The sequence below is a fragment of the Propithecus coquereli genome, unplaced genomic scaffold (genome assembly GCF_000956105.1).
Source record: "Propithecus coquereli isolate 6110/MARCELLA unplaced genomic scaffold, Pcoq_1.0 Scaffold780, whole genome shotgun sequence".
NCBI lineage: Eukaryota > Metazoa > Chordata > Mammalia > Primates > Indriidae > Propithecus > Propithecus coquereli.
The window spans coordinates 469,976-604,053 of record NW_012153952.1 but is presented as its reverse complement, the minus strand read 5'-3'; the positions used below and the strand labels follow the sequence as shown (position 1 = coordinate 604,053).

Below are 134,078 nucleotides of genomic sequence, written 5' to 3'. Positions count from 1 at the left end.
AAAAAAAAAAAAAAAAAAACTTACACATTTATGATGATATCTTTCTGTTGTCTCAACAATCCCCTCATTTTAAGGCTTCTCTTGTGTGCTTCTCTAAAGAGTATTTAAAAAATAAGATGAATTTTTGTATGAATAGAAGGATGCATTTATGCATAGATATGTGATAGATTTACAAATTGATATAGATATTATGTGTGAAATGTAGAAAAATGTTAATTATAGAATAAAGGTGGTAGGTATATGCGTGTTCCTCATACAATTATTTTAACTTTTATGTATGTTTAACATTTTTTATAAGGTGATGAGGGAGGACGGAGCATTTAGAAATTTTCTTTCTATAGACCTTGCATATTTTTGTTGAAGCAATTCCTAAACACTTTTTGTTGTTGTTACTATTGTAATGAACACTTATCTTCTGTTATGTTTTCTAACTAGTTGCTGTTTGTATAAATGTGAAGGCTACTGGTTTCTGTATTTTAACTTTTGTATACACCTGCTTTATTGAATTTTTATTGCTTGTAATATTTTTTCGCTTGAGTCCATCCTCCCCCACCAGGTCAATGATACTGCAAACAAGGTTGTCTTCTTCATTTCTTTCCAATGTATATACTTCTTACTTATTTCTTTCTTTTGTGCAATTGCATTGGCCAGTATTTCCAAGACAATGTTAAACAATAGACTTGCTAGCAGCAGTCTCCAACCTTTCTGGTACTGGGAACAGGTTTCATGAAAGACAATTTTTCTGCAGATGGGGTGGGGATGAGGGCAGGGGGTGGGTGGAGCTCAGGCGATGATTCCAGTGATGGGGAGGGCAGCGGTTGTAAATACAGATGAAGCTTTGCTGGCAGGCTGCTTACCTCCTGCTGTGCTGTCCTAATTATTATAGTTTTCTGAGGCATCTGCATTACTAAGTTTCACGAAAGACAATTTTTCACAGATTGCGGGGATGGGAGTGGCGGGGGGGCGGTGGCAGGGAGTGGTGGAGCTTTCCGGTACTGGTCCGCGGCCCAAGGATTGGGGACCGCAATGCTAGAGAACACCTTTGTCTTGCTTTTAATTTTAATGTGAGTGCTTCCTTTGTTTCCAATGCTGGCTTTGAATATATTATACTTCTGGAGTCTCCTGAGAATGTTCTAGAAGACTCAAAGCTTATTGATGAGGCATCCAAACACCTCAATGTGAATGCTCATTCCAAGTTGGCACCATCCAAGCCAGGTTCCAGGGATAAGCCGCCACCACCTCCCCACCAAAAGAAAAAAGGTCTGGAGTGATGCTAAGTGCCTTGCTTTAGTCACCTTCAGGCACAGCTCCAGAAGCCAATAGGTATAACATTTAAAGCACAGGTTTGGGGGGCTTATAGACATGGGTTCAAATCCCAGCTCTGCTACCTCTGAGGCATATGACATTAGATCTACCTCCTCTCCCTGAACCTCAAAGTTTCCTTGGAGAATTGAAGGGCATAATATGAGCTCAGCACCTGGCGCAGTGATGCTTTTCTCATTTACTAGCATGGGGAGGGGGACGGGGCAGGGTCTGAGGCATCTGCATTACTAACAAGTTTCCTGCACGCAAGAGTTTGTCAGTTTTCGGAATATCATTTTTGCATAACAAGTTGTCTGAAAAGATAGACACCAAGCTGAGAGCTGTGATCATTTCTGAGAAGTGGGATAGAAGAGATACATCCTAGTGGGCTATTTGTAAAGGGCAAAGATTACATCTGTAACTTGAAACATATATGAATATTTAAAGAGAACCAATTAGGAAACGAAAGTAAATAAAATGGGGGAAATGAAAGAACGCCAAGGCTGGCAGGAATTCTATCTAGTATGTGCACCATCTGGTGTCTGAGTCCCCCTGACAATGTCTCATCCTCCAGTGACGAGAAGCGTTCTCTGTCTGAAGGAAGCCCTGTTGACCCTACACTGAGCAGACCCTGGAGCTATGTCCACTCACTCTGCCTCTGGCCTCTCCCACCCTCTTCCCAATCCTATTTCTTCTTCTTTATTTTTGCTTCTTAGTTCTGATTTAGTTTAAGTTTCCACATTCAGATCACTTGTCTCAGAAATGACCTCAGTGTGTGAATCTTGATTAGTCTAAGCCGGGGCCTCTGAACATGAAATCCACAGATCACCCCAACCAAGGGTCCGTGGACGGAATGCATAGGATTTGCAAACTTGGATGGAGTGGGGGAAAACCCTACATCTTCATCTTCACTAAGTTTCAGTAAGAGATTTATTGATTGATAACTGAAACTTAGCATTTCCTTCTATTATGAATGTAAGGAACAAATCACAGTAGCATTAGCAGTACTTGTGACTTTGTCACCAATAGAAATAAAATCACAAATACTTTTTCCTAGCACAAAACAATTGTTGCATGGATCTGAGAACATTGTTTATACTCATTGCTGCTTTGAAATTATGGTTGTTATTAGACCAGCTGCTAGATTTTATTTAATGTGTTAATAAAGAAGCACATTTATTCCTATATCATACTTTAAAAAATATATTTTGAAAACTGCATTTCAGTATAACTGGTTTCCTTTGTAAGCCTATCGTTTTATTTTATGTAGTTAAAAACAGTATGCTGAGACGGCGACCACAGGCTTCACCAGATTGCCAAAGGGGAACACGGAACAGAAGATGTCGATGAGCCTCGAACTAAGTCAATCCTGACAATTCCATTGTCCTTGCCAGCGACTGGCTTAGGAAATGTTGTGACCTGGTGATGGCCAATGAGATTGAGGGGACATCTGTTGGAGGGAAAGGGGAGTCCCTCCTGGGAAAGGTTTCCTGACTCTTAAAAGGAGACACAAGGAAGACATATTTTCTTCCTCTCCTTCTTGGTGTCTGAGCCTGTGAGGCTGGGAATTTCTTCCACCACTGGGCATCCATGAGGACAGCTGCTGACCCACTTGAGATGGCAGAGATGATAGAAGGGAAAAGTCTGGGTCTTTGGGGATGCAGTTGAACTGGTGGCTTAGCCAAACGTGAAACCACCCTACCTCTGGACTCCTGTTGTCAATCGCTAAATCTCTAACGATTGAGGCCATTGGGTTAGCTGTCTGTTACTTGCAGCCTAGAGCACCTTCTCTAATCCACCATGCTATTTTAGCTCCCTCATGTTTTCCACACTTGGTCCTAGCTATCACTGGGGTGACAGAGAGAAACAAGCTGGCTCCTTCTTCCACCTGACTCTAATTTAGATTTGTTCAACATCTTCAGGTCCTTCAACTTGACTCAAGAGGCATGGTCTTGAGAACCTTATCCATTCCTAACATGTCTGTTTATCTAGGTCAGTGGTTTTTAAACTTTAGCATGCATCAAAATCATTCTAATGTTTGTTAACATTAGCTTGTTCAAATGCAAACTTCTGGTTTGAAGCCCAGAGTTTTCTGATTTAGCAGAACTGGAGTAGTGCTCAATAATTTGCGTTTCTAACAAATTTGCACATAGTGTTGATGCTGCTGGTCTCGGGGGCCACAGTTTGAGAACCATTGGTCTAGGTCCCTATGAAAATGTAGTTCTTGCAAATGAAACCACTACTCAAGGTAAACAGAGTGGAACTATCACCTTCCTCAATATGGACAACATGCTCCTATTATTGCAGCCCAAAGTACAAACTGCTTTCTCATACTGTTGAAGTCTATGTCATCCAAAACTCTGAAACCTATTTCACACATGTGGCTTGTAAACCCTCTCCCTAGTCTATAAATGGGATGTATCACTTGTTGAGTGCTCACTGTGTGCTGAGTGCTTTAATGAGTTACATCATTTAATCCTCACAGTAACCTTTGAAATAGGCAATGGTCTCTTTCTGGAGAGACTGATGACTATAAAAATAATACAAAAATAATTTACCAAGATCATCCAGCTGGTAAATAAATGAGGGAGCCCCAGTTGGAGTCTGGGTTATAGAACTCTGCAATTGAGAACACTCCTGCTTAACAGCATCTACTAATCAGCTGCCTTTTGGGGCTCAAGATGAACTTACCTAATTGTGCCTCATCCAGCTCCTGTCTCTTTCTTGTCTACAAGGTCATCATCACATGTGTTTTCTGTCAAATACCCCAGGTTTCTTGAACCTTCAATATCTGCTTCATCTGCAATTCAGCCTTTTCACTGCCCCACCCCTACCCCCAAACAGAAGGCCAGGCATGCTGAATTGCCTTTGGACCCAAATGAATTTGGTATCTGAAAGTGTTAACTGTGGGCACATTTTAATAAAGGCCATTTTCTAGGCTATATCTACATAAATGTTCCAATTTAATATGCAAATGTACCACAAGTGATTTAGGATGTGCTGGGCCTTTATTGTTCTAGTCGCAGTTATGTTGATTTAGCCCATAGCTTTATGGTTAATAATTTACTAAGCAACCTTATTTTTTAATCTCCCTTTGTCCTCATGCCTCATCCTTTTCCACATTAAGGGACTTAGGCCTGCATGAAGACTCAGTTTAATGAACAATCAATCCTTGAGTAAGTGTAGCTGCAAAAAGATTCCACCCAAATGCTAGGGAATGCTGTAAGTTCATGATTTTTTGTGTTCTTTGTGGGATTCTTATTTTATCATAAACATAATGACCTACTTTATCCCTAGCAGTGCTTTTTGCATTATATTCTATTTTGCCAGATATTAACATCGTTAGACTAGTTTTCTTTGGCTAGTATTTTCCTGGGTTATCTTTTTCTATTTTCAACATTTCTGTGTCATTATCTTAGGTATATCTTTTATACACAGCTTATAGCTGGATTTTTATTTCTTTTAAAAAATCTTATCTGAAGTCTCTGACTTTAATAGATAAGTTTAATCCATTTACATTTATTGTGATTACTGATATGTTTGTACTTATTTTCTACCATCTTATTATGTGTGTGTGTGTGTGTGTGTGTGTACATGGGTGTGTTTCCTATTACTGTGAGATTTTTGGTAGGGGGTAGGAAGCACGTGTGGTTACTTTAATTTTTTTCTTCTTTCTTGACTTTTGATGGATAGAGTTCTTTATCACCCCACCCTTTTTCCTCTCCACTGATTTGAAGACTATAAAACACATTTCTTTTTGTGGTTTCATTTGAATTTTTAACACAGTTACTTAATTATATGTTTTCCTAACAGTGTAAAGTTATTCAGTATCTCTATTTTCCTCGTGACAAGACAATCCCTTGAACGTAATATAACTACCAATTGAACTGCGCCCACCCAATGTTCCTGGTTATTGTCTAGAGTTTTAGTTCCACTACTTATCACAAAATTGAATCTTTATGATCAGAAATTAGATTCACCAATATATTTGACCACTTTCTGTACTTAATGTTTTCCCCCTTTCACTCTCCCTTCTGCTGAAGTACATGCTTTAGTGATCCTTTCATAAAGCTATAGGTAACTCTCTTTAACCTATGAAAGTCTGAAAATGTCTTTAACTTGCTCTTTGCTCTCCCTATTCAATGTTCAGTTAGCTGAACATCGAGGTAGGTTGATGATATTTTTTCCTTTGCATGTTCAGGATATTACTTCTCTGTGTGTGTGTCATCCATTGTTGCTAGTGAAAATCTGCTGTCAGTTCAAGTGGCATTCCTTTGTAGGCAATTTGTCTTAATTCTTTTATCACTCTTGAGGTTTATCTCTGACATTCTGCCGTATCATTACAATATTCTGGTCGAGATTTATTTTTAATTATCCCCTTCAGTACATGGTGTGTGTTTTCCTTCTGAGGACTTTCTTTTTGATTTTGAAATATTCTCAGCCCTCATCTCTTAAATATTACTTCTCCATTTTATCCTTTATTCAATCCTTCTGGAATTTCTATTATATATATGGTAAAATCTTTCAATCTGCTCACCATGTCTTAACTGCTCTTTCATATTTTCCATTTCTTCATCTCTCTGTGCTGATTTCTGGGTGACTTACTCAGAAATATCTTTCAATTCACTGATTGTCTCTTCAACTGTGTCTTATCCCATTTGAATTCACTTCGATCATGATATTTTTTCATTTTAAGGATTTCTGTTTCTTTTTCACATCAATAGTTAATTCTGTCTGTTCTTGTTTCATAATTTTTCCTGTCTTACAAGTCATTTTTTCTTTTGCCTCTGTTAGGATTCTAAACACATTTTCAGATTGCTCAATTATTTGCACTTATCCCTAGCGAATTCATCTGTTAAGAGTTGAGTTTGTTGGCTTTCTTAGTGTCAGTTTTCTTCACCTGCTTTAGAATTTGTGAGCTTTTTTTGAAGAGGAATATTTCCGTCCTTTTTCTTCTGCTGCTCTTGTCTAAACCCAAACCCTGGGGACCCCAGACCCAAAAGGCAGCTCAGGATTCCCAGACTTTGATGATATCAGAGATGTCACAGATACAGTCAATGAGTCAGGGTGGCTTGGCTCTGGTCCCGGTTGCCAGACCTGTCTTCTCCCTCCTATTACCTAAGATATGGTTTCAAGCTGTGAGTCTGATGCTAGACTTCCAGCTCTAAAGTAACCCTTTGCTCCCCATTTACTGTGTAAGTGAATTACTGGTCACTTCTATCTTGTGTCTAGATCCACGGCCTTGGATCTAGTAAGCCTTGAAGTTTCAACTTCCATTTATCTGTGTGTTTCTGTTCCTTTTCTGTTCCAAAGAGAAGTTTATCTTGTTTATGAATGTGGGTTTCACTTATTTAAAAAATAAAAATTATCTGTTATTACAGTGTATTAACAGAGGTTATTTTTCCCCATTAATTCATGGACGTTGCTGTTTTGGTAAATATATGCAGTCATATAACCACCATTACAATCAGCAAAAGAATATTTTCGTCACCCCAAAAACTTCTCTTGTGCCCTTTGCGGCTAATCCCCTTCTCCAACCCCAGCCCCAGGTAACCACTGATCTGCTTTCTACAGATTAGTTTGCCTTTCCTAGAATGTCGCATAAATGGTATCATACACTAAGTACTCTTTTGTGTTTGGCTTATTTCACTAAGTGTAGTGATTTTGAAATTCATGTTGCTGTGTATATCCATAGTTCGTTCCTTTTTGAATAGTGTTCTGTTGCATGGATATGACATAATTTGCTTAGCCATTCTACTGATGGACATTTGAATTGTTTCCAGTTTGGGGCTGCTGTATATAAATCTGCTATGAGCATTCACATACCAGTCTTTTTGTGCACATGTTCTCATTTCTCCTGGGTAAATACCCGAGAGTGGGACTGCTGGCTGGTACGGTAAGTGTATGTTTAACTTTGTAAGAAACTTCCAAACAGTTTTTCAAAGCCGCCGTACCATTTTGCATTCCCATCTGCAATGTATGAGAGTTCCAGTTGAGGAGCAGAGGTTATTTTTAAAGCATGAACTCAATGCCATCTCGACTGCAGGTGACTGCAGCAACACTTTAGAATAAATTGCCAGGAATGGTAATGAAGGTTCCGTGAGGGCACAGACTGCAAGTGCCCTGTTTCCTGCTGCATCCCCAAAGCCTAGCACAGGCCTTGGCTCCTGGCAACCACTCAATAAACGAATCAATGAATAAAAGATTTGTCTCTGCCAGACATTAACGGCTTATAAGGGTTGGGTCAAAGTTTGGATCTACTGCATTCTATTTAATCAATGGAAGTTTTGGAGGCCCTTTTCCCTCCTTCCCCAAATTTCACTTGCTTAGCACACCCGACATGGCTGTGCTAAACAGACCCCAGCTGGGCCACCGTGGTTCACAAACCCCACACTCTGTGAGGGAAGCAAATGAGAGAGAGGAAGGCATCCAGGAAGGATGTGTAGGGGGCTTGAAAATCCATGTCTGGTTCCCAGGATGTCTCGGTATGGCTTCCTCCAGAAGCAGATGCTGGGACAAAGATTTGAGGGCAAGTAGTTTATCTGGGAGGTGAGCCCAGGAAGTAGGAAGAGTGGGAAGTGAGACAGGGAGAGTGTGTGGTCAGGGAAGTTACGCCACTGTGCACAAGTGGGGCTCAACCCTCTTGGGGAGCTCTGGGAGGCAGCCTAGAACATGCACCTCAAAGTTTCCCTGCCCAAGCAGTTGGACAGTTGGGGTTTTTATACATGAGCTTCCTTAGCCATTGGCTGAGGGCTGCTCCCAGGTGCTGCAGAGTTTGTCAGGACTTCCAGCCTGCCAGGTGTGGAGACAGAAGGCCTTCCTTACCTTCTGGCAAAGAAAGCAAACAGAGGGAAGCTGGAAGTTGGCTGGAGCATACCAAAGAGGGACGTGGGCTGGGCACTTGGCATTGCCTACTACAAAGGAGGAAGACCAACAACCTTGACCCCCAGCCTCATCACACACACTCATGTGCACACACTCACACTAGTCTCTTCCTTTTTTCTTAGACCCATCTTGCTCCCTCTCACCACAGGACCTTTGCATATACTATTCTGGATATCTCACCCACTCTTCTACTCTTTCTATTCCCCCTTCATCTAGTTAAGCTTTACTTATTCTTCAGATCTTGGCTCAAATGTACCTTCCTCTAGGTAGCCTTCTATGAGGGACACCACACTTCCACCCTAGAACAAGGTAAGTCCTCCTGTTGAACACTCAGCTCCCTGTCCTATATGTGTGTCAATATGTGCTTGTACAGGTACTTGATTAATGCTGTCTCCTCCGTCAGACTGTGAGGAAGGGATCTTGCTTGTCTTGTACACAGGGACACATAGTAGGAACTGAAGAAATATATGTTGAGGCCAGGCGCAGTGGCTCACGCCTGTAATCCTAGCTCTCTGGGAGGCCGAGGCGGGTGGATTGTTTGAGCTCAGGAGTTCGAAACCAGCCTGAGCAAGAGCGAGACCCCGTCTCTACTAAAATTAGAAAGAAATTAATTGGACAACTAAAAATATATAGAAAAAATTAGCCGGGCATGGTGGCGCATGCCTGTAGTCCCAGCTACTCGGGAGGCTGAGGCAGGAGGATCGCTTGAGCCCAGGAGTTTGAGGTTGCTGTGAGCTAGGCTGATGCCACGGCACTCTAGCCCGGGCAACACAGTGAGACTCTGTCTCAAAAAAAAAAAAAAAAAAAAGAAATGTATGTTGAGTGAATGAATGAATGAATCATGAATGAATTCCAGCCAGATTGACTAAGGGCCCCAGTAGCCAGAGAGGGAATTTCCCAGGAAAAGATCCCAAGAAGAGGAAGAGGCTAATTAGCAATTCATTAGGATCCATTTTCACGTCTATAGTCAATGCTAATCACTTGTTTGTTTAAAACAGGAAGTTCTGCACTCATTAAATCCATTAGTAAATGAAAACGTTTCTCAGGGAAGTCTGGCCTCCCACACTGGAGTGTACACTAAAGGACTGCACCCCCTCTTTTGTGTAGACTTCGGCAAAGAGGTGCTCACAAGCTGGGAACACCCTGGGTGAGGACCCCAGTCCTCCCTCCCAGTGGGACCTCGGGAACCCGCCCGTCAGCTGTGGCTGAGAGTGGCCTGACAAGGGTGGGCTCTGCCCTTAGCCCTCATCCGCCCCATTGCGCCCTGCAGAGAAGCCCCAGAGAACAACTTCTTTATGGCAATGCCGCCCGCCCATTCCTTAGGCAGCTTTGGGGTGCCAAGCAGATACAGAGCCCAGGCCCGCCTTCGGGGGGACTCAACAGACCAGCCTCCCTTCCGAAGCCTCGCCCGTTTCTTCGTCTTCACTGCCCACTGCTCCACCTCACACCAACCCCAGCCACTCGCCGAACGTGCTGTGTGAGCCTCTGTCCCTGCTGTCTCCTTTGCCCACAGCGGCACTGCCCTTTGTGTGCTTGATGGGCAGATGCTGCAATGGCCACCTGATGGCCTCTCCTCCACGAAGCTCCCTGTGTCCCTTCAGTTCAACCTCTGTGCTGCCGTTGGTACCTCTGACTCTCATCATCCTCGCCGGGGTGGCCAACTCCTACAGAGTACTTCTCGGGGCCAGCCGGCCTGCGTCAGCCACTCTGTCAGTCTGGTTCCTACCACGCTCTTGGGGAGGTGCTGTTTTTATTCCCAGTTCATCAAGGCTCAGAGTGATGAAGAGACTTGCCCAAGGCCGCACAGCAGTCAGGATTCAAACCCAGGTCGTCCGTCTGTCTCCAGCCTACGAGCTTCACCCCTGCTCCCCACCTCCTCCCAGTGCAGACTTGTATTGCTGTCTTCTCACGCTAACTTGTCTTGTTTAGCTCTCCTCTGGCCTAGCTCCGAGGAGGCAGTATATATACATATACATGTCTTTTTGTTTCTGGGGCTGGCACATAGGAAGGCTCAAAAAACGCTTCTTGAATTCAGTTTCCAACAGCAGATTTCAGATCCTGTTCCATAAACCCTGTTGTAACTGATCATGTAACCAAGCAGGTGATATTAAAGACCTCAGGGTTGAATCCTGTCCTTGCTCTTAATGCCTTTGGGCCAGACACTTGTTATCTCAGTCATGGTCAAAGCAGCAGTCCATGGCGCTGTCCAGGCTGCTGAAGACACAGACAGGAACACGATCCCTCCGTGAGGAAAAGGCTGCCAAGCCCCAGGCAGAGCTGTGGAGGGGGCTGGGGCAGAGGGTGACACTTCAGTGTCCTGAGAGCACTGAGCGAGAGCCCTGAATTCAGCGCGGGAGTCAGGAAAACCTCTGAGGCTCGACCTGCCTCTCCTGGGGTTCTGAGGGGGCTCAGGTGAGCGAGGGCATGGGCGAGAGATCATCTTCCTGCATGCCCGCAGGGGCCATGGCGGGCTACCTGTGTGGGGCACAGCCCGTCCTCCGAGGGGCACCCTCTCCAAAACCCCCTTGCTTATCTGCATGAAGCGTTGCCTCCCCTTCCCCTGGCCCTGGTTCCCCTTGAGAAATGCAAACCCCAAGTGAGGGGTCCCAGACGATGTTAGGTCCCTAACGCCCAATGTGAGTTTACCATAGAATTATAGACTCACAGCTGTCTTTTTTTTTTTTTTTTTTTTGAGACAGAGTCTCACTTTGTTGCCCGGGCTGGAGTGCCGTGGCGTCAGCCTAGCTCACAGCAACCTCAAACTCCTGGGCTCCAGTGATCCTCCTGCCTCAGCCTCCCGAGTAGCTGGGACTACAGGCATGCGCCACCATGCCCGGCTAATTTTTTCTATATATTTTTAGTTGTCCAATTAATTTCTTTCTAATTTTAGTAGAGACGGGGTCTCGCTCTTGCTCAGGCTGGTTTCGAACTCCTGAGCTCAAACAATCCGCCCTCCTCGGCCTTCCAGAGAGGTAGGATTACAGGCGTGAGCCACCGCGCCCGGCCCACGGCTGTCTTTTAATACACTTTTTTGTGAGTAAATAGGGTAAACAAAAGTCAAGAGTATAAAGAGTACTTTGTGAAAAGGACTTTTCATCGTGGATCCTGTTACCCTTCCTGGAGGCTGCCACTTGGGTGTCCTTTAAGAGCAATTCCACACAAAGTATCTCCATCCCCCGTAAGTAGTAGCTTTGTCCTGCTTGTCTTTTTCTTTAATCAAACATCTTGGAGCTATACACAGAGAACCACCTCATTCTTTTGAGAGGCCACATGGTACACTACACATGTTTGTGGGGGACTTATTCCCCCAGTTCTCTCCGGATGGACTTGTAGGCTGTTTCCAATCTTTTACTGACGCAAACAATGCTTCCATGAACACTTCACTCTTCATTTTTGCACACGGGCAAGTAAATTACTAAAAGCAGGAATGCTGAGTCAAATTCTATGTGCACTTAAAACTCTGATAGCTATTGCTGTTTATTCTTTTAAAATGCTGCACAGCATTTTGCTATCTGGATGTACCACAGTTCATTTAATGAGTCCATTTTACCATCCCTCCCCAGATCCCTTCTTTCATTTTCTTTTTAATTTTATGTTTACTTTAGGAAATAGTAACATTTCATGACTTTCGATGCACCACTCTCCAGTGTAGTTCAGTAGAGTTTCTGTTGCAAGGGAGAGGTGGGGGTGTTTCAGTCTCTTCCGGGGGAACGGTTAAGTGCCATGATTAGGTTATTTCCTATCTTTTGCCTCCAGTCTTTGAGAGATTAATGTAAAGCATAAGCATAATACCTAGCACAAACTGGGCATTCGGTGTTGGTGGTTTTTATAAATTCGGGCCAACGCTGCAGTGAATTGCCTATGCATGTTCATCTTTGTGCACATGTGTGAGTATTAAACACTTAAGAGGCAGCATCGCTGGTCAAAAGCTGTGCACATTCAAATTTGGTAGATACTGCCCAAGTGACCTCCAGAGACCTTGTACCAACGTATGCACCGTCTCTCCACATACTTGTCATCGCTGTGTTATCAAATCACAGATGTTCGAGAAGATGGATGATGCTTGGGGACTGAACGGTTCAAACCCTTCACCTAGCAGATGGGGAAACTGAGGCCCAGGGAGGGGAAGGGAGTGCCCAAGGTCACCTGTGAGCTGTGACACAGTTCGATTCCCATTCCTGGCCTCTCTGGCCTGCTCCAGGGAACTGGGGCAGGGCCGTCAGGGCGGAAGGCATGAGGGCACCAGGTGGGGTCCTCGAGGTGAGACAGGATGTGAGGATGGGCCAAGGGAAGGTGGGCTGCACCAAGGTCTTCTCCGCCCCACACCTGCGCCGGGGGATACAACATGTTTTATTTCATGAGGAAACTTCTGACTCTTCTCCACTACTTCTTCTGCCCGCCTCCACCCCGCCCATCTTTTCCCTTGGAAACGGCCTCGAGGTTCTGAAAGCTGCTTTCCTTACTTCTGAGCCCGCCTGTGTGGGAGGAAGCTGAGGACGTGAGGGTACTGATTGAGAGAGCAGGTTGAGACCCAGGAGCTGTTGTGCAAAATGAATGGCAAATTACGTAAGGAGGGAAAACGGAAGGGGGTGGTGGAGACAGCCATTCACCAGCGCTTTTTAACCCCTTCCTGCTGCAAAAGCAGGCGGCTGCAGTGAGAGAGGTTTTCATAAACGGTGGTGCCAAAAGCTTTGAAGTGAGGAGGGCACCGCTCCCTCCTTGTCCTTTGCAGACAGGCTTTGTACTCCGGGTAAAACTGTCAGAAAAGGTAGAACAGCTCCTAATCGAGGAGATGATTCCTGTGGGAAATCAGGCTGCTTTTCAAGCGTAATTTGAAAAGCCGCTGCCTCCAAACTTCAGTGGCGAAGGGTGGGGCTGGGGTGCAGAGGGAAGAAGGCCATTTATAAAGCAATCAACGCTTCCGCAGAGTCCACCATCACTCAGAATTATTTTCTGAAACTTGGCCTCTATTCCTTGCTCTGGAGGAAAGGCAACACGGGCACTTGGCTCCCAATCAAGGCAGACGCAGAGAACTGGGGTAAGCCACACGAAGGGAGAGGGACCGGGGCTGCGGAAAATCATTGCGCGGGCTCCTCAACGCTCTGGAACGAGCCGGAGGAAGCCTCATCAGAGGTCCCATTCATCTCACTTTTTACTTTTAAACTTTAAAGCACATATTTATGTGCCTCAAGGTGCCCATGAACCACGGCACGTCAAACAGTTTGGGGTTGATGGAAGAGGTACATTTTCTCGTCCTGGGACTTTCAGAAACACAATTTCACTGCCAGTCTCTCTCGCTTCCAATTTCTCCTGCCCGCCGCCACGAGATGAATATTCCTGAAATGCTGCTTTCAATACATTACTCACCTGCTCCAGAACCTCCCCGGGCCACTTCTTGATCCCTTAAGGCTGGGATGCTCAGATTGACATTCAAGACCCTCCATAAATGTGGCCTCAGCTCCCCCAGCCTCCTAACGTGCACCCGCCCAGACTGCCAGGCCACACCTGTCACAGGCCACAAATATGGGGGTGAATGCCTGTCATTTTTGCCCCTTCCCAATCTGGCATCTCTTTTCCTGGTAACCAAGTACACCTTCCTTTTAGGGGAAACCCTTCCACCCCAACTCTTTCTCCATATGGTTTGGGGGAGCTGACCTGACCCCTATTTCCAGGCCTGCCCATGAGAATGCTGTAGATCAAGAGCTGGCAAACAAAAGATCAAAGGCAAAAAAAAAACAACAAAAAAACGGCCCCTGGCCAGCATCGGTTATAGATGGACAATGCTTGGTTTGGGGCTGGGCGAAGGAGCGGCTGAGCAAAGAGCAAATCTTACTTCAGCTGGAGCTGTCAGGAGGCACACAGTGGCCTAGGTGTGCTACACTGGAAGGACAGAATCGCGGAACCACCAGTGGCCATCTCTGACACTTTATAGCGAGAGGCTGCTGGAGAACGAAGCTACCACTAGGGAAAGCAGAAACAAAAGACACACACGCTGGGGGATCTGGAGCCAGCTGGGTCTTTCGGTTCTGTATGCCAAGACATTTCTTTGTTTTCTTTCCTTCCTTCTTTCTCTCTCTTTTTTGGAATCCGTGCACTTCAACCTAAGACATTTCTTTCTGCTCAAGCCAGTCTGAGTTGGGTCTCCTGTCACTTCCAACTGAAAGAGTTATGATGAGTGCAGACATGGGCAGGTATGCCTGGATGCCTCTGGGGATGTTGTTTTCCACTTGGAATGCCCTCTGTCTTCTCTGGCTGTCAAAAGTCTACTTATCCAACAGGACCTCACCTCCTCCTGGAAGCCTTCTTTGATTCTCTCTCCCTACTGTGGTCCCCTTTAGTTTCTGAGTGGTTCATGTTCAGATTTAAGCATAAATTTCCTCAGCTATAACTGAGCATGTACTGCATAACAGTATGCACTTCCTACCAAGCCACGGGTAATGGGTCGAAAGACGGGAGGGAAAGGAGTTGCTGGAGCCCCAGGCACTGTGCTAGATGCTTTAAAAAACTCTACAGCATTTATTCCTCCTGATGCAGCTGCCTGAACAGGCAGAGGCAACAGCTCCATTTCAGAGATGGGAAAATGGAGCAGAGAAGCAAAGTGACTTGTCCAAGTTCACACGCTTACTAAGAGGTAGAGTCAGAAATCAGTCCCAGCTCTGATGAACTCCAAATCATGCATGTCCTTCCCACGACATGCTGCCTCCCAGGACCACAGCCAACCCTTCTCCAGCCAACTGCACGGGATCCCCTGGATCCGGGTCTACACTTTTCTGCATCGTCCAGGAACCTTTTATTGCCTGAAGATCACAGCTCAAGTATCTCAACCTTCATTCTAGGCCTTCAGCATCTGCCTATTCATCCTTACCTACCCCTAATCCCAGACCAGACAAACCAATACTTACCTGAGGTGCCGGTGTACCCTGAATGAAAGAACGCTCATTGCACCAGCAAATTTTAAAAGACGGAAAGGATCACTTTGCAAAGCCTGCGTTAACAAGGACTAGCTTGAGTTAGCTGGACAGGTTCAAAATTAAAGTTGCTTGAATATAATAATAACTGGAGAGGCGCTCTAATTAGTTTTTTTTTTTTTTTAATCAAATGCAACAATCTGCCTGCAGGAATCTAAAAGCAACTCAGGATATCTTAACTCTTTGATGGTGGGTTTGGAACAGCATGGCAAATCCTCGCAGATCATCTCCTGGAGAGCTTTCCCAGAGCCCAAGTTTTATCAGGACGTGTGTGCATGTGCCCAGGCCAGCCGGCCTCTCAGTACCATCCAGGCCTGCCACGCCCAGATGCGCTGGGAAGGCAGGCGGCTTTAATCTCACCGGGAGCAGCTGAGTAATGCTCGACAAGTCACGCCACCTCTCCGACCTGTTTTCTCGTTTGTCAGAACCTGGAGCCTGAATTAGCCTATCACTTAGTGTCCCCAGTGGCATTAGGAACAATGCTGTGAATCCTTTTACAATCTCCTCAATTAGAGGGCATTTCCCTCCTGCTCCCAAAGGAAATCATCCCAGAATTTTAAAGCCGGAAGAGAGTTCAGTGATTATATTGCTCTTTCAGAGGTTCTTAAACTTGGGGTCCCTGCAGGGTCATAGGTGAAGCCTCTGAAATGGTACATAGAATTTTGTGAGGTCAGCTACGCAGACCCAGCGGATGAACTCCACTCAGTGCCTGGCTGCAGAGTTGGGGATGCGGCGCCCTCCTGGGGGCGACAGGGAAGGAGCAGAAGCATGTTTCTGGGGAGTGGGTCCTTAGATTTCACTAGATGTCTGAGGGGCCCAGAATCCGCCTGGCCGAATCCCTGCACTTTACAGGCTGGAGGACTGAAGCCCGAAGAGAAGAGGGGCCCTGAAGACTCGCTGGCAGAGCCAGACCTGAGCCAGGCTGCTGCCACCTAGACCCGAGCGGGACATTCCACCGCCCTGGCCGGGCACAGCTGAAAGGAAGCGAGCGGGGCCTCTGTGCAGCTGGCTGGGGCCTTTTCGCCAGTCTGCCCCCGGCCAACCGCCCTGCGGGCTTTTAGTCTGGGGAGGACCCATGTCGCTGGAAGTTACTTAGCTGGCACCCCCCATACCTCTGGTGAGGCCTTCACCATTCCTGGGATCCTTCCGCCCGTGTGTGTGTTGTGGGGGGGCACTGCATACCTAAATCTACATAATCTGTGTTTTAAATTTCTCAGCTAGAAAAGCATCAAGTATTTATCCAGCCTTGTCTATATAAATTATACCACCAGGTTACCAAACGGTTCACTAAGGGAAGGTTCTCTTTACACAAATGCGCTGGCTAAAAGCGAGCATGGTGGAATTAGAAGGGCAGGACTTTGCAACCCCTAATGAACGAGTGGCTCCAGGCAAGACCACCGTGGCTGCTACCACCACAGTAAGAGACCAGACGTTAGATGCCTCCCGATGGAAGTCAAGAATACCACCTAGGGAGGAGTACTGCTAAAAAACAAAACCAAACAAAACCAAAAAAAACCCCAAAACTCTTACTCTGCCTCCCAATTTAGAGGAAATACAGGTGAGAGAAGCCAGTGAAATGACCCCTACAGGGATGCAGTCAGTAAATTCAGACGGTGGGAAACGATGTAGGATCAATGACCTTATTTCCTCACCAAAAAGCTTATAAGGAAAACAAAAGAAAGGTTGTTGGTGGTGGGGGGAAATCTATAAATTAAGATTTATTAAGGAACATATCAATACCAGAAAAGGACATAGTTTACTTGGATCCTTACTCAAACACACCGGGGAAATTTAGACACTATTTGACAATATTAAACAATTATTGTTAAATTTTTTAGGCATGAAAATGGTATTGTGCTTATACATTAAAAAAAAGTTTTGATACAATATCCAGGGTTTGCTTTGAAATAATCCAGAAGAGGGGAGGTAGACGGGCAGGGACCTCGAGGAACAGCCTGGCCATGTGCTGCCAACCAGCGGAGCTGGGTTATGGGTACCTGGGCTTCATTATGCCACAGCAACAAGTTAAAAAAATTAATCTCCTACTTAAAAGGTATCCACAAAATTGTTATGAGTGGTTGCCTTTGGGGAGGGAAACCAGATGGCTGAGAAATGGGGAGGAGGAGATTTACTTTTTGCCGTTTCCTGTTCTGTGCTGCTTGGATTTCATACCATGGTTCTGTAGTACCCATTCATGAACATAAACTCATTAAAAAAAAATCACCCAATTTAAATAACAAACTTCAAAGTGAGCTCTTGATCATACTTTTCATCCAAGGAGTGCTTTTATTTCATTTTCTCCCAAAGAACAGGTTAGGTACAACAAATTAGTTCCATCTCATTATTGGAGGAGAGGGTGTTGTGTGCAGATGGAGGGGAACCGACGTGTGTGTGTGTGTGTGTGTGTGTGTGTGTGTGTGTGTGTGTGTGTGTGTGTGAGAGAGAGAGAGAGAGAGAGAGAGAGAGAGAGAGAGAGAGAGAGAGAGGGAGGGAGGGAGCGAGCCTGCGACGGCAGGGCTGTATCCTGAAGGTTCTTGGATGTGTGATACTTGAATGTGGCCCTCGGGGCTCAGAGGACACAGTCAGTGTGTGGTTCAGAACTCTGCCCCGTGAGTTCTTACGTGTGGAGGGGTGCGTGTGCTGGGGTGTGGGGGTGGCCTGGGAGGCAGTGAGGGACATAGAGATGGGGGGCTAAGGAGCTAAACCCTTAGAGCCGCCAAAGTCATTTGCAAACACAAGGTATGAAACATAAATAACAGTCAGCTACTCTCCTTCAATCCAATTTCTAAGCAGTTGTGTGATAGATCAATTTATAAATCGATCAGCTGTCCAATCCACCTTCTCTGCTGTTGCCACCGCCTCTGGCCCGGGTTGGGTCAGCCCAACTCCGGTGGCAGGGGACGGGCGAGGCCTCTGTAGAGGGCAGAGCGGGGTCACTGCAGCTCCCTGAGCAGCAGGAGCACGTTGGCCAAGTAGGGGTTCTGCTGCTCGGGGGCCCTGCGCAGCTGCACGGGGTGGAGGCTGGGGTGGGGAGGTGTGAAGCGCATGGGGCAGTACAGCTCGTTCAGGAGCAGCCAGGTGGAGTCCGGGTCTACCTTCATCAAGTGGAGGAAGACGCTGTGGAGAGAGGAAGGAGTGAGTGGAAGGTTCCAGGAGGGGAGAGGGGAGGAGTGTTTCAGCTCTACCCAGGAGGCTGTTTACTGGGCTGTTTGAGAGGAAACTGATAACAATATCAAATCACTTCAAATAGCAGAACAAACCCACTTTAGTTCGTAAGACAGGACCAAAGCCCAACAGATACAGAGGTAAACAGCGTATCCATTGACATAGAGAAAAACAGCAATTGGTCGGAGCAGAACAATATTGATAGCAAACAAGCTCTTGGCAAAGAAACAGGTTGCGCTCTGGGTGTAAAGCAGTTTTCAGAAAGAAGAAAAATGACAGGGCCCATCTCTCCTTACAGGCTCCCAGGCCCAGCCGGGGTTGGGGTGGAGTGGGGATGGGGGCAGCAGAGGAAAGCAGGTGGGGCTGGACCAGGACAGGGCTCCCTGCCCTGTTTGGGGACCCTGGACATGAGTCTCCAGGTCCTCATCATGGGTCCCCTGGTTCACTGAACTCAGCAGTTACACACTCTCTGGCCACCGAAAGCCATGGATTCTTGGTGGTCTGGACACATACTTGAGGCTCCCGTGAGGAGTCTGCTTACCCCCGGGCATCGGAACCGACAGGACACGCCGCCCTTACTCTGCTGGGGCAGGACCGGCTGAGCCCTGCCTGTGACCTCTGGCAGAGATATAGCACTGATGTCCTACACATGACACAGACAGGGCTCAGGGGCCCAGGCCACTGAATACCACACCCACCAAGGCTGAGGTTTTTATCTTGGTCTGAACTTTGGGGTCACAACCCTTGCCTCTGATCTGCTCAAACCCTGTTTCTGAATGATCAACCACGTGCCCGGGGCCCCTGTACTGGACAGCCCAGGCGTAAACTTCACAACCCGGCGGTGATTCGGAGTCTGGCTTCCCAACCCCAGCAGGCCGCGCCCTCCCAGTCGACCTGCCCACTCAGAGGCCTCCCCAGGCCACCTTGCCCAGGTGGGCTGCCCCTTATTTCTCTTTCAGGATACCTTTTCCAGCAGTCGCCGACTACTTGGTTATTGATCATCTCCCTTCCTCACAATATAAGCTCCCTGGGGGCGGGGACCGCACCCCTCTGTTCACTGCCATACCTGGGCCCTGGCACGGCACGTAGTGAGCATCCAGTACGTGCTCGTGGAGGGAACAGGTTCTCGTTTTAATGGGGACTGAGCAACTTACTACGTTACACACTAATGACTGAAGATGACACCCCTCTCTGGAATATTTACATTCTATGAAAGGATCTGAAGGAGAGATTAACTGCTCACCAAGGAAAGAACAAGGAATACTAACAGGATCCAAATTAACAGAGACATCACTAGCTATGTGGCTTCAGGAAATTATTCAACTTGTCCCTCTCTCAGTTTCCCCATTTCTAAAAATGGAGGCGATACTTCACTCAGAATTTTGAGGTTTTTTAATTTTTCTTTTAAGAGACAAGGTCTTGCGCTGTCACCCAGGCTGGAGTGCAGTGGCGCAACCACAGCTCACTGCACCCTCAGACTCCTGGGCTTAACTGATCCTCCTGCCTCAGCCTCCCAGGTAGCTAGGACTACAGGTGTGTGCCACTGTGCTCAGTTAATTTTATAAAGAAAAATTTGTAGAGATGGGGTCTTGCCACACTGCCCAGGGTGGTCTCAAACTCCTGGTCTCAAGCAATCCTCCTGCCTGGACCTCCCAAAGTGCTGCGATTACAAGCATGAGCCAGTGTCTGGCCCCTTGCCGAGGTTTAAAACACAAAACAAGCCCTATACAGAGTCTAGCATGTATCTGATCCCTACTTACCAACTAACAGTATACAGTATCTATTTGATGAATCACATTTTATTCGTCACTATTATTCTTAGGAGCCTCTCGTACACCGTTGCACATTAAATAGGAACTTAAATGCTTGCTAAATTGAACTCAATTTTGGTTTTTAATTTCATTCATCTGAAAAACCTATACCCTCAGGGAATTTGGGTCTAACTGGGTAAAGCCAGCATTGCTATCTTCCTTAGGTTTAACAGACGTGTGCAAAGGAGGCAAGGCAGGCAGGCTGGCGGTGGGGAGGGAAGGCAGGGGACACTTAGAAATTTTCCCTGGCCTGTTCTGTGCCTAAACAATTTAAGTTTTCTTTGCTTAGGATAATCTTGTGTTTATAACCTCCATGGTGGTTGCTGTAGAAGTGATTAGAATATTCTAATTCGTTGTTTCCACTTCACCGCAGAAAGGAGATGGGGCCTGCGTGGGAGACAATTTTTGTTTAAAAACAAAAATATCTTTGATAATTAGAGTGGCAAGGGAAATTATGAAAAAACACACCAAAAATGGGAAGCAGATTTCTATTTACACGTGACACAGTTGACAGTTTTCCCTGGTGCCAAAGACTGTTAGAATGCAAATGGTTTCATTCGATTATTTTTCTCTTTCAAGAGCTGGAACAATTTTGAGCTACAGCATGGCGGTCTCCCAGCTTCAAGGAATACTTTTATCTGGGCAACACCCAGCAAAGTGGTGCCACGGCCCAGCACAGTCAGAGCTGTGCACTGACTTACATGGCATGAAAACGCTGCAGTGTTCATTTTCTGAGCCCTTCTTAACATGCTAAATGCAGAAGTTGTATTGGTTGGCAGGAAAGGAAAAGGAAAGGAGTCACCCTCTTTGCCCTGCAAGATCTCCAAATAAAATGCTAACAGGGAAGCAAAGGAAAAACGTGTGCAAAGTTCAGCTTCTTTTATTAAGCAAGAGCCAAACTCTTGGAAGGATTGTTTTGGGTCTCATTTCTTTGCTCTTAAAGGGGCAGACGCCCCAGAATGGCAGGCAGCAATGCAAGTTTGTTCTCCCGCCTCTGTGGCTTGGATCAAATTATTTTGCCTTGTGAACCTGTTTCCGCTTTCTCCAAAGGAAGATGATCACACCCGGGCCATCCTCCTCACAGGTTTGTTCTGAGGAGATGAGGTGCAGGAAAACACTTTGAAGTGTAGAATGAAAACACGGTTCCTTCCAGAGAGAGAATGTGAGCGTGTGTGTATCTAAGGCATGATTATCACTACCGATCCTAGCAGCACCGCCATGCCATGGATAATTCTCAGACGCTCCAAAAAGGGCAAAACATTTGTCGTTCATCTCACTCACAATTTCCTCCACACTACTTGGTGGGGGTTCCAATTCTCAGCCAATGGGGTTCTAATTTCACCCATTATTTTCAGGAGGAAACGAATGCAATGTACCTTGGTCTCCGCATGCCTGAAGTGGGGACCAAATACCATGCCATGCAACCAGATGGCTGGCAGGCGGAGCTGTGCGCTTGCTCGGTGAGAGGCAAGAGGCCCACTGAACTCTAAACACTGACAAATTCTGAACCTGGCCCCTTGTTGGTTTTAAGCCCCCAGGAGCCGAGCCTGGGGCCCAGGAGGTCTGGTCTGAACGTTCAGCAACCAGGCTTTGTTCCAAACTCTGCTACTACTTTGTCCTGGGGCCAGTTCCTGCCCAGCCTGAGCGGGGAAGAGGGACCCCCAGAGAGTGAAGAGCTGGAAGCTTATTAGATCTGTTGAAAGCCTTCTTTGCATAATCCAAAGCCAGAAGACAAAGACAGGACCTCTGCTTTGAAGTAAGTGGGGTAACTGCCTTGGAAAATGTTCCCAATACATCTTGAGACACGGCAGAGATGGCTGTTGAACATGCCAAATGGCCAGTTCCATCTTTTTTCAAGCCCAAAGAGAAACACTTTAAAAAAAATATATGTACACCATTTAACTCCTGAACGAAAATTTCTTTCTCCTCCCCCCAGGCCCAAATCACTGGCTCCAGGGAGCACAGTTATCAAGAGATTATCTGGTCCCCAGAGTATCGGGAGGCACTCAGCTGTGCCTCATGCCTCCAAGTGTCCTGAGGCGAGTGATTATCTCTCAATAACCTGTAGGGCCATGTAGCTCAAATGATAACTTGACTTTAAAAAATTTAGAACTCGCTGTTAGGCAGTTTCTAAGCAACCTCTGTTTCCATGGCAAAGAAGCCTGGTGTTTATACTGATTTTTCACTTAAAATGCGGTTTTATTGAATTTCACTCCATGCAGGCAGCCATTTCCCTGCACTTCAGCCCTATCCACGACTGACGGGTATCAGTAAGTACCTAATAAACTCCAGATGCCAAACCATCAGAAGCGGTTCATTCCTTTATGATCAATATTGGGGTGCTCACAAAGGCGAGGAGGTGGGAATGGGGAAGCAGGACCCGTGCTACTGGAGTCTGGTCAGCGAGGTTTGGGTCTTATCTCTTTGTGGTTCATCAAACATTTATCAGCACCTGGTCCAGCCAGGCACTGTGTGAGCTGCGTAGGACACAAAGATGGATGGACAAAGGCTCTGGCCTCAGGGCTCCCTGTCTGGTGAGGAAGGTGGTGAGGGCCATCCTAGAAGTCACGTGCGGAGTGGCACCGGGGAAGGATTCCTGAAGAGGGGCAAGGCAGGCTGCTTCTCTGTAAAGAGCGCGGGGGATCAGATCAGTGCTAAGATTCCTTCCAGCTCCGACAGTCCAGAGCAGTTTTCAATCAAGGGCGCTGGATCATAGCCACTCCCTCAAATATGGCAAAACCAAGAAGAAACCCCTCTGCTGCTGAAGCAAACATTACAGAGTATGTCCTCACCATCTCCGTCTAGACAACATCTGCTCAAAGGGAGCTCTAGAAAACTGCCAGCCAATCAAGGCCCAGTAAAGCTAAACAAACTGTAACTGAAACGCAGGGCTTCCAGCTCTCCCGGGTGACAGGCTATTCTTTCTCTGTCAATTACTTGCTTGAGGGATCTGCTGCTCCTTGTTTCTTTCTGGATTTTTAAAATGCTCTCATGAGCTGTCCGGGTAAATGCCAGTGGTAAAGAATTTGTGGCTTTGCGATCTGTTTGTTTATTTATTTGGGGCTTCTAAAGAAGTTATTCAGGGATGTCTCTTTAGGAACACAACACAGGCTATCTCTACATATGGGCATGCAATCGGAAAATAAACTCACTTGCTGGAAAGCAGGAATATCCACAAAATTATTTTAGTTTTTCCATTGTTCCCTCTCCGGCAGAGCAGTCTCCGCACTCTTCTTTTCTCTGGTCATCTCTTCTCCCATCACTCTGTGCATGCCGATGCTGTAAATGAGGCTGTGTGTCTCCTTTTAGACAAATGGATGCTCAGAGTGTCGGCGCGCCCCAGCCAGCAAGCAGTGGGGCTGTGTTTCCATACTCGGTAATTTACTCTAATGGGTCTCGGTTCATTGGTTAACCAGTATTTCAAGCCTGTCCTTTCTTGCTATTCAATTTAGCTATCTTCCCCTGCGCGGAGGTCGTTTTTTGTTTCTAAATGTTGGAAATGGAGGATTATGACTTGAAGCAACCATTTACTCTCCAAATAAATACTACCAATTACCTTTGCAGCTAGACATATTCGTTAGACTTAACTATATTTACCTGTTCAAAACCATTCATCTATCGATCTAACCCTGACACACATACTCAACACAGAGACTCATGTGAAAAATATTTAAATGCAACAACGGCAGGATTTAAAACCATAAACACCAGTAAGAAGCATACAATGCTAATTGTGCCCTTAAAGTATCACAAGACAAAGTATCATAAATGCAGTGGAATGACTCCATTGCTTTTGCATATTTAAAAGGATATGGCACTGAGAGACCCAATCTGCTATAGACAATTCAGAAATAAGCCAGAACCTAGAAGGGTTTAAATCCCACAGGGTGGGATTTAAAAGCGGCCCCTTCCATCTGGCCAATTCTCCTGCCTCCAGGCCCTCTGCAAGCCTAGATCCCAAGACAGTGCTGCTGGGCAAAGACTTCAAAGTAGCCTTCTGTGCCGAGCACTGTAGTGGCTGACTCGGGCCTTGGCTTTGGCTCGCTGCACTCTCAGGCCACATTCCATGTCTCCTGCCCCTCCCTGGAAGGTATGTATCCTTGGAGATAAAGACATCTTTGTAGCAGCCTACCTATTTTGTACCGCCCTACCCCGAACAATTTTCCTGTAACCTGTGCTTTGGCTCTAAGCATGGATGCCTTAAGAGACAGCTCTAAGAAATGTACTTCTGTATTTACTGCAAGGATGTTGAGGATATTAGTCACAACAGTAGCCAGTATTCTAAGATGACCCACAGAAAAATTTTCTTAAGGTTCAGTAACAAGGAAAGCTATACTTCTTTCTGAAAAGCTTTCTCTCCTCTTCTTTTTAAAACTCTTATTCCAGTATTCCCTGGAAGTTGCACAAAAGATTGCATTTCCCTCTTTGCTCTGTTAGGAAGCATAGAGCCACTTTGAAGGCTCATCTCTAGCAAGGGTGCAGAGCTCTAACTGTGCATTTTATATGTAAACCTCAACTCTGGCTTTATCTTGTTTTTGCTTTTATTATTTTTCCCTTTAAAAAAAATCTCTTCACTTGCTTCCTTTTTTCCTTTTTGCATACACTTATTATAAGATGCTTCAAGTCATTTTTGGAATAAGAGAAAGTTAAAATAATGATTAACAACCACTACATATTGACTTTTTTACTCTGTGGTGGTATTTTGTGCTAAAAAAATTGACATACGTGACTTTTCTGAATGCTTATAAAAATTGTATTAGGTGGAATAATAGATGTGCTTATTTCAGTCTTATAGATGAGAAAACAGAGACTTCGAGAAGTAAATCAATCTGCCCAAGGCCAACTCTAACTTGGTATTCATCCCTGAAATCTCCAAATCCAACCATAGTAGTTGGCTCATAAGAGACCCCCCCCCCACAATCTTTTAAATAAATATACACTTACAATAAGACAATGGAGACCGTTTCCCTGGCTACTTTACTGGTACTGAGATCACATTTCCTCCAGCCTCCAAGGTGTTTAGACGGGTGCCTGCCAAGTGATGAAGTGGCTACCCGGTGGGATGCCACGGCTCCTGACAGCTGGAGCCCGCTCTGCGCAGGCAGTGCAGCCACCAGACGGCTCCGCCATCAAGCGCATCCTGCTCCCAATCCAGCACTGCACGCACCTGTGCATACACGCCCCGCGCTGGCTTTCCCTCTGGGTGGCAAAATGGCTGGCGCTGGCAGGTTATCAGTGACATGACAATGCCAAGGAAGTAGGGAAAGAATTGGCAGTGTTGGATTTAAGGAGCACAGAGGTCTCCGCCTTCCGATCTGAAACCCAGCAACCCATGCTGTTTGTAATCTGCGTGGCAGATGTCTCTTATCTTGGACAGCAAGAAATCGGGCCTATATATGCACAGTGAACAGCTTCAGATCTGAGTGTATTTTTAGAACAATGGGCCTTGAAAAGAAAAGCAGCAAGGCCTGTCGTAAGATGGATAATAGGAAAGCTAACTACTTGGGTCTGGATTTGTCAACTATTAATCAAGTGTCAAAAGGGAAAATATTAGCAGTGCTCTCATTTCCATGCCGGGTGCGATCCAAGGGGGAAACGGCTTTGCAGTCCAAGCTCAAACAAACTGCTGATACCATTTAAGGGGATGAGCTACTAATTTCAACTCAGCTGAACTAACGGACCACTTCTGATCCGTTCAAATACAATAGGCCGATGTGTGGGTAAAGAGAGGAGTTGGGGCTCTGACGGGGATGAAATGAATGAGGCTGCGCCAGTCTGCACTAGTCCAGGGTTTGAAGGCACCGCCTGGTTCTTTGATGGGCTGGGATCCTACTGCTAGAAAGAGAGCGGGGAAGTCAGTCAGTAAATGAACCTTCAAACCTGGTCCTGACTTCTCTTGCAAACGAGGGTGGGGAGAGGTGGCACAATTAACACGAAAAAGAACCTTCTGAGGTAAAAACCCCTGTTTGGATTTCAGTAAAGATGAAGCAGGCTTACAAAAGAAATACTGTGCCCAAGTGTACATAAGTGTAACGTGCACATAATACGTCATATATCTGGTAAATTTATATGCAGTGTATCCTACATAGGATACATATATGTGTACATATATAGATACACCTTCGGAACATAAGCACAGAGGCAGAGGCCGCCTGTCTTATTCTAATTTCAGTGCCTAGAACAGTGCCTGGCAAGTAGCAGCTTCTCAACCCATCTGGAGAATGAACAAACACCGAGTGGACTCCCTGAACACATTAACGCACACAAAGACCCTGTGAGAATGGGGTTATTATCACCCAGTGTATAGAGGGAGAAATGAAATGAAAGGAAACTAAGTCGTTTGCTCAAGGTCACACAGCCAGTAAGATCTGAACCTAGCTTTGTCCAACCCAAGATTGTTGCCTTGTGCGCTCATACACAACAGCTAGGCAGAGAGCTGGAAGGGCACCCCCCACCCCCAAACCCCAGTCAAGGACTACAGCAATAACAGCATCCGGTGCTTGCATGGCCAGAAGGTACACCAGCTGGTCATTACCTGCTGGCACCCTGCAGCCCTACCTGGGCTCTGGGGTTCACAGGTTGGGGAGGGATGCGGATGGAGACCAAGCAGCCTAAAAGCTTTGTTCCTTTATTATGAGACTTGTCGGGCATGGACTTCATCTTTTTAAAAACAGGTATTGCCTAGTTTTGTTTCCTTTTAGCCTAGAGCAGAAGGCTTATTAGATGATAGAAGACTTCACTGCAAAAGACAGGGAGTCTCAGAGGCTGCTAAGAGACTGGCCCAAGGAACGAGGTTTTAATGGAGTTAAACCAGGCTGAGTCCTTGTACCTACCGATTTGAAGGAAAAACAGAAATTTGGGGTGTATGCTCTCATCTCAAATTCCTTTCAAGTATGGGAAAGAAAGCTCCATGACCAGAAAGGCACAGAAGTGTGGAGGCCCACTGCATGCCGAGACATCTTGGAGGCTCAGAATCAAAATCAGTTAAGTTTGCCTCTGCAGAGACGGGGGAGTGGCTGATCTGACCTGTTATTTGTAACCTAGTGCTTACCCTCAGGGATACTACCTTATTTTAGCTCCTGGTATGCTGACCCCTCCTCCCATACCCCAAATGTGATTTATTCATTTGTTATCCATTAAAGTTATTTAACTAGATGGACTTTGGGGAGCTGGTTTTGGGGTGTGTGTGTGTGTGTGTGTGTGTGTGTGTGTGTGTTTGCATCGACAGTTAACAGTGACACCTGGTGGTAACATACAGCAAAGTGAGACCCTGCCCCCACCCCACCCCCAAGCTGCAAGATTTACGCCCCCTCCATACGAGGCACATTCGCTAGATAAAAGCATTAAACTGGAATGGCATCTCCGTTCTTAGCATTTACAACCTTGGTTATATCAACCACCCTCTGATCAATTTCCATTTCTAGAGTTTACAGCCTGGATGTAAAAGCCTGCCACAAAGGCTATATTTAATATGACAAATTAAAAAGCAAACACAGGCTTGGTCATTCTTTGGAGCCAGGAAAAGCAAACAGGAGGAAGGAAAAATCCAACCATAATGCACATAAAGAACTTTTATGGAGCCACCAAGTTTGCCTCCATCCCAACACGGTGAAGGCTGCCCCAGCAGATCCTAATCCACTGCCAGAGGAGCCCACAGACACGGCTGCTCCGTGGGCCAGGGCACATCCACTTCCTTCCAGAATGTGGGGGGCCTTGGAGCAGCCCTCTGCCCCTAAAGCTCCCTCACCAGCCCCCTGGTGGACAGAAGACCCACTTCCAAAGCAAGCTGGTCATCTGCCCAGGGTAGAAACTCACTACATCTGGTCATCTCTGGACAGCTCTTTTATTGGTTCTTCTGAATACTAAGCTGAGACTTTTTTTAAGGCCCTGGCTACAGGGCTCGCCCTTAGGCTTTTGCAAAGAACACACAGCTTTCTCTTCGTGTGTGTGTGTGTGTGTGTGTGTGTGTGTGTGTGTGTGTGTGTCTTGCTCTGACTGCTATGTGGAGAATACCTAGAGGCTGGAGGGGCAGGAGTGGAAGTGGCCTGGCCTAGACTGGTGGCTTGGAGGTGAAGAGAAGCAGACAGTTTTGAGAGTGATTTTCCGAGTGAGGCAGGCAGGCTTTACTTTTGGTAATGGATGTGGGGTGTGAAAGAGAAGAACTGAGAACAAACAACTGGATGGGCGGTGGGGCTGTCTGCTGAGACGGCGACTTTAGCCCGTTCAGGGGACCTCGGTGCTGCTGCTGAGACGGCGACTCCAGCCCGTTCAGGGGACCTCGTTGCTCAGTACCAGTAGGCATGGCTTCAATGTCAATCAGCTCAACAACCTCCCTCTCTTCCCACAGGAATGAGGCTCACAAAGAGACCAGGTTTCCTATTGTCTCAGGCTTCTTCTCCATTTAGAGAACTTATTAATTTCTGAATCAAGTTGCCAAATCAGCTCTTGATCAAGGACAACACTGATTTTTTTCCTGACTTCAAAGTAAGTCTGCAGGTGATGTGTGTATGAAGCAATCAGCCTTGCACTTCCTCCCCCTCCCAGCCAGTCAGAAGGGAGGTCATCTGACTCAACCTTGAACGGAATGTGCTAGAATGCACTGGAGCAAACAAAGGGAGCTGCAGTGAAGTGGTCTGGCTGTATTTTCCTCTTTCTGAGGCACCCTGAATACCAACTCAAGATTCAGCAAGGTCCAATCCTGGGTTTAATGGCTTTCAGCGGCAAAAAACAGAATTAGAAATGAAAAGATAATGAATTGAGAATATTAGCTTGTTTGATGGTTCTAAACTTGAAGGATGGGATGGGGTGGGTGTAGGAAAAGTGGAATGGAACAGGGAATGTGAAAATCAGCTCTCTGTAACTCTTGGTCTTAACAGGCATCTAAAAGAATTTACTGCAAGACAAATTCATTACACTCTTGAGTTGTACTTTAAATCACAGCACAATCAGCTTCAGGGGCACCGCCCAGGAAGGACTGTTTTCACCCTAAGTTGGCTCTGTAAGGAACAGGAATGACTGGAGACAAGAAGCTCGTTGGGATGCGCCCCGTGCTCAAGAAACCACGACTGATTCTGGGACTAAGAGATGTGACAGGAAAGGGACAGGAAGAAAAAGGAAACTGGGGAAATCAAGAGGAAAAAATTTCAAAGGACAATAAATCAATTCAAAAGGATATTCCCGTCACTCCCGGGGAGCGCAAGGTTTGTAAGGGAGCAAGTTGGCTCTCCTCATTCCACAGAGCAGCCTTTTAGCCCCTCGGGGAATGAGCTGACTCCTACCTCCTACCCACTAAGGATGATCAGGGACGTGTCTGCAGAAGCCTGGGAAGGAGGAGGGACTCTGCTCCGGGACACAGGGCTGGTCAGGTTGGAGGAGCTCCAGGGCCCACAGCAGCACACAGCACCAGGCCGCACGGCCCAGCTTTCGCCCCAGCAGCAGGCATCCCAAGATGGGAGTTCCAGGATGCAGGCTGCTCCCAGCTGGAAGGAAAGCTGGGGAAAGAAGGCTAAAATGCACTTTGGGTCTCAAGTCAGGGGAATGCTGCTGTGCTCAGAGTTTCAGCTCACGAGTTAAAATCCTTCAGTATTTAAGGAACCAGAAGTAGCTCCTTCTGCTAGAAGTGGTACAGCTATTCTCTAATAAGCATGGTCAAAACTCCTGGAAATTGGAATCATGTAATTTCAGAATCAGAAAAGGCCCTTTAAACCATTAATCTGGTGGTTCTTAATGTTCTTTGGATCACAGACTCCTGTTAGAAATGGATGAACGGTGTGGATTCTCTGTCTAGAAAAAGGTATGCATGCACCTGTCTGCACACACATACAATTTTGCATGCAATTTGCAAGGGTTTGTGGCACTGATGCCTATCTAATACCCTTCGTGGAGTGCAGGTATGCCAGATCAGAAACCCAGTGCTTTTGCTCTGCCGTTGAAGAAGCTGAGGTATGGAAAGGTGCTGGTACCCAGTTGGCAGGCCCAGAAGTGGATCCTCCTTGGACCAGGAGGGTGCTGTGTCCCCTCAAGCACATTGTCTTTCTGCTTTTTGACCCTCTGGAATTGTTGCTGACATTGCAGCAGAGGAAAAGGTTACTGGCAAAGAGAAATGCGTCTAGTAAAAATACCATCTCCAGAGTTGGCACAGCTAAAGAAATCATCTTAACCTGGCAAGGAGAGAGAGAAAGAGAAAAGAGAGCAGAGATGCCTCAACTCTTATCGCCATTAGCAAATCATCTGTAATTTAGAACAAACGTAAAGAGATGTGGGTGATCAAGCAGACGTACCTCCTGGCAGCCTCTTGTAATTTCACGGGCTGTTTGGCGCTGAGGTAAATCAAGCAGGCATCAGCCACTTTATTCAGGTCACCCTCACCTGCAGAGAGGAAAAACAAAACAAGCATCAGCCCTCAGACTTCATTTGGGACAAGCAGTGACCAACTGCTGTCTGGGGAAACTGGAACAGCTAGGCAAGATGCCCTGGGCTCTCTACTCCATCCCACCAAAGAGCACATCAAGATAAATGGACAGATGAGGCCCAAGGGAAACTAAAGGAGGTGCACTTGAAGGGAGAAGATGGGGCCCGACTGAACAGAGCGCAACGGCAGGCGTGAGGCAGATGCAGAGTGCATGTGTTCAGGTGGGCCCATTCGGTACTCACCTAGGTCCAGTCTCTCACAGAGGGGGCCCAGGCCCTGTAAGACAGCCAGCTGCAACTTGAAGGCCAGTGTGTGTGAGTAAACTGGTCCAGCCCTGGCGCTGATGGGAGCCTGGGTGACTAAGGAGCCAGCCAGCTTAGGCAGGACATCTTTGCAGAACCGGCTCCGTAGAAAGTCGCCACATTTGCCTCCCAGGGTACGCAAAACCTGCAAAAACATTCCCCCAGCCTGGTGAGTAAACATTGCCAAGGCAGCAGTAGAGCTAAAGAATGCTTGGTAATTGAATTTCATCTAGGTCTCTACTTGGAAAAAAAAAAAAAATAGAATTACTGCTGTTAATTCCTTGCCCATGGTTTGTGATTCTGACAGTTATGAATTTGGAGGTCTTTGCTCTCAAGGCATGGCTGCTTCTATCCATAAATACAGATTACACGGAGAATAATTCAAAGGAATCTTGGGTTGGATGAATATGATTAATACCTTGATTTTTCTCTTTTTTTTTTTGGCTTAAAAAAAAAAGAAGATCTTAAAGCAGTTCACATAGACCATCTCTTGAATCTTCCTAACATCCCTTGAGAACATACTTGTGCTTTTAACTCTAGCTGGCTGAGCAAACACAAACATTAAGGCCCAGCTGCTGCTACATACAGGCATCAGGAGGGCGGTGACCGGGCCGAGGTCCCTGGGCTGAACCAAGGCAGGAATCCTGTCACTGGAGCTGACTTGGTGTTCCTTCTGTTCAACTGCACAATCTCTAAGTACATCACCCACATTCTATCTTTCACAACAGACAGTTTCTTTGCATGTCTCATTTTAAACTTTCTCTAGCAGAACATATTGAAACGTTTTGCCCCGCTGCACAAGACTGAGTACGCAGGATAATAGGAATTTCTTTAAAAATTGGTAAGCGAGGCAAAACCAGCACACAGAGCATTTGCCAACTTTGCAGAGAACAAGGCTCTCATTCCAGGTCCCTCAGCTGGACTGCAGAGTTCTACGGACCTCAGCTGTCATCGACATGTCTGCACATGAGAAAAGCAGCCTCAGTCACGGCGCACACATCTTTGTATTTTTCATTTTTCTACACTTACTGTCATCTCAGATAATCTATTGATTTTCATAAAGAAAAGCAGCACATCTGAATAAGATTTGGCAATATCTCCCCACCTCTCCCCTAACCCCCCTCTTTTTTTTTCCCCCACACAAACACACACCATTTTGTGCATTTTGCTTTGGGAAAAAAAATTAACAATTTTATGTATTTTAATTTGGTCCAGTATATGCTGAAGGATCTTACAGAAAATCAAACTACTTTTGCCACGTACATTAGATGCATTCCCAGCTCTGTTTTATGTCCTTATACATCTTTTTTCTTTGCTTCGTGTTGCTTACCTTCTTCTAATTTATGTTAGCTTGCCATGGTAAACTATCTCTGTAGGCTGCCTTAAGTCCTTTTTAGAACAAGGAAGGATATAAATAAATAAGCTAAAATATGTATGCTAATATAAGCCAAACTAAGTCAGGGAGAATAATACCTTACATATATATAGGGCTGTTAGCTTTTCAACGCGTTTCACCAAATAGTCCCATTTTATCCTTGACAACACTATGAGAAAGGTGAGATAGGTGTTCCTAAGACCAACCTGAAAATGGGTGGTCATGGGCTTTGCCCAAAGTCGCCTGGCTGGGCAGAGGATGCCCATTGCCAGAACTGAGGCTTCTTCACCTAGGTGCAGTGCAAAGAACATGGGCATGAACTCACTGATCTGGGTTCTATCACTTATTAGCTGTGTGACCTTGAGAAAATTCCTTAACTTCTCTGAGCTTGTTTTCTCCTCTGCCAAAAATGGACATAATATACCCTCCTCCACGGAAGGTTGGTTGTGAGATGAGCTTGTGTGCGGAGGAGTGCTGAGCTCATTGCCTGGCACACAGGAGGTGCTTAATAAATACTGGTGGCCTTTTTCATCTACTAGTTCACTCTGCTTCAAATTCAAAAGGAGACTTTTATTTTCTTCTTTGTGCTTTTGTTATTTTCTATACTTTCTTCAAGGTATATGACACTACAATGAGATAAACAGAGAACCAATCCAAAAGACCCTGGTGAGAGCTCAGAGCTGGGTCCTACCTCCATCCTCATGACAGACAGTGGAGGGCATCAGTGCAGTACCTTGAAGGCCCTGAGCACTGCCAGGGGGGCGTCCCGTGTAAGTCGGTGCACGAGTGAGGGCCAGGCCCGATGCGCCAAGGGAAGGAGCTGGTTCTTGTGGGACTGCAGAACCACCACGCACAAATCCAGCACATCCAAGACCTGAAAGAAAAGATATGATTTCAGCAGATGGTAAGGGCTGGAAACCAGATTCCTGGGATCAAGTCACCATTTAAAAAGAATATAATTTGGAAATGCATTAATTGGATAATTGTTTACTGAGTGCTGACTACATGCCAAGCACTAGCTAGGTACTGGGGTTGGGGGGACACACAGGGACAAAACACACACATTTCCTTGCCTTCTGGGGGTTTATGGTCAACTGGGGAGAGACCTTAATTAGATAACAATCAAATAAAGAGATGACTGCCAACAAGGAGGGAAGTAAAGGGTGAAATGCAAAGACACTAAGAGAAGGATCTAAACCACACAGACTGTCAGGTAGGCTTCTCTGCGGAAGAAGCTTCTAAAAAGAGACACGAAGTATGAGTACGAGCTAGTCCTGTGAAGAGTGAAAGAGTGCTTCTACAACCGGAAACCGTGGCGAGGAAGACCCTGAGGTGAGACGAGCTTGCTGTGCTCAGCAAACAAAGGGCTGCGTGGAACACGCAGAAGGGGTAAAATGGGACTGGACCACAAAGGGGTCACATGAGGAATTTTTAATTTTGTGCTGAGTGCAGTGGAGAGCCATTGAAGTGTTTTGAGCAGGAAAGTGACATGACACAATTCATGTTTAATAAAGGTCATTCTGGCTGCCGAAGTGACTTGAAAGGGGAGAGAGAAGAGAGGAGGCCCTTTAGGAGGCCACGGCACATGTTCACACGAGAGAAGCAGACTGACGTGGCCACGTGATGGAGGCAGAGGCATGAAAGGCTTTGAGATCTGTTTTGGAGATGACATGGCTGAAACCGCCGAAGGACGGGACATTGGGGAGGGGAAGGGAGGTATCAGAGAGAGCGGCTCGGGTTCAGGCACAGCAACTGCAGAGATGCTGGTGCCAGGGAATGACACGCGAGCCATGGAGGAGGAGCACGTTGAGAGGCTGTGAGATCGAGTCCTGTTAACTGCCGCACGTAGAGGCCGAGCAGGCAGCTGAGGTATAGGCTAATCTCACAAGAAAGATTTGGGCTAGCCCATGTGTAAACTGATTTTTTACCTTCCTTAAGAATGTTTCCTGATCTCTTATCTCTCAAAGCTCACTGAAAGCAGACAGCCCGCATCAGTGTCACAGGCAGTGGTCAGTATGACAACCAATGCAGGCTTCCCTCCTGCAGACGGGCCAGTCTCCACAGAGCAGGTGCAGTGCAAGTTTGAGTCCGAGAGACGGAGTGAACCTGCCGACATTAAGCAGCAAACCCTTATTGGGTGCCTACTCCACGCTGGTCCACACTGAGACTGGAACAGAAGAGACCCTGCCATTGGGGGGTGACTCGTTAGGCAGGGGAACAAGGAGAAGTTCAGTAGTACAGTGGAGGGCAGGGTCGTATAGTGGAAGTGGCCCTGGTCTCACTGACTGGCTTTGAATTTGAACTCTGTCACTAACTGGACAAGTTACATTATATTCCACTGATTCAAAGACGCACATTTTTCCCCTCTGCCTGGAATGTTCTTCTCCCTGCTTTTGTCCCTTTGCATGGGTAGCTTCTTCTCAACCTTTAGAAACATTACCACCTGAGAGAGGCTTTCCCCAAGGATCTAGTCTAAATCAGAAGGTAAGCTCTGTCTTAACAGGGTTTGGTACAGAGTAGGTTCTCAATATGTATCTGCTACATGGGTGAATTACTATGTTCTATCATACAGAACCTGCTTATTATCTTGATGGCATTTCCTCGACTTGTGTGTGTGAACTTGAGTATTGCCTCTCTTCCTACAACAGACAGGAATTCCATAAAGACAGGGGTCATGTCTGCATCATTCCCTTCTATACACCTGCTTGGCCTGTAGTAGTCTTCAATTAGCATTTAGTGATGAATGAATGACTGTATATGTCATACTTCATGCTGTTTTATAACCCACAACTCTGTGAGTTAGGTACCATTATCTCCGTTTTGCAGATGAAAACGTTGAGGCTCAAAAAGGTGCATGAATTTACTCAAGGTCACACAGCTAGTAAGGGGGAGAACCAGGATTGGAACTCAGGTATATAGCTCTGATTCCAACACTGATGCTCTTAATAATTATGGTGTGAATACAGCTGCTACAAAGCCTCCATAAAAGGGAGGGTTTTGAAGGATATACTGGAGCTTGCTGAATGTATCAACCAAGCACCTACATTAAAGCCTTGAATATAACAAGCACTCAAAAGTGCTTGCTAAATGGAACAACAGGTAAATGCTAAGCAGTGTCCTTGGAAGACTAAACAAAACACAGACCCTGAGATTTCAGATAATCTGTAGATGAGGGTTTCTTAGCCCATCACCCCTGAGCAAGGCAACATGCTCTCATCACTAACAGAGTCACTAAAGCAGCTGCATTTCTCATTCCTGCTTGAGAATAGAGAGGAGTGTTGTTTTTCTTTGGGTGTAAGATCTTCTGGGTGATTCTGAAAGCCTGGCCTCCACTACCACCGCTCCCCCCCCACCCCGCCCACGGTCCTGTTACTGCAGTCACTACTGTATATTTTAAGCCCTTGCTGATGGAGTGCTGCTTGGGAAAACTGCCAGCAAATCAGGATGTAATATTACGAAGTGCTGGAGTTTTCCCTAGGATGAAAATGGAAAGAGAAACAGAGATAAGGGTTAGTGTTAGCTTTGGAAGAATGACCACTTTGAAGTATTAAAACCTGCATCCCACATTGAGTCGGCTCAGAAAATGATATCCTTTCCCTTGGAGACTGAATGAATCCCCCCCAAACTTCGTGGTTTTTAATGCAGGGGACTCAGCTCCCTGTTGGTATCTGAACTGACACAGAAAGATGTAAAACTGTCATCCCAGAGATAAATTCCTCTCGATGCCTTCTCTTGGCCACTACACATGGACCATGAGATAAGGGAATCTACTTGCTCATCTGTGTAGCCACGGCCAACCCGGCCACACCTCAGTCCTGACGCTCTGTGAATGCAGAGAAGGGGCCGCACACTGACCTTCAAGCGGATTTGCAGGTTTCTATCTGATAACAAGTGGATGCAGCGCTCCATCACGTCTGTGGCTATTTGAATCTGCACTGGCAGTGGCGGCTCCACATCTGGACGGGTATCATTCTCGTCCACTTCGGGAGGGACTGACTGCTCCTCTGGAAAAAGAGCATAACCAGGGACAGTGTCTTATGAGAGATGCCCCCACCCAGCCTGACCCCCAGCTTTGGACTCAGGAATAGGACTTATAAAATGAAAATGTCCAGGACTGTATCCTAAGGAAACCATCTGAAATTTGGGTCAAGCTGTACAAGTCAAGATGTTCATAACAGCACTAGTAATAGCTAAAAACTGGGAAAAACCCTTGCTGTGGTTTGAATGTGTCCCCCCACCCCCCAATTCAAGTGTTGAGACTTAATGGCCAATGCCATAGTATTAAGAGGTGGGGCCTTTAAGAGGTGATCAGGTCCTGAGAGCTTCTCCCTTATGAATGGGATTAAGGCTCTTATAAAAGAGGCTTCGCACGGCGTTGAGCTGACTTGCCCTTCTACCTTCTGCCATGTGAGCACAGAGTGTTCCTCTCCTCAGGAGGATACAGCAAGAAGCAGAGAGCAGCCCTCACAAGACAATTGAATCTACCAGCACCTTGATCTTGGACCTTCCAGCCTCCAAAACTGGGACAAAATAAATTTCTGCTCTCTAAAAATTACCCAGTCTCAGGTGTTTTGTTACATCAGCATGAATGGACTAAGCCACCCTCCACTCTAGGGGGAACGGTTATATAAACCTTGGTACAGCCATACGATGGCATGTTTTGAGGTCCTTAAAATTTGTGTTTAGCAAAGGTTTTGATGACAAGGGGAAATATTTATGAAATAATATTGTGTTAAGAAGAGAAAAAGCATGATACGAAATTGCATATGCAGCATGAGCACTATTGTATAAATTTTTGCATGGGAAGAAGTACAACAAAATATTAACAGTGATGAGGTAATAAGATAATAGATGGTTTAAATTTTTTCCCTATGCCTTTGGTCTTTTCTAAATTTACATTAATAAATATTCAAAATAAAAACACAAGACAGCAGGGTTCTCGGGTGGAGCCTTGAGGCTGGGGAGTTCCATGGCTGGTCTTTGCTCTGTCCTTCACTTTCCTTTCCTCTTGCTTCATCCTTTGACTATGGGGGGTGCATGTCTGTCTTCTCCACCAGCCTGTAAGAACTTCTGATGGCCAGAAACAAGCCTTACTGATCTTTGTAGGAGAGATAATACTAGGGTAGCTTGGTGCAACACATGGGGCACAAGGTTTGGTTAGAGGAGGTTGGTTTAAGTCAGGCCCCCACAACCTACTAGCAACTTCCCATCTGGAAAAAAGGGATACACCATATATATGTCACATGCTGATAAGAGGGTTAAAACAGATTAATGTTACCAGCTATTACCATTCTCTCACTGCCTAGAGTGCTGCGTTGCATGAGATAGGTGTAAGTTGTAAATTAAAGCAACAAAAAAGACTGTGAGTTGCATGAAACCCAGGCCAAAATCCCTGAAAAATTTTCCCCTATCTACTTACAGCCCCCAGCCCTGCATCCAAGCCCTGTTACCAGCTGTGCTCATTTCCACTGAGCTGAGCATTGCTCCCTTAACTTTTTCCCATTTCAGTTTCCTCTGCTGGAAAGACAGAATTTTACAGTAGAGGCCGCACCTGTCTCTAACAGATGCTGAAAAGATAAATGAAAATGCATTTGTAGAATGCTTGAATTTCTTAGAGAAGGGACCTCAGATAGACAAGGTGCATTTATGTGGTTAAAACAAAAAATTCAGGTCAAACCAACATGGAGCCAAACATTCCTTAGAATGCCAAGTATGTAGTGTGTACCTGATGAATGATAATCATAAGAATGATAGGGCTGTGCTTTTTTTTCCCCCCAGAGGAGGATCTGCTGTTTGAAATTCACCTATTGCAGAATACTATTTGAGGGTTGTGGATTTTTCTGCTATTGGGAGAAGGGTTTGATTCATTCAGTCTGCTCCTAGTGAAGATCAACTAGAACTAGATGATCCTAGTCACAAAGGAATGGATTCTCTGACAATGCTCAAATTTTAAACAAGAATGGCAAATCCAGATTAAGAGGGATCAGAATGCCTTCCCTTCTTCAGTGTTTCCAGGTTTGGGTGAGGGATGCAGTTCATGAAAAGAAGGATTGGGTTGGCTCAAGAAACAAATCTGAGAAGAAAAAGCCTGATAGATTTCTGATCAGAAAACTCTGTCCTTGGGGAGAGCAAGGCTCAACTCTGCATAAATCATTACTTGGGGCCTGTGATGCTTCCTTCCTATTTAGGAGGAATCTGTTGTACTTAGTTGCATCGAGCTACTATTTCCTCTTATCCTGGAAGTACTGGCTTCAGTTCACCACGGTCTCAGCGTACAGATTGTCAAAAAAAAAGAAGAAAAGAAAAAGAAAAAAAAAATCTGTTCAATTCCAACCTAACAAACTAATTTGGGACTCAGTTCGATTTGGGATAGTTGTGAGACCACCAAGCTCATTATGACTTGGCATTTTATATTTGCAGAGGAGATTCTAATAATTTATTAATCCTTCCGTGACCTGAAGCTCCAGATTGAGCTTGTGAATAAAACAACAGGCCAGAGCTTCAACTAGCCTGAAATCCTTTCTTCTTTATCATATAAATTGGTAAGAAAAACATTGAAATCTCCTCCCACCAATGAATAAATGGACAAAGCATATGAATAGACAATGGGCATAAGGAAAAAAAACTGTTAGGAAAGAAGCATACGGAAAGACATTCAGCCTTGCCAGTAATCAAAGAAATGGAAGGTAAATAACAAGAACCATTTTTTACCCATTAATTTAGGAAAAAGCAAAACTGGTAACAGCCATTGTTGGCAAGGTTGTGGTGAAACCAGTATTAATCCTGCACCGCTGAAGGAAACTGGCATAACCTTTTTGAAAGGCAATTTGGCAAGCATGAAATTATGTTCGTATCCTTGACCCAGAAATTCCACTTCTGGGAATTTAAAGAAATATGCAAAAAAAAGAAAAGGTCACGTGCACAGAATCATCCATTGCAGCACTGTTTATTAGAGTGAAAGCTAGAAGCAGCCTAAATATCCCACAGGGGAATGGACACTTAGTAGCAGCTATTAAAATATTATTTATGAAAACTCTAGCAACATGGAGAGTTGCTTATAACACAAAAAGGGTACAATGCATTCAAACTACAGCTGCAACCATGTAAAAAGGTTTGCAATAAAAGAGAATTTAAAAAGATTACACAAAAAATGAGAATGGCTATGTTAGCATGGTGAGGTTGTAAGTGACTTTTCTTATTTCCAAACTCTCTGTAATGATGTATCATTATTTTTACAATAATTGGCTTCAAAAAGAAAAAACAGGTAAGCCAAAATAAAGTTACCTTCTTCATTATCAAAATCTGAGACATTTCCATCTGCTACGTCTTTCTCTTTGAGGTAGTTCAGCACAAACTGTTCAATGTCTTCGGCTGTGGTACTATTCTCAAGAGTCACTGGTCTTCGGTGCAAATGACTTCCCTCTTCCCCTAAACTTTGTTCTTGGAGTAGCCCGAGATTACCTGTGTCTGGGAACCACTGGGCTGTAAATAAAGTGTTACAATGATCACTTGGTTATCAACAACAGACATTAGTGCTTTGTATGTAGAATAAGATCGTTGCCATGGCTGCATGGCCCCCACATGATCCAGTCCCTACCTGCCTCTCCAATCTCTTCTATCACTCCCAGATGCTCATTAACTGACCATCTTCCAGTGCCTTCAATGTGCCGAGCATTTTCCTGCCTCAGAACCGTTGCATGTGCTGCTCTTGCTGTCTGGAATGCTTTACCCCTACTTTACATCTGATTAATTCCAAGTCCCTTTTCATGTCTCAGTACAAATAGAACTCGCCCAATAAAACCGTCCCTTGACTCCCCAATCTAACTTAGGTCACCCGTATGATGTCTTGTATAACAGCACCATATTCTTTCTCTTCATATCAACTCACAATTTGTAATTATGCATTTATTTTGTATGAACTATTCAGCATCAGAATTTCCCATTGTGCTCTGTGCTCTATTAGTCACCACTAGAAATCTGAATCTGATATGCCGAGGAGAGAATGGGTGCTCAAAATATATGCTGAATGAAAACATACAGGAGATTGAACACGTACAAGTGACAAAATTCTGAGTACAGAACAGCAGTAGTCATTAGCAGAAGACAGAGCCTTGAGAATGGAGAGTCTCATACTGTATTTCTGACATAAAATACTTCAGAACGCTGGTCATTCTCTCCCTAAAGCATTACCTTCTTTGTGATGCTCTGATACCTCTGATATGTCACCAAAGAATAAACCTTAAACACCACTGAGTCCAGTGGTTTCCAAACTGTGCCCTGAGGAGCCTTAGGGCTCTGCAGAAATGTCTTAGGGATAACAAAAGGGAAGGCACCAAGAGACGGCAGGCTGAGGGAGAGGGTTCCAGGGTCTCTATCCCTTCTTTACACAGAGCCGCTCTAATTTCAACCATTTTTGTACATCGGGGGGTCCCCCAAAGCCTTCATGTCAAAAAACATCTTTATAAAGAATGAAACAACAACCAAAAAAATCCCAAACCTGAAAACCGCTGCTCTGGTCCAGTGCCCTCCTTTTGCAGCAAGGAGGGAAAAAGACTCTGCTAACCTTTAGCACTTGCTAATCTCCTTTTCATCAAGGAGCATCTGCACAGAGCCAGGGCAACAACAGATGGGAAATGATGGGGCCAGGCAACTGGGAGCAGCAGAGAGCAAATGCTTGTGATGAGAGCCTTCAATCTGGTATCTGGGGGTTCCTATATGTAGGGATCGATTATGACATTTCTTCAATGTTCCACCCCCAGTTGTGAATCAGGTACTCAGTGTACTCTAAGGGATTGGTTCCCAAATAGTTAAAGCCCGGATCCAGCATTTACACTGCTAAGACTAGACACGCTGCAAAGATTATTTCTGGATTCAAGGCTGGTGCCAGACATTAAAATGTCTTTGCTCACAAATGGCTTTTAAACATATGAAAAGAAGCTCAACCTCGCTCTTAATGCAAATTAAAACTATAATAAGGTGCTATTTTTCTCCCATTGGATTAGCAAAGATCAAAAGCTTACTAATATACAGTGTGGGCGAGGGTGTGGCAAAATTGGCACTCTCTTACATTAGTGATGGAGTTTAAATTGGTATAACCGCTTAGAAGAGCAATTTAATACTCTCTATCAAAAATTTACACGTAATACCCTTTAAAACAGAGCATTTCTTTCAGGAATTCATCCCCTTGATACACTGAGGCATCTTCAAAATCACCTATAAAGATATTCACTGCAGCATTTTTCTGCAGTGGCAAAAGACTGGAAACAACCAAAATGTCTACCAAGAAAGGACTGGCTAAACGCACTTTGGTGCAACGGAATACTATGCAACCATAAAAAGAACGTAGCAGTCCTATATGTATGGATATGGCATAATATCCAAGTTCTGAAACATGAGACACGAACACTTTCTTATTTTCAAAGCTACCCTATTTTTTTCTTGTTATGAATAATCAGCCAACTAGTAGTTGGTACTAAGTAGTAATTTAACTGATGGTTCTTGCCCTTACTGTGGCATCTAACGCTTTTTAGTCAATGCATGTGAAACACTGTGTTTATGGTAACTCAATTTCCTAAAACATGTACTGAGTTCTTTTAGTCTCAGAGACTTTTCAGAAGTTCTCTGAGACCAAACTTCCACTTCCATCTTAAAAGAGTGGCCCATCAGTTAGGTAATCCGATGACAAACAGAACCGCTAGCATAATGGGCTACTTTAATTCGTGACTGTACCAACTCCACCTCAGTACTACTTAGTATTTAATATTCAATACACAAGTATATTCTGGGTTATTTGAAAACTTTCAGAAAAGCTATCTCTAATTTTACTTCTGTTCCTAGGATGCCCCAGAGTTAATCTTAAACATCCTCATTTCCCTTTCTACGACCCCCCCTTTCTCCACCTCAATTTTTTTAAAAAAAGTGCTACACGATTCTCAACATTCCTCCTTCAGAGATGACCACAGACATCAGCAATCTAAGGCACTTCAATTTTCAAGGCCCAAATTGAGATACTGCCTGAGAGATACATTTCACAGGACTTTCCTTAACATTTTTTTTTTTTAAATCTCAAATTGAAATGTAGTTCCCCAGAACAGTAAAGGTGGGATATATTTGGCCCGTGGGAGCCAGTCCCAGGCTGCATAAGCAGCTAGCCAGTCTTAGGAGGGGTGCCTTAGGGGTGGGCCCAGGTGTGTCTTGCTCATGGCTGACTCCCCAGTGACTAGCCCACTACACAGGCTTCTGAGAAGCTGTAAAGTAAAATCCAAACTCCTTCCTTTGGCCTATGAGGCCCTGCAGATTTTTCCTTGACCTCCTTTCCAACTTCATCTTTCCACAATGGCCTCTTTTCCATTCTCCAAAGACCCCCAACCCCTTCTTTCCTCTGGGCCTTTGCACCTGCTCTTCTCTTTGCCTGGATGTTCTTAAAAATCACGAAACGAATGTGACAGCCCTGTATGTACTGATGGGCCCTTCTCACCCTTCAGGTCTCAGCTCTAGTGTCGCTTCCTCAGACAGAGCCTCCCTTACCACTCAACTGCAAGTAGCCTGTCTCTGTTATCCCTTGCATCAAGGTGTTTGTTCCTTCACAGCGCTTATCGGAATCTGCAATGAGCTTGTTTAATGATTTGTTTACTTGTTTATCATCTCTCGCAGTTGCAGGAAAGCTCCACGAGTTTATTCATCTTGTTCGCTGCTGTATCTTCATTACTTAGCAAGTGTCTGACATATGGCAGGCATTCTTCATTGAACGAATGAATAAAAGAACATTTATGTTGTATGTGAATGTTCATGAATGAATAAATGAACACTGGAATGGCGTCAGCTACAGGGCAGAGGACTGTCCCTGTCGTAGTCACCTTCCATGACAAAGTATCTTACATGATTTTGGCTAAAAAGCCAACTGACAAAATGAGGCCAGCGACCTTTTCCACCTGCCTCAGAGGCTACTAGCAGGATTGAAATAAATAACGGAAATATGCTCTTTGGGTAAAAGGGACCCAGGTATATATTATTTTTTAATTCAAAGACTGATTGTCCATTTGAGGGATTTTTTTCCCTTATAACTGCTGTCCAAAATTTTGCCATTCTAATGGTGGCTAACATCTCCAGCAGTCCTCAATTCTGATCCAAAAGGATCAAAGGGAAGAAGAGAAACTCAAACCAACTCAGACAATTAAAAGGTTAAAAGGAAGTTTCTAGACCTGTCCAGTAATGGTAGTTATTAGCGACATAGGGCTATTAAAACAAAATTAAAAATTCGGTTTCTCAGTTGCACTAGCCGTGTGTGGCTAGTGGCTATTGTATTAGAACAGATATAGATTATTTCCATTATAGAGAGTTCTATTAGACGATATTGTTCTAGACTATATATGGACTGAATAATTCATGTTATTCCTGTTCTTCATTAGTATAGGTACTGCTAACTCCAAGTATCATCAGGAGTGATTTGGTATATTGGAAGGAACAAAATTGTCATAAACCCTGACTTTACCCTTTAATAACTGTGTGACCTGGCTAAGTAAGATCTCATTGACCCTTAGTTTTTTATTTATAAAGTAAGAATAATGTTTACATTTAGTCTGCAGGGTTTATATCCCTGGCACAGAGCAGGAGCTCAATAAATGGTGGAGATTACTGAAAGTATAGAAGATAAACAGTGCAACCCCACTGTAACACGTGGACTGGAGAGACAACTATTCACATGTCCTCCAGAGCATAACCACAAACAATGCAAAAAACAAGGCGAGGCAAACTAGGATACTGAGTCTTGTCCCCCAAATCAGCATTAAAAAGGGCTCTCAATGTACCTAATGCTGCCAGCAGGGCGTGCAAAACACTGACAAAGGAGGCAGCTCTCTTATCGTAAAATTGGTCCAGGGTGGCCAAGACATCTTGAACCACATCTGCCACCAAAGGAAGCAGGCTAGCATCTGAGTTCCGCAGCATGACTTCTAAGACCTTTGGGGTATGAGGGTGCAGCGCCAGATGCCGCAGATTTAAAGAGATCCCATTGACTAAATAGTCTGAATTTTGATTGATGAGGTGCTGCAGGGAGCCGTAGCCACAAGCATGACAAATGTCCACCATGGTGCTGGTGGCCACCTGACTTATAAGTAGGGTTTGGTCTCCAGCCTTCTCCAGTACTGGATAGAGGGCTGACATTAAGAGCAAACGAAAGTCTCTTCCTAGTGCGTATGCAAACTGGCCAATTCCTTCCAACTGGATGCATATTTGCCAGATGTTGCTGTTCATGGAGCAAACAGTGGCACTTGGTTTTGAGAAGGCTAGAAAAGATGCAACTTGGTGGGTGTGTGCACCAGATGTGATGGCCTGGAGGCCCGACTCCTTCATCATTAGCTCCTCTCCCACTTCCTCAGCTTCCATACAGGTAACCAAATACCAATTTTCTTGACTAGTGTATTCTTCAAGTATAGATGCCATGATCTCTCTTAGTTCCTCTGGGCTTGTTTTAGTATGTTTTTCATGAAGATCCTCCACCTCCAGCCCAGCAGCCCCTGCAACCAGTTCATTAAGGATCATGGCGGCTTGTTTCCGATAAACCACAGATTCGTGGTACAGTTCCATAAAGTGATCCACAAGCAAATAAAGGTTCCCATAATAACCAAGAAGCTGACAAACTTGCCTCAGGAGCAAGAAAATCCTTTCATCAGTGAAGAAGCGGAAATATCTCCTCTGCATTTGGTTCCATGGTTGTGCATCTGAGGTCTTTGGAGAAGCATTCAGACCATCAGAGTTCCAACGCCGCTCTTCCACAATCTTGATGTCAGCCACATCTAGCTCTAGAACTTGGATGAGTGCTTTGGAAAGGCGTTGGAGATGGGCCACAGAATTGAGGACAAAGTTTACTTTTGGGCCCAAGAGTTTCAGATAACCAAGTAACAAGGAAAGAGTAGAGAACTTGCCCTGATCATCTTCAGAGTGCATTAGGCGGGGAAGAGAAGTGGCGAGGGAATGCAGGCTTTCTGACAAGATGTCAGCGAAGGCTTTGTTGCCCACTACTACTTGCTGATCTGCAAAATGTCTCAGGACTTTATTGCACTGGGCTTGGACCTCAGGACTCTCATCATTTACTAGCCCCACCAAAGCCTTCAGAAGGGGACCTGCAGATTCAACCAGTGACCGACTGCACCTCAAAAGAAGGTCCTCCACAAGTCCTACCAATTCCAGCCTCACCTTCCAGTGTGGGTGAACTGAAACACACTCAATTATCTTTTTAATAAGGATAGCCAACTTGTCGCCAGTATTTTTTACCCAATCTGCTTCTCTGTGAACCATCAGCTCTGCTACTCTGTGCTCAACTGCAGGTTTTGCTTGGACCTTTGAGATTCTTTTGAGCTGTTCATCAGCCATAATGAAGCTCACAGTCTTGTAAAAGATCTTTAGGGAAGACACAACAATGCTATGACCTTGTTTAAAGTCTCCTGTGATAACCCTGGTCAGGGCAGTTGAGACTCCAGGCAAAAAAGAGGCAAACAAATCCCCCAGCTGCTGTTGTTCAAGCTCATCCAAGGACCTTGGATGGTCTTGACAATCACATTGAAAGAGTAGAACCTGTAAACATTTTAAGGCAGCAATTTTAATTTGCTTTGATTTCTCCTGTTCTGCTAGGGCTAACAGTAAAGATACAGCAAATCCTAAACGCGGCAGGATGGAGGGCTCATAAAAAGTCAGAATGATGTCCCCGTAAGCCGAGTGCATTAATGTGCTGAGTCCTCGGATCACAGCCAATTTCAACTCCTCTGACACGGCTGCGGGTTTTTGGGAGTTGGGTGAATACAGACAAGCAGAGAGCTCCGAAAAGAGTTCCTGGAGAAGCTCTTGTTCTTTCACACATGTTGAAGACAGGACAAATGTGAGGCATTCGACCACACTCTGGATCAAGCGCTCTCTTTTGGGACCTGGGGTCTTCAGGGTAAACCGCAAAGGGAAGAGGATGTACTGCTGAAGTTCCTGAAGGGCAGTGTCACTCACAGCTTGTAACTGTGTCTGCAGATGTTCCACGTTCTCCACTGTCTGGGTCTTTGTGAGCTGAACACAGACTGGACGTAAGACACCAAAGGCCTCCTCAGGAGTATCAAAAACTGCCATTGTGCAATAGTGTTCTTCTCATTGAGGAAACATCCTGCAGGCTGGAGGGAGGAAACCTTTCAGTAAAGGAGGTCACGCTCAAAGCAAATACAAAGTGAACTTGCATTCTTTCATTCAACAGACATTTACTAGGCGCCTGTGTGCTAGCCACTGCACAAGGCACTAGTGGTGCAATGAAATGAAAATGAGACGGCTCCTATTCTTAGGGGTCCCCCAGTCTAGCGAGGGAAGTAAATGTACAGTTACAACACAGTCTCTTAAGGATTAGGACAGGCCTATGCTTATGGTCCTAACTGAGTGGGGAAGAGTCATATCCCTGGGAAAACCAGAAGGGTTTCACAAGAAGCATATGCCTGAGTCACGACTTGAGGGATGAATGAATAGGAATCCGTGGGCTATTCTAAGGAGTTTGGACTTTAACTGGTAGTGACAGAGAGCCACTGAAAGTTTTGTCTTTTTAAAATTGAGGTATACATAGAGTAAAATGTACTATCTCAATGTACAGCTCAGTACCCATGTAACCACTACCCAAAGTATGACAGAGAATATCTCCAGCACCCCAGAAGGCTCCCTTGTGCCCTTCTGCAATCAATTGCTATCCCCCCTGCCCAGAGGAAACTACTATCTGACTTCTACCACTACAGATTAGTTTAGACTGTTCTTGTCATTGAGAGATTTTAAGCAGGGGGTGATATGGTCAACATTATGCACTGAAAAGATACCTTGGCAGCCAGTAATACAGGAGAAGAATCAGAGCTGAATGAGAATGAAAGCAACAGGAAATGACGGGGAGCCCAGAAAGATGGGAAAACCAGGAGCACATTCTATCACAGAAATCACAGGAGAAGACAGATTCCAGCAGGATGGAAAGGGGGAACGGCAGGCAGGCAGGCAGGCAGGCAGGAAGGCAGGCAGGCAGGCAGACAGGCAGGCAGGCAGGCAAAGGAGACAGGTTTATAGGTAAGCAAAGAAGCTGAGCAACTTAATACCTGAGAGTCTTTCTTTTCTCTCTGAAGAGAAATTCAAAGTCATGGACTGACAGTGAACAAGAAGGAGGATAAACAGAGGGCTTGAGGAGAGAAATAAAAGTCTCAAATATTCCCTTAGGGGAAGCAGAGCATGCTGGGAAGACATAAAAGCGTGGCCCAAGGGTACTGAGGACTGAGCTAGGGTGGAAAGCATAAATGTGTGTAACTGTAAAATGCTGGCATTTGATGGAGGCTTAATTGGATGGAGCCTTAGTGATCATTTAGTCTGGTGGTCTCTCTCTTTTTTTGTCCACTTGCTGGGGGCTTCTGAAAAGATGATGACAAGAAGATGCTTCTGCTGCCTCTCTCCACCCCCAGTCCCACGAACACTCCTGAACCTAGTGGCTACTGACCGGCAGGCAAGTGGTGCCAGGTGGGTGTGGCAAGAACTGCTCAGTCCAGAGCCAGCACTGGTGCCAATTTTCCCCTTGGGTCAAGAGGGGATCCAGGACACAATCAAGACTCTGATACTCTGGACAGAGTATGGCCCACTGAGCTCCATGGACCCCTGTGAGTAAGGGCATTGCTGGTCTCTGTGAGGCTTCCTGGGGGGATATCTCCTGGTCTCTGTAGTGCTAAGAAGCCAGGGAAGGGAAGAATTTTCCCTATCCCAGGCTAGAAAAATGCCAGGCACAAAGCTTGGCTTGGGTCTAATGATACCCCACTGGCACCAGCTCATACTATGACGATGCAGAGGCTGCTATGCCATCCCCTGCCTGGGACACTGGTAGCTGGATCAATACATAGGCAAGGAAGACAACTGCTTAATGGGATCCAGCAGTCAGAGGTAGGAAAAGCATTTCAGCACTTCTTGAGGTGGTGAATCTTATTAATAGATTAACAGAACCACTAAAAGAGGCAGACAAGAATTTGAAGAATAATAACAACAGTACCAATTAAGGAAGTTCAATTACAAGATAAAAGATATTTCTTAGAATTAAAAACATGATTTTTCACACACAAAAAAGCTCAATTTATGAATTTTTTTTTTTTAAAGATGATTAATTGCTGAGACCTAATTAGTGGCCTGGAAGATGAAGCAGAACTATCTTAACCCTGAGCAGGAATGCAAGAGATGGAAATTGTGAGACCTGGAGGACAGATCTGGGAGAAACAACATTTTTCTTAGCTGCAAAAAGATGTATCTGGAGATTAAAAGGCCTAAAGGATACATGTCTGACCTCATTCTGGTAAAATTCCTGAACTCTAAAGATGAGAAAAATCACACATGCTTTCAGGAAGAAACAACAAATAACAAAGGAAAAAAAACCAAAAACTGGCTTCGAACTTCTCATTGGCAACAATGGATGCTAAAAGACAGTGGAATAGTATTTACTGACTGCAAATGAAGGACTGCAGCCCCCAAACTCTAGATACAGTGAAGATATTCACCTGTCAAGGCGGAAGAACAATATGCAAGAGAAGGTATCACTCATGTATTATTCTAACAGAGGAAGACACTTGAAAAAGAACTCTGTTCAAACAACTCAAAACAGAGACCCAGGAAGGGAAGATAAATGAAAAAGAAAACACTGATAATTTTTTTTCCTTTTAGCATGGAAAACTTTCTTCTAGTGGAAAGCCCCAGAATAAAAACCAGACAAAATCAGAGGGTCTCTTGTTAGTGCTGGGTTGAGGGCAATGGCTTAGGGCTCTGCATCCTTCTCATTCACCTGAGGAGTTTCAAGAAGATAACCTGGAGTCCCCCAGGGTGCTGGTTCCTAAACTATGTTCTCAGATTATACAATAAACACTGTAACAGAGCTAATAAAATGGGAAGCACAGTATGCCTAAAACTGAAGTCATCTACTTTTCACTGTGTTCCTTTTGTGATTTATGGTCCTCACTGACTAGAAACCTTGGAATCTGTTTTCTTTCACCTCCCTCTTAATCCCATCATTCCCCACATTTCAAAATCTACCCCTTTGGCATCTTTCAATCTATTGATGATGATTAACTACATGTTTAACTCTAACAGTTTTCTCTCTGGCCCCTTGGCTTGCGTGCTTGCCCTTGCTGAATCCACTTTTCACACTGACACTTTAGTAATCTTTCTAAAACAAAAATGTGATCACTCCTCTCCAACTGCTCTCCACAGCTGCCTAAAGTGCACACACTTCTAGGTATAGGCACACCTAGGCCCTACCATGGCCTACAGGACCCTTCACCATCAGGCCCCTGACTGTCTTGCCAACCTCATCTCTCACTGCTTCATCCCTTGAACTCTAACCTACAACCACGTAAAATTATAAAACCTGCAATTTTCTAAGCAGGCGATGCCATTTCACATTTGCCTCCTTTTTCCTGCTACTGCACACACCTCTATTTTGGTATGTAGCATGCTGTATTATTTGTGTATATGTCTGTCCTACGTACTTTAGACTGGGGGCTCCATGACGGCAGGGGCAATCCTATATCCAGAAGCTAGAAGAGCATCTGGCACATGGTGAGCACTCCAAAACATTTGTACAAATTCTGCTTTCGAGCAGAATATAGTAGGTGTGGCAGGCTAATACTCCTGATGACTAGAAAAAGCCAAATAAATTACAAAAATCATTTCTTAAAAGCATCCATTACTTGTTGAAGTAACAAGGACTAGATGGACTAACAGACTAGGGAGGGGAGAATGTAGCTTTTTGTTGTGAGTTTTTTTTCCCCCTCTTGGTGCATTTGCTGATCCTGGACATGGGCTCAGGATTAGGGTGTGGCTGTCACTGGGGAAGGAGAAACCACAATGTTTTTAATGGTCCTGCGGGGCCACAGAGACAAAACTGCCATCTTGAGGGGCCTCAAAATACCCTCAAATACACTTCTGGAAGAAGACTGCTGCTGGGGACAAAGAAACCAGTAGAGATCCTGGTGTTCTTCAGCTAGAGTAACGAAACTGAAGATTTAAGGGACCCATACTTGGATGGTGTCTTCCTCAAGACAGTTGGCAAATTTTGAAGCTATGTGAAGTGGTAGGCTAAAGAACTAAGTTGAAACTCTTTAAGGGGCATAACCAAATCTCCCACAGTCTTTCAAATCTGAGGAGACAAAAGGACTTTTAAGCTTTCAATTGAGAGTCCTGGAGGACCACACTCTAATAACAAGGACAAACCAGAGTAAGTTTGAGGCTTACCAGAATTGCAACCCAGCAGTGACCCAGCTCAAGCCAGGATTGGACCGAAGTGTTAGTCTAACAGAAGAAAGGGGGAAATCTCTCCGGTAAAGATATATGGGGCCACTACGATTCTTTTATATAATATATGGTATATAATAAGAACTTTTTTATACATGTGAGGAGGCAAAACCACGTAACTGATAATCAAGAGAAAAAATAGACATTAGAAGTAGACCCACAGATGACCTAAATATTGAAGTTAGCAGTCAAGAACTTTGAAATAAACAAGATTAATAAAGTCAAGAAATAGAGGAAAAGATGGATAGAGTGAAAGGATAAATAATTTTACCACAGAATTGGTTGGAATCTATAAAAAAATTCAAATGGATACTCTAGAACTGAGAAATATAGTATTTATAAATAAAAACCCACTGTAAGGTTTTAACAGCAAACTGGACTCAGCAGGAGACGAGATTAAAAATACCCAAACTCAAGCAAACAAAAGGATGGTAAACACAGATAAGAACATAAAAGACAGGTGGAATATATTAAAAGGTCTCACATGTGAATAAATGAGTCCCAGAAGATAATATAGCATAGACCAGAAACAATATTACAATATCTAAAAGAAATCAAAGAGATTAACCTGCAGATTCAAGAAACTCAGCAACCCCCAAGTTAACCAATACAAAGAAAAGCACACACAGATACATCACAATCAAATTGCTGAACACCAAAGATAAAGAGGAAAACCTTAAAAGAGTGGAACAATTAAGACTGACAGCTGACTTCTTAACTAAATTGAAAAAATTCAGAAGTCAACAGAGTATCTCTGAGGTACTGAAAGAAAATAACTACTAGCCTTAAATTTTATATCCGACATAAACATCTTTCAAAAAAGAAGGTAAAATCAAGATGTCTTCAGATAATAAAACCTGAGGGAATTCACTATCAGGACTACACTAAAAGAAAGAATAAAGTGAGAAAATGAACATAGACAGAAGCATGGAAATATAAGAGGGAATGAAGAAAATGGAATACTTCAATATAAAAGGATATTAACTGTACAAACAATAGCTATTATGTCTTTTATAGTTTAAGCATATATAAAACTAAAATGCAAGACAACAATAATGCACAAAAGGTGGGGAGGGTGAAGAAGTTAAATGTCTAAGAGTATAGCAGCATCAGGAAGTGATAAAATAGTATTAGACTGTAACATGTCAAGATGTTGAATACATGTTAAAATCTATACGGTAAGCTCTAAAATAATTGTAAAGGTTTATCTATCCAACAAGTTCATAGGGGACTAAAAATGGAATAATAAATATTTTTAATTAATCCAAAAGAAGGCAAAAATGAGAAAAAAAGAAATAAAACTAGTAAGCCAAACAGAAAACATAGTAAGATGACAGACAGAAGTCCAACTAAGACAGTAATGACATTAACTCAGAGTTTCTTAACAGTGGCACCACTGACATCCTTTTGTTTGCTTCAGTTTGGGTATTTTTAATCTCATCTCCTGCTAAGTCCAACTTGCGGTTAAAACCTTACATTGGGTTCTTATTTATAAACACTGTATTTCTCAGTTCTACAGTATCCGTTTGGGCTGGATAATTACATGTTGGTGGAGGCCATCCCGTGCATTCTAGGATATTTAGCAGCATCCTTGGCCTCTACATCTTGGCCATCTATCTCTATCCACTAGATGCCAGGAACACTCCCCCAGGTGTGACAAGCAAAAATGTCTCCAGACATTGCAAATGTCCCATGGAGGACAAAAATTGCCCCAGATTTAGTACTGTTGGTTAATATAATCTCAATCAAAATCCCAGCAGAATTTTTATGATTTCAAGATTCACTATAAAGGTACAACAGTGAAAAGACAGTGTGTGATTAGCATAAAGACAAACATATTAATGGAACAGCATTCAGAAATAAGATCACATGTAGAATAGAGAGTCTGGATATAGACCCACACACCTGACAAAGGTGACAGTGAAATGAAGTGGGGAAAAGAATATCTTTTCAATTAAAGGTGCCGTGTCACTGGTCGTCCATATGAAAAAAAACTGTATCTTGATTCCATCACACCAGATTTAAATGTGAAATGTAACACAATAAAGCTTGATAAAGAAAACAGAGAAGAACATCTTTGTGATCCTGGAGTAGGCAAAGATTTCTTAAATAGGATACATTAAAAAAATTGATCTTCATTAAAAGAAACTATTAAGAGAGTGAAAAGGCAACCCATAAAGTGAAGGAAGATATTTGCTATGTAACTGAGATAAAACACTCATATCCAGAATATACAAAATATTTGTATTTATAAATTAAGAAGAAGATAACCAAATAGAAATGTCCTGATAGACACATCACAAAAAATGATATCCAAAAGGCCTATAAACACATGAAAAGACATTCAATATCATTAGTTAGGAAAAGGCAATTTAAAACCATAATGAAATACCATTACATACCCACCAGAAAGGCTAACTTGAAAAAAAGGGAAAGACAAAAAAAAAAAAAAAAAGGAAAATAACAGGTGTTGGCAAGGATATGAAGCAACTAGAACTTTGGTTCAGCACTGATGGGAGTATAAATTAGTACAACTGGTTTGGAAAATTCTTTGGCAGTATCTATTATTTTAAAAGTGAAAATAGAATATGCTCTATGATCTAGCAATCACCATTCTTTGATACCCAACAGACATGAATATATAAGCTTATCAAAAGATGTGTTCCAGAATTAACTATCCACAATCACCCTAAAATGGACAAAAATGGCCATTTATAGTGGAATGGACAAACTGGGTATATTCTCTCAACGAAATACTATACAGATGAAGATTTACCACAGAGATCCTCAAAAGACTGGGTTAGAGGCTCAGAAATATATAAACCAGCTTTCTGTAAGGAAGACAGCATAACACATTGCTACTCTGACATGACTATAAAAGACAATCATATAGCTTTATGGGATGGCCATGAAATCATACTTGTGTGACAATATGTCAATTACAGAAAGAATTGTTTAGAGATTTAGAGCCTTAGGGGTCCAGGATTCTATTCCTATAAAATGTAACCCTGATTATTTAACGTGGTGCTGCAGCAAAGTTTGATGTTATATAATCAACAACAACGGGGGCATTCTGGCCCACAAAGTTATACTAGGATGAGGCATTGAGAACATGTCGATTCTCTGGGTGAGGAGACAAAACAAACCCAAGTTCAGATAGTGACTAAATAAACATAATAAACAGTTCTTGACTGCTAATGGCCATCTAAACCCTTCCCAGTTTAGTGCGTCTCCACTGTAGTCCTGGAAAGTAGCCACTGCAGAGGGAGGAGAAGAGATCTGCAACAGGAAAGCATCAATAAACTCGAGCCCCCTGGCAAGCTTCTTCCCCGCCTCTTTCTGCTTTGTAACAGGGATGGGCTATGTAAGGTCCCTGGGCCGTGATGTACAGGTAGTGAAGACAAATGGAACAACCTGTATAGGATATGGTGTTATACTTTACAGACGCTTAAAGGATAAAATCACAAGGAACCTATTGTATCATACAATCAAGAAGTGAAAAGGGGGGAAAAAGGAATGCAAAAGGAATCTGGAAACAGAATGAATACCAACAGGGAAGCACTCATGGGGGGAGAAGGACTTGTGTTGGGGTGGGGAGGACTATATGCTTGGGGCTGTGTGGGAAGGCTGCTTGGGGCAGAAGTCCTGACACAAGAAAAGGCCAGAAGGGAGAAAAGTCACAGCACCTAATAAAGGCACAGACAACACAGAGATGCCATCAGGGCAAGCCAGCCCGGCCTCACAGTTATTCTGATGAGATCACCGGCTCAGGGTCTTTGTACTTTCCGCTCCCCCCCCACATCCTCCTGGCTCCCTCGCCTTTCAGGGATTTGCTCAACTGTGACTTCTGAGTAAGGCCTTCTCGGATCACCCCTATGTAACACTGCAACCCATCCTCGTCCCTACCCTGGCACTCCCCATCTCATTTCCTTGCCTTTCCAATTTTCCTCCATAGCACTTAGCACCAGCAGTCAAACCAGATTATCCACCCGTTTGTTTATTGTTTCTCTCCTCTCACTAGAATACAGGCTCTGTGAGGCAGTGATTTTTGACTAGTTTGTTTATTGCTGCTCATACAGAGCAGGTATTCAATAAATGCTTGTTGAATTAATGGCCATAATCCAAGATCTGGTTCTCTCATTGATAGCGTTTTGATATCAGCTATGTCTGAACCGGATTCTAGGTAAAAACTGCCATACTCTTCTTCCCTTGGGGTGAGTTTTTCCTACAAGTAGTTGATCTCATCCATTATGGGAGGATCTTGCTAGATCCATCCTCAGAGGGCAGTCACAGCTCCAGATTTTGGCTGTACTCTAGCCCACATAAAATTCAATGGAAAAGATGATCTCCAAAACTTCCAACTTTGAATAACTAGCCTATAGAAAGGAAGACTGGGTTTAGCTCCCAGAGACAGGAGTTCGTATGTAAGAATGGCCAATACAAGTTCTTGAATAAGAGGAACAGAATATTTTTTGTTACTGAAAAAAATCCATCATACACCAGGCAATGTGTATGTATATAAATGTATATACATTCCTCATCCACAAGCTGAGCAGCCCAAGGCTCAGAGAAATTAAGTGATGCCCACACAGCAAGCAGGTGTCAGACACAGGATTCGTCTCAAGTCCGTCTGACTGCAAAGGCTGCAAGTACACTTTCCACTCCACTAGAGGTTACCAACCTGGCTGTTTATCAGAATCAAGGGTGAACAATTTAAGCACAGATTCCTGGGCTCCACACCAGATTTACTGAATCAGTATCTATATTGAGGGGCGGGGGACAGTACGCCTGGCAATCTACGGATTTAAAAGTTTGCGAGGTCAGTCTGATGATCAGCCAGGTGAGGGAATGCCACACTACATATGCTGTATATGATGCTGTCCCTTCTGAAGAACAAGAGTCATGGGATGAAACAGGTACTTGTTCAGAGTATGCTGGAGGACTCCTGTCTTGGGTCAAAATGATGAGTTTATTTGTCTGTCTCCTCAACTGAATGGTACATTCTTTTAGTGTTGCAGCTTTACTTGTGGTTTCACAGCATCTGGTATGGTGTCTGCCAAGCAGTTCCCACTCACTCACTGTTTATTTAATAAGTAAGTAAAAGAAGCTGGATAAACACTAAACCTTCAGTGTATTCTCCCTATTCATCCTTCCTTTTACTGAGAAATGTTTCCTTAGCATATACTACTTGCCATACATTGTGCTAAGCTCGTGAAAATGGAAGAGGGAATCAAAGTTAACCAGAGGGGCTAGCACTGGAAGAGTGTCCTGCAGAATGCTGAGTACACATCACAAAATGTGGAGGAGGGGAATCAATGAGACCTCCCATACATCCTTCCAGAAATTACTCTAGGCTCACTTAGTACTTTGTTTACAGCTGTCCCTACAAAGTACTTGTGAAATTGTGCCTTATATTACACTAATAATACTATGTGCCTGTCCCCTCCACTACACGAGAAGTTCTTTGGTAGGCAGCATATTCTAAGAAAGTGATTTTTAACTTAGAAAAGGGCGTATATCAGAATATATATGCTAACTACCCCACCTCCATTTATGCTCTGGCAAGGAAACTGGCATAAGCTCTTCAGGTGATTGATATGTGTTCGTCTTTGTGTATATTCCATTTATTCATAAATTTATTTATATAAATATTGTTTATTTTTATATATACACATATACAAATGCATACACACACACACACAAACACACATACATATATAAACAAATAAAAAAACTCTGCTTCCGGGGAGATAGAGTAGACATACATTTCCCTATTCCTTTCATTAAGTATAACTAAAAACCTTGGACATTATATATAAGACAAGTCAGGCTGGGCATGGTGGCTCACGCCACCATGAGTATTTGGCTGGAGTAGAACATTTATTGTCCAAAAGGTTTTTTGTCTTGCTGGGCTGCCCTTTCCTGGTCCTTTGGCTAGGGAGATCAGGTTTTGGGGGTGCTTTTTGTGTTTTCACCTATGGTGCTTCCATGGGTGAAAGGAGGATCTCTTGAGGCCAGGAGTTCGAGACCAGCCTGGACAATATAGCGAGACCCCATCTCTACAAGAAATTTAAAAAATAGCCAGGCATGGTGGTGCATACCTGTAGTCCCAGCTACTCAGCAGGTAGGGGGATCTCTTGAATCCAGGAGTTTGAGATTGCAGTGAGCTATGATGATGCCACTGCACTCTAGCCCAGGCAACAGAGTGAGACCCTGTCTTAAAAAACAAACAAACAAATAAAACAAATGTAAGAATCTGAAAGGCAGAGAAAAGAAGACAGACCGGTTAGGGACCTCAGGACCTGGGGAATGACACAGTACTGAGGGTTTTTTTCTGCCCCAGGTTTTCTTTGAAGAAGCTGGCAACCTGGAAGCACCATGGGTGAAAACACAAAAAGCGTCCCCAAAACCTGATCTCCCTAGCCAAAGGACCAGGAAAGGGCAGCCCAGCAAGACAAAAAACCTTTTGGACAATAAATGCTCTACTCCAGCCAAATACTCAGAGAATACTGTGGCCTCCACTCACACCAGCAAAGGCTGACTGGAATGCTACACTTCCACTCTCATGAGTCTGTAATGAGGCACCTTCAACTCCTGCAAGGGTGGTGTCGGAGGCCAGGTAGGAGTGGGGAATTCCACCCCCACCAACCCTGGTATAGAGCCTTTCCTCTACCTGCTCCCCTCAATGTAGTATCAATCAGGATGTCATGGGGAGCCTAAACTTCCACTCCTACTTGGCAGTAACAAGGTACCCTTCTCCCTTCCTGCTGGGGTACTGTCAGAGAAAACCTAGTGGAGAGTCAGAACTTTCATTATTGTCCAGTGATAATAAGGCCAGCCCCACTGCAGTGCCAGTGGAGACCAAGTGGGGAGCTGAGACTGACACCTCCACCCAGCAATAGTGAGGAGCCCTCCTTCTTGAGTGTCTATGGAAGCGGAGTGAGCAATTTGGACTTCTACTTCCACTTGGCAATAATGAGGTGGGGCTCCCCTTCTCCTACCAAAGTAGGAGTAGTGTCAGAGAAAGCCAACCAAAACAGAAGACTTAAATATGATCCAGAGTCTCAGAACATAATACAAAAATGTCCAGGTTTCAATATAAAAATCACTCATCATACCAAGAACCAGGAAGAACTCAGACTGAATGAAAGCACGATCAATACATGTCAACACTGAGAAGACAAAGATGTTGGGATTATCTGATAAAGATATTAAACCAGACGTGATTAAAATGTTTCAATGAGCATTTATGAACATGCTCCAAACAAATGAAAGCCTCAGCAAAGAAACAGGAGACATAAAGAAGAAACAAATGGAAATTTTAGAACTGAAAAATTTAGTAACAAAGGAAAAGTTCAGTGGGTGGGCTCAACAACAGAATGGAGAGGATTGAGGAAAGAATCTGTGAGCTGGAAGATAGAACAATAAAAATTACCCAATCTGAACAGCAGAGAGAAAATAGACTGAAAAAAAATAAACAAACAGAGCCTTGGGGACCTGTGGAACTATAACAAAAGATCAAAATATATAAGTCTGTAAAGGAGAAGAGAAAGATGGCAGGGCTGAAAGAGTATTCAAAGAAACAGTGACTGAAAACTCCCCAAATTTGGCAAGGGACATACATCTATGTGTTCAAGGAGTTGAGTGAAATTTATACCAAAACACATCATAATTTAATTCCTGAACACTAATGACAAAAAAATCTTGAAAGCAGCCAGAGAAAAATGATACCTTGCCTACAGGGAAAAATTAACTAGAATGATAGTAGATTTCTCATTAGAAACCACACAGACCAGAAGAAAGTTGCACAGTAATTTTCAGGTGCTAAAAAAAAAGTCAATGCAGAATCATATATGTAGGATATCAAGACATTCTCAGATGAAGGAAAACTAAGAGAATTTGTCACCAGCAGATTTACTGTAAATAAATGGTTAAAGAAAGTTCTCTAAACAGAAAGGAAACAATAAAAAAAGAAATCTTAGAACATCAGCGAGGAAGAAAGAACATGATAAGCGAAAATGTACGTAAATGAGCCAGGCGCGGTGATGCATGCCTGTAATCCTAGCTACTTGGGAGGCTGCAGTGGGGGACATTCCTTGAACCCAGGAGTTCACAGTGAGATCTGGCCTCTTAAAAAATAAATAAATAAAAATTTAAACAAATATATGTATAAATGCAACAAGCTCTTTGTATCTTCTTGAGTTTTTGAAATTGTGTTTGACAATTGAAGCAAAAATTACAAACAGTGTCTGATGTGGTTCTAAATGTATGTAGAGAAAATTTTAAGGACAATTATCTTATAAATGGAGGAGGATAAAGAGACACAAAGAGAAACAAAGTTTCCATACTTTACTAGAACTGGTAAAGATAAGTTATATACACATAATGTATTACCTAGAGGAACCACTAAAAAGGCTACATAAAAAGAGATACAATCAAAAACATAGATAAACCACATGGAATTCTAAAAAATGTTCCAGTAACCCATATGAAGGCTGGAAAAAGGAAGCAGAGAAACAAAAAACAGAACAAACAGAAAACAAAAAACAAAATGGCAGACTTAAGCTCTAACGTATCAATATAGTTTTCCCTTGGTATTCACGGGGGACTGGTTCCAGGACCCCTGCGGACACCAAAATCCAAGGATGTTCAAGTACATTATAGAAAACGGTGTAGTATTTACATATAACCTATGCACATCCTTCCATATACTTTAAATAAACTCTAGATTACTTATAATACCTAATACAATGTAAATGCTATGTAAATAGTTCTTATACTATTATATGTTATCTTTTAAATTATATTTTTTTATCGTTGTATTGTTATTTTTTCAAATACAGTTGACCCTTGAACAATGTGAGGGTTAGGGGTGCCAACCCCCTGAGCAGTCAAAAATCCGCTGTAACTTTTGACTCTCGCAAAACTTAACTATTAAATAGCCTACTGTCAACTGGAAGCCTTACTGATAACGTAAACAGTCAATTAACTCCTATTTTGTATATGCACGTATTCTTACAATACAGTAAGCTAGAGAAAGGAAAATGTTATTAAGAGAATCAGAAGAGGAGAAAATGTATTTACTATTCAATAAGTGGAAGTGGATCACCATAAAGGTGTTCATCCTTGTCCTCACCTTGAGTTGGCTGAAGAGGAAGAAGATGAGGGCTTGGTCTTGCTGTCCCAGGGGTGGCAGAGGCAGAAGAAAATCTGAGTATAAGTGGACCTGCACAGTTCAAACCTGTATTGTTCAAGGGTCAATTGTATTTTCAACTCATGGTTGGTTAAATCCATGGATGCAAAACCCATAAATACAGAGGGCCAACTTAATTATATTAGATGTAAAAGGTCTAAATACTCTAATAGTAAAGAAAATTACCAGAGACAGAGTACAACATTTTAAGGGTAAATCTAAGAAGAAATAGCAATCCTAAATATATATGCATAAAACAGCTATAAAAATGTGTGAAACAAAAATGGATAAAACTGAAAGGAAAAGTAGACAAATCCACCAGTATAGGTGGTGACTTCAACATTTCTCTCTCAACAATGGACAGAATAAGCAGACACAAAATCAGTAAGGATATGGGAAAACTCAATACTGCCGTCAACCAACAAGATCTATGACATTTACAGAACACTCCACGCCACAACAGCAAATACACATTCAAGTGCCCAAAGAACATATAACAAGATAGACCATACCCTGCCATAAAACAAACCTCAACAAATGTAAAAGAGCCGAAATCATATAGAGTGTATTCCCCAGCCACAATGAAATCAAGCTTGAAATCACAGAGAGAAAACAGAAAAATCTCCAAACACCTGAAAACCAAACAACACATTTCTAAATAATCCACAGAACAAAGAGGAAACCACAAGGGAAATTTTAAAAAAACATGGAAATCAATGAAAATGAAAATAACAACATATCAAAATCTGTGGATACAGCTATAGCCATGCTGAGATGTTAAATTTATAGTCCTAAATCTTTTATCAGAAAAGGGGAATGGTTTCAAATCAAAAATCTAAATTCCCACCACAAGAACCTAGAAAAAGAAGAGCAAGATAAACCCAAAGCAAGCAGAAAGAAGGGAATAATACAGATCAAAGTAGAAATTGATGAAATCGAAAACAGAAAGCAATAGAAAGTCAATGAAACAAAGAATTGGTTCTTTGAAAAGATCAATACAATTGATAAACTTCTAGCAAGACTGATGATGGGGGGGGCCTTAATTTTCTTTTTTTCTTATTGAATTGGATTATACTATAGACTCTGCAGACATCAAAAGCATAATACAGGAATGCTATAGTTTGAATATCTGTCCCCTTTAAAACTCATGTTGAAATTTAATCCCCAATGCATTGTGAGGTGGGGCGTTTAAGAGGTGATTGGGTCATGAGGGATCTGCTCCCATGAAGAGAGACCTGAGCTAGCAGACTTGGCCCACTTGCCATGTGCCATCCTGTGCTGTCTTGGGACTCTGATGTCTCCACCAGCAAGAAGGCTCTTATCACATGCAGCCCCTAGACTTGGAGTTTCTTGGCTTCCATAACTGTAAGAAATAAATTCCTTTTCTTTATAAATAACCCAGTTTCAGGTATTCTGTTATAAGCAACAAAAAACAAACTAAGGGAATATCACAAATAACTTCATACATATAAATGTGACAAATTAGACAAAATGGTTAATTCCTCACAAAACACAAACTACCACAACTCACATAATATGAAACAGATTATTTGAACAGCCTTATAGCTTTTAAGGAAACTGAATTTGTCATTTAAAAACTGCATAAAAAAGGAAGGAAGGAAGGAAGGGAGGGAGGGAGGGAAGCAGGCAGGCAGGCAGGCAGGCAGGGAGGCAATCTCCAGGCCAAGATGGTTTCATTGGTGAATTCTACCAAGCATTTAAAATAGAATTAACACCAATCCCGCAATACAAAAATTTAAAAATCTACAGATCAATTTCTTTTATGAGTATAGATGCAAAATCCTAAACATATTAAGAAATATAATTCAGCAGTATGTAAAAAAAATTATATACCATGACGAAGTGGGTTTATTGGAGGCAAGGCTGGCTCAATATTTGAAAATCAATCTATGTAATTAATATTAGTAAGCTTAATAAGCTTAAGAAGAAAAATCACATAATCCTATTATCCTTATCTTTCAGATCTCTAAATGTTGAAGTGTCCTAGGACACAGTTTCTTTTTATACCTAGTCCCCCTTATGAATCCTACATTTCTATCTCTAGCCCAGATCTCTCTCTTGAACTCTGTACCCATAAGCCCAATTGTCTATTGGATATCTATACTCGAATAGGCATTTCAAATCAGACATGTCCAAATCCAAACACATGCTCTTACTCCCCAAATCTCCTTTCTGCAATTCAGGAAATGGTAACTCCATTCTTATGGTTGATTAGGCCAAAAACCCTGGAGCCACCTAAACTCTTGTCTTTCTTTCATACCCCATATCCAATCTGTCAGCAAATCCTGTTATCTCTTCCTCTAAAATATCCCCAGGTTCTGTCCCTCTCTCAACACAACCACTGATATAACCCTGGTCTGAGTCATGCTTTCACCTGGATTTTAACAGTTGCCAAACTGGTCTTCCTGCTTCTACCCTTGTACCTTTGCTATTTTCTACCTAACAGCTTCAATGTTCCTTCTTTGCTCAAAACTGTCCAATGGACCTCATTTCATTCAGAGTAACATCCAAAGTCTTTACTGTTGTCTATAAGTCCCCCTGTGATGTGGTTCCTTGCTACTTTTCTGAGCTCATTTCCAACCACGCTTCTGACTCATATCACTCTAGTCTTACTGTCCTCCTTGCTGTTCCTCCAAAGGGCCAACAATCACCTCGACTTGGTTTTCCCTTTTTCTGGAACAACAGCATATGGCTTGTTTACTCATTTCTTTCAGGGCTCTGATCAAATGTTACCTTATCAGTGAGGACTTCTTTGACCACCATACATAATAGACGCCTATCTGTCCACACATATACATTCCTCATCCCCCTTACCCTTCCTGATTTTTATTTAAGGCACTTATCACTTTCTGACTCATTTTATACTTGCATGTTTGTCTTTCTATCTTTCCCAGTAGAAGGCAAACTTCCAAGGACATGGATTTTGCCTGTTTGCCTAGAATAGTGCTTCAGACACAGGAGCTCAAAAATTATTTGCTGAATGAACGCATGAACCACTGGTGCAAGAATGAAGGATTTGGTATCAGACATAAGATAATCTTGATTTGACTCCTGACTCTGTCATTTCCTATGTATGTCCAATTAACCTTGGATAGGTTAGTTACCCAAGTTTTATATTTCTTCATTTATCAAAGAGTGATAACAATCTTCACCCCATAGGACTGATGTAAGGATTAAATAAAAGAATGTATGTAATGTGCTTAATACAGTGACTTGGTATAAGAGTGCTCAGTACATTACAGTATTACGCAGTATGAAAAGATGGTCTAGATTTGGGCTCAAAAGCCCTCAGTTACAATTATGACCAGATATTGGCTATGTGATTCTAGGCTATTCACCTCTGTTAACCTAAGGTCAAAAAGATGGCTAAGATGTAGTCCTTTCCCTCAAATCTCAGTAATGTCATCTTGGGTAGGTCACTTAACCTTTCTGAGCCTGTTTCCTCATTTGTCAAATGAGGATAATATAATGCCTATCTCATAGCTTTATTGTGAGGATTAAATGAGTTACTATGTGAAAACAGTACCTGGCACATAGCAACCACTCAGTATGTTAGCTATGATTACGATGATTCTAGTCTGGAGAAAGGGTAAAAGCATCTAAGCAAAGAATCACAATACAGTGCAGTCAAAGCAAAAGCAGGCATCAACTAGAAGAATGTCTCCTAAACTAAGGTCTGTCCACAACTAGAAGTTCTATGATGATCAGAAAATTTAAAAATTGTTGTGTATGATAATCTAACCCCCTACCACCACCTCTGTGGCAGTTAGAAAGACAAAATTTCTCTGATTTGATAACTGGGATTTAAAACTTTGGAAAAATAAGGTCAGGATTTAGAGTCTCTTCAGTGTTTCTTAAACACTTGACAAACACTGAAATAGTGTTTCTTTAAAACGAGATCAATGAACGCACTGGGAGGATAAGATAGTTTCTCTGTTTCACCCCCACCCCCAAAAGTTAACCTGTCACTTAAATTTGAGAAACAGTAAACTGGACTCCCAGAGGGCTAGGGCAGCAAGTAATACCCTGAATGAAGAAACCACCTTAGAGCCCAGAGCACAAATGTGTGTTTCATGGCGGCGCTGTTACAAACTAAACTGTACATTAAAGGGTGGTCCTGGAGGCTGAGCAGAAGCTCACCAGGTGAGAAAGGGGACATTACCTTTGGAGAGAGAGAATAAGAGCCAAGGCGTGAAGGCCTGGAGGCGTGAAAAACCCACGTGGGTGGCTTGGAAGAACCAATAACGAGCTTGGGGGGGGGCAATCAGAGAGCAGAACACGTATGGAGAAAAAGTGCGGCCTGGCGCCTCGCAAGTAAGGAAGGAAGGCCCCTCCCATACCCAGGTCATGCTCTCTCAGCTTCAGTGTCCCCTTAAGATTCCCCTCTAAGGGATCCCAGGGGCACGGCTCCCTCTTCTGCCCGCCACTCTTCCCTTACCTCGTTTTCCAGCCTTTCCCTCACTCTCCCGCCTCCTCCGCCCCGCCGGAAATGACGCGCTAAGTAGCGCGCCGTACCGCGCCAGAAAGGTTCTGCGGGAGCGAGAGAAAGGGTTCCGGCGAGATCCACTGCGCCGGCGCGCAGGCACGAGCGGTCAAAGCGCCTTCTGGGGGCCAGGGAACTGTGCTCCTTCCCTCGGTCTGTCTTTTTCAAAGTGCCCTGAGTGAGGTTCAGAGAGGCCGCCACCTCCAAAGGAACGTCTTTCTGCAGCTCCGACGCTTCTCTGTGCCCCGCTACTCCGGCCCTTGCCCTTTGACCCCGTTCTCGCGGCGGGGTGAGAGGTCGGGTGGCCATCTTGTGGCGGCGGCGCGGGCGACTGTTACTGCGGAGACCCATCCCCTCCCCCTCTTGCACCCCTGGCCGTCTGTCAGTCGGTAAAGAGTCCCGCAGTCTGTCAAGTGAAGCCCCGGCCTCGTGCCGTCGCTCTTCCCGCCGCACTGGGCGGCCCAGGCCGCTCCCTGCTGGGCCTCACCGCCACCACCATGTCTTCCTTCTCCGAATCGGCGCTGGAGAAGAAGCTCTCGGAGCTAAGCAACTCTCAGCAGAGCGTGCAGACCCTATCCCTGTGGCTCATCCACCACCGCAAGCACGCGGGACCAATAGTCTCCGTATGGCACCGCGAACTCCGCAAAGGTAAACACCTCCCCACCCCCTGGGCCTTCCCCGGGTTGTCTTTTTGCCCACCCCACTCCCCAAGCCCCTCTAGCTTCTTAATTGAGCCTTGCTTTCCAGGCTTGGGCCTCTGATCGTGCTTTTGAGATTGGAGACAATGTTATCCCCATTTCTCAAAGAAGAAAACCCAGGCCTGGGAAGGTTTAAGGTACTTGGCTGAGATTCCACGGACTGGGGCTCAGGTGCCCAGATTTCCAGTTCATTGAGCCATTTTCCCCACAGGCTCCCCTTGACACTTGGGACTGTTACTATCCCGGTTGCATTCAGCTCCTGTGAACAGGACACATAACCTAGCCTGTTATGTGTCAGACCCTGTGCTGGGCATTTGGAGTAAGAGCTAGTGGGCTCTGAAGTCAGACTGCCTAGATGGGAGTCCCCACTCAGCGATTTACTGGCTGAGTGATGCTCCACGAGTTTCTTCATCTCCCTAAGCCTGTTTTTCCATCTGTAAAACGGAGACAAGGATAGCTACCCTTAACGAAGCCTTTACTCCATACCAGTCACTATACTAAGACCTTTGTATATGTTCTTGCACTCAGTGTTCAGAACAACCCATCTTAGAGAGCTAAAGGGGCCCACCACCGAGACCTTGCCTTTCAGGCGCCTCTCATGCAGCTGCTGTTGATTTCAGGCCTTGTTCAGGATCTGACAGACATTCATTGAGCTCGGTCTATTATGTGCCAGGTACTGGGTTGGACACTTAATAGCATGGTGCTTCTGCCAACTGCCTGGAATTTAAGCCTGACTTTGACACTTACTGACCCCAGCGACTTAACCTGTCTGTCCTTTAGTTTCCTTATCTATAAAATGGACATGATGATAACTGATATTTACTGTGCCTTTATTATGTTAGGAGCAGTGTCAATATCTTTATATACATTGTCATTTTAAAAAAAATTCTCAGAGCCCTGTGAAGTTGGAACTTTGCAGATGAGGAAAAAGTGAGGCTCAAATAACTTGTTGTGGTGAGGAATAAACAGTATAATCCAAATGAACATTCGTGATGTTGGGCACAGTGTAGGCACTCCATAAATCACAGTGAGATGGGACTGTTGATTACTCAATGTAAGGCATGGCCTTTGCCTTTAAGTGGCTTACAGTCTGGTGGGGAACGATGGGCAGCTGCACGCCTACCTGGTGCCCTGACAAGTTTCCTAACAGATGGCTGGAGAAATGAAGCTCAGAGCTGTTTTGGACCCCCTATATGTGGTAGGCCCCTTACAGCTTAGAAAGTGAATTTGCATGGGTGCTCTACTCTTTGTGAAGTGAGGGGTGTCACCCCGTTTTACAGATGAGGAAACTGAAGTGGCTAGGTGGTATTTTCAAGGCCTTTGAACTTGATACTCAGACTACAGGCTGACAGACACCAAAATCCAGGGTTCTTTCAGGAGACCATGTTCTAGCCCTCTAGCAAGGACTCGAAAATATCATGTGCTGTACTGAGATAGGAATCTTCTCAGCCCTCTGGGCAACTGGAGGGTTGAGCCTGGGGCTCCTAGAGCCTCCTTCATGTACCCTACTGTGCCATTCAAATATTATTTGTAACATCTGCTGAGATGTGAAAAACATGTGAATCGCCACTCTACAGAATCCTATTGGGTGGGACCTTGAAGACAAAGTCCATCTCGTATGTCACTTCTTTTGTGAAGCTTTCTTGATTCCTCACCTCACCCTATTTGAGTTATTGAAAAATAACAATTTAGAGAGTGCATTTGTTTATGAAGCTTTATAATCCCTAATCTCATGATAGAGCCTTATGTTGTAAGTAGGCCAGCATTATTATCCCCATTTTACAGATGAGAAGATAAAGGTACAGAGAGATTAAGTGCCTTGTTCAGGGGCATACAGCTGGGGGCATGAGCCCAGGGCTATCTGTTGCCAAAACTTGTGCTTTTTCAAGTACTCGGTGCACTTGGTAAGTGAAAGTGGTCATCTGACTCCAACCAAAGCTGTAGTGCTTTCATTTCTTAGAATTCCCTCCCACCCCATCACACCAACTCAGCATTTACTTCATTCATATGAGTTGTATCTTTTTTATTATTATTATTATTATTTTTTTTTTTTTTGAGACAGAGTCTCACTCTGTTGCCTGGAGTAGAGTGCCGTGGCGTCAGCCTAGCTCACAGCAACCTCAAACTCCTGGGCTCGAGCAATCCTACTGCCTCAGCCTCCCGAGTAGCTGGGACTACAGGCATGCGCCACCATGCCCGGCTAATTTTTTCTATATAGATTTTTAGTTGTCTAAATAATTTCTTTCTATTTTTTAGTAGAGACAGGGTCTCGCTCTTGCTCAGGCTGGTCTCGAACTCCTGACCTTGAGCGATCCACCCGCCTCGGCCTCCCAGAGTGCTAGGATTACAGGCGTGAGCCACCGCGCCCGGCCCTCTTTTTTATTATTAATAGATTGTGTTTTGAGAGAGAAACTGGACCTTCTTGTTTTTCTGTAACATTTATCATGGTGCTTGTTACACAGTTTCAAAATAGTTAAGAGTTAAATCATGGTCTCTGAAACCATTTTCATGGTTGAGTAAAGGATCTAAACAGTACAGTCTGATACAACTTTGTGTGATAATAGCTGTTTTCTATCTGTGCTGTTCAACAAAGTAGCCACATGCCGTATGTGGCTAATGAGCACTTAAAGTATGTGACTAAGGAACTAAAATTTTAGATAGATACAATTGAAAATAAAGTTTCCAAGTTTTACTAGCCACAATTCAAGTGTTCAATAACCACATGTGGTTAGTGGCTACTATGTGGGACAGTGCAGAGCTAGGAGATGCTGCCCTCCCAAGCATCAAGACACAGCTTCCTAATATCTAAACTTCCCTCATGAATTGGAAGTACCCACACACTAGAGTGGAAAAGAATTTTGTGTCCTAATGTTCAAATTGACTAGCCCCTTAGGTTCTCTCTGTGGTAAAGTCTTTTTCCCTATTTAAGATGCTTGTAGTTTCTCTGAGTTGCCTTCAAAATATTAACAAGATTTACAAAAATTGCTTTTTCTTGCTTAAATATTGTACTCCTGATATGTTATCTTTCCATTTTCTAGAAATAATTCTTAATTTTTCCCTTTGTTTTCTGTAATAAGTAGAACTTCTCCCCTTCTTTATGGAATAGTTTGGGGTAAAATGCTCTTGGTTGAATATTTTGTAATGTTTTGTATCTTGGCCTGAATGTAGGTAAATAGGCCTTTTTTTCAAAATTACTTTAAGACTTTCTCTAGACATCAAAACCTGCCAAATAAGTGAAAATTTTTCATTAGCCAGTTATTTAAACTTTGCTTAACAATTAGTTTGACTGTTTGGGAATCGGCACAGGTAGGGAGTGAAAGGATCTATTTTGTCATATTGGAAAGACATCTGAACAAGTGAGTTGTCACCCAGGGTTGGAGTGGAGGGGTGAGTATGTACGGTATGTAATATGACTGTATTCTCAAGTGCTCTAGGGTTTTGTTATATCACCTTTACACACATGGTACTTATGTCAACTTTTGAGGACGCTGGATGTGGAGGGATACAATTTTATCCCAAATAAATGCCTGTTGTTAAGTCTGAGGGTGATGGAAATTAATTGATGTTGTAGATAGTGAAAACCTTGGCTCTGAGGCCTCTTAGATATCTTTAATTTTCGTGGCATTATAGTTGTGGTAGTTTTACTTACTGCAACTTCCCAGAGCAGGGTTTTTTTTTTTTTTTTAAAGCCTTTTGCCATAATCATACCTTTGTAGCAACAGTAGGATATTGTGGCTATTAACACTTTTGTTCTGCTTTTGAGTAATAGTTAGAACAGTTAAAGATAGCCACAGGTTCCCAATATTCTCATCAGTTGGGCATCTAAACTAGGTTATTGCCAGAAGATTAAGACAATTCAAGATACTTATATTTAATTTTGTGAGCATTTTAAGACATCAGCTTAAACTGTAATGTGCTTTAAACATCTTGTTTTTAACTTGGGTTGTTCTCCTGTAGCTACATTTTAAAATGTCAGATCTTATGCCTGCTGTGTCAGACCCTGTATGTGCTTTGTACATTTCAAAAGAAACAAAAAAGTGGTTTCTGAGACAAATAGAACAAGGACTAGTTAGTTACTCAGGTATGTAAAGGTTGACATCTAACTTGCTTGAGTTTTTCAGGTGCTTTAAGCACTGGAGAAAATTTAGTGTTTTGAAATATCTAATTATGTTTTTATTTATGTCTTTTAAAAGAAAACTGGGACCCAAAATCGTAGTGATGTAACTTTATGGTTGAGAAGTTATGTGCATAGAAGCCAGGAAATTCAGTAATGTTCCCCCAAGCAACTGTAACTCAGACATATTGCATGAGGTTTTTATGGTTTAATATATGATACCATATAGAGTAATAGCAACTACTACATTTTGTATAAATAAGAGAGAAAAAAATATGGTTTTTGTGGGAGCCATAATTTTGCATATCCAGATTTCAGACATGTGTAAATTTTCAATAATAATACAGTGTTAATGTGTATTTATATTTGAGGTAAATATCCATTGGTGCATCTAGAGATTCCTCTATATTGTAGAATTGATACCATTGACTGTGGTTATTGGAGTGTCAAAGAGAAATTCTCAGTTTAGGAGCATAAATTACAAGAAACTATTTTAAAATTCAGACCTAACTCAGTCTTTCATTCTGGAATATTTGATAATTAAGAGTGAGTTAGAAATGCTCATCTTTGCAATAAATACAGGAAAACCTTGGTTTTAACATTAATATTGACTGCTTATCCTTTGGAAATTTTCTTTAGATTATGTTCATTTTTACTGTCAATTACCCTGGTTAAAATAACACAGAAATGAAGATGGCCCATTCTTTTTTTTCTTTTTTTAAATTGTATTCCCAAACCTGTTTCTTAGCTGTCTTTGTAAACATATCTACTGGACCTTAAGTAGATAATGCTTGTCTTAGTGTTCTTTAGCAGTATCCTAGGGCAAAAGAATTGTGAATTGAGAATTTCTTTGGTGTAAGTTAAATTTTCCTCTTTTTTGTTTTTCAGCCAAATCAAATAGAAAGCTTACTTTTCTGTACTTAGCAAATGATGTCATCCAAAACAGTAAAAGGAAAGGACCTGAATTCACTAGAGAATTTGAATCTGTCCTTGTGGATGCTTTTTCTCATGTTGCCAGGTATGTTGTCTTTTTGTTTTGTTGTGTTGTGTTTTTAAATGCATTACCTTTGCCACCCTTTTGTCCTTTCTTTTTCTTTGATAGCCTTTGTAAATTGACCACTTCCTACTTTGTAGAGAGTTGTGGAGGCCAAATTGTGGTTTTATGTTTTTTGGGCCCTTAACTGTTTTGAGATATGTAAACATTTTGATACTTTAAAGAGATTCAGCCTTTATTTCTGAAGGATAGCATAAAAGTAAAATAAAGAGATTCAGCCTTGTACTTGAAGTACATCTTTTCCCCCAGATACATTCATTTATATAATTTATTTCTTGAGTATAGTATTTTCCTTCAGTTGATTAAGTTGTCTCATTAGCTTATAATCAAAAAATAAAGGAGCCTTCTAGTAACATAACCTCAAAAGATAAGGGAACCTTTTAGTAACATAACCTCAATAGCAAGATATTAGTGGCTTTTGCCTTCTTTTTTACCTCCTTCTGGATTTCTAGGTGTCAGTTTACTAAAGGTATTAGTCATTACTATAACTGCAAAAATAGTAATTATTAGTATGGAAAGTAAGGTGTTTGCTCTGTATTACGTTAAGTCTGCTGCAATTGTTTTTTGTGGCAGAGAGGAGTGGAGCTTAGAGCACACATGTCACTAATATAGAAAGCATACATTGGATTAAAAATTTTGTAAGTAATTTTTCTTCATTTAAAAACAAAGGCTTTCTGTAGGCACAAATTAGATGCCCAGGAAAAGCAGAGAAAAACTATATTTCAGTAGATTATTATGTTTATAAGTAAACATAAAAATAAATAGATCTTTGCAAAAGGAAATTGGGAAGAGTGAAAAGGAGACTAATGGGTTGAACAAATTGTTCTAGGGTCTAAATTGTAAGTGAAGGGCCTTAAATGAGAAATTAGGTCCGACATTCCTTGCAGGGTTTGAAAAGTTTGAAGGAATAAAATTAGAAATTCAAGAGAAAGAAATGACATCTGGCTTTCTAGAGATGAAAAAATATATTTATTTGTCAATTTCATAGTTGGGTTTTCTTTTGATGAGCATGGACACCGAAGTAGCAGGATGCATTATAAACTTGAAAAAAATACTATGTTCTCAGAGAATAAGCTTAGAACAGACTACTAGAGTAGTAGAAATTAGAGAATTTCTTGTTTTGAGATTTATTTCACAGTTTCTTAGATATTGGCTGTAGCTCTGCCTCAGACACTCAGTGACCTTGGATGTATTATGTAACTTTTTGAGCACAAGTTTCCTAATTGGCTAAAAAGGGAGGACACCACCTATCTCTTCAGAGTTGATAAGAGGCTAACGTAAGACACTGTGTTTAAAAGTACATAGTACGATGAATTCTTAACTCATTCATTCATTCATTCATTCATTGGAATATACTAGATTGTAAGCTTCATGAGGGGAAGGACTATTTCTTTTTGTTCTTTACTATATTCCAGGCACATAGCAGAGTGTCTGTCACAGAGCTGCTGGGTTATGTAGCTTTAGGGAATACCACTTATATAGCCTCAGTGTAAATGGTGTTTCAGGGTTGGGCAACATTGTGGTCTGCTCTGGCACAGAGTAGGGATTCAGTAAATATTTGTTGAATGAATTAATTAACGTTAACTCATTGGGGAAAAGATTTGGTCTAGGGAATTGGCTGGAATAATTTCTTGTAGGGATAGTAAACAAAACACTTTTATTTAAAAATTGATCAATAATCTTTAGCTGCCTCCAAACCATCTTAAAACCTATCTGCAAGCCACTATGAAAGCGACGAGGCAGATTCAGTGGTACAGTGTGGGGAAAATAAATCTCATCCTTCTCAATAAAAAAAAAATAGCCCTAATTCCTTTCTGTTTGCATTCTTGTAGTTCTTTTAAGGTCCTGCTTGGGTATCATATTCAGGATACCCATGTTTCCAAGCTTCTTTCCCCTATCACATTATTAGAACAGAAGGCCTAACAACTCTACTTCAATCCTGATGTACCTTATCAATAGTAAGGATATCCTAATTAATATATGCTCTCTGTATGCTTTTTCTGTGGTCAGTTGATAAACGTAGTTGACTCATTAATAGTGACTAAATTGATTAGGTTATCTTTATGGTAATCCTCTCCTCCCACTTAAAACCAAACAAACAAAAAAACTCTCAAGTCAGAGAAAGCTGCAAGTTCATCAGGTAGATTTGATTTGAATAGAAGTTTAATTAACCAGATTGTGAACTTGTTTTCCACATAAGTGCCTTCTTTTCTTCTCAGGTTAGAGACCATTGTGCATGTCATTTTTCATTCAACATATATTTGAGTGTCTTCTATGTGGCCAGTACTGGTCTAGACACTAGAGGAACAGCAGTGACCAAGGCGAGCAAGGTCAATTAAATGAACTTTCAGAGAGTGATAATATGGATATAATAAAATGGAATGAAGTTCTAGAGTGGGATCTCTTCGAGGCAGTGTGGTTAAGGAAGGCCTCTCTAGGGAAATGACATTTGAGATAATTATGCAAAGTTGGAACAGCAATTAAGAAGAACTTAAGGTAGAAATAATCTTGGTATGCTAAAAGAAACAGAATGAAGGGCAGCATGGTTAGAATATAGTGAACAAAAGGAAAAGTGGCATCTAGATGAGATCAGAGAAGTAGACAGGCACCAGTCACATACACCCTACAAGCCTTGGGAGAGAGCTAGGATTTTATTCTGACGGGATGTCAATAAAGAGTTTTAAGCAGGGAAACGATACGCATTTTTTTTTAAAGATCCCTCTTTAAAAATGGCTTGGTGTGGGGAGTGTAAAGGCCAAGGGGGGCTGGGGGCATGAGTTTGGAGGGTGTCACCTGTAGAGCAGGCTAGAGGTGACATCAGCTAGGACTTAGAAGCAGCGAGAAGATAATAATGGCTTCTATTTATTGAATGCTTACTTTGGGATGGATTCCCTCCCCCCCCCCACATAAAACTGATAGAATTTATCAGAGTTGAGTGGGAGTTGATATTAATAGTAAGGGAAAAGAGATCAAAGATGATTTCTGGGTTTTTGATGTTAAGTGGATGGCCGATGGTGCCATTTACTAAACTGAAGATTGGAGAAAAGATTTGGTGGAGGAAATCAAGAGTTTTATTTTGGCCAGGTTAAGTTTGAGATGACTAGGAGATCTTCCAGGGGTGATGCCAGATGGGTAGATGGATAAAATAGACTGAAGCTCAGCAGAGAATTTCGGGAGACATACATTTGGGAGTTAACACCATACAGGTGATATTTGTCTATTGTTGTGTGTGGGTCCCCAGGCATACTCCCAGGTTTGGTGACTCCGTAGGAGGATTCACAGGACTCATCATGTAGTCATGCAGTGGCGATTTATTGCATCCAAAGAATACCAAACAAAATCAGCAGACGGTAAGGGTACATGCGGCGAAGACTGGAGGACTCTGGGCATAAACTTCCAAGAGTCCTCTCCCAGTGGAATCACACAGACATACTTAATTCTTCCAGCAATGAATTGTGACAACATGTGTGAATCTACTAGGAAAGCTCATTAGAAACTCATTGCTGCCGCCCCTGGGAACTTGCGGCCTTGGGGCCACATGTGGCTTTCTGGATCCATGCTTGTGGCCTTTTGACTGATTCCAAATTTTACAGAACAAATCCTTTTAGTAAAGGGATTTGTTCTGTGAAGTTTGGATTCGGTTGAGGGGCCATGCTTTGGGATCTGGGGCATCACACATGACCTTGAGGCCACAGGGTCCACACCTTGGTCACATAAGCACCCTTTGCCAAAATTCCAGGCTTCCAGAAAGAAAGCAGGTGTTCATTAAGAACTGTTCACACAACAGTTTAGGCACCGTAAATCACCCTTACTCGTTAGGAAATGGAGGGGACACTCTGAAATCCCAAGTCCCCAGATACCAGCTAAGGGCCAACCTTGTCAGTAGGCCTTTCTAAGGGTAGCAGTCTCTAGCTTTCTGTGAACTGTTTTCTGAACAATTGCAAAGGAATGTTTCTGCTCCAGCTTTACATGAGTTGCTGTTGGAAGTGACAAGAATTCCTGCCCTTAGTAGGCCTATCATAGTCCTGCTGTGCATGGGATGAGATAGAAAGACACAAATTACTGTGGTTGTACCAAGAAAGTGCCATAGGACTACAGAGGAAGAAGAGGCCCCCAAGGCTGGCTTGACAAGGCCTCAGGTATCCAGCCAGTACCTCAAGCAGCAATTCTATTTGTGCGTGTGTGTATAATATACATTTTTCACTTTCAAGGTCAATTTTGCCATCTGTATTGAAAAGTGGACAGTAATTGAATTTATGATTAGAATTAAAATACATACTGTGTTCAACATAATATTAAATTGTGTATGTAATTATTTATCATCTTCCACTTTATTCATAAATAGGTGGCAAAGAGTTTTTAGTCTTTTTTATGGAAAGATTTCTCAGTTCCGAATGGAGTTAGTGCAACCTGAAAAGGTAGCTCCTTCTATTATAAAACTGCTTTGTTGCTTTAGTTATATCTGATTCCAGGTGCTGAAGTGACTTCCAGTTCATTGGAGCTACTTACTTCAAAATCTTATAGTAGAAAGATTTCTTGAATATTTCGTTTATAACTTGGAAGCTTATCTAGCAGAACCTTAATTTACTATAGAGCTCAAGGAAATAACCTATCCTGGTTAATTGTATTCACTAATTAAATTAGAGCCCCCTTTTGGCTTTAGCCTTTAATGGTGAAAGCCTTTTGAAAATGTTTTGTGGTTATAACAGGTTTGAGTGTTAGTTTCCACTGTATAGTAATGTGACTGAAACTGTACTCAAAACCAGTCTTAGTCTTGAGTCCCAGATATCCCAAGAATGGCAGATAGTAGGTGGGTGTTGTAGGGCCCCCCATCCCTGACTTTAATTAAATCCTTGATAAGAATTTATTCTCATGATTGGTTTATCTTTCTTTTAAGTGAGGCAGAGAATCTGCAGAGAGCAGATTTTATGTTAAAAGTACGAGTAATTATGTTCTGATTAGTTGCAATTTGGTTATATTAGTTATAATGGCTTTATTTTTCTAAGCCATACATTTGATCACATCAGGGACTTCTCACTGCCTGTGGGGCGCATGCTTAATATGGCATTTGGGGCCCTCTATAATCTAATACCACTCTGTCCTTCCAGATTCTTCTGCTATTTCCACACATTCTGTACTTTGGCTACCTGAATTACTTACAACTTCTCCTTTCTCTTTGCCTTGTTCCATTTTGGTGGTTCCGTTCAAAGGAGAGGTAACAGCGTGAGCAAAGGCACATGCACAGGAGGGAACAACTTCTGAACAGAAAATACATGTGTTGAGTGTTGTTGAAATATGAGGTTCCAGGTAGGGTATGGAAAGGAGATGAGGCTAAAGAAGTCTGAGGAGCCACTGAGTCAAGCCCTAGAGGACAGGACCTAGGCCTTAATATTCTTTGTATTCGAAGCACAGTATTCCATAAACCTTCATTGGTTGAGCTCATGAGTGATTAATCGATTTCTGGTATGAATGACCTGGGTGCAGTAAGGTGATTGTTGAAAGTTAGGTAACTATAGGGCCTACTGAAGCCTATATAAACTTTTTCAAAAAAAAGATTGTCTTTTTTTTTTTGAGACAGGGTCTTACTTTGTTGTCTGGGCTAGGGTACAGTGTTGTCATCATAATAGCTCACTGTACCCTCAGACTCCTGGCTCAAGCAGCCTCCTACCTCAACCTCCTAAGTAGCTGGGTCTACAGGCACGCAACCCCATCTGGCTAATTTTTCTATTTTTTTGTAGAGATGGGTTATCGCTCTTGCTCAGGCTGGTCTTGAACTCCTGACCTCAAGCGATCCTCCCGCCTCAGGCTCCCAAAGTGCTAGGATTACAGGCGTGAGCCACTATACCTGGCAAAAAAGATGATTTGACAAATATTTATTATGCTTGTGTTAGGAGGTATGGCAATGGGGGGGAAGATAAATCCCTGCCCTTATGGAAATTACATTGAAACGGAAAGAGTATAAACAAGAAAACCATATCAGAAGAGAAATTGTATGGAGACCAATTAAGTAGAGGCAGGGGATGTAATTTCCATGGTGGAGATCAGGGAAGGACTCACTGAAAAGGTGATGTGTGACTACACGTAGACCTGGAGGAGGAGAGGGAATGAGAATGGGGCCATCTGGGGAAATGGGGTTTCAGGCAAAGCAAACTTTTAAGTGCTAAGGTTCTGAGGCAGGGCCAGGTAGCTATTGTGGCAGCAGGGAAGGATTGAGAGAGTAGGTAGAAGATAAGACCAGAGAAATAATGGGCTGGATTGAGAAAGGCGTTGAAGGCTTCTAAGGACCTTTACTTTTATTCTGAGGGAGAGTGGGAAGAAACCTTGGCAGTTTTGAACAAAGGAGTGACATGATCTGTCTTAACACAACAGCTAGAATTATATTTTGAAAACTCCAGAATAGATTATAGGAGGACAAAGGGGGAAGCAGGGAGACCAGTGATGTGGCTGTGGTAGTAATCCAGGCAACAGATGATGCTGGCTTGGACCAGGTTGATAGCAGATGAAGAGGGGAGAAGTAACTCACTTCTGGATGTTTTGAAAGTATAGTAAAAGTGTTTTATCACAAATATCAAATAATTAGGTCATATTTTTAAGCTTCATAAACTTAGCAGTAGAAACGTTTTTCCCTTTTTTCCTAACCCTCACCTCTGACTTGAAAAATAAAAAAGTTTAACAAAAAAAGAATTAATTTGTATGTACCCTGATTTAGTCCTTTGGCCCCAATTCAGTGAAATTTGCCACTGATAATTCATAAGTAATGCAATCTGACAGGCTAGGCTGAAAGTGCACATTACCTTCAGTGCTTACAAAAGTGCTATCAAGGTGGGGGTATATAGAATTCCCATTTCAGTTGAATTTGGTGTGGTTTCTTCTTGAAGTTCCTATTATAGATATTTGACTTAAGTACAGATACAAGATGTCAAGGTGTCCTTTCTTGTTTAAAGTCATTCAGTGTAAGATTGTTGCCATTCAAACAGCCTCATAAGACAGAGCAGTTCACAGTAACACAGTGAGTGGGGAGTGAATTCATTTTCCTTTCAGAAAGTCTTTCCCCACTCTTCTACTTGCTGTCTGATATTTTATGGTAGGCAGCTGGTTCACACTGAGTGCTAGTTATAGTCATCTCATAATCTGTTTCAAGAGTTAGTATGGTGGTAAAAAATTATCTAACTTCTTTCAGATACAAATTGCAAAGGACTGCATCATCAGTGTGTTCTAAGATTATCAGTTCAGCGTGTATGAACATGGAATACACACTTAGCCCAGAATTAGAATAATTATAAAATGGCTGAAGTTGAGATCAATCTTGGCATATATGTGTGTATGATTGAATTTATACATGTAGAGGTGTTGGTGTGTTAGCATTGATGAGTCGTAGTGATTTATTTCCCATTTTAAACATTTATGGGTTTTTAAATCATTTTTTTCTATCCTTGTGAGTTTTGGCCCACTTTAATTTCCAGCAGAATGTCTGACAGTACATTTCGATTAATGTTTTCTTAAAAAGCCAGCTGTCACATTGATATGATCGATTTTTGATAATTCCCTATAAAAATCAGCCATTGGCTTTTTGCCCTATTCGCACCATCTTTCAAAGGGGAAAAAAGGTAGGACATGATCCCTCCCTTTTCCCTAACCATGCAGGAAGATTGTAGTTTTTGGCCAAGTTTTGGGCATCCAAGTATCACAATATGTACCTTATTCTTTCTGTTTTTAAATATGTAAATCATTTAGTGAGTTGTTGATTTTTTTTTTTGAAAAATAGATCTGTCCTAATTAAAAACAAAAAATCTTAAGCTTATATATATCTTTTCATCTTTTCTGGGCAGAGAGGCAGATGAAGGCTGTAAAAAACCTTTAGAAAGATTGCTGAACATCTGGCAAGAAAGAAGTGTGTATGGCGGCGAGTTCATACAGCAGCTGAAGCTGTCTATGGAGGACTCCAAGAGCCCTCCCCCCAAAGGTAGAACATCACCACATGTTTACAGCTCTTGGTCTTTGCCTACTTTCGAATCACATATGAAAAGCTGCAGTGGGGGTTGCTGTGAACCACCAACGATTTTATGATTCTTCAGAGAGAGATGATCATGAATGATGGTGAGAATTTATGTAGTGTTCGCGGCGTGTAAGCCTGATTCTAGTACTCATGCTGTTCATCCTCTAACACCCTGACTTCTGCTCTCTATTCTCCTTGGCTCTCTTCTGTCTTTCAGAGACTTTCCTTGCATGAGGAAAGGAGCAACAAAGTTGTTTAGAGTTGTGGTGAACTAGGAAGTACCTTGGACTAAGACCTTGTCCTATCCCTATCATTAACTACCGTAGATCTTGGATAAGTCCCTTAGCCTTTTAACAACGTGGTTTCATTAAATACAGATGTGCTTTGGAACATAATGGTTGTTGGTGTGCTAAAATTTTGGTCTTTACTGAACCCAGGATATCCTCAGGAATTGTGTATGTGTATGTGAATTTTCTCAACTCCTTTATAAGAGATTATGTTATTTTTTTCTTTAAAGAGTAAGACGGAGTGTTATTTGGCTTCTGGTTAGTTGTGGTTTAATTCTAGTTGGCATGACATGTTCCTGAGCTACAGAGCAGATCTGCCTGCATCTACATTCACTGCCTGGAGGATCAAGTCCCTGTACTAATAGTATTGAAGACCTTTTCTAATCTGAACTAGCCTACTTTTCCAGATTCTTCTGCCATTTCCTCACTTACACCATATTCTTTGGCCATACAGAATCACCAATAGTTTCCCCCTGGATGCTCTGTTGACACCCCTTCCTTTGCATCTGCTGCCCAAGATGTCCTTCTGCCCCTTTTACTGTGTGGTGGACTCAATCCCCAAGAATGCTCCCCTCATTCTGACATCTTCCCTTGCTTGTCTCAGCACATACCGCCATTCTCTCCTTGTTCTCTGGTACTCTGTACGTGCCTCTGCTATAGAACCTAACCATGAATAGCATGTATGACATTATCATTCATTCAGCCACCCTTCATTGTGTACCCTTCATGATCTCTACCAGGACTAAAATTATGTGCATTTTACAGTGGGGTAACTTTCCTGGAAAACTAAGGGTGAAAGCCTTTCTATGAATGACATAAGTGCTTTCATACTGCAGGTCATTATTGTTTTCCTTGGAGTTGATAGAAAATAACTTTAGGGTCAGTCTGGTAGTAGCTTCTGAAAAGCAAGATGTTTCCTACTTTGGATTCTGGTAGTGTTTGTGTTGTGTCCTTTGTAGGTATTCTGTACCGTTTGGGGGAATTATTCCGCATTCTTTTCTCTCTGCCTTCAAATTCATTGATAAACAGTGCTGATTTTTTTTTTTTTTTTTGAGACAGAGTCTCACTCTACTGCCCAAAGTAGAGTGCCACGGCGTCAGCCTAGCTCACAGCAACCTCAAACTCCTTGGCTCAAGCAATGCTCTGCCTCAGCCTCCCGAGTAGCTGGGACTACAGGCGTGAGCCACCATGCCCGGCTAATTTTTTCTATATATTTTTAGTTGTCCCATTAATTTCTTTCTATTTTTAGTAGAGATGGGGTCTCGCTCTTGCTCAGGCTGGTTTCGAACTCCTGAGCTCAAACAATCCGCCCGCCTCGGCCTCCCGAAATGCTAGGATCACAGGCGTGAGCCACCGCACCTGGCCACACAGTGCTGATTTTTTAAAACACCTTTGGGCAAGTAGGAGAGCTCGGAAAGAGTATGTTTGAAACTAATGTTGAATTTCGATTTAACAAACATTTGCTGGACACGTGCTTTGAGTAAACAGGCTAGATGGTATAGGAAAGTGAGATAAGAGTGAGAAATAATTCTGTACTCTGGGAACAGTCAAACGAATTGGGGAATTTGTGGCAGCGGTAATATTAGAACTAGCTTCATTGGGTTTCTGATTTTTTCTTTTTTGAGAATGAATCTAGACAGACATTAATAATAACAAAGACAATATTCCTGTATATGGAGGATAATTCTGGTTTAAAGAGAATTTCTTTTTCTCTATTCTGTAAAGATGAAAACACATATCAAAAGATTTCAACTTGTGTATTAGTCCCAGCAAACTCGCTATCTTAACACTGTCTTTTCTGGGCCTGAGTTATCAGAATATTTTACCACAATTCTTTCAAAATATTGATGAGTTCCCCAGAAGTTTATTTCTGAATTTGAATAGTCCTTTTATATCCTAGCTTTGATTCATGAGTAACTCTTTGTCTTTAGGCAAATTCATAGAGTTTACTTTTGAAATAAAAAGGTGTATCTGTGAAACTTTGACAGTTCTTATAACATTGGAGAATGCATAAGCTTGGAAATTATTTTAAGACTAGAGATTTCTTAATAAGTTTATATACCTGTCTCCCCAGGTGCAAGACCCAGGTGTTCTAAAGTTGTCTTTTGAAACATCATGCTGTACCTATTTAGATGTATGTAAATAAGTAGAATTATTATGTGTCAAATAAAAACAAAATTTAAAAAATAAGAAAAGGTTAAAAATTTCTTTGTTCTTGGAAATACTCAAGCTGTTGCTTGACTGAATGGAACTTTATTATTTATTTTAGCTATGCATGATTCATGTAGTGTGTACAATTGTAGGATTTAGAAAGGGAAGGTAGGTACAAAGGAATCAGCATTTGCTGAGCACCTGTTATGTACTAGCCTCTACTAGCTGCTTTTCATGTTAATTTATTTTAGATCCTTACAACTACTCTGAATTTGGTGTTATTTTCATATTTCAATTGAGATACTTTGGTTCAAAAAGGTACAGTAATTTTGTCCAGTGAGATAAAAATTTATAAATGGAGAATTCAAACCCAGGTCTATATGACTTTAAAGCTGATGTTCTTCACACCATACTTTTTCCTGAGAGTACGTGGATTCAGTAGACTTGAAATTATGGTATAAATTCATGAGCAGGTTCCCCACCTTTCCTAGACCTTCGTATAGTTTAGGTGTTCAGACCTCTAGAGTATTGAGTCCCAGCTCTGTTACTTCTAAAGCTGTGTGACCTTGGTCATGGCATTTGATCTCTCTGAGCCTCAGGTCCTCACTGTGCAATATGGATACTAATGGCAATACCTCACAGGGGTGTGGTGAGGATTACTTGAGGTAATACAGGTAACATGTTATCAGTGGGTGATGATAGGATTTTTTATTTGCCCCTCTCATTCTGACACCTAACATGCTGAGTGTCTATATTTGAACCAGCAAAAGTAGCAAAAGTAGGAGTAGACTATCACTGTTTTCAGTCCCCCAGATTTTGTGCAAGGCTGGAGAGCGTGATCATTAAGAGCACGATCCTAACCTCAGCTTCCCCAAGTTCACGTCTGGACTTGGCCACTTGGTTCAATTAGATGGTAAGGATAGAATGCTTTTAGAACTGTGCCTCAACTATTAGCCTTTTATTTGTTGCAGGTTCTTTTCTTTCCGTAAGTGAAGTTTAATGTGCTTTTTTTTTTTTTTTTTTTTTTTTTTTGAGACAGAGTCTCACTGTGTTGCCCGGGCTAGAGTGCCGTGGCGTCATCCTAGCTCACAGCAACCTCAAACTCCTGGGCTCAAGCGATCCTCCTGCCTCAGCCTCCCGAGTAGCTGGGACTACAGGCATGCACCACCATGCCCGGCTAATTTTTTAGCTATATATTTTTAGTTGTGCAATTAATTTATTTCTATTTTTAGTAGAGACGGGGTCTCGCTCTTGCTCAGGCTGGTTTCGAACTCCTGAGCTCAAACAATCCGCCCGCCTTGGCCTCCCAGAGTGCTAGGATCACAGGCGTGAGCCACCGCGCCTGGCCTCATGTGCTTTTTAAAAAAAAAAAAAAAAACTTCCTATATTTTGCAGTGAGGGAACTCTTTGAGCTGTTGCAAATGATATTTTCTGATTCTCTTCTCATTATAAAAGTAATGTGAGGCTAGGCACGGTGGCTCATCTCTATAATCCTAGCATTTTCTGAGGCCAAGGCAGGAGCATTGCTTGAGGCCAGGAGTTCGAGACCAGCCTGAGCTAGGCTCTACTAAAAATAGAATAAAAGAGCCAGGCGTGGTGGCACACACCTGTAGTTCCAGCTACTGTGGAGGCTGAGGCAAGAGGATTGCTTGAGCTCAGGAGTTTGAGGTTGCAGTGAGCTACGATGATGCCACTGTACTCTAGTCTGGGCAAGAAAAAGAAAAACAGAAAGTAATATAAAATCTGTGGGTGTTTTTTTTCTTTTAATCTCAGAAAATTTCAGGTGGATCCTTTAGAGCAGCAGTCCCCAACGTTTTTGGCACCAGGGACTGGTTTCATGGAAGACAATTTTTCCATGGTCTGGTAGGAGGGGGAGGATGGTTTCAGGATGATTCAAGTGCATTATTACACTTATTGTGCACTTTATTTCTATTATTGTTACATTGTCACTTGCCACTCGCTGACAGGGTTTTGATATGACTGTGCAAGCAATTGATTTATTATGGTCTCTGTGCAGTCAAACCTCTCTGTTAATGATAATCTGTATTTGTAGCTGCTCCCCAGCACTAGCATCACCGCCTCAGCTCCACCTCATATCCTCAGGCATGAGATTCTCATGAGGAGCCACAGCCTAGATCCCTCACATGTTCAGTTTACAGTAGGGTTCATGCTCCTATGAGAATCTAATGCTGCTGATGATCTGACAGGAGGCGGAGTCAGGCGGTGGTGATACAAGCGATGGGGAGCAGCTGTAAATACAGATGAAGCTTCCCTGCTTGCCCACCACTCACCTCCTGCTGTGCGGCCCAGTTCCTAATAGGCCATGACTGGTACTGGTCTGCGGCCAGAGCGTTGGGGACCACAGCTTTAGAAGATCCAGCTTTATAGGTAGCTGGCTGCCTATTGTAGTGTGATTTGGGAGCCTGCAGGCCAGCTTTTTGCCCTAAGATTAGTTTCAGAGTCTGCCACAGTGTCTGAAATTCTACCACAGTCAGGTCTGTAAGAGGCATACCATAAATCGTTAGGTAACTAGGATTACTTGAAGGTTAGCTGAATACAAGGCCCCTTGAAGACATAGGGACGAGTTGGAGGATAGAATAGAAGGTCCCCAATATGAGGACAGGAGGACGTTGGCCCACTCACAGTGTTTGTCCTGCCTATAACAGGGGAGTGGTTGAGTGAGTGAAAAAGGGAGCGTACATAATCCCCATGGTCAGAAGCTGAATGGATAGTGGGATAGTGGAAGGCTTACCTTAAATTCAGAAGTAGAAATGGGACTGGCAGATTTCCTAGGTTTTTTTTTTTCTTTTTCATTTTCATTTTTTAAATTTGTAGCTTTTGTAAATGCAACCTGGAAATCCTAAGTTATTTTTAATGGCTGTCACTAGATTATCAATACTGGGCATCATAATGGCTAACTTTGTAGCAGTGATAGTCATTTCTGACATAGCACTAGCATTTTCCAAACTCTGTGACTCCTCTGCCTTCAAGAGGTTTCACACCCCAGCCTGCCGACTCATTCCTAGGCACTGTAGGGATGTAGAGGAATCAGACACTTAATGTTCCTATCAGAGAGGAAGGCTTGCCAGCAGCTCTACAAAATTGCAAGGCCAGGTGCTTTAAGGGAGGTTTCGGTGCCGTGGGAGTTAGAGGGAGCGCTCAGGATGATGTTGCCATTACCGCCAGTAGACTTTGAGCTTAGGAGCAAACTGTAAAATCGTTAGAGGCCATTCAAAGTTTTAGAATAGTGGCATGATGGAGTGAGAGCTCAGCTTTAGGAAGATTAATTTAATAATAGAATACAGTCAGCCCTCTGTATCTGTAAATTCTACATCCTCAGATTCAACCGACAGCATATTGAAAATATTCAGGGGAAAAAAAACAATAAAAAAATAAAAATAATACAGATTTTAAAAATACAGTATAACAACTATTTATATAGCATTTACATTATATTAGGTATTATAAGTAATGTAGAGATGATTTAAAGTATATGGGAGGATGTGTGTAGGTTATATGCAAATACTGTGCCATTTTATCTTGGAGGCTTGAGCATCCTCAGGTTTTGGTATCTGTGGAAGGTCCTGGAACCAGTCCTCCATGGATACCAGTATCTGAGGGATGACAGTGTAATCTTAAGTTGGAAAAGGAGCAGTTAGAGGTAAGGAGACTATTGGGACAGTGCCTCTGACTGGGTATGTTAAAGGACAGATGGCTAATAAGAGGCTGTGTATGGGAAGGAGCAGAGAGAGGAGGGGTATGTGGGACATCCCTCAGAGGTGCTGAATCTGCTAGAAGTTGGGACTTTGGGGATAGATTCTGGTGGTTTCCAAGGCCTTGTACGTGGAAGATGGGGCCAGTGGTGGAAGTGTTCGTAATGGAAATAGGTAGCTCAGGGAATGAGAAGCCCTATGGGGGAAGTGATGAATAATTCATTTCAGAAATCTTAGGTGTGCAGCACCAGTAGGTTCTCCAGGTAGAAATAGAAACCTGAATTAGGATGATAATGGTTAATGCCTCCTGTTATACACTCTTCCATCAGGATGGCAAAGTACAAATTATTTTTATCAGTTTGAGTTGAATGTTATAATGCTGCGAGTGTGTGGCAGCATAAGGTAGTAAAAAGACCTCCAGAGTAGGAGGCTTTGGCTTGTAGGACCCAGATTTAGACCAACAAGCTCTCTGGCTTTGGGCAAACCACAGTCTGTGGACCTTGCTATGTTCGTGAAAATGAGTTGGGGGAAGTAAAGGTGTACGTCCATCTGAGGCCTCCCAGTGCCAAGGTTCAGGAATATTAAGTGTCCTGGGGGAGCGAGTTTGGTTTTTACATATAATGATTTCTGTATGGGAGTTTGAAAACAGAAAGGTTTCAAGTTCTATAATTTTTTTCTACCTTCTTTAGTATATTTAACATTTATTTGTTGAGCACTCTTCTAAGTGCTTGGAAGCAAACAAAACAATGTAAAAAAGTTTTTCGATCTTGTGCTTACATTCTAATGGCCACTCCTTACGCATAGCCACTTTGCTGCTGTAGCAGCTAAATGTCTGCATGGGTCATACCACATGTTAATTAGGTAGCTGCTGTGTGCCAAGTACTGTTAGGTGTTTCATATGTAAATTATGTCCTAATAGAGTTTTCATTTAAAAAACTATAGCAATCCTTACTTTGTAGGGTAGTGCAGGGCTATAAAAATGATCGTACAAGCTTAACCCATGCAAAGCAATCTTGATCAATGGGGAAAATTACGAATGTTTTGTGACTCTTAAAATTTTTGTCAAAGAATTAAAAACTCACTGTTGATTACAAATGTGTAGGAAAACAATATGGTAAAATAATAGTTATTTAGTATGTTATAACTTAAAAAATTAGAAACATTGAAAATTAAAGTGTGTTTTCTTTGTAACAAACTTGTCAAGAGTAGTTTGAACAATGTTTGCCTTCTCCTGTTACAATTTATGATACAGAGCAAGCATCTTTTCTATGCCTTATGCCTTAGCACTGTGGTCCCCAGCCCCTGGGCTGAGGACCGGTGCCAGTCCGTGGCCTGTTAGGGACCAGGCTGCAGAGCTACCCCCCACCCCCACCCTGGAAAAATTGTCTTCCATGAAACTTAAGAAACAGGGGTCCACACAGCAGGAGGTGAGTGGTAGGCAAAGGCAAACAAGTGAAGCTTCACCTAAGCTACCCCACCCCCAGGTCCATGGAAACTGGTCCCTGGTGCCAAAAAGGTTGGGGACTGCTACCTTAGCAAATTGCCATACTGTGCTTCTTTCTTTGGATCAGCATCCAATATTTTATTCTTTGTGCTTTCAGTGTTATAAAACAGCAGTCCCCAACCTTTTTGGCACCAAGAACTGGTCTCATGGAGGGGTTGGAGGTCCACAGGGGATGGATGCAGAGCTCAGGCATTGATGCCAGCAATGGGGGGCAGCTGTAAATACAGATGAAGCTTCACTGGCTTGCCTTTTGCTCACCTCCTGATGTGTGGTCCTATTTCCTAAGTTTCATGGAAGACAATTTTTCCATGGATGGTGAGTGAGGGGGTGAGGGTGGGGAAGGTGGAGCTCAGGCAATGATGTGGCCCAGTTCCTAACAGGCCACAGACCAATACTTGGCCCGTGGCCTGGGGGCTGGGGACTACAGTTGTAAAATATCTCTGAGAGTTCCTTTAGTATGCAGTTTTTTGTCAGCATCACTTCCTCTAGGACAGGGGTGGGAAACCTTTTTATGTTGGAAGGCTACATTAATTTAGCTGTAATCAAATAAGGCTACATTCAAGAAACTTCCATTAGATATACTTAAAAATGTACATTATTTTGTAAAAGTCTGCTATGTACTTAATAATTTCCAAAAATGGAAACTATCTATTTTAAAATTAAGTAACCTTTTAATGACTTTGTTTTGTTTGCTTTTTGTTGGAAAGTATTTGAATGTTTGTTTGCAGCATGGAGGTCTGCAGTTTCAGTTGATCCTCTAGATTGGTATCACTCATTTGTGACCTTAAGGGCATTTTTATTTGGGTCAGATAGAAGAATGTAGATTCGCAGTAATAATAGTAAGAAAGCATTTTGGGGGCATGTTGCTGAAGGCATGGGTATTCTGTTTCATTTTTCCATATTTTAATGGGAACTTTCTTAGCATCAAACAATGACTTTAAAATGTCATCTACTGACAGCTCAATCAATTCCATCTGTAGTTTTTTAGGTGCCTTAGTGATTGATACCAATTAGGTGAGGCTGAAACGCTAATTTGGGTGTGATGTCATGATTCTCAAAGTTAGTGAACCTTTCATTGTATTCTCCAATTAATAGGTCTATAACAGCTGCATATTCTTCAGATGATTCACATGTATCATCCTGCTCATCAATGACCTTTGCTAACTGGGGAAAATGTTCATCTGAAATTTCCTTTTGAGGAAGAAGTGTTTTGAAAAAAGATAGCTTTTTTTGAAATGCTTGGATTTTTTTGTCATATATCACATGACAAGACTTAGTTTTACCTTGTAAAGAAATATTCATATTGTTTTGATTTGACGTCTGACACAGAAATGCTGCATTCCTATAGAACAGAACATTGCTGGTTCTGTTCTTCATAAAATTTAACTATTTGTTCTTGCAGAGATAAAATTTTGCCTAACACCTGTCCCTGCGATAGCCAGCGCATTTTAGAATGATATGGCAAATCCACTCTGAGTTCCTCATCCTTAAACTTTAGCATGTTAGGAAATTGATCATGCCACTGTGTTGCATTTGCAAGAATATAGTTAACAATACTTAATAACTTGTTGCAAAGTGTCACTTAAAATAGTAGTTTTAGCACAGATTTTGCTGATGTAAGATATAATGAAAAGAAATGAGAACATCTGGATCTATTAATACTTTTTTTATCTGTGCAATAAACCCTTAATGTTTTCCTGCCATGGAAGGTACACCATCTATACATATACTCACTAAATTTACCAAATTCAGTCCAACTTCATGACATTTATCTTGAAAGTAGTCGAAGATATCCATTCCCTGTGTTCTATTTGCAACAGTGCCCAAAGCAAGTAACTCTTTGTAGCAAAGAAATTCTTTTCTTATGACCTGAATGAAGTATAAAACCTGTGCTGAATCAGTCGTATCAGTTGATTCATCCAAAATGATTGAATAATATATATTTTCCTTTTGAAGTATTGCATGAAGTTGTTCAGTTAAGTTGAATGCTAATTCATGCTGCCAGTCAGTTATGGTTCTCCTTTCAAAGAGGCACTTGTTTGTAGTTTGAAACGTTTTTGGGGTTTAAGCATCCTAGAACTTCAACAATGCATTCTTTCACAATTTCTGCATCACTGAATGGCTTCCCCTTTTTCCCCCCCGAGTATATAAGCTACTTTATAAGTTACTTCAGTGGCATTATTTCTAGGTCTTATTGCTGCTTGAAAGAATTGTCTTTGCTTTTGCTTTTCATCTTTTAATATCTGCAATACAACCTTTTTGCTCCTCTTCCTGTAATTTAAAATATTTGTGGTCCTTATGAGTGTTATAATGCTGATGAGCATTGAATTTCTTTAATGTTGATACTACAGTATCACAAAGCAAGCGAATTATCTTATCTTTAGTAGAAACAAGATAATATTGCAATTCCCAATCCTCATTAAAAAATCTGTTTTCTTCCTTCAACATTCTCTTGGTATTTTTTGATATGATGGGCTGTTGAGCAGACAAAATTAAAAAATACTGTCGAGCTGTGCAACTATTCACAAATTCTATTTCAAATAGAAACACAGGGCACCGTTGTCAAAAGCTGGTAACAGACTAGTGTACTTGACGCCTATAAACTCTCGCCAACCAGCCTCATGTGGTAGTGGCACCAGTCAGGGAGGGGAAGTTAGAACTAAATCATGAGCATAGCAGCCGTCAATTTATCCCTTATGGCTTGCTAATGTTCTAATAGTGCTGGTCGGTCTGGGAGGATTATTTCATTGAAACCTATTTTATTCTTTGGTATTTTAAATATGTTCATTTTAAAAATAAAAACATAAAAGACGGACAAAAATGTACTAACAAAAATAAAAGCATTTGTTCTGTAAAATTTGGATTCAGTCAGAAGGCCTCACTTATGAACCTAGAAGGCCACAGGTTCTTCACCCCTGCCCTAGGACATTGTCATCCTTTTCATCGCTCCCACTTTCTTCATTTGTGTTGATAAGTTGGCTTTCACTAAGTTCCTCTGGCTGTGGATCTAGAGGCTCTCGAACGGCGGCAGCGGCAGTATCCCACAGCCACCCTCTTTCTTCCCGGACTCTGTTTACATGCCATTCAGATTTCAATTCCAGCATTAGCTTTAATTTTATTTATTTATTTATTTTTGCTATACTTTCATCTTTGTAACTGATTTCCTGTTTTGATTTTATAAAATGTCATGTGGGTTGTATCACTAGGAGACAGCACAACTAAACACTCTGCTGTGTGTGAACTGAATAACAGATGTGCAGTGACCAGTCACTCACAGACTTTGAAGAAGTGGCATGATTGGTCACCAATTATGATTTGGGGACTGAAGTTAGTAGTGAAATTTGTATTTTATACAATTACTCAGAGTTAATATGCCATGGCAGCTGAAATTTGAACTGTGTTCTTGGGACTGGTGTCATTTGACAAAATGGTGGCAAGAAATCCGTGCATAACAGAATGTGCAACATGAGGACTGCCTATGTTGCAAATGTTAATGTTTCTTTTTTTTAGAATAGACAAAAACATTAAGAAAAAATAAAACCTGTGATATTGACTTGGCTTTCACTTTAAACATTGTTTGGTCAGTTAATATGTGAGGTGGAGAATAGGAGCTACATACTTGGTTCCAGAAAACAGTGTTTAAGCAAAAATGTATGTATATCCTATGTGAGTTATTCTGTTGGACTCACAAAATTGTGAGGCAGGTTCCTGGTGTTCCCCTTTTTTGATACATGAGAGGGTGCGGTGTGGTGCCAATTTAAGTAATTTGAGTGCAGTGCAAAGAGCGTAGGTTTTGGGGTCATACCTTAGATGTGTCATTTAACCTCCCAGGGCCTTTGTTTTCTCACCTGTAAAATGGAGATGGCAGAGGGCGGCTCTCTGGGGCACCATCTTAGAATTTTTGGAAAGATTAAATGTGAAGAAACTGTGGCAATGCCTGGCACATGTTAAGTGTTCAGTATTCTTTACTTTCTAAACGAGAATTTATCATTTAGATTTGTTTCTCACCGTTGTTTGGCATTTATTTTGTATTGTCCAATTTGACAAAAGGAAAAGGAATGATTTTGGAATTAACACATTTATCATAACAATGTAAAAGCATACGGTAGAGATAATAAGTAATGTAACCTGTCAGCCTAAAAAGTGGTTAATTTTAAAATGGTAACTTAAGTAATTTCTCCCAGTTGTATCAGTCATTTTTCTCAGTAATGGTTATTTTTGATTTTAAGGTAAAATTAGGTTTGTTTTGTTTTTAAAGGGGTAGTTCAAAGGATATTTGTGTTTAGAACTTTTGACACCTTTTTTTGATGAATTTCTCTTATTTATTTTTTGAAATGATCCTTGTAAAGCGTAACGTATCTCATTTTATATACAGTATGTTCTCTATAAACCCTAGCACACATTGGCTTGCTTCATTATACTGTCTCATGAGTTTCTTACCCTTTTACTTTCCTATTAACTGTCTTTTTTAAGATAGTGAGGCTTTTACTTAATTGTGATTGTTTGGTAAGTTTCACTTTAAGATGCTTGTTTTCAGTAGTATTTTTCCAGAGTTAATCTGAGATGACAGACCGAGAACTTTTGACTCTTTTCAGTAATATAGGGAACGACAGCCAATTTAAAGTAACTAGCATAAAGGTTAACATTAAGCCATCTCTGAAAATGTACATCCTTCTGCTCTTTTTTCACATGTGGCCTATTGTGCAAAGCATTTGACTCCTATCAGTGGAGGATGTGTGACTCACATTTATCACTTTTTTTCTTTCCTCTAGCCACAGAAGAGAAGAAGTCTCTGAAGCGAACATTTCAGCAGATACAAGAGGAGGAGGATGACGACTACCCTGGAAGCTACTCTCCTCAAGATCCTTCTGCAGGACCCCTCTTGGTATGTCTTGACCCCCAAAGAGTGGGGCAGAGTGGCTTGAAGTGACCTCTACTAGAAGAGGATGGCCACAAGGTGGCACCAGTGACCAATAGTATGGAATTGCCAGAGGGCATCTCTTGGGGTGCCAGTGCACGATCCGCCCCCAGTGAAGCTTGCCAGACAATGGGCTTCACTTCATCTTTGCATCCACAACTCCGGGTTAGGTTTTTGTTATTAATATAAAGTACTTGGACTTGGTTTTTTCACTCCTAGAAACTAAAAATATTCTTAAAAAATAGATTTTTGTGAAAGGGATAGATATTGTTATAAAGATACTCAGAAGTCTTCTGCCTTGGCTCATCTCCAATAGCATGGTGGTTTTATAAGTAAATAACTCATTAATGTCTAAGGACGGTCAGTGTGCCAATAGCAAATTTGCTATACTATAGCTTATTTAAATATTAAAACAGGGAATTAGTCTTTAACCAGGTGTTTGCATTGTTTGGCCTTTTATACAGGTTAGCTCATTAACTCTGCCTTGGTTCATTTTCTCTATTTACAGTCAAAGAAATTGAGGCTCAAGGAGGCTATTAAAAAACTTGCCCAATGTCTTAATTTGAATCCAGGTCTTTCTGACTTCAGAGTCCATGCTCTTTTCAGGGGGCACACTCCCTCCTCTTATTTTGCCTAAAACAGCTTTACTTCATTGCCCATGGGTGTATTTAAAGCCTATATAAGTAGGAAGCATGTCTGGTTTGTGTTCTGTTAAAATGTTAGCCAGGCCTGGTGGCTCATGCCTATAATCCCAGCAATCCAGGAGGCTGAGGCCAGAGGATCATTTGAGGCCAGCCTGGGCAACATAGCACAACCATGTCTCTAAAAAAATTTTTTTTAAATTGGCTGGGCGTGGTGGTACACACCTGTATTTCCAGTGACTTGGGAGGCTAAGGTGGGAGGATTGCTTGAGCCCAGGAGTTTGAGGCTCCAATGAGCTATGATTGCACCCCTATAGTCCAGCCTGGGTGACAGAGTAAAAAAAAAAAACCAAAATGTTGAATTAGACCAGGGATTAAATGTTAGCAGTGTTAGGTCATATATCTTTGCATTTAAAAACTTTGAAAAGAACATCCTGAATCATCAACTTTCGGGGTAGTCTAACTGCCATCTACAGAGGCAGCTACTCCTTGGTCATTATGGACTGGCTAACCTGTCAGCATTTTGTGTTTTCTGATAATTTAAGAAAGCCCTTTTTGATATACACAATACACATCCTTGGTTTACTTTTCTCTTTTTCCCCCACTTTGTAATTATGAGTTTGACACATTTAATTTTGGGAGCAACATTCATTTTGTAACACAAACCCAAGAAAGAATTGAAGTGAGTTGTATACATTTCATGTAATCAGTCAATATATTAATACAATTGGTAAACAGCTAGTATATGTATATACCTTTATTCTATACTAGAAACTATTCCATACTGGGAATAATGCATCATTTGAAATTAAGCAATATGTACCAGACTTCATTTTCTTAAGTTGCCAGAAACATGCTCTTTTAGATTTTTTTAAAAGAATTATGCAAAATTTCATTCATGTCTTGCCATGGTCTTAGAAAAATTAATTTTATACATTCTCTTAGAATCCATGTCATTGACTTCTGTAGAAGCTCTGAGACTAAACAATTTTTTTTTTTTTTTGAGACAGAATCTCGCTTTGTTGCCCGGGCTAGAGTGAGTGCCGTGGCGTCAGCCTAGCTCACAGCAACCTCAAACTGTTGGGCTCAAGCGATCCTACTGCCTCAGCCTCCCGAGTAGCTGGGACTACAGGCATGCACCACCATGCCTGGCTAATTTTTTCTCTGTATATATATTTTTAGTTGTCCAGATCATTTCTTTCTATTTTTTTTTTCGGTAGAGACGGAGTCTCACTCTTGCTCAGGCTGGTCTCGAACTCCTGACCTTGAGCGATCCACCCGCCTCGGCCTCCCAGAGTGCTAGGATTACAGGCGTGAGCCACCGCGCCCGGCCAAGAGTAAACAATTTTTTAAAAAATGTCAGAAGCAACTGTTTTTAGAATTCGCCTCCACCTCATTTAACTCCAACTAATTGTCTTTAAACCCCAATGTGTTGTAATCGATAGTATTGTTTGTGTTTTTATTTTTATAGACAGAGGAACTAATCAAAGCTTTGCAGGATCTGGAAAATGCCGCATCAGGGGATGCTACTGTCCGGCAGAAAATTGCTTCTCTGCCCCAGGAAGTACAAGATGTTTCTCTGCTGGAAAAAATAACAGGTGAGAAAGTGAAAGATGGGAAAAGAGGGACATATCTGTAGTGCATCAAACCCTAGGACATGCTTATGTCTGTAGGTATAGACTTTCCATGTTGTATTGGGTGTTCTGCCATCTTGGGATTTGCAGACATAGCTCACATGCTGAACAAAGGAGCTTTTGGAATAGTCAAAGCTTGAATAGTGATTCTAGGAATTATTGCAGAAATGCTGGCCTGCCACAACCCATGGCACTCTAAACAAGTCTTTTGAAAACACAGTACAAATTGTATGTGCATCGGGCAGGAGGTGGGGATAGGCATTATCCTATCCATTAAACTCATGACCCTCTTACTAAAAGAAAAAAAATTTATGACTCAGCGCTGTATGATTTCTGCACAGACAAACCCCATAGATCATAGTGTCTTCAATGCCAAGAATTCCAGGTGTGTGTTGTAAGTCATGTGATTTTGTCCTAACGATCACCCCCAATTAAACGGGGAGGAGCAGTTGACATTATGCCCACTTTGTACATGGGAAGTTGAAAGAAAGAAATGAAGCGTGAACTAATCTTTGTAGAGTATGCTCTGTGCCAGGTACTTCCACTCTTCATGGTAATCTTTGGAGATGGCTGAATGTATATCCCCATATTGCATAGGAGGAAATTGAGGCTTTGAGAGGTTGGGAGTCTTACCCAGAGTCACACAAGTAGTGGATCTTGGGATTCCAACCTAGGCTGCAAGCCTGTGCTCTTCCCTTTACAAAAGCTCAGACCTTTCATTCCACTGTCTTCCAAGGGCCACCATTTTTCCCCTCTAGTCCCTTGACTTGACTGCTCCTCTAACCTCTTCCGTATCCATCTAAAGGAAGTCAAGCTCACACATGAACTGTTTCCTTCATTCAACAAATATTTGAGGCCCACTGTGTAGTGGATGCTCTTGGTGTCCCACTCATGTCCCCTCAGGGGTGAAGTGTCAAGAAGAAAAATGAAGTAGGAGTGTGGGGGGAGAGAGTGATGCAGGAGACAGTATTTTGAAGTTGGTTAGGGAAGGCCTTTCTGATACGATGGCCTTGAGCAGAGACCCAAAACATTTGGAAGCAAGCTGTGAGTATATCTGAGGGAAAGAAGTGCCACCAGACAGACAGAGGGAACTGTACATAGAAGGACCCCCTGGCAGGGGATGTGCTTAGTTGGAGAACCTTCTAAATCAGCATAAGTGTTCTGCGCCCTCACGCTGCTGCACAGCCCCAGCAGTTCACTCCATGAGACCTGCAGTCTGTTGATCCCACCACCTCTTCCTAGCCCTCAGTCCTCATTTTCTTCTTTACTCACATTAGAGTCTTTATTGTCACCTCCTCCCATACACCTTCAACCCCTTTTTTTCTCTTTCCCCCGTCAGTGTAGTCTCCTGACAAAATCCCTACACTGGTTAAATCCGTTCCATTATTACATTATACTGCCTCATTTGTTCTTACTGTCAAAATCACAATCTGCAAAAGTTGGAAGCAAATTAATATAAAGCTAGCAATGTATGTGATTTCATTTCTGTTTTCACTGTCCTAAAGGTCTCATGTAGCTTCTTTTTAAATTTTTTTTAAATTTTTAATTGTGGTAAAATACACATAAAAGTAACAGTTAAGTAGTGTTAAGTACATTCACATCGTTGAGCAACCATTTTCCAGAATTCTCTCCATCTTGCAAAACTGAAACTCTGTACCCATTAAACAATAAACATTTCGTCTTTCCCCTATACGCTGGAAACCACCATTCTTTAATCCAACTTTTCATCTATTCCCTTCCCATATCTACGCAGCTGAACTTGGCTGGGAAAAAGAAGTAAAAGTCACGCCTTAGCTGACTTTTCCTCTTATCTTACTTCTCTGGATGAAAGTGCTGCTTTCCAAGCCTGCCCCTCTCCCTGTGTGTTAGACCTACTCAAGGACATTGCTCTAACAGTGCTTCCCTTTTCTCCTGCATCTTCTGTTTTTTCTCTCTACTGGATCATTCTAAATAGCAGAAAAACATGTGTTTTTTCCCATGTGGGAAAAATTTTTTCCTGACCCCATATCTTCCTCTAGCTACTGCCTCATTCATTTCTCCATTCTTTTTAGCAGAACAGCCTGAATGGATTGCCTACGCTGTCTCCACTTCTCCTGCTCCCATTCTTTCTTGATTCTGCCTTGCAGAAAGAAACTGCTGTCGAAATTGCTGATGACTTCCTTGCTGCTAGATTCAGTGGTGGATTCTCTTATCTTCATCTTAACTTGACCCCAGTAGCATTCGGCTCAGTTGATTATTTCCTCTTCCTGAGAATACTTTCTTCACTTGGTGTGTGTGGTAGGTGGAATAATGGGTCCCCCAAAATGCCCATGTCTTAATCCCCAGAACCTGTGAATGAATATGTTATGTGGCAAAAGGGCCTTTACAGATGTGACTAATTTAAGGATCTTGAGATGGGGGAGTGTCCGGGCTATTCAGGTGGGCCTAGTGTAATCACAGGGGCCTTGTAAGAGTGATGTGGGGGGAGCAGGAGTCGGAGAAGAGATGTTACTACGGAAGCAGAAGCTGGAGTAATGTGCTTTGGAGGTGGAGGAAGCGGCCACAATAAAAACATTTGTGACGTTTTAAGCCACTAAATTGGTGGTAATTTGTTACAGCGGTAGGGAATTGGGCCTGGCATTGTTCTGGCTTTCCTCCACTCTCTCTGGCCATTGTCTTTTTAGCCTCCTTGCTGGTTTCTTCACTTCTCCTTGACCTCTTCATGTTGAGAACTTAGCCCCCTTCTCTAGCTAGTTTCATTGACAATTGGTCTCATCCAGTTTCATGACTTTAAATTACGGTTTTTATGCTGATGGTTCCCTAATTTACATCTCTAGTGTTGCCCCTTCTGCTGGAACTTGAGACCCATAGATTCACCCTCCTGCTCAGTAGTGCCAGTCCCAGAGGGATGCTGTCAGACAGCAGTCAGATCAGTCTCCCCTGCTCAAAGACCCTGTGACTCCCTCACCACATGGAGTAAAAGCCAGGCTGTCACTGCCCCTGGTCTGCCCCCTGTCCTTATAGACTGCACTCCTTTCCCTCCGTCCCTGCTCAGGCTGTATGGGTGTGGGCTCCTTGCCAGGCACTCCTCCCTCTCAGGGGCTCTGTACTTGCTGTTCCCTCTGCCTGGAATGATCCTCCCCAGGTAGTTACACGGCTTGTTCTCTCACTTTGTTCAGGCCTTTGTTTACAGATCACCTCAGTGAAGCCTACCCTGATCACTTTATGGAAAATTTTGATCCCCCTTCCATTGCCTCATTCTTTCTCCTCTGCCTTGTTTTTCCTCTATAGTTCTTATCTCTGGCTGGTAAATATGTATAGTATTGCATTGTGTCTCTACCTACCTGAGAATGTAAACTCAGGGGCAGAGAATTTTTGTCCATTTTGTTCCCTGAGGACTCTGAGAGCCTAGGCACAGAGTAGGAGCTCCAGTATTTGTGAAACTAATTAGAAGGTCTTGAGCAGAGGATTGGTGGGTATAAAAGCCTGGTTGGAATGGGCTCAGGAGAAGAGGAGGTGGCTACAGGGAGCGTGAACAACTCTCTTGAAGAAAGGTTCTGCTGTAAAGGGGGAGCAGGGAGCTGGGTCAGCGGCTGGAGAGCGATACGTGGTGGGAACACACAGTAGAGTGTTTGTACGCTGATGGTAGAGCTTCAGGAGAATGTGCCCAGGTGGGGGAAACGCAGGAGACAGTTGTAGAAGTTGAGTCTTTGAGTAAGCAAGAGGCAGTGGGGCGTTTGTGCACAGGTAGAGAGGGTTGGCCGAAAGAGGCTTGCAGCCACTCTTGTGATGTATGGGGGAGAGCAGAGCACATGAGTACAGCCACAGGTGAGTCCCCTGAAGCGAGCATCTTGCTTTTGTGTTTTGCCTGTGTTTTTTGTATAACTCATTTAACTATTACAAGTTATTTTTTGGGGTTATAATTACTCGTATAAATGAGTTATTTCCCTTGTACAATTTCTTGAGGGTGAGAATTGATTTTTTTAAAAAACCTTAAATCTTAAAAATGAGCACTTTTCCTTGCCATTTTTTTCCCATAAGCACCCAAACATCTTAATAAATTAACCATTAAAGAAAAAATTCAGATAGTCAAGCAATGACAGCTAAAACGAGCCACCGAGCCAGAGGATGGGTTTTGCAGCCCTCTTTACTGTCTGTGACTGAGATCATCTCTTCCCTTTGTGCTGTTTTGCTCACTCCTTCCCTTTCACCAAGGACATTCTTTTGTTCCCTATCCCCGTGGAGGATAGAAGTGCCTGATCTTCGGCATCAGACCAAATTTAGAATCCCTCAACAGTTCTTCTCCCAATATTCACATTAAGAAGGCATCCAAAAGCCAGATGACTGTTTGCCAAACAGAGACGCTGTGTTAGGAGTTCCTCAATCCCAGTTGCCCAGGAGAATGCCCAGCGCTCTCGCCTCTGACCACCTGTAGCAATGGGGAGCGAAGGATCTGTATCACCGTGTAACTCACCTTTAGTTTGTCCCAGAGAACTGCTGCAGTCTCTGTGCTCTTGTTTCAAAGCACTAACCTACTATGTTGATCTGTTAAGGCCTTTTAAAATGAGATATACATACTTAGAGTTCTAATCTCACTGCTACCCACACATAATTATATCAGTTCTTTATAAATATAAGTGCTTCTTTTGTTTCTTCTCATTCCCTAATGTTGAGCCTTTGTTCACTACTTGTTTCTGAGAGTACCCTTTCTCATATTTCAGCACAGTTTTTTCCCCCCAAAGCATGAGTTGCAACCTTTAATTGGACATGAAATCAGTCCAGTAGGTAATGACCAACATTTCTTAAAAAATGGAATAGAATAAATGATAGAACACTTTTAAGGATAAATACTGTTTTATGAAACTTCTGTTTCTTTTATTTTTGTATGTGTCTACACATCCAAAATTCTGACGTAGGTCTTGTTCAAAAATATACGAAAGCCTGTTTCTTATTAGACCATATGTTTTGCTGAATGCAGGAGGAAGACTTACACCCAGGTTCAAGGCTTACGTAGTTTAAGAAGTAGAGTCCTATAGATCCATTTTAGAGACCTGACTGAGTCCCAGCTCCTCAGTTGGGCACATACATATCAAACCTGTCATGTAGCTTTTTTTGGTCTTTGTTTCCACACCGAAGAAATGAGTGCATGCTTTTTTATTTCAGCGGAATATAAAAAAATTACTTAATGAAATGTATTCCTCCCTCCATAACTGTCAGGGATTGGTTCTAGAATCCTCCAAGGATACCAAAATCCGAGGATGCTCAAGTCCCTTGTGTAAAATGGCATGATATTTGATATAACTTGCATATCTCCCCATATGCTTTAAATCATCTCTAGATTACTTATATTAATAATACCTAATATAATGTAAATGCTCTGTGAATAGTTCTTCCATATATTTTTTAATTTGTATTTTTTATTGACTTTTTTTTTTAAATTGGTAGGGTTGTTTTGTTTTTTGGGAGGTTTTTTGTCTGAATATTTTTGATCCACTGTTGGTTGAGTCCACAGATGCAAAACCCATGGACACAAATGGCCAACTGTAATAAACAAAAGCACTTGAAATTCTCAGGGGCAAAGAAAAAATTATTTCATGGATGACCTTAGGTATCTCTTTGTGCTTGTTTGGTTTGTAGAGCTTTTGCAGGAATAGGCATTTAGAAGGCCTTTGCCAGATTCTCCTCGCTCCACAGTTGCCTCCCGTCAGGTAATTGAGAATTGTCCTGTCCTGTTGACAGAGTGAATGCCTTTGCATTTCTTGGTCAGCCAGCCCATTGTTGGTCCACAGGTTCTGGTTTATTCTTAGACTCTGTACGTTGGGCAAGAAACTGCTAACCTCCCCCAGAAATGTTTGCAGTCATACCTATGTGATTTGTTCATTTTCTCTGTTTTTTTTGGTCTCATTTGTACTTAGACAAAGAGGCAGCTGAACGTCTTTCAAAAACAGTAGATGAAGCATGTCTGTTACTAGCAGAATATAATGGGCGTCTGGCAGCAGAACTGGAAGACCGTCGCCAGCTGGCTCGGATGTTGGTGGAGTATACCCAGAATCAGAAAGATGTTTTGTCAGAAAAGGAGAAAAAGCTGGAAGTGAGTATATTGCAAGGTAGACCCAGACTTCCCAAGTTTCCCTTTCTGTAGCCCACGGTACAAAGTTTTTATTATACCTTAATTAACAACATTTTTATCTTTTAAAAATTCATGAGATGGTAACATCCCTCAGATACTATAATTATTTGAGCCTAGTTAAAAACTGGAGTCCTGTTTTTATATGTCCAGGAAAGAACAAATTGGATTGTAGGAAACAAACAGTGATCTTTTAATCATAGCCTGGATCCTAATATTGCTTTAGTTGTAGGTACAAAAAGAACAGGACGTCAGTGAAAGCCAAAGAATGTTGATTTGGTAGTATTTGGGAAATGCTTAAGAATGTCTTTCTTTTGAGTCGTTTGGACATTTATTTCTGACTTGTATCCATGCTAAGGCCAATAAGTCATTTGCCTGCAAGCTCTGTCTACAGGCAGTTCTAAAATTTCACAGTAGCATTTATGGAGCCCAGTTCTCAAAACTGTTGAGAAAGAACTCATTTCTACCCTGAGTTGAGGATATTAGTCTGAGTGCCCTTGGGGAGGGAATTCAGAAACATTCCTCACCATGCACTTGTTTTGGCTTCTTAATTAAGTACATCGTGGTTTAACCTCAGTGCTTAGTCCCTTGGGATAGCAGAGCCAGCAGTGTGGATGTTTGGGAACTCGTGCTTGCCTTCTAGGCTTCCTTTTCAGGAGTGTCTGCTTTTCTCTTTTTAAAGATGACATGGAAAATAGTTGCAGCTAGTGGTTTTGCGAAGGGAGGACAGTTCTGAGTTGGAGAAGCAGTCACATTATATTAACAAGGGATACCTCTTAAATCCCACTCGGAGTAGATGAGGGAGGGGGAGAGCTGCCTTCCTCCACGCTCGGGAAACATGTTCTCTGGCACAGAGGGAGGGAACACTGAAACACTGCGCTGGCTCTGTGGCTGAGGTAATTGCACTTGCCTTTCAACACAGCGGTCTATCCTGAGAGGGGAAGTGAGTGATGGGCAGTCTTTACCGTATCCTTACCTGCAGTGATTATGGGAGCGATGATGGGTGGTGGTAATGGAAACTTCACATTCCTGGCCAGGTTGAATATGGAAGATGGGAAACTGCTGTAAAAATACTATGGCTTGGATTTAGAAATCAGCACTGACCAGAAATCCTAAAGAGAGTTTCACAGGCAGTACCAGACGGTCATTTATCTGAAATGCTCATCTTTCACTGAGGAAGCATTTTCAGCACTGTGCCCCGGGACTAATAAGAGAGTGTAATTAATGATTCTGGTTGTAAGTCATCATGCCATCTGTCGAACTGCCCCTTGGCGACACATTAAGGGCTTTCTCTGATCTGTCAGACATTGATTATCATGAGCAGCTGTTGGGTTGAACGTGGCAAACTACCATAGAGGACAGAGTCTTCAAGAAGGAGATCGGACTGGTAGAGCTGGTTAACTCTTTGTTCTGTTCCCCTCCCAACGGTTGCACTTTCCTCTGAATACTTCTTGGGGAATCATTCAAGTTTGTGTAGGACCAGTGGCTTGCTGGATGCCACGAGGGTCATTAAGAGACAGAGCAGAGATTTCCGTGTGTCCCGTAGCTTTCCAGTCGCTTCGCTCTCCTCTGCGCATTCGCCGTGGAGTGGTGTTGGCATTCCACTGCTGGAGACGCAGAACAGGAAGCCCCACCACTGCGAAGTACAGAGTCTGAATTAAAAGTTCTTATCCCAAACCATGTCTCCCAGCCACAGGAGCAGAACCATTTATTGTAAAAATAGAGCTAAATTTTCTGCACTTATGACTAAGATGCAACATCAGATTTGAGAGATGACTTTAGTTCTCTCTTTATCCATGCTTGCTAAAAATGTGAACAGTTTGGTCCCCTGAATCTAAGATTGTTCTCTCACGTTCTATAATGGACTGGTCTTAATCCGTTAATCTCCTTATGGTGATGGTAAAACTTGATAAGTATGTGCTACTTGAATGATACATTCATACTATGAATTCCTCCAAAAGTCTCTTGGAGGCGGGTAGTACATAAGGTCTACCTATGTTTTTAACATTCATTTTTGTAACACAGCCAGTGCTTGCTTTAAAGCTGCCAAATCAGAATGCTAATTAAATCTTTTATCTTTTTAAATGATTTCATTGCCTTCAATGTGTGAAGACATAGAATTCTCACAGCTATTTGGAAATGTGATTATTTGCTTGGGGGTCTGTTTTCTCCCCAAAGTTTTAACACACTTAGGTTTGTTTATGTTTTCTTTTTTAAGCTTTCTCAGTGGCTCCCACACTTTGGGATGCAGGGAGTGTGATGATTCAGAGCCTAGGATGTGGGAAGGGGAGTTACGGAGACTGTGTTTCTGCCCTCAAGAAAATCATATTCTAGCATAAACAGCACAGGTGAACATAAAAGCAAACTGACCAATTGTACATGATGTGGATTAGGGAGGCAATTGGCAATTCTGATTGTGGTTTAAGGTAAGTCCAAACCTGTCAGACAATAAAGCCTTTCTGAAAAAGGAAATAACAGAAGAAGAGAAATATGTTCACAAATGGGGAGCAGCAAGACTGGTCCAAACAGGAACATGAAGAAAGGCAAAGAGACAAAAGACAGGGTGTGGGAAGGAAGTGCTGGAGACCACCAGTGGGGAATTAGGGTCTGTGCTCTGTACGGTGCTGTGTGTTCATTCAGGGACTCAACAAAAGCTGTGCTAGTCAATTGTGCAAAAATGAGCAAGATGCGCTTTCTTCCTCAAAGAGCTTACACTCTAGTAGGGAAGAAACAACAGCAAACAAGGAGTTAAAATAGAATATCGGTAATGTTCTAAGTAAGGGGACTATTCTAACATGTCAAAATTGAAATAGACAACAAAAATCAAAATGCTAATAATAACATATTCATTTGATAAGATGTTTATTTAAAATGTAAGGTAATTACCAAATGCCTGGGCAGTTTCTGAATATCATAATGCCTTTAGCAGGTCTTCCAAAGTTAACTTTTTGAGGAACCATCAGACTGTTTTCTACAGCAGCTGCAGCATTTTACGTTCCCACCAGCAATGTACACAGGTTCAGTTTCTCCACATCCTCATCAACATTTGTTACTTTTTATTCTAGCCAATCTAGTGGACGTGAAGTGGTCTCTCATTGTGGTCTTGGTTTACATTTCCCTAATTAATGATGTTGAGCATCTTTCCATGTACTTTTTGGCCATTTCTCTTTGGAGAAATGTCTGTTCATGTCCTTAATCCATGTTCGAATTGTTTGCTTTTTTGCTGAGTTGTAAGAGTTCTTTATATATTCTGGATACTGTACCCGTATCAGATATTTAATTTGCAGATATTTTCTACTCTTCTGTAAGTTTTCTTTTCATGTTCTTGATAATGTCCTTTGAAGCACAAAGTTTTTAATTTTTATGAATTCCAATTTGTGTTTTTTTTTCTTTGTTGCTTGTGCTTTTAGTGTCACATCTAAGAATCCATTTTTCCTATATTTTCTTTTAGGAGTTTTACAGTTTTAGCTCTTACATTTAGGTTCTTGATTCATTTTGAGTTTTTGTATATGGTGTAAAGTAGGGGACCATCTTCATTCCTTTGCGTGTAGGTATCCATTTGTCCCAGCACCATTGGTTGAAGAGACTATCCCCCAACTGAATGTTTGGCACCCTTGTCAAAAATCATTTGGCCATAGATGTATGGGTTTATTTCTGGAATTCTATTCTGGAACTCTTAATTCTGTGCCATTGATTTATATATCTATCTAATGCCAGTACCACACTGTTCCCATCACTGTGGTTTTGTAGTAAGTTTTAAAATTGGGACATAGGAGTCCTCAAAGTTTGTTCTTTTTCAATATTGTTTTGCTATTTAGGACCTATTATAATTCCATATGAATTTGAGAATCAGCTTTTTCATTTCTGCAAAAGGCCATTGCAATTTATTTCTGCTGCAGAATTTTAAAAAGCATCCCAGCGTGCCACCTACTGATGCATTTGACTTTATAAAGGCCCTGTCTAGATGCCATAGTATCAGGGACCACAGGTGGAGGTGGAGGGCAGTGGTATCACTTTTCGGTCGTTGGTGTTAACCCTCACTTCTAGAAGGTATGCATACGTACTTGTATGCGCTCAACAAAGTCACTGGGGCACAGTTATGACAGCCAGTTCTACAAAGTATGGCAACACATAGAGACCTGGTGGCTAGGTAAAGTCGTTAGGGTTATTGAGTTGGGTGGAAACTTGGAGATTGTGTAGTCTGACTTCTGAATTGGTGAAGAAATTCAAACCCATAGGAAGGAGTTAGCCACAGACCAGGAATAGAATCCAAGGCAGACATCTGGTATCTTCATCAGGTTTTTTGTTTTGATTTAGAAAAATTTGATTCTGCAACATCAGTAGCAGTAAACATCTTACACAGAAGAGTAGCCAAAGTTGAATCATTTAAATGATTCCCAAGAATCTTGTTTCAGAGAAATGACATTTTATATAAGAAGATAAAATGGTGGCATGAAAACATCTCAGTGTGGACTCCAAGGCCTTTCTAAGTGAAAGAACTCACTCTGCCCCTTAGGTTCTGAGTACCCTCCTTCCTGTACCTGTGTCCATGCTCTTGGTCTGATAGGAGGGGAGAAATTGGCTCCGTGCACTTAAAGCTGCTGCTGTTTCTTGCCAGCTTGGTACCGCCCCCTGGCTGTAATGAACCCTGAGGGAGCAGAGCCTTTGACTTCAGACAACACAGCTGGGAAGGGGGAAATGGTCCAGAATCCAGCATTGCCTTGTGACTCTTGTATTTCTGTTTGCATTGTAGTTATAAAACTTGAGAAATTCTTTGACTACAGCTGAGGGGGTTTCTAAACCAAACTGATGGCCGTCTGTTGTTCGTGGCATCGTCCCCCTCCTCCCTGCAGGATGCAGATGGTTAGAAACTTTTGTTTCAGTGATGGGGACAGGCAGGCAGTAGGTGGAGATAGCGAGCTCCTTTTTTGTCAGCTTTGGAGTAAATTCTCCCTCTTCCCCTTGATGCTCAAAGCCAGTATCTCATTGTCCATTACAGTAAGGACAGATGGGAACAGGTGGTCTAATCCTTATTTTAGGTAAGAACTAAGCTCAGGGTTTATAAGAGCAGTTCAGGGTCACAGAGGAAGTAAGTGAGGACCAGGGTCCAGATCTCCTGACTCCAGTGATCATCCACTGTGTTCCCATGGGAGCTGAGAGACCCTCCCTGGAGCTGGCCCCCTCTGCCCCCCAGTCCTCTTCGCTCTCTGCCCTTCCTTAGCATACAGCTCTCTCCTCCCTAGACTAGCAGTGCTATCAGCACCACAGGCAGTCAGAATAGTTGTCGAAACAGGTCAGCGTGCTGCCAAGTGATCTTGGGGACTTGCTCTCAGATCCTTTCCCACGTAGCAGGCTGTGGTGTGGTCCCAGCTTTGATATGGGAGCCTCTTTTTTTTTTCTCCCCCCCCCAGGTTTCCCTCCAATGTGTGAGTTGACGTGTGGAGTTCTGTAAGTGATTTGGAGTTTAGCGGCTGGATATTGGGTCCTTGGATTCCTTCAATTTATTTCAGTTGCTGCTCACTCTTATAGCTCAGGCCAGATTTACAGCTGGAGCTTTTATCTATCACAGGTTGTGTGAGTGTGTGTGTTTACTACAATGTGAAACTTACCGATAACTCCTTTTCACTTCAGGGGAAAAAAAACCACCGCATTATGATATACTTCATGTACTTGGTGACCTAAGAGCATGGTTTGCCAGTGTTTGAGACTTTACACTGAAAAAATGACATGGCCGGGTGCAATGGCTTATGGTTGTAATCCTAGCACTTTGAGAGGGTGAGGTGGAAGGATTGGCTGAGACCAGGAGTTCAAGACCAGCCTGGGCAACATAGCAAGACCCCCATCTCTACAAAAAAAAAAAAAAAAACTAGCCAAACATGATGGTGCACGCCTATAGTCCTAGCTGCTTGGAAGGCTGATCCAGGAAGATTGCTTGAGCCCAGGAGCTGGAGGTTGCAGTGAGCTGTGATTGCACCACTGCACTCCAGCCTGGTTGACACAGCGAGACCGTCTCTCAAAAAAAAAAAAAAAACAGAAAAAAGTGACATGATTTCAAAGCTCTTCCAGCAAGAATTTCGTACTTGTAGCCATTAGCATTGTTCTAATATCTAGCCCAACTTTTGTAGACAGTGTGAAGCCCTGCTTTCTGGAACAGCTCTACTGAGGTTCAGTTGGTGTATGTAGCACTAATTTTTCATATTTATAAAATACATGTACGTGTTAAGTCCAAACAGCATCTGAGCCCCTTGTCATTCCTTGCCTGCCAGAACATTCATTCTTACTCAGCTAATACTCAGTTCTTTATTTCTTTTTTTTCCTGATTATAAAAGTAATGCATCAGAAGAAACTTAGCAAATAAGTATACAGGAAAAAAAAATCATAATCTCATTACTCAGAGATAACTATTTTTAGTTTATAAACATTTTAAATGGTTGCTTGAATACTTGCGGTTGGATATTCAGTGATTGTTTTTATTGCACATTTATGTTTCTCTCTTACTTTTTCTTTTTAACTTGAGGCTAACTTCCAGTGTTTGGATTATTTCCCTCATGTAGAATTCTAGAAATGGTTCTGTGTGTATGTGCAGCTGTCTGCTTGTCTTTAAGTACACTGAAGTTTATATACATTTCACAGTCTTTGCCACCAGAATGCATTCCTGCTGTAGGAGTTGTTGCTCTTTTTCAGAACTTCTTAACCAGCCTAGGACTTCGTTGAACTTTATATAAACCTCAAGTTAAGGATTAGTCTTTGTTTCATGAAGGAGCAAACATTGAACAGTTTAATTAGACTAATGAAGCTCTCTTCTGGCTTTTAAATGATCTTGTTTACATTTGAGGCAGCTGTGGGAAAATAGCAGATACTTCTTATTATAACATTGACTTGAGTGAGCATAATTTTGAGAGCAGGGTTTAAATTACAGAAATTTGAGCTCTAGCATCTAGCTGCCTCTTTGAGTGGGTACGTGTTATTTTGAGCAAAGATCTATTTTGGTCTTTATGAATGTTCCTACTATTGTTAAGGTGGGCCTTCTACTCCCACTTCACGTTGGTATTTTGAAGAAAGTAAAATTGGATTGTGGCAAACTTTGTAATCTTGGAAGTTACATCTCTGACTTTGTTTTTCTCTCTATAAAATGTTGGGCTTGAAATGAGATCAGTCTTTTTCTGTGATTAGGGCAGAACCTTTGGTTATAATCTGGAGTCAAAATGAAAACAAAATCCATGAGCCCCCAAAGGTCTGGGCTGCTTCATGTGAAGAGGGTGGTACCAGCTGGCCGTCAGCGAGGCTTTGCAAGCTTCCTTTTGTTCTCTTCCTTACTCAGGTCCTTTATCTTTAAACATCTTTAGGAAGAGGTGCGGTCAACTCTCTTTGCTTAATTCTGTTGTTAGCTACTTTGAGAATTTCAAAGCCCAGTAACTTTGCAAATTTCAACTCAATAAAAATTTACCTGCAGCCTTCTGAGAATTCTTGGGGGTGGGACAGTGATTACAAATGGACACATACACTTTTTCTTCATGGTGTCAGGTATGGTGTATTAGGTCCTTTTCCAAGCCTTTTCCTTTTCCTTTTGCTCACAGTGTTTCTATTCTGTGAGGCATAAACTTACCGGGAGTTATTCCCATAGCGATACCATTTAAATACCATTCAGTGATGACAATCTGCTTCGCCTGTTCCAGGCTCCGTGTGGCCTTCTCCGTTAGGACCAGTGGTCCTGTCCTTATAGCCTTTTATCTTTCATGTGGCTTTTCATTTCTAAAATCACAGTTATCCCTCACCTGGGCTACAGGTTCTAACACCCTCACTATCCTGACGTTGTAAGCTTCTGCCTTTCCTTGTCACACAGGCCTTTAAGGCCAATTTATTTTCCTGTCTGCAGGAAGTCTTCAGTAGACTCACTGAAGGTGGCTTTCTCAGCATGTAGAAGGCTTTGCCTCTTCAGTATTTAAAAAAAATCATCCCATTCACTTGAGCGCACTCTCTGCACCACTGTCCGTTTGTAACCACTACCATGTCCTGTTTTCCCTTGCTGCCTCTTCTTAACTCCTTGCAGCTTGGTGTGCATGTCCACATTCCACTGAAGTGACCGTCTGCAGAACCCCCGCCCCCCAGTGGTCTAATCTCAAAAGCCAAAAGATACTGCTTGGTCTGTGTTTCTTGTTTCCCTTTCTCTTCCTCGCCCTCTCTTTAGCGTTTAGTACTGCTGTGTTTATTACCCCTTGTGTGTTTGCTTTCACGGGTTTCTGTGTACTGCCCTCTGCTTGTTCTAGCCTACTCTTTTGTCTCTAATAAGCTTTTCTCCATCCCTGTACTGAAAATGTTGACATTCCTTTACTAAACCTTTTTCTCAGTGTGGACCTTTTCCTTATCCAGCCTCAGTTACCGCGTGTGCGCGGATGGCCTGACCGGCTCCGTGGCCCAGGCCCCTTCCTTGCACTTCAGCCCCACGTATATTTCCACAGACCCCACAAACAGTGAGGCTGAAACCGATCATCGTCTCCCTTCTCCCCTTTGCTTTCCTTCTCTTTCCCCAGCTTGGAGAGTGGCGTGGCCATTCATCAAAATCAGATGCTAGGCCCCATCCCATGTTTCTCCTGATTTTTCCACCTCCCTGGTCTGTCACTTTGGCCTTTTGTTGCAGTCTCTCCCGCAGCTCCTCTGCTGCGCCTCTGCCAGATTGGCCTCCCATCCCCCGTCTTCCCCAGCTGAGTAGTCGCCAAACCAGTGTGGTTTTTGTCTCCTTAATGTTTCTTGAATCTGCCTCCTTCCTCTCTCTCTCTCTCCACTTCCACCACCCTAGTCCACGCTGTCATCGTCTCTCCCTGCACCCCTGCAGCAGCCTCGTTGCTGATCCATCTGCGTCTGTCCTTGCGCCCTGCAGTCCATCCTTCACATGGCAGCCCTGTGATGTGTTCTGAATACAGCTCTGAGCATGGCACGCCCCTGCTCAAACATCACAATGGCGTCTTATCACTCTTAGAATGTGGGCCCAAATCCTTGCCTGGCCCCCTTCTCGCAGTCCTGCCAACCTCATCAGGCATGCCTCTTGCTGTGTTCCATGGTGCTTTGTCCGCACTGGCCCTTTGTCTCAGGCTTCGCGTATGGTGTTCCCTCTGCCTGCCTGAAACGCTCCCCTCCCCCTTATCTCCCACTGGTTACCCTTTCCCAGCTCATTCCTGTTCCTCATTATATCTCTGGGCAAACAGCATTTCCTCGAGGAATTGTTTCCTCCCACCCATAAAGCCAAGCCACTGTCACAGTATGCTGTCCCAGCTCCCTGTCTGATTCCTTCAGCACACCGCGTGGTTTGTCACTCTGTTTGCAGATGATTTGATTATTTCCCTGACCGGACCCAAAGTCCTGTCTGTATTATCGCTGTCACGTGTTTGGCCCAGTGCTCTGATCTCAGGGTGGCAGGTGCAGGTGCAGCTCGTTCGTCTCTGGACGAGGTCAGAGTCTGTCTTTGATGGGGACTCCTTGCAGTTTGAGGATGTCCCCACAAAATCTGTGTTTACTCCCTAGACAAATTCCTTCTGCCTGGGCCTGTGGATTGATGGACTGATAAGACTGTGGTGCCACCTGGTTAAACAATTCTGTGACTTTTTTTCCCCAGTCTTAGACATAGACCTTTTAAAAGAAACAAGGTACCTCCTGGTCAACAGCCCTTTCGTTTTCTCAAGGCAGCTTCTAGTAAACATGCTAAATTTTAATGACATGCTCAAATGGTTGGTGGGAAGAAGGATTTTGTATCCCATTAATAATTCTTTTTCTTCAACTCTGCGTGTCTTTTCTCAGCATATATTAATAAGTCAAGAAGATTAAGTATTGCTCATAAAGTAACAGGACATGGGAGGGACGAGTGTTCTTTCCCCCTGAGATCTGTTAATCCACATGGAACAGTTTAGCAAGTGCCTGGTCTCACCCAAGCCTCACGACTCCCCCACGGCTTAGGCCTTGTTTTTGTTTCCATCTCACATGTACAGGAGCCCAGTGAGGTAAAGTCACACGTCATACCACGGGCACATGGAAGAGTAGGATTTGAACTTGGATTTTCTGACTTCCGCCACAGTCACCTCCTTCCAGCGGGAAGGATGCGATATACCTCAGCCTTTGGAGGAGCTAGGAAACATTCCCTTTTTTGTTTGCTAATGGAAAGGAATTGAAGTCTTTTCATTGCTTGTAGACAGAGCTGTCTCAAATGCATGCAGTGCAGTAACCTGCAGACCGCCTTGCCCTGAGCGACCTGCTAGCACTTAAAATGATAATAAACATTGCTTAAAATTATTTTGTATGAAAACTATCTTTTTCCTTTCTACCCTTTGTCAGCTGCCCTCCAGGAATGCTCGACTCTGCTAGTATTTGGCTCAAAAGGAGAAACCTTTGTCTCCACCTTTGATGTTTGTCTGCACATCAGTAATCTGGCTCTCTATTAACACGGACATTAAGGAAGCCAGGGTGTGGGGTCTTTGTTGCTTGTGCAAAGCTTATGTTTTTGACAGTTAATTTGAAAAAAACCCCAACTAATTAGAAATAGTTGATCTTATACTTTAATATTTTGGTTTTACTTGGTTTTATGTAATGAAGTTCCCATCATATAAATATAAGCATTTTTTAAGGACCCAGGTCCATTTGTTAATAAGTATTTTTTAAAAGCATTTTACAGACATCTGTTAAATTATAAATATTTAGCTTTATAATAATATTAAGATTTGAAAAATTGTCCTGTCCTAAATTGATTTTATTTTTGTTACTTTCATTTTTATTAGTTTAGCCACGTGTAAGACACTAACTTTTTATCCTCCCCTTGCATCTGCAAATCCCTGTCAGATTGGGCATTTTGCTGTGGCGGTGGAAGCTCCCTTATCACCTTTCTGTGTAGAGGATCCTCTGGGGAGAAAGCAGTACTCAGAAAATACTTTATGGTACGATTTCACATTTAAGATGCCCATTCCCATTTGACTTCTCTGGTGGATGGTTTGATTGCTCTGAGAACATTCCTCTAGTTGTGGCCACTTTGTCCTTTTTCCTTTGGGAAGAGACTTTGTGTGTGCCTATATTACTGGTTTTGGTAACGGAGCTGAGAGGCCCAGAACATTGAGATTGGAGCGACAGTTTGTCCTCTTCCTTGTATCTTCCCCAGCATCTTACTCAGCAGCTCCAGGCCTGCTGTGACACCCCAGAATGTATCATTTTGAAATGTCACAGCTGCCCCTAGGTCATATGGGATCTTGGAGCTGGCTGGGAGAGAGGTGCAGGTCAGGGATGGCTTTTTGTTCCCACGTGGATCTTTGGAAGAAAAATGAATTAAAAACAGCATTCTTATTTTCAATCCAAATATGTGTATATTGTGTTTTCCAAAAACATGAGTGAATGAAATTGTGGTTTACGCTGAGACTATGATTTCTAAATGTAGGTCCTGTGGCCTTAGTGGCGAGGGGTAGGCCTTCTGGCAGGATGAGGGGGCTGGGTGGTGTGTTTAATAATGTTGGGCGAGGGTCAGCTTTCCCCTTTGGCTTGGTTCTCTTCGGCCTTCATGCAATGAAGCAGTTCCTTGACTTAAAGTCAGTGTGGTGGATCACTTTTAAAACAGGGGACTTCATAAACTGCTTTGTGTACAATAACCCTTTATGACTCTTAATTAGGGGTAGCCAAGCAGTGGGTGGTTTTTATATACCGTATGTCCTATAGCACAACAGGGCAAGATAAAGGAAAACATGAGTGTTGATGCTGGGAATCGTATCTCATCAAGTCAAGCCCCTGCCCATAGTGTTATTTCTAACATATTTTTACTTATGTAAGTGTTTCCCATCAAGAAAGAAAATAGGTTTGACAATGTTTACATTTTGATCAGTATTTCTTACATGAGTTGCTAGAGGAAACACTTACAATTTTGTTTGTTTTGAAAATGAAATTCCTGTGGAAAGGTCATTGCAATGTCAGTCCTGTCATTTCTAGCCCTCTTATCCCAGAGCTCATCTGCAGCATGTCAGGTCTGGTTTACTGTGCTAACCAAAAAAGGCAAAGAATGTGTAAGTCCTGCTCCCTTCAGTGAACTGTCTTGGTGCTCCATGATGGTCTGAGTTCACAGTGTCAGCAGGATCTACAGGAAGCAGAGGGGTGTTAGAGACACATTTTCTCATGCAAGTTTGGGTATCTGTGAGACAAGATTCCAAAGCTTTGCCAGGAGCATAAATCCTAGGCATTATCTCAGAACTACACATTGGGCCTTACCCTCTACATTTTAAACATTTCTTGGCAGTCAAATAAGCCCAGGCAGTTTAAATAAACCCAGGCAGTTTATCGTAGGTGCCTGCCACCTCCTCCGTCTTCCTCCTTGAGGATCCTGAAATAGGGTAGCAGATCAGACATGACTCTTCCCTATTTCGTGGCTCCCCCCGGCCCCTCTGGGGTAAGACAGGGTTTGCTGCAATAGGTGTTTGCAGCTGAATGGAAGGTCCAACTCAGCCCCTCACTGATCAGTATAAATTATGCACGAGTGGGAAAGGAAAAGCAACAGGCCTGCTTGAGTTTGCCTTGTCTTCTCTTGCTTAAGATTGGTCATGAAGGAAAGGCAGTGTGTGCAGAGGAGAGTGCAGGAGAGAGCCGTGTGTACAGTGGTTGAGATCAGGCGAGTGGTAGGGAGTGGAGGCCAATGGGCAGGGTCGCCCTGCAGATACAAGCGGTGCAGGTCCTGGGTTCTCGAATTTCAGAACCAGGCAGGGTAGCATGAGTGTTAGATTAAAGGCTTGGTCCTGTATTACACACAAAAATAAGGTATTTTAAACAAGGAGCATCGACCACCGTGGCACATCATTTCTCTATCTGGTAGTACTTGGGGTACTGAAGAGCTTATGGGATGCAGCACCCACGAATGGGTCTCATCACACTGAAGTTGGTTTTAGTGGTATCCTGCAAAGAGGCCTGGATTTCTTCTGAGAGCAGCAGTTGCTGAGGGCACAGCTTGGAACTCTGTAGAGCTTTTGGACCACACTTCTGCAAGAAGGCAGGCTGGTAGGTTGAGACAAGAGATTCTTGGATTTTCTTGAGATCTGCTTCCTTTACCTGTCCAGAACCAAAGAGAATAACCTGGAAAGGCAGGGAGCATAGCCAGCGGGGAGAACTAGGAGGCAAGTGAAGGCTGGGTTGTATTTGGGGGGTAGTTTTGTTTGGATTTCACTTTTAATTTTTGTATTGGTCCATGGTAACATTTATAGATGACTTTATTGAGAAAACCTGAATCTCCTTTTTTTAAAAACAGGGAAGAGATAGGAGATCACATAGTACTACTGAATCTATTTAAGGGACTATAAAATCACTATAGCCTCAGTTTTATCTAATCAGAGCTTGCTGTGAATTAGAGCCTGCTCATCTCTCCTCAGGACATTAAGCTAAGTCATTTGTCCCAGTTAAGCAGGTACATGTTTTAATAGTTTTTAGGCAATCACTACCTGTATTTGGCTATTCAAAGTATATACCCAGATGCATGAATTTGAACCTCTTGGTCTATAGGTCTTTTTTTGTTCTTTTTACCAGCCTTGATGGTTTTTAAGCCTTTTCAGTGACAGTCCCACTTGTGCCCATTCTCCAGTGATGCCTTCCTCCTAGGCCCATGTGCCTGCTCTTAAAATAGATGTCCCTTTGAGAAGAGTCACCCAGTGGCATGAGGAGGTATGGCCAGGATCCATCCACTTCAGAGTGGCCTGAATAGAGAGCTTTCATGTAGAACACATTTCCTTTTATTTAAATGAGCTTCTTTGGTTATGTCTAGAGCAGAATATCAGCCTAAGCATGATGGGATTGCAACCCCCCCTCCCCGTACCTCCTTCCAAAGAGGAACAACTGAGTTTTTTTTTAATTGACTAGGATAAAGTTATTTGAAGTTAAAGTGGCATCTAATCCAATCAACTGCCTTCCCTTTTAACCTCAGTGAACTTGCCAAGTTAGTCTGACGATTATCCAAGAGTGAGGAGCCTTGAGTTCTGATCCCGGCTCAGCTCACTAGAGACTCAGTGGTTTTCAGACTGTTCTTAAGGGACTTGTTCAACCCTGAAGTGCTCCACGGTTGCCAAAGATGGGTGGCTGGGAGTCAAGGTGTCTTTTAATTGTCAGCTTCGATCAGAGAATTTGGGCAGGGAGTAGCTATTCTGTAACCATTTTACCCTTTTTGTACCCAGCATTCAGGAGAATTTTATTAAATGAATCCTTGTCCAGAAATAAAGACTTGGCCTTCATGCTTTATATTAATTTCCTTTGGAGTATATACAGCCAAAAAAGAAAACTGTTAGGGAGGAAGAGGGGTTCAGATCCTCAGATTTGAAAATAGTTTTCAGTTTCAAGAATGTGAAAGGATGGCCAGGCGCGGTGGCTCACGCCTGTAATCCTAGCACTCTGGGAGGCCGAGGCGGGCGGATTGTTTGAGCTCAGGAGTTCGAGACCAGCCTAAGAGTGAGACCCTATCTCTACTAAAATTAGAAAGAAATTAATCAGACAACTAAAAATATATAGAAAAAATTAGCTAGGCATGGTGGCACATGCCTGTAGTCCCAGCTACTCGGGAGGCTGAGGCAGGAGGATCGCTTGAGCCCAGGAGTTTGAGGTTGCTGTGAGCTACGCTGACGCCACGGCACTCTAGCCCGGGCAAAAAAGACTGAGACTCTGTCTCAAAAAAAAAAGAATGTGAAAGGTGACAGTTGACCAAAGTCGAGGTCTCAGGAAGATTACCTGATGTGGTGTACTTGTGCCTACTGTCATGTTTCATACACTGTTAATGCATTCAGCATATGTGCCGTTTGCTGCACACTGCGGGGCCTGGTGCATGCTGGGTGAAGCAGATGAGCCTGATCCTGGTCTCCAGGATCTTACTAGCCAAGTGGGAGAGTCATCGTTAATTTACATAAGTTGTTTAATTTTAGTTGTGGTAAGTTTACAAAGGAAAGAAACGGGGTGTTAGGCGAGCTTAATTTCTACCCGTCTCTGTTCAGTGGCCTGTGTGAGACGCTCTCATTTCAGGTGGGAGACGCATCGCCTTCAGTAATGTGAAGGGGCTGTGCCCTATTCCCGCCTCCCATTCCTTGCTTGGACTTTTGTCTTCACAACTTGAACTAAGTATTCTTCATTTGACCTATTTCCTGCCTTATCATTCTTCTCAACAATTCTTAAGCTTTTACCTTTAAATCCTCTGTCTCTCCAAGTGTGCATAGGTATCTGGCATCAAGGAATTTAGAACCTGAGGAACAGTCTCATGGTCCAGTTGCCTCAATTTCAGATAAGGAATGCAGGGAACACATCCGTGGTCACACAAAAAGGCAGAGGCAGGACCAGCACTAAGCCCAGTTCTTCGAGTCTCAGCACAGCGCTTTCTGTCACATTCCTGCAGGAGAGGCTTTCCTCAGCAAGAGCCCAGCCTCCGGGACCTCCTTATCCTTGCAGAAACACCTAGAAGAAAAAAGATAAGCCCAGGGGGGCTATCAGCTGCAGACCTCACAGGCCCAACCTCACATGGCTCAAGGGTGGTTTTCTGTACAGATTTACCAAGAATACGTTTTTCTGGGAGCTGAGGAAAGGAAAAAATATGCCCCATTCTTGTCCTCAGGGGACTCATATTCTAGAGGAATGTAGAAATCTCACATGTGTGGAGAGAGAGCATAGAGCCACCTCCTAGGGGCTCAGGCACACGCCTGTGCACGGGAGAGCCCTGGAGCAGGGGGAGCTGGGAAACAGTCTCCTGGGTGAGGAGGAAGTGTTTTCCTGGAGAGGTGGAGCTCCACGGGTAGGCAGGGCTTTGCTGGGGCCAGGAGAAGAAAGAGACCCCTCCAGGCTTGAAGGGAGTCCCGAGCAAATTGCTCACACAGGCAAAGGGAGTTAGGAAGTTGTGAGAAATACATCTGGGCAGGGGCTGTCTTTAGAAGGCCTTGAGCTCTGAGCACTCACAGAGCTAGTGGGGTGCCGTGCTTCACTTTTTCAGAGGAGTGGCTTGATGGAAGCTGGGCTTTTGGAAGATAAGTCCAGTGGCATGTTTACAGGACCCTTAGGCCAGAGACTGCTAGAAGGCCTCATTAGGGACTTACTGTGTCACTCAGGTAGAAATGAAGTGGTCCTGATCACAGATAGCAGCAGTGGTTTATTTTGAGCTTCTGTAGTGCTCGTTTGCAAAAATGAGAAATCTGGGTTTATCTCTAAGTGTTAACGTAGAAATTACAGCTTTACGGTGATTTTTCTAACTATGTCTAGATGGAATCTCCAACGAATTGTAAAGACTGAGTGTCTGCATTTTATTTTATAAGGCATTTTGAAACTTTTGAGAACAAATTAAAAGAGAATGCAAATATTAAATATCACTTCTTTTTACTTTCAGATCTCAAGTACTAGGTTGAATACCTTTTAATTTGCTGTTGATGGTATTGCACTCGGCTTTTCTTTTTTGATATAATGTTTTACCATTGGAGGGTTGGATAACGTTTTACGTTTGGAGAGTTGGAAAACCCTCCAGAGTTTGTGATGTAGCTGAACAAGGTGGGTGGTCCGCTGGGGACAAAGAAGAGCAAGAGGGTGAGAGTGGCTGCACGGCTCGGAAGCGTGCTCGTCAGCACGCAGAGACTCACCTGCGTTGTCATCTCTTTGTCTCCTTAGGAATATAAACAGAAGCTTGCACGAGTAACCCAGGTGCGCAAGGAACTAAAGTCCCATATTCAGAGCTTGCCAGACCTCTCGCTGCTGCCTAATGTCACAGGGGGCTTGGCCCCCCTGCCCTCTGCTGGTGACCTGTTTTCAACTGACTAAGATGAGTGTCGTGCCCCAGATTTCCATCTGTACCAGCAGAAAGAAGAAGGCAAGTCGTGGTTGGGAATGACCTTCTAGTCCTTGGTTCTATCCCTTCTTCCACCCACCCCCAGCCTCAAGAAAGAACCAGAGACTCTGATTCTCCTCTCCGGCCTTTCATCTTGAGCACAGTTCAGAACAGTGGCGAGTGGAATCCGGTTTAGATTCGTATTTGCAAAGAATACAAACTCTTTCTCCCACTTCATGTTCCCACGCCCCAGCTGGTTTTCCATTCTTATATCACTCTTTACACCTAAGAAGTTATGAAAATCATGTATACTTCTGGAAGCTTTTAAAAGACTCTTGTCCCTCATGACAGCATTTTGTCATGAAAGTAGCACCTCCTTTTTGAGCTGGGCTTGTTCAAGTTCGATATGGGCTTCCACTGAGGGACTCGCTCTGGAGACATTGGCTTTCCCAGCTGCCATCTGCCCCAGAAGGTTGGAGGCACAGCTGTGGAGCAGCTTTGCCATAAAGAGTTTGCCAAATCTCTTTACGGTAAGAAGCCCTTACCGTTACTCCTACTAGCCATGTGTATTCAAAGGTCAGGTGCGTCTGTTTTGTAGAGTCTAGCAATAAGATTCAAAGCTCGTCTGGGACGTAAAGGCACAGTTCAGAGACAGAATAGCAGGGATCACGGGCATGAATCAGAAATCAGTCATTTGCTTCAAGTTCGTATATACAACCTTTCCAAGCTGCTCTTCTCAAGGGCCCCTCCCACTGTCATAGAGCAGATTCCTAAGAATAGGATGCCGTGGCCCCTGGGGGTTGCGAAGGCAGTTGTTAGGGGTGGCACTGGTGGGCCCCAAAAGATAAAGGCCCCACACACAGGCGTGCTACATCTGGGCTCTGCATGGATGTTGCTTTGACTCTCTTTTCTGGGAGTGGGGCACACACTAACATTTAATCCACTGTGTGGGTGCGTGTCTATGGTATGGTGACTAAACCTGAACATCTCCTCTGCAAATAGGACGCTGAGCGTGTCCGTCAGGTCACGCCACTGCACAGGTCCTCGTTCCCACACGAAGAGGAGTATTTGCATCAGATGTTACTAAATAGCTCATCTTGGGCAGGAGAAGGGGGAAGTCGGGGATATTAATTGGGGATTTTAATTCCATTATCATGCCAGCTGACATTATGACTTTATAATGTAGAGAGAATTTTTACCTTGCTTATAATAAAAGATCGGCCTGCTAATATAAATCATTCTAATGTGGCAGGCTTGTTTTTGACATTGGAAAGGGCAGAAAACAATTTGCCCAATAGTATAATAGGAACGACAGCCCAGAGGCTGAAATCCAAAAGCTATAAAAAGGAATTCAGTGGAGGGGGCGTCAGAATCTCCATTAATTTGAATTGCTGTTTCCAGGATCACCAAAAATCTCCTGTAATTTTACATGTTAAACATGTTAAAACATAATCTATGTTTTATAAAGTATAACAGGCTTTCCTTCAAGAAGCTGCCCTGCCCATCATGACATGAGAACAATGAAAAGTCAGGGCAGGTATTCAGTTGAACTCTGTGTAGAGCCTAGTAGTGTTTAAGCTGTGTTTCAGGTTTGGATACAGACTGTGTGTTGTTCACTTATGACACTGCCTGTTGTTCTTTCACTGTTAAATTAATGAATCTATGAGGTTTTTCTTCCAGAGGCCACAGGTGTCATTACTAAAATTGCAAGGTAAATTTTAATCTTTGCTGCTTCTGCACATACGCCCCCTCCCCCGTATGGTGTGCTGCTTTGGTCCTGCATATATGAACTTGTTTCTGAACAGACCCATCTGGGACACTCTTTGCTTTCCCCGAGGAAGCAAGATTTTACCAGCCACAAACCAGACAAAAGGGTATAGTAGAAATTTGCCCTAATCAGCTCGATGAAAGTATCTGTTTTACCCAACCAAGTCTTTGACCAGCAACCGGTGCATAATTATTACAGCAAGAGCAAGAAGTGAAACGGTAGCAATTATGTAAATGAATGTGTTGGCCTCTTAACACCTGTTACTAGTGGACTTCCTGTGAGGAAGTTAGTTTTGTTTTAATGAATGCTTTTGTTTTTTAAATCTTAATTCTTCCTACATCCTCCCAGAGTGTGCTTACTTCATTTGTTTAATTTAAATGACCCTTTCTCCTTGTATGTATAAGGTGATCTAGCAGGGTGGGGTGGGTGGTTTTTGTTTTTGTGTTTTTTCTTCTTAGGGCATCTGTAGGCCTCAAAGGACCTTTCCTTTAGGTCATATTCCTCAGAAAGTCTTTGATCTTGCTTTGTTTTTGTTTTGTTTTTCTTAAAGAATATTTTTAAAGCTTAAATTTGTATATTAATTTAGGACTTTATTTAGAAGTATAGGCTGTCGTTGGTGGCAGCAGTATATTCTGAAATGTCTCATAGATATATATTTTTGAATAAAGATGGTGTTGTTGAACAACAATCGTGTGATTTTTTTTTTTTTTTAACCTACCCTGTTACAGAAAACGCAGTGCTGTCTCTGTAAGCAATGGGTGATTAGTAATCACCAATAGAGAATGTGCTGTCTGCACAGATTCTTGTCCCTTAGGAGTTTTTGTGACTGTTAGTGGCACATAAATACTCAGCACTTACATAGTATTTTCTGGTTCTTTCCAAGGGCTCAATTAGCTGTAATTAGCCAATCCACACAGTACCCAGGGGAGGCGCCACCATAGTTTTATCCTCATTGTACGGAAGTGGGAACTGATGGAGAGAGGTTAAGTGACTCTTCCTCGGTACCACACAGCCAATCTCTGGCAGATTAAAACTTGGAGGCTCTTTGATTTTAGCGTTTTTGTTCACACCACTAGGCCTCCTGAGAGCTATTTGATTTTAGCAATACAGTGAAAGCCACTCTAAACATTAAAAAGAAGAAAAATGTGAGATAATTGCAAACCCAAATGGTGTGTCTTTAAAAAACATTTCCATGGGTTTCCTTTCTCCTTTTCACTTGTGTGTTCAATGAAACCATATTGACTGGATAATACTGGAAAATTGTTTGAAACAGGTCCTTTTGAAGCAATTGGTATGTTTGAAGAAGGATCGTTTTAACCTTTCCCCTGTAAGGGCAGCCTTTGCTAGAAGAAGTGGAGTTACCCCTCTATTTCTTGATGCAAAAAGTCTTGCGGTAGCTGTGGTCCATCAAGACTAACTGCAACTCAAATCAAGTCCAGTATTAGGAAAGTTGAGACTATACATTACTCAAGTTCCATTTTGAAATATAACGGTTGAATGTAATATGTGAATCTCGGGAGAGAAGATCTCCTTCTGTGTCCCCAGGTTTCATGGCCTAGTTAATTTCTTCACTCCTACCTATAAATAGTAAGTCCATTATTCTTCTGGTTTAATTAGCACTTCAGGCTACAAAATGACTCTGAGGTCCTCAGAGCCGAAGATGGAGCTACCCAAGAGTTCATGAATCTGTCAAAATGCTTAACCTTTGTGATTAGAGCCGTTAACTCTCTGTGTGACCTTCCTGGACAAGGTATTTTCCTCTCTGGGCCTCAGTTTTCTTATCTTTGAAATGTGGTATTAGATTAAATTATTTCTAGGCTCACTGTCAGCCCTCAAAGCTTATTATTATTGTGTGGCATCACAGAATGCAGGACTGAAGTCTTTGAGAGCTCTGGATGGCATATCCTGGGCTCCCACTCACATTTGTTAGGTAAATGAGTAGTATCACCATCGTGCTATAGACACTTCCAGGAAACCCTGCAGATCGTACGTGATCTGTAAGGATCAGGTCGCAGAAGACAGTGCCAAGACTAGAAAGATGGGGGTAAACACAGCAGTTCACTAGGCACACGCAATCTGCATTTGGCTTACTCGAGATCTTTAAGAAAAAGCCATTTTCTAGGATGGTTTTGCTCTCTTACTTCCTCCTAGAATAATTCATCTTGCTAAAGCTCATTTCTCGCCACCACCTCTGTGGGAATTTCCAGTTAAAAATCATGCTTCCACTCTGAGGCACAGATTCAATTAAGAACCCATTATTCTCCCGTACAGTAGGTTGAGATTCATACAGCTTTATGTAGTGTTGAAAGCCGAGTTTGTTCAATATTTTAGACTCTGAAGTAGTTATTTTGCATTAAAAATTCATTTCTATGACTGGCTTGATAAATATTAAAATTAGCATGAATCCATTTACCCAATATTTTTTGTGAATAAGAGGCAGCTGTGGCAAGTGATAACCTTTATCTTCTGATCTCTTCTCGCTGTGATGACCTTGGACAAGTCACTCAGGCTTTCAGGACCTCAGCTGCTGCTTAAAGGAGATGAGTGGGTTGGCTAACCTCTGAAGTCCTTTCCAGACCCAAAGTTCTATGACTAGGCTTTCATAGTATTTCTTCCTACGGAGGATCTTCTTAATAAACTGAATACTTGCATAATGTACTCCATGGCTTTTTATTTTTAATTAAAATTTTTTTTTTTATTTTTTAGCCAAATTTAGCAGTGGGGGTTGTATACCAACTTTAGTGACACTAATGTTAATAAGTTCAGATCACCCACTACCATCGGACCAGCCATTCATGGCTTTTTAAATACCAACTGTCTGTATGAATTTTGAGTTAGGAAATAAATCAAAGTAGTTAACAAACATACTTATTAGTAACTTTAAGTGAGGCCAGGTGCAGTGGCTCACGCCTGTAATCCTAGCATTCTGGGAGGCAGAGGTGGGAGGATTGCTTAAGGTCAGGAGTTCAAGACCAGCCTGAGCAAGAGCAAGACCCCATCTCTACTAAAAATATAAAAAAATTAGCCAGGCGTGGTGGCACGTGCCTGTAGTCCCAAGCTGCTCCGAAGGCTGAGGCAAGAGGATCGCTTGAGCCCAGGAGTTTGAGGTTGCTGTGAGCTAGCCCAGGTGACAGAGTGAGGCTCTGTCTTAAATAAATAAATAAATAAATAAATAATAAAAATATTTGTAAGAAGGGGCTAGTGCTATGTCTTATGCTAATTAGAGGCTCAGTGGTGTCTGTTACTATGTCAGATAATGATGCAGGTGTTTACATACACGTGTGACCAGAGGTTAAAGTAGATGTTCGTTGGGAGGCAGTAGTGATAGATAGCACATGCCTATATCATATGCAGTATTTACAATGATGGTCAGAAATCTAAAACCCTCAAACCTCCTCACCCACGTTGAGGGTATAAAAAGGGTCAAGAGTTAGTTGAAGGAAGATGCTTTTGGTGAGAATTCCTTTGAAAAGAGCTGTTGGTGTGTTTGGAGTCTTCCTAGGAGGAGCGGTGAGTTCCACTTACCCCTTAACCTCAAGGCTAAGGAAAAGGGGCTCCAGGGAGCTAAATGGTGTCTCCTGTAGGGAGGCAATCTGGTGGACAGGCAGACCTCTGCCTCGAAGGATCTAAAGGGAGCTGCCAGGGGCTGGCTAAGCGCTTGAAGATGGAGCAAGGGAGAGGTGGCCGAGCTGGGTGCAGCCCCCACTGTTTGTCAGAGCAAAGGATGCATGCAAAAGAACTGGCCTGCATCCCGGGGTGATCTCAGAGCCTGTGCGAGAGGGGAGGGGTTTCCTCAGGGAGGTGAACTTCAGACTCACAGAACTGAAGAAGGAGCAGAGAGCAAAGAGCCAGGGATAAAGCATCATCCCCAGGGAGGGACGCCTGGTGATGGGGCCTGAGAATAGGGTGACTGGGGGAAGGGAGAGGATGAATCACTCCGAGGAGTGTCTGAGGAGCCAGTGGGAGAAGGAGGCTGTTAAACCTTTGCTCAGCCTGTGCCCAGTCACCACCACCACGCCTCAAGTTAGATCTGGCTCTTGCTTTGCCTTCTTTCTTTCCTTCATTCCCACTGCTCTATCCCTGGAAGGGTCAGAAACCTTATTAGTTAAACAAGGGAGGCCTCCCTTCCTCCATGCTGGCTTCCCACCTGTAGCAGGCTCAGAGAAGTCAACTTCCCACGATAAGCCATTTGGATTATAACATGGGAGTGGGCATTTAAATTTATGAATCAAGACTGTTTGCACCTTAAGTGTGACTACAGGAATCTGTTTTTAATTAAATAGGAATGACTAGAGAAGTTGTGGAGACCTCAGTTTTCTTCTAGAGTTAGAGGATACAGTACACTAGCCCCACAAATTGGATTTCAAGGGACGCTAGGAAACAAAGTTGCTTTGTAATTGCAGTCACACAAATCTGCTTGTGTATTGTAATGGTTTTATGATTTATTTTAGGACTTTAATTATTGGTTCATCTTTCCATTTTTGTTATAATACTTAAAAATTTCATTTCTATAACCTCAATTTGTTTATTTGTGAATTCGTGAATGATCCTTCTGTGTATATGTGAACGCATTTTTCAAAATTGTGGTACAATATGCATAATATAAATTTACCATTTTAAAGTGTACAATTCAGTGGTATTTAGTTCATTTACAATATTGCGCAACATCGCCACTATCCAGTTCCAGAACATTTCATTCCCCCAACAGGAAACCCAATATACATTGAGCAGTCACTCCCATTATCCCTTTCTTTCAACAATACTAATCTGCTTTCTGTCTCTGAAATTGCCTATTCTGGTTATTTAATATAAATGGAATCACACAGTATATGACCTTTGTGTCTGCCTTCTTTCACTTAGCATAATGTTTTAAGGTTGGTTCATCCATGTTGTAACATGTATCAGAATTTTATTCCTTGTTATGGTTGAATAATATTCTATTGTATGGATATGCCACATCTTATTTATCAGTCAGTCAATGTATATTTGGGTTGTTTCTACAAGGAGAGAAAAGAGGGAAAGACAGAAAACGTGTTTCAAGAAATAATGGCCATTCCCCAAATTTGATGAAAATTATAAAGCCATAGATTCGGGAAGCTCAGTAAACCTCAGAAAGAATAAACATGAGGAAACTACACACACTAAGACACATCATAGTCAAATTGCTGAGCCACTGATAATGAGTAAAAAGAAGCATTATGCACAGAGGAACAAAGATAGGAATGACATCAGACTTCTTGTCAGAAATTATGTAAGCCAGAAAAGAATAGCATGGCATCCTTGAAGTGCTGCTGAAGGGGGGAAAAAAGTCAATCTAGAATTCTGTATTTAGCAAAAATTTCTTTCAAAAATGAAGGTGAAATAGATTTCTTCACAGCAACAAAAGCTGAAAGAATTCATCACCACCAAATCTGAACAGTAAGAAATACTAAAGGAAGTTTTTCAGACAGAAGAAAAATGATTCAAGATGGAAATCAAGGTGGATCTACACAAAGAAATGAAAAGCACTGATAATGAAAATTACATGGAGAAGTATACAATTTTTTTCTGATTTAAATCTCTTTAAAAGATAATTGTTTAAACAAAAATAATAACAATGCATTTGGGGTTTACAATATACAAAAAAATGCAATGTATGACAATAATAGCATAAAGGTAAGAAGGGCAGAAATAGAAGTATACCAGTAAGGTTCTTATGGTATTTGTGAAGTGTTGTAATGTCACTGGAAGGTAGAATGTGATAAAGAGTACCTAAAAAGTCTAAAGCAATCTAAAACACACACACACACACACACACACACACACACACACACACACACACACAAACACAAAGAATTGTAGGTAATAAGCCAGCAAAGAAGATGCAATGAAATTTTAAAAATTATTCAATTATCCAGTGGATGACAGAAAAAAATGAGCAAAGATGAGACAAATAGAGATATCAAGATGATAGACTAAACCCTGATCATATCAGTAATCACATTAAATGTAAATGGTCTAAACATCTCACTTAAAGGCAGAGATAGATTGAATTTTTTTTTAAAAAAAGCAAGACCTAAACATATGCTGCCTATAAGAAACAAACTTTAAATGTAGACACAAATGGTTTAAAGGTAAAAGGATGAAAAAATATATATCTTGCTTACACTACACAAAAGAAAGCTGGATAATAATATTAGGCAAACTAGATTTCAGGGGAAAGAATATTACCAGGGATAAAGAAGGTCATTTCGTAATGATAAAAGGGGTCAATTAATCATGAAGACATAATAATCTTAAACATTTATGCATTTAATAACAGCATTAAAATACGTAATTCAAAAACTGATAGAAAAATAGACAAATACGCACTGTAAAGAAAATAGACAAATACACAATTATGGTGGAGATTTCAATACCTCTTTCTCAATAGTTGGTAAAATAATGCTATAGACTGAATGTTTGTGATCCCCCCTCCAAAGTTCTTATGTTTATTTATTTTTTCTTTTCTTTTTAGTTTTTCACAGCTCATTCAGCATCAGAACAAAGTTCTTATGTTTAAACCCTAACTCCCAGTGTGATGGTATTTGGAAATGGGGTCTTTGAGAGGTAATTAGGTCATAAGGGTGAAGCCCTCACGGTGAGATTAGTGCCCTTATAAGAAGAGACGCAAGAGAGCTTGCTTCCTCTCTCTCTCTCCCCACCATGTGAGGACACAGCAAGAAGGCAGCTGGCTACAAGCCGTGAAATGGTCCCTCACCAGAACCCAACCATGCTGACACTCTGATTTCAGACTTCCAGCCTCCATAACTGAGAAAGAAATGTTTGTTGTTTAAGCCATCCTATCTTTGGTATTTGTTACAGCAGCCTGAGTAGACTATGACCAATAAGTAGGCAGAAAATCAAGGACTCGTACAATACTATTAATCAACTTGATCTGATTGGTATTTCTAGAGCACTCTACCCAACAACAATAGCAAAATACAAATTCTTCTCAAGTGCACAAGTAACAATTACCAATGTAGGCCGTATTCTAAGCCATAAAGCAAATCTCAAATTCAAAAGGATGCAAGTTATAGAAAGTACATTCTCTGACCACAGTGGAATTAAGTTGGAAATCAAAATTGAAAAGATCCCTGGAAAATCCCCAAATATTTGGAAACTAACACACTTCTAAATAACACATGGATAAAAAAAGAAATCAAAACGGGAACTAGAAATTATTTTGAACTGAATGAAAATGAAAACACAACCTATCAGAATTTGTGGAAACACTTCACAAAGAATAGAAGGGAACTTCTCCAACCTGATAAATAGCTTCTATGGACTACTCATAGCTAACATTATACTTGATGAAAGACTGAAAACTTTCCTCCTTGGAAAGTTCTTGGGAACAAGAAAAAGATACGTTTTCTCACCATTTCTATTCAACATTGTAGTGGACATTCTGGCCAGGGCAGTCAGGCAAGGAAATGAGATAAAAGGCATCCAGATTGGAAAGGAAGAAATAAGACTATTGATATTTGCAGGTGACATGATCTTGTGTACAGCAAATCCACTAACAAACTGCTAGGACTAATAAACAAGTTCAGCAAATTTGCAGGGTAAAAGGTCAATATACAGAAATTAATTGTATTTCTAAACACTAGCAATGAACAATCCAAAAATACAATTAACAAAATGATTTCATTTTCAATAGCATCAAAAGCAATACAATAATTAGGAATAAATTCAACAATAAAAGTGCAACACTTAGACTCTGAAAATAACAAACATGTTGAAAGAAAAGAAGAACTAAATAAATGGAAAGATAGGCTGGGAGTGTTGGCTCACGCCTGTAATCCTAGCACTCTGGGAAGCAGAGACAGGAGGATTGCTTGAGGTCAGGAATTCGAGACCAGCCTGAGCTAGAGCGAGACCCCGTCTCTACTAAAAATAGAAAAATTAGCTGGGCATAGTGGCGCATGCCTGTAGTCCCAGCTACTCGGAAAGCTGAGGCAGGAGGATCACTTGAGCCCAAGAGTTTTGAGGTTGCTGTGAGCTAGGCTGACACCACTACACTCTTAGCCCAGGTGACAAAGCAAGACTCTTGTCTCAAAAAAATAAAAATAAATAAATGGAAAGATATCCCATGTTTGTGGATTAGAAGACAGTATTAGTATTACTAAGATGGCAAAGTGATCTACAGATTTAATGCAATTCCTAGAAAGATCTCACCAGGCTTTTTTATAGAAATTGACAAGCTGATCCTAAAATTCATATGGAAATTGTCAAACAATCTTGAGAAAGAAGAGCAAAGCTGGAACACTCACTCCCAATTTCAGAACTTACTATAGAGTTATACTAATCAACACTGTGTGGTACTGTCATCAAGACAGACAATGGATCAACTGAATAGAATTTAGAGTCTGGAAAAGTAATCCACACCTTTATCATCAATTGATTTTCAACAGTGTCAGGACCATTCGATGGGGAAAGAATAGTCTCTTTAACGAACGGTGCTGGAACAACTGGATATCCCCATGTGAAAGAATGAAGTGTGACCCCTTCTTCATGCCATACATAAAAAATTAACCTAATAAGGCCGGGCGTGGTGGCTCACGCCTGTAATCCTAGCTTTCTGGGAGGCCGAGGCGGGTGGATTGTTTGAGCTCAGGAGTTCGAAACCAGCCTAAGAAAGAGCGAGACCCCGTCTCTACTAAAAATAGAAAGAAATTAATTGGACAACTAAAAATATATATAGAAAAAATTAGCCGGGCATGGTGGCGTGTGCCTGTAGTCCCAGCTACTCGGGAGTCTGAGGCAGGAGGATCACTTGAGCCCAGGAGTTTGAGGTTGCTGTGAGCTAGGCTGACGCCACGGCACTCTAGCCGGGGCAATACAGTGTGAGACTCTGTCTCAAAAAAAAAAAAAAAAATTAGCCTAATAATAGACCTAAAAGTAAGAGCTAAAACTATAAAACTCTTAGAAGAAAATATAAGAGTAAATCTTCATGATGTTGGTTTTGGCAAAGCTTTTTTGGATATAACACCAAAGGCACAAGCAACAAAAGGAAAAAAAACAGATAAATTGGACTTCATCAAAATTAAAAACTACAAATTCTTCAATGAACACCATAAAGAGAGTAAAGAGACAGCACTCATGATATTTACAAATCGTGTGGCAAGGGTTTGAAAGGGAGAATGAACATTTCACTGTCTATGAAGTGATATTCCAGTTAATGTACTGGAACTGTAAATATTTTTTTCCATATATTCCTTAAACAACCTAGTGACGTCACAACTTTACAGATGAGGAAACGGAGACTCAGAGATGGGACCTGCTCAAGGGATGATGCTAGCGTATAATGAAACTGGGATGCAACTCCAAGTCCCTCTTGTCTCCAGCTCTTTTTGTCACCCTGCACTGCTTGTTTAAGAATGCTAGTCATAGAAAACCTGCAGCCTTGTTTTACACAAGGGGAAACTGAGGTCCAAAGAAAGGAAATACTTCCTCAAGTCCCTGCAGCCATCTCCTGCCTCCTGGTTTGTTGCTGTCTGTTACAACAAATGAGAGGGAACCTATGCAATAAAATCTCACTTATCTGAACTTATCTAATACAAAGTTAGAATAAACAATAGACTATTTTAAAAGAAACAATTTCATTACTCTTGAAGTCGTGAGGGAAGGTGGGGTGGGCAGTAGAAAGGACATTCACTTCCGTAAGTGGGAAGATGTGGATTTGAGAGCTGACCGTTATTAATCAATTCTGGAACCTGGGATATGTCTGGTGACCTTGCTGTGCCCCAATGTCCTCATCTCTTACATAAGAGGATTGTATTTTACCCCGTCCCAGGGTGGGTGGGGGCAGGCAAGATCAGAGATGATGCCAGGTTTCAAAGACAATAGAGTTGGAACAAGTGTGGAGATTGCTTTATGGCAAGAGGACTCAGGCTGAAATTGCTGAGAAGTAGAGCTCTTTTTGCACTATATGCTACTGTTTTCATTTAATGAATAGTTAAGGATTGCTTGTCAATTGCAGGCAAACAGACACTGTGTTGTTTGTGGCTGCTTTTGCCCCACAACAGCAGAGTGGAGTAGTTGAGGCAGAGGCTGTATAACCTGCAAAGTCTAGAATACTTCATGGAGCATTTAATACCTATTACCAACTCCAGGGAGGAGTCACACTGCCTGGAACAGGGATCCCCAACCTCTGTGAGCAGTTTAATGATTGTATTATGTATTACAATGTAATAATAATAGAAATAAAGTGCATAATAAATGTAATGAGCTTGAATCATCTTGAAACCATCCCCCTCCTCCCCAGTCCATGGAAAAATTGTCTTCCATGAAAATGGTCCCTGGTGCCAAAAAGGTTGAGGACCGCTGGCGTGGAGGATAGCAAAGTGTACTAATGCCTGCCACTAGGAGCAGCGATCCCAGCATGTCAGCCCACTGCATGGCTTGCAGGTGTTGGGGTTGCCGAGAAAGACATGACTCACACAGGCCCTGGATGGAAGAACACTTTATTCATATAAAGAAGAGACAGAACAAGATCAGCTTCAGTAGGAAGCGTCAATCCCCCATGGCCAGCGGGTCCCACCGGGGGACTGACACTCAATATTACACTATTGGGACCCTGTTGCCCCTCTGCCAGGAACAGATGCAGCGGTGGGCTGGCCAGGTGCCACATGACACACATGCCCAAGCAGACCAAAGACGTGCACATCAAGCCCAGGAGAGGGAAAGATATTTCCAGCCGAGGCGCTGTGGCCAGCACAGGCGGCGAGGGTTCCTTGTCTTCCTGCATGGACATGCTTTAGGCCAGAGCCACTTACATGCAACCATGCAAGGGTCAGCAGGCTGTATGTGGCTGCCCTTCCCAACATATTTACAAGAAAGAGTTTGCCCATCTCTGGATTGATATATAATATGCACTTCAGCCACGATGGCTTCTGAATTATTAGGCTATGAATTAATGAGGTCTCCATGTATTTCCTAACATGTGCACTTTCAAAATATCAGATGCTTACGTTGGGTAGTTCTCCTCTCCCGGGCTCGAGGACCCACTGCATCGTGGTAGCCTGTCAGGTATGCATCTGGGCTCAAAGCCAGGTTCGGATGCATTTTACTTCCCCGGATAGGATCTCTGTGACATTGCTACCCTGGACGATTTGTTTCCACTTCAGTTAAATCAGATTAGTCCACTTGGCGTGCTCTCATCTAGGGCAAAGAGCCCTGAATTTGGAATCCAGTTGAAGTCCCAACTCCATCACGGCAGAGCTGGGTGATTTTGAATAAATCCTGTCTTGGCGTGGGGCTGACTTATCAGGAAGACGTGAGCATTTCCAGCTCTCCCTGGAAGGCTTCTCCTCATGTTGAACATTAACTGCTTTATAGAGAGGCAGCGCTGGGGTGGTTGCAAGCATCAGCTCCAGACTCCACTTGTCTGAGTCCAAGTCCCAAACCCATGACTTAACTGTGCTCTGGCCAAGTGGCCTCACTTCCGTGTGTCTTGGTTTCATCATCTGTACACTGGGAACCACGATTATAGGCTCTGTCTCCTAGGGTTATGGGGACTCCATGAATTCATGTTGCTTGAGTAAGCCGAGCTGCATCCCAGCTAAATAAACACAAGCTGTTTGCTGATGCCGAACAGTCTGTGCAAACTCCGGGAGTGTGAGCTGGAGACGGGGCACAGCTGGGCTCACTCAGTCTGCTCTGGAGGTTCTGGGGTACAAAGTGTGTCCTCTTAAGGTCACAGCTGTTGTAAGAAGATGCCAGAGAGGGACACAGGCCAATTGCAGAGGGGTGGCCAGGCCTCAAAACCAAGTCCTCCCGGGAAGGCACTGATGCTCAGGAACGGTTTGGCCTGCAGGCGGAGGGGGAGCAAGGATGGTGGGGCTCAACGGCTGTTGATGAAGGTGGGGATGAAAATGGTTTTCACTTGAGAATAAAACCCGGGCAAGAAAGAGATGGACATTTCAGCTGAGAGAGCTTCTGCTCGGTCATCGGGAGGGCTTGTTGTCCTCGCCAAGGCTGGGTGACCCTTCTTAGCTGGGGTGCTGTTAAGGAGTGTCTTGATTAAGGTACAGAATTGGAAGAGATGAAACATACAAGGCCCCTCCCAGATCCAACAGTCCAGACTCTAATGTTTCCGTTGGCTTCAAGATTGGACTACTGGTAAGTACCGTAGGAACAAAGCCATTGCTATTTTAACATTCCAAACTTTGAAGCTGGCCAAGAACTTTATAAAGAATGTCTGCTCAGATGCCCTGGGCCACCTCCTGATAAAGTGCTCAGTGGTCTGATGTTGCTATAAGACACTCCCCTCTCCCCGCCGCCTTCCTCCCACGGATTATGACACATGGATAGTGGTGACAGCTCCTGGCAAGGTCAGGAGTCAGCCCGGCCTGGCATGTCAGGCAAGGTGATTTGTCTGAGAGCTGTCATTGCTCAAGAACCCAAAATAGGACCTCCAAACTCTCTTTTGATGTTTACTGTGGTTGCCTTTGAACCTTCAATAGGACCATCCAGACCTGGCCCCTAGTTTGCCTGGAAGGCAGTGGCATCTGGACATTTCAATGGCCTGGAAGTCCGTGGAGTCATTCCCAGTGGTAGCTTTCTTATCTGCCTCGGCCAAAACAAGCACAGAGAGTTCTGGTTGTGAGACAATGAAGTTTATTAGGCTCTAGAATTACATTATAGTATGACTTGTTTGACATGGTTTCAGAAAAGCCATGGTTCAAATCAAGCTCTCCTCCTGCCACCATCTACCTCACCAGCCATGGAACAGACTGTAGTGAACTCTTGGTCCCTAGAAGCATCAAATCGAGCCTGTGTGACCGCTTGTCTGACGAGTATGCTGGGGAAGGGGTTCTCAAACCCGTAGAAGAGGGCCTGCAAACTCGAACGCCTACAAAGGCTGGAAGGGCAATGGATAGGAAGGAATTTGGCCAGCTGTGGGCAGCAGAGACAGGCAGCGTGCCTGCTAAACAGACGGCCACTGCTTAGTTCAGCCAAGTGTCGCCATGCTGGATTGGATTTCCAGATTGTCCGAGTTTTCTAAGAGAATCTGGAAATCTGGATTTGTATGTAAAAAAACCTCTCAATTTTTAAATGTTGGAAACTAATTTGAATGTTTTTGGAATACAAGCTTGCCACTTTTACAAGCTCAGAGTCACTCTCTGTTGCGTACCATGACAGGAGTCTGCATAGCTGACCACGGTCTCAGCAAGACCTCTGACCGCCTTGGATCGGAACCGACAGGGACCTTTGAGTTAATCCTGTCCGTCCACTTGCAGCCTGCCATAGAGACAGGGGCACTGCCCAGAGGGTGAGGAGGCCTTGGGTCTGGTCCCTGTGAGACCTCAGGAAAGCCTCTGTCCCTCTCTGGCCTCAGCTACCCCTTCTGGAATTGGCCTAGAGCATCTCTGGCTCCTGCCAGCTCAAATGGTCTAGGATGCCACCTGGGAGGAACGAAAAGTGAAGAGTGTTGAAAAGCAGAGCTGGTTCTTGATTTTGGGTAAAGCGGTTGTTTTCTAGACTGATTGTCCCTGCATCTTTAGGTAGTTTCAAAACTAAGGAAAGAATCAATCAGAAAGGAGGCTTTGCCAGTGGCTTCCAGTCTGTGCCAAAGTCTCAGGCTGATGGAGGTGATCTGTTAGCATTCCTTAGGTGCCGATGGTGAAGAGTAGGTGGTGACAGAGGCAGGTGGGGCTGGGCACAGGTGGGAAATGGCAGGTGAGGGTCACCCTGAGGCCTGGCCTCTCGTCTCTGTTCTCACTGACTGCGGCCGGGTAGTCCATCCTGTCTCTGGCCTCGGTTTCCTCTTCTGAAAATGAGAAGTTTGGTGGGATGGTTTCCGAGCCCGTTTTGAGCCCTGGAATCTGTGATTCCAACAGACATATGTTTTGATGTTGTAGTTTTGTCATCTGCACAAGGACTTTAATTTTTAAAAAATTCAACAGACATTTCTTAGGCACCCATGGGCGATAGGCACTATGGACACAGCAAGGAAAACTAAACGCAGTCTCTGCCCTCGTGGCACGTACAGTCTTGAGGGTGACGGTGACCAGTCGCAGAAAGGAACCGTGTGCTCAGGAAAAGTGCTATGACAAGAGGAATGAGTTTTCAACAGGAGGTTCAAGCCTAGTCAGGCGTGGACAGGGACAGCTCCTTTGAGGAAGTGACCCTTGAGCTGAGATCTAAAAGGTGATCGCGGGTGAGGAGGAAAGAGAAGCATTCCGGAGGAGGAACAGCATGGGCAGGGCCTGTGCCAGGAGGGTGCCCAGAGGAGCCATGCTGTTAGTGCGCAAAGAGCGAGGGGGGTTGGTGGGAGGGAGGCTGGCCGGGTTTGGGGTGAGCGGGACCTTGTGGAAGCCTGTGGCCCGTGGAGCAACGGGGCACTCGATGCTGAGAATACTGGGAAGCGCCTGAAGGATTTCAAGCAAGGAGGGACAGGATCAGATCTGTTTTGAAGACTCCTCTGGATGCCACTGGGAAGAGACAGGTGACAGTGGGCAGGCCCGCGGTGGAGCGCGAGGGGTGGAATGGATGCAGGGGACCTGTGAGGAGGCTGGCGGTGGCCACATCCCAAGGACAGCGATGGAGGCCTGGCCCATGTGGCAGCACTCAAGACAGAGCGAGCGGTCAGATCTGAGAGCTGCTTAGGATTTCGAATCCGCAGGGCTTGGTGATGGGTGGGACACACTGGCTGCTGGCGGGATGTTGAGGCCAGCTCCCGGCTCTCGGGCCAGGTGCACCTGAAAGCTAGTCCGCCTCAGATCTCTCTGTGTCCACAGTCGCTGGGTCCCAGCAGCCCCTAAGATGGCCCCATGGTCCCCACTTCCTGGTTTCCCTGCCCGTATATAAGTCCCTCCTCTTGAGAGTGGGCTAGACCTGCCGACTGGCATCTAACAAACAGAATGTGTCGGAAGTGATGGGTGAAGAGGTCGGGTCACAGAGGGCTGGGCTTCCGTTTGGGGCGCCTTCTGTTGCTCTCTCAGTTACTTGCACTGGGGCAAGCCAGCCACGGCGACATGAGGCAGCCTTGTGGAGAGGCCCATGAGAATGAGCTTGGAAAGGGACCTTCTGAGGCCGCACAGCTATGTAAGAGGGTCTGGAATCTGGTCCTCCCCAAGTCGAGCCTGGAGAGGACATCTTGACGGCAGCCTCGTGGAAAGCCTGGAGTCAGAAGCACCCAGCGAAGGCACTATCAGATTCCTGACCCACAGGAAGTGAGAGATGATTATGTGTTATTTCCAGCTCGTAGGTTTGGGGGTAATTTGTGAGGCAGCAACAGATAATCAGTATGGTCCCGATATAGGCCACAAGCTGAGCTCTCAGCCTCCCTGGGGCTGGGAAGGGAAGGGTTAACTCCAGAGCCCAGCAAGGTTGGCGCCTCCAGCTTGAGGGACAGTTCATTATAGAGTGAGCCAGTGGCTCAGCCAACCTTTGGGGCTGCTGCCAGCTGGGGCTCAGCCCTCCCGTGGCGCCTGTCAGAGCAGGGGCCCTTGTTGGGGGGCGAGTTTTCTGGAATCTGACAGATCTATTAGCAGCTCTGCCTCCCTGCATCTGCCCCGGATGCGCCAGCTGCGAGTAGAGCGAGCACAGCTGACCAGCCCGTGTGCCCCACGGGGGTCAGGGCTGCCTCAACTCCTCAGCTCCAGGTCCTGGGTGTGCTGTGTTGAGTCCAGAGGGAGGTGCTGGCGGGCTACCCCAACCCCAGAGACAGCTCATAACCAAGCCAACATCTAAGGAGTGCCTCCTGGGTCACGAGCCCTCACAATCACCATCTTGTTTAATCTTCGCCATAACTCGGCCAAAGTAAGAATGCCTATTAGCCCCATTTTACAGGTGAGAAAACCGAGGCCCAAGGTTGTGTGCCTGGAAAGCACAGGGCTGTGTGACAAGTCTGTGTTGTGAGTCGCTCTGCCTCCTTGGCCCCGCAATGATAAAGATTACAGACTTAGTGGTTTGCAGGAGCTACTTCGGGGAATGAGGTTGCGGGGTTGAGGAGACAGGGCTGCTGGCGCCATCCCTGCTCCGGCAAAGGCAGCTCTACTGTCTCTGGCCATGCCATTAAGGGACATGTCAAATTTCATTTGAAAAACAGAGTTCAAAAACAACACAAAACAAAACCAAGTTGCACTTCAGAAACGTGTGGTCTGAACTGAGAATGTTCCAGTCCTACGTCCCCACATACTGCGTGACCTGGGGAGCTGACAGTGGTCCCTAGCTCATGGGGATTTAGGGAGGATTCTGGGAAGTCAAACACGTAAAGTCCATTGCACAACACAAGGCACGTGGTCAATGCTCAGGGGGGTGGTGTTGTCTTCAAGGGAGAATTTGCTTTAACGAAAGGGGAATGTGGGCCAGGTGAGGTGGCTCACGCCTGTAACCCTATCACTCTGGGATGCTGAAGTGGGAGGATTGCTTGAGGCCAGGAGTTCGCAACCAGCCTGGGCAACATAGGAAGACTCCAAGCTCTTAAAAAAAAGAAAAGAAAAATTAGCCG

General features: G+C 42.9%; 2 protein-coding genes across 2 annotated transcripts; one reads left to right on the top strand and one right to left on the bottom strand.

Moving 5' to 3' along the window:
* Positions 1-17,803: 17,803 nt before the first annotated feature.
* Positions 17,804-46,365, bottom strand: TTI1 (TELO2 interacting protein 1). Its single transcript, XM_012662814.1, has 7 exons — positions 44,027-46,365; positions 39,504-39,701; positions 36,075-36,223; positions 32,953-33,093; positions 30,785-30,989; positions 30,412-30,499; positions 17,804-18,272 (listed from the first exon to the last, which is right to left on the bottom strand). Exons 1-7 carry the CDS (start codon positions 46,326-46,328, stop codon positions 18,089-18,091), a joined length of 3,267 nt encoding a protein of 1,088 aa, XP_012518268.1. The 5' UTR covers positions 46,329-46,365; the 3' UTR covers positions 17,804-18,088.
* A 17,942-nt stretch (positions 46,366-64,307) lies between these two features.
* Positions 64,308-118,286, top strand: RPRD1B (regulation of nuclear pre-mRNA domain containing 1B). The gene is made up of 7 exons (XM_012662813.1): positions 64,308-64,882; positions 69,935-70,064; positions 77,930-78,063; positions 90,524-90,636; positions 92,782-92,908; positions 98,839-99,014; positions 115,677-118,286. Exons 1-7 carry the CDS (start codon positions 64,732-64,734, stop codon positions 115,824-115,826), a joined length of 981 nt encoding a protein of 326 aa, XP_012518267.1. The 5' UTR covers positions 64,308-64,731; the 3' UTR covers positions 115,827-118,286.
* The last annotated feature ends 15,792 nt before the right edge of the window (positions 118,287-134,078 follow it).

Excerpts from the sequence above, each read along its gene's own strand:
- TTI1 (XM_012662814.1), bottom strand. The coding sequence starts at position 46,328 with ATGGCAGTTTTTGATACTCCTGAGGAGGCCTTTGGTGTCTTACGTCCA. Across the intron at positions 36,224-39,503 it reads AGATTTTGATAATGAAGAAG|AGGAGCAGTCAGTCCCTCCC; the intron begins GTAACTTTATTT and ends CTCTTTTTCCAG. Across the intron at positions 30,990-32,952 it reads CAGTGCTCAGGGCCTTCAAG|GTTTTGCGTACCCTGGGAGG; the intron begins GTACTGCACTGA and ends ATGTTTTTGCAG.
- RPRD1B (XM_012662813.1), top strand. The coding sequence starts at position 64,732 with ATGTCTTCCTTCTCCGAATCGGCGCTGGAGAAGAAGCTCTCGGAGCTA. Across the intron at positions 90,637-92,781 it reads CTTCTGCAGGACCCCTCTTG|ACAGAGGAACTAATCAAAGC; the intron begins GTATGTCTTGAC and ends TTATTTTTATAG. Across the intron at positions 99,015-115,676 it reads AAAAGGAGAAAAAGCTGGAA|GAATATAAACAGAAGCTTGC; the intron begins GTGAGTATATTG and ends TTGTCTCCTTAG.